General features: G+C 36.0%; 4 protein-coding genes and 1 non-coding gene across 6 annotated transcripts in view; 2 read left to right on the top strand and 3 right to left on the bottom strand.

Annotated features, from left to right (window-relative positions):
• The window catches only part of LOC115448010 (zinc finger SWIM domain-containing protein 4), a 94,315-nt gene extending 71,368 nt beyond the window's left edge, over positions 1-22,947 (bottom strand). For both annotated transcript variants that reach the window (XM_037439096.1, XM_037439097.1), the window contains exon 1: positions 22,608-22,947. In XM_037439096.1, coding sequence (XP_037294993.1) covers positions 22,608-22,905 — 298 coding nt within the window. In that variant the 5' untranslated portion in view covers positions 22,906-22,947. The remainder of the gene's footprint in view (positions 1-22,607) is intronic.
• Positions 22,948-34,168: 11,221 nt separating this feature from the next.
• On the bottom strand, positions 34,169-45,906 carry LOC115448014. The gene is made up of 17 exons (XM_030175316.2): positions 45,304-45,906; positions 44,714-44,890; positions 44,299-44,476; positions 43,534-43,713; positions 42,798-42,974; positions 42,193-42,311; positions 40,492-40,633; positions 39,527-39,597; positions 38,643-38,862; positions 37,968-38,156; positions 37,430-37,527; positions 36,882-37,001; positions 36,538-36,696; positions 36,033-36,110; positions 35,496-35,567; positions 34,999-35,175; positions 34,169-34,255 (listed from the first exon to the last, which is right to left on the bottom strand). The coding sequence occupies exons 1-17, from the start codon at positions 45,577-45,579 to the stop codon at positions 34,184-34,186; spliced, it is 2,505 nt and encodes an 834-aa protein (XP_030031176.1). The 5' UTR covers positions 45,580-45,906; the 3' UTR covers positions 34,169-34,183.
• Positions 45,907-46,599: 693 nt separating this feature from the next.
• LOC115448003 lies at positions 46,600-52,574 on the top strand. The gene is made up of 5 exons (XM_030175300.2): positions 46,600-46,679; positions 48,535-48,772; positions 49,728-49,890; positions 50,356-50,517; positions 50,932-52,574. The coding sequence occupies exons 1-5, from the start codon at positions 46,646-46,648 to the stop codon at positions 51,058-51,060; spliced, it is 726 nt and encodes a 241-aa protein (XP_030031160.1). The 5' UTR covers positions 46,600-46,645; the 3' UTR covers positions 51,061-52,574.
• A 1,421-nt stretch (positions 52,575-53,995) lies between these two features.
• Positions 53,996-81,346, bottom strand: LOC115448011 (sodium/potassium/calcium exchanger Nckx30C). The gene is made up of 6 exons (XM_037439415.1): positions 81,323-81,346; positions 80,651-80,807; positions 73,010-73,212; positions 67,569-67,707; positions 66,995-67,247; positions 53,996-59,793 (listed from the first exon to the last, which is right to left on the bottom strand). Exons 1-6 carry the CDS (start codon positions 81,344-81,346, stop codon positions 59,550-59,552), a joined length of 1,020 nt encoding a protein of 339 aa, XP_037295312.1. The 3' UTR covers positions 53,996-59,549.
• Positions 81,347-107,869: 26,523 nt separating this feature from the next.
• Positions 107,870-110,673, top strand: LOC115448012. Its single transcript, XR_005112446.1, has 2 exons — positions 107,870-108,055; positions 109,391-110,673. It is a non-coding gene; the product is annotated as an uncharacterized LOC115448012 (transcript).
• The last annotated feature ends 20,945 nt before the right edge of the window (positions 110,674-131,618 follow it).

Raw genomic sequence — 131,618 nt, 5'->3', positions numbered from 1 at the left:
GGAGACAATCTTCGCAATAGATAATTAAATAGAATTCAATTATTTGTAAATAATTTTCTTATCAATTTGTTATTTCCTTGTCACATCTCCAATAGCATGCGTCAAATCAGATAAATGTTTTCCTCGGGATTTTTTCGTTACATCATCTGTGGGTTTTGTATCGTACTTACCAATTAAATAAATGATTCTATTGTAGTGATAATAGTTTCGATTAAATTGTCGTTGGTTTTATTTTTAAATAATAACTGCGCAGAAGATATGTGTTCTTAAAGTATTATTCACTCGTTCATTAGTATTCAGAAAAGTGTATGCAGTATGAAGATTATTTCCACATAAAAATACTTTTATTTTTTCATAAATTTTGATTTTTGTTAACCTTATTTCCAACAAAATAAATAGTATTATTAATACTTAAATAAATGCTCGATAAATTAGCATTAAAGCTTATTAGTCTACGTCCAAACACAATTAGACGTGACGTTTGTGGAACGTAAATAAAATGAGATATTAAACGAAAAATCGATTGGATTTGTAATCGATTCATCCAGTCGCTTACTTGACTATAAATATTTATTCCACGGTAAAAATATGATGAACGCGAATTGTTTACGTCATTTGTAATTTTAAATTTGGAACAATCAACAATGCGCAAAAGTAGAACTGGCGGTTTACGACAAAAACAACGAGACTTTGTAAAACTTTTCTTTGCTTTTGTAGATTAGGTAAGAAATCGATTGTGAATGATTGAGGAAAAGTATTTTAACCCTCGAACAGTCTTTGGTGCCGGAAGGTCCGAGAATCTGCACATTGCATGTATCGGGGTCAAAAAGACCTCCCATCGATACGAACTGGATCGACTGATCTAGAAAACATGATTGTATATGTATTTGATCTAGGCGTTATTACCGGTGGATAAGGTTTATTTTAAACTAATGTTACATCTAGTTAACATGTTGCAAGATGCGATTTGCTGACTTGAGATTGAAGTGTATTGATTGTGCATATAAACAATGATCATATTGATTCAATAAATCGTATAATTGAATTTCTAGTTCGGACACGATTATGAAATTGCTACACGTATTAGTTTACTCGGATTTGTCTGTATTTTTAATTGTGAAAAAATATATCAGGCATAAACACTCAACCTCTTTTGTTTATACATATTAATTTGGAAATCAATAAAGCGTCCGAGTATTAGCCAGCGTTAAAAACATTTTCATTGGTGGCGGCCATATTGTTTTATTTAATGCATGCATGCAAACAAATTAGTTCGTTAATGTACCACATTTAAGTAACTTGTACTATCTCTATGTATTTTCTAAAATTCGTTATATTTACGACACATTTATATGTTAATGTTACTGGTTACTTTGGGAATATTATTTCAAAACTTATTATGTTAACTATATCCAACATCTAAAATGAATGTTTTTCTTATAACATTCTCCGCTAATTCCTATTCATGCTGTCTTAATATCTTCCGCAATAAATATTGCACAATGCGCGTACATTGTTATAAATGTCTCACCACGTGGCGTGGCTGCGTCTGTGCTCGGCCACACTTTTTGTCCATACAGCAGGTAGGTGCGGTCCACAGAAAAAACGCATGAAAAAGCCTTTCTCTCCCGGGGTTTATAAAATATCGTCGACATTACCAAACAAAAATGCTCCCTACCTCATTCGAACAAGGTCCGGATTCTATTAGCGTTCAATTTCAATTCAACACTGGCACCGCCACCCGGGGGTCATAATGACACGCGAGATTTTTTCTACGACTTTTTTCGAGTTCGGTTAATTAGAGTTGAAGTTCACGTTTCTGTGTTTTCACTAATTCTGTTTTAATTGGTAAGGTTGTGGAAACGTTTTGGAAGGCGCCTCTTTTAACTCCTCATTTCGGGCGTCTGTGGTTTTGGAATTTTAAGAGTGTTTTTAATGCTTGTATGATTCGGAAACAAAATTTATTGAACCACGGAAAACTGTTTCATATTAATACGACATTCTTACGAAATTTCTACGGAATAATAGCTGCTAGAAAACATTTTCCTAAATCAATTAAATATCGGATCCTTTCTTACATCTATGTTTCACATACAGTTATAGGTGTCCGCATCCGTTGGCCTGCCAAATCTGCCGTCGGACCGAGCGGCGCACATTGGCAGCGGAATTAAGGGCAACGTCAAGATTGCCAAGTGGCATCGACCGACCGCTGCTTGCCAGGTACTCTGCCAACTGCTAAATCTCTAGATTTTTTCAACTGATAGGAAAACGAAGCCTATTTCAGATTCAGGCAATATCGACTAAGCCAATATCAGTTCAGAGCTTCAAATGAATAATTCCGTAGGTTTTTTGCCAAAACAAACTATGTATTTCAAAATTTTGGCCTAAGGCACGCGGGCATTCAGCCAAAGCTACCAAATAAAAAAACAATATATAAATGTAATATTGGGAGACGCAGTAAACCATGTTAAAATTGTTTACAGTATAGTCTTAAGGTCACCTTCTAAGAAGAAATATCAGCAATAGTATTAAAGATTACTAAAATACTCAATTCAAGATTAGGAATTATTAGATCAATGTACTGCTCTACTAGTTATCATAAAATATAACTTATAAACGAATACATTAGATACAAAATACTATATTACATTAAGGTGAGCAATAAATTCAGCACCTAATTCATGTTCAAATAGTTTCAAAGTAGTAAATAACATCATAATGTTCGGCAACTTATTGAATAATTTACGTTCTAAAACATTTTTTTCGGCAGTCTGTTTATGTTGCTTAAAGTAGATTTATTCTTCAAACTTGTAAAATTTATTATATTATTTCGCAAAGAAGCAAACAAACCACTGTTTCGTGTTAATATTCATAACCGCGAATACTTAAATCGTATATTGAACTTCATAAAAAAAGTAATTTTGAATACAATTCAATTGAAACAAAGGACAAACGAGGAAACACTGGTCAGACAAACTCATTGAATAACATCCGAAATTCTCAGCGGTACGCAAAGACAATACGCCGCATCGAGTTTGAGCCAGGTGAATTGTAAATAAAGACTTATCTTGACCCTCCCCGTTGGGTGGCGCGTGGGACGTGGGAGGGAGGCATTCAACTTTTAAGGCTTACTGCGGCCAAGTTACGTTGATTTGGCCCGGCGAGGGCCGAGTACTGAGGAGCGACTCCTTCCATTTGTCGCGTTATAGGTTTATTGTTAAATTAATACGTTTTTACATTGTTGTTTATCGCTGCGCGTGAGATTGCTTTACGGTTACAGCTGCTATATTCTCTTTTGATTGATTTACCGAGGCTTATTTTGTATTCTCGGGCGCGCCGCAGTCAACATATGAGTATTGTATGAGTGCGCCATTTTATAAGCAACGCGTGTAATTATTTACCGTTTGAACGAGTGCTTAGCGTCTAAATTATTTACTATTGCTTACGTGTTTGCAGTTTGTTATTTACTTTAAGACTGATCGATAGAGGCGCGTATGCTATAACATTGCCAAGCAAAAATGACCGTAATTGCTGAAATTAAATAAAGTTCTGATATTGTAAAATACCGTCCTATAAAATACTTATCGTGGCAGGATAGATTTAAACCACTTTCGTAATTATGATATAAAATCGCTAAATAACAGCAAGATATCAAAATGTGATTAAAATTACAATAATAACGGTGTGCCGAACCAAAAGGGCGAGTAATTTATTTTATTATTGATACAATGTTATTGTTCCAAATTACACATGATTGGCGTGGTACGTGAGTTTGGCCGGATTAGCCCTCGGTCGCGCTGGAGGGTTATTTATACGTTTGATTGCTTACGGACCGACAAAGGAAAATTGTGGCTTTTACGACTTTAGTCGATACATTTGTATTGCCAAATTTAAAAATATCACGTTTTATTTATAGTTTTATATTTTGGCCTATATGTGAACTGTGGAACGCGTTGGCGACGCGTCAGTAGGGGTGACCAGTTAGGGAACGCGCTAAATATATTCTACAGGGCTCTTAGGATAAGTAAAAGCTCCAGTAAGTGAAAATTATCCATTTTTTTTTCTTAATAAAACATTAATTAATGCCATAATCGGTGAATAACATCAGGTTACAGATTCCAAAGTGTAGTGTGTGTAAGCGAAGTGCCTCATAGTTCCTCATACATAAGATATGTTGAGGTGGAATTAGGACTAACTGCTAAGGAAATGAGCCCGAATTTAGAACGGCCTAAATACAATCTTAAACTCGAACTTACTGGCCGAAATATGCAACTTCGAAGTCTCAATCTATAGCCAATATTAGATAAACAATTTACAAACGTCCATTCCTTACCCATTAAGTCTAGAAAATTCGCTAGTCTTCGATCATATAACCTTTCAAAGTCAACGTCCCAAGTTGTCAAAACAATAATAAAAAAAAGTGTATTTGTTTAGGAGTCTCTCAAGTTAGTAAGGGGGACAGACGGATTTATCTACCTGAGTTAGCTATAATCCCACTAAAATGAACCAAAAATTCTTTAGTTCTTTGTTTAAGATCACGTCAAGTATACAAATTGTCGCATAAAAGAGATTTTTGAACTTGATTTTTTTTTCAAAAATTTGGTTTGAGCTTATTTAAGTTTCCTAAAGAGATTTCTTTTTTATTATTTTAATATGACGAGACTAGCTTACCGTTCGGCTGATGGTAAGCGATAAGCCCGCCCATAAATACTAGAAAATTAACACCTTGAATTACAAAATATTGTTTGGTATTCCACTACACTAGCCATCCTAAGACATGAGATGTTAAGTCTTGTTATGTCCAGTAGTTACACTGCCTACAATGTCCTTCAAACCGGAGAACATTTGGCACCAAGCAACGTGAGTAAACACGCTGCTTGGTGCCAAAAATAGACATTGCGGTGGTAGTTACCCAGGCGGACTCTCGCATATGGAAGACCTACAACCAGTGCATTGTTGAATTTCGTCTTGATTATCTACAATCTACAAAACTTTAAGAGAGTCGACTATGTTCCCTTACTTGTTCCTACACTAGGATTCTATATATTGCAAATATTGAACTAGCATTTGGTTCTATTAAGCTAATTTCAAAACAAATATTTACGATCTGGCTCCCACACAAGCGGCCATTTTGTGCATTCTTTACTGCCTACTTCTGACCGCCCAGTCAATAAGTGGTTAAACATTTGAGCTCTATGAACTCTAGTCAATAAAGCAAATAACAGTCACTTTCATCCAAACCGTCAAGTATATTTATTACAATAAATATGTTCATAAACCACTTCTTAACTTGACATTGGCATATTAATGTATCGCAATTGCTATTAAAACAAAGAAATAAAAAAAAAAACTAATATAGGTAACAATTTTCAAAAAATAGAACACAGCGCTGTGAAACAAATGATCCTTTTATTTTACTTTTGCAGCTGGGTTTATCTCTCGGATTTGAAAATGTACTGTAGTGGGTTTAAGACCATTTGCTTCTGTATACTATAGTAATTACAAGTTCAAAACCGAGTCTTGACCTCGCACCGCATCGCGAACAATGAGAAACATCACACAAAATTACACATTTCAACAATATGTTTCCGTTCGTTCCGGGATTGCATTCGAAACACTTCTGCTGGTTTTTTGTCTTAATTATTCCTCGGTTTGGAAATACATACAATTGATATTATATTGTCGGTATGTGTCAGCACTTTTTGTATTTTATCATCTTAATGTGGACTATTCTGTTCTTCCTCATGTCTATTTATATCACAGTGAGAGACAACATATGTTTGATATATTGACATCCAAATTTCATCATGATAGTTAATATATTTTTCTTACCATAAGATATCACGATAGTTAATATATTTTCTTCCTTTTAAGATACCATGATAGTTGATATAATACTATAAGATACAGGCGTAACTACACTCATGATTTGTTAAGTTTCTTGTCATGATCTCACACGTTTTATTCTGCCCGCTTGCGTTTTTTGAACTGAACGACTAGTCAAAAACAACATCAACCAAAACTTCGAATTACACACTTTACGAAACGTCTATTCGACGAATCTTCATTTGGTCTCTAGATTAGTTTGTATTGCGTATCCTAAAATGGCTACTTGAAGGCCACTTAATTTTTTGCTCTAATTTCAAATTTCCAGTAGTCGGTGTCGCAGTGGCATTGCGTAAGTGGATTTTACTGTAGTCGAGTGTTTTAGTAAAAATGACAAACTTGAGAGCGGAGGTTACAAAATTCTGTCCTTTTGGCGACATTCATGTTTCGGGTCCTTCTTTTTAACTGAATATCGGAACTCAGGGCTTGCCTGACGGGAAGCGTCATGGCTTGTAAATAGTAGTAATAACGAAATTGGACAATTTTGAATTTGAAAACACGAAAGAAATTTTGTCACCGTGAGAAGATAACATTCGAAAAAAGTTTCAGAATTCAGACTTAAGTATTCAGGTCAGTACTGTACCTTTAAATCCATGTAAACATAGTCATACAACGATTTACGTACATTTACATTGATACGTTATTTAGATTTGGACCGCGGATGCCATCTGGCTTCTTCCGTGTTCCCAAAACCTTTCTTGGAGGAGGGCCAAGGTGTGCATGCGGCGTGTTTTATTGCAACCACTTTACCTTAGCAAGTGTTTGCCGCATTTGCGTAATTACAACTATGTAAATGTCTCCAACAATCACAATATGTTCTAAGTCTTGTCATCAGGAACTAAGAGGAGCTATATGTCCCAGATCCCCCACCCTATAAAACGGACAACAATCCATATGTAGCTTTGGTTAAGGTATCATTTTCCGAAGCATCGACCTTTGGTTCCGAGGTCAAGTCGTTAGTAAGTGCTTGACCATCTTTCTTCGATGTAGAGATGGTATGTTGAAGTATTAAGTAGGAGTGAAAATGGAAAAAATTATAAAGCAATCCGTAAATATAATATAAATAAGGTTTCTTTTTCAGTGACTTACTCCGTGCAATTTCACAAAAATTATTCTGAGTCAATATGTTTTACAAAGTAGCGTAATAATGGCGTTATAAATATAAAATTCTGTTGTTTAGAATTCCCTTTACAATTTTCTGTCTACGATACATGCACAATTAATTTTTGATACAAAAATATCCCTCGCAACTCAATACTGTAAAAAGATCATTAGTAATTTTTAGTAAGTCATTTGGCCATTATGAGTACAATCTACGGCTGCCACTATTGTCTAAAACAAGGCCTGCGAAGACGCTCATAGTTGCCAACGATGCCTACTTCCTTTGCCTATTTGCAAGTTTTATTGCAAACTTGGCCCCGGACTAAGGCCATAGGCCTCATCGACTTCCTATTTTAGTTTCTGGCAGGATTTTTTTGATTGTAGACGTTGATATAATGGATGTAGAGAGGACTACCTTTGGTTTTTTAATAGTTTAAGAATTCACAACAACTCTCGCTTGATCCAAGCTTGAAATACTAGTTGAGTCTGATGCTGCTGTGTTGCAAATTGCTTCTAGTATGGAGTTTGTAATAAAGGTTATGCATAGAACTTACTGCACTGATTGCAATATACGAATCTGTCACGCAAGTGCCTCGAAGAGTGTATACACCATTATACAGGCTCGAAGATATTTAAACAAAATCTGTTCTAGTTTACGCTGATTTGTCATCAAACTTTGGCTATCAGTTATTAGATTAGTACCTTCAATAACTTGGTGATCTAAATCAGTCCATCTTAAGTAGGTATATTCAGAATCACTAACCCCATTTCTGTCTCTGAAAATCTTTCATCAAATACTGATGTGACGTAATCACCATACAAGATTCTGACACAGTTGTCTTATCAGATAGTGTTTTGGGTCAAACTAGCCCCACGTAACACTTTGAAATCGATATTCTGATACATTATCAATCGTGTTGCGAAATGCGATAAGTTTGACGAAATTTGACGTGAGCTTGAGTGTTTGTAGACGTGGATGTACCCGACATCAGGAATGGCTTTCTTGTGTATTGAGAATTCATTTCCTCGTAAGGTCACAGTATGCACCAGAAGTTAGTAACATTAGTACTCTGGATAACATAGTAGTTATTTCAGGATACAATTTCAGACCATTATATTACTTTCTTTCCGTCTTCTCTTGATCTTTTAGAAGCAAAGACCACGTGCATAACAAACTATAGACAGTAATATACTTTATTAAAATCACCTTCATAATTTCCTGAAGCAAGCAATGCTTTGTTACTAGCATTCTATTTTCTTATACAATCTAATTTATCAAATGGTTTTATATTTGTCGATAGCGATAAGCCCGCCAATTCCCTTTTTACTTTTTAATAACATTTGTTTCTTTATGTACAACGAATCAATTACGGAATAACTACTAATAACCTCATATTTAAATGAAGCGAGAAAAAAGACCATGTCGCATACGTTCAGTCCACAATAGGCCACGCTGGACGTCAAGCCGACTCCATCGTTACATTTGACAATAACAAATGATATGATCTGCATTACAAACCCGCTGTCCACGGATTGATGGATAACGCCCGCCATTGTATCGGAACATGCGTGATGTTAATGGATCTACGTTTTGAGTTTATTTTTTACAATACAGGTAAATTCTGCGTTGTTATTAGATCTAGTTGTGCTCTAGCTGTACCCACAAAGACATTGAACTATATAGTTAGTTATAGACTGGACATGAGACCAAATTTTTGCTCCAAAAGTTCTTTTATATTATGGCTGCCACCGTTTATTTATCGGTGATTTTGCCAATATCAAGTAGTAACAGCAGATACAAAACAAAAAGAGACTATAAAATCAGATCGCCATTTTCAATTCCGCTCCAAAAGTTATTACCCATTGGTAATGTTGCTGTCTTTTAAAATGTCCGTATAACAGGTGTCACAGCGTCCTTATATATATATTTACAGAAAATATGCTAATATTCGCCTTTAAAAACGTGCAAATCACGATATGGAAAATATATGAAGTATTTTAGATTGATGTTTTGCTATTCCACAGTAGATTGAATAACCATCGCATGAGCGCAAAATTTTTGTATGTCAATCTTCCCAATGACTACTCTATATAATCTTAGAACTATAAGGAAATAAATAACTACAATTTTAATGGTTGGTGTAATTATAATATCTAAGCAAAAACTATTTGAGTTTGGTTTTTCCTTTTCGTTAAATACATTATTTATTAACACAACATTATCCTTTCATTGCAAACCCAAGCTAGTCTCAATTTTAGTACTCGCAGGAGTTCCCATTTATTTTTCAATTAATTTGGATGTTTGATTTCTACTGTATCAATTTTGGGTTTCCACTTACAATTATTGTGAGTAAATTAAAATTAGTTAATAACTATGGTCAGCTTAATCAATCTTTATGTGCATTGAAAATATTTCATCCTCACAAATTTTCTTAGCATTGTTTATATATCTCTATCTAGTTACGACAAATTTATTGTTATTCTTAAAAAAACAATACAATTTACTGTATTTGAAATATATCACTATTATGCCAACGCCATTTTTGTTTTACATAATGCCTTTGAAGACTGCTACCATTATGACATACTGATGCAAGAAAGTTTTCTAGTTAGTTATAATTGTGCACACCTATTTGGATTATATAGTACATGTACAGCTAAGCGATATTGATTATGCTGCTTAGTATTAGCCCAAAGTCTAGAATATGTGCCCGATATCGCGCTAGACTTACCCATCACATCATGGAACAGAAAATGGTAAAAAAATAAGTATAGCTGCATTTCTGCTTACCCCTTCAAGGATAACTGCTAGATGTCATGTGTGTATATTTAATATCATTAAATATGAACAAATAATTGTACAATAAAATCCATTGTTCTCAGAATAACCGGAAAATTTGGTTGTAATGCATGTTGGTCATTAGTTTGTTGGTCTTTACGCGAATCTGTCTGAACAAGTATCACCGGTTTGTCTATAATATATGAAGCCAATTAACAGTACATTGTTATGTTTTTCAGAATCCCAGAATTCAAGATCATCGGCAGTGTAATTACTGGTCGTTAAAACGAACACTGCAAATTACACTGCAGTGCTTTTTAAATTTAAAATTCGAATTGGTGTATTACTGGCCATTATCATTCGAATAAAAAAGTATGATTAGTCCGCCATTATTTATGTTTGAATTTGGAAACAATATTTGCGGTTTGGCAAAAAATATTACATGCATTAAATTAAAGCTATTTAAATATTATGAGTGTATAAAATGTGTCCCGAACAGGTCAATGAATCGAATTTTTTGCTTCAATACTAAAAATATGTATGCAAGGTACCAAAATCATATTGAAATGATCTTAACAAGTTCTTTAAATCGTTATATTTAATGATTCAATTATTAACATAATTCTTTTAAAGAGTTTTTTATGCAATAAGTTAGATGGGAAAATAAGTTTCTAGAATTTGTACTTTTTAATAATTCTCTATTGTGTTCGGTGAAATTAACAGATTTGGATTTCAAAAGCAGTTTTTTGTTTACATATTTCTTTTCCTTTGACATGGCTAAATAAAGTCTACCAGTCGAAATTAGGATCCATATAAAAATTAAAAATGGCGTAGGGTGGCGTCAAAGCGTCCCGGTAATAACTTAATTCGGTCTTCCTGGCCGTCTGATTGGAGCTAATTGCGTGACCCGTGGCCCCCGCTCACCCCTCTTTGTGTCGATAATTGGGCCCTGACCCGCGCCAGGGTACTTGACTCCAGTGTTAAATATAGATTACAGTTTTCCCGCTTCATATGTTTTGCGACTGTTCGCGTTTTATATTATTTTCGTAGATGGCATCATAAGTGATTAAGAATGATGTAGAATTATTTCTACATATTTGCAGAATGAGCAGGTGATCTGATACTTATAAATAATTATTGACATTATAATTGTGACTATTGAATAGTGCCTAAACATTCCGAATTGTATTTTAGGGACAGCAGATTAAAACAAAATCGTACCATATATAAGCAAAATAAAATACCTTAGACATGAGATGTTATGTGTTACATGTCCCGTAGTTACACTAACCAAAAAAATTATAGCCAGTGTAACTACTGGACATAATAAGACTTATCTCATGTCTCAGGATGGCGAGCGCAGTGGAATACCAAACTATATTTTGTAATTCAAGGTGTTGGATGGCATTTCTACTGTTTACAGGCGGTCGTATCGCTTACCATCAGGCGAACAGTAAGCTCGTCTCGTCAAAGCAATAAAAAATACCTTAACGATTAATAGTACTAAGAATTCACGTTGTCTATATTGAAGACGCTTGCCTCTCACAATACAAACATTTGCTGAGTGCAATCTGTTCGGTTCTTGGTACGCGACTATTTACTAAATAACGTGTTTGTCTTGATGCGCTTGCGCACGTTTCATGCGGCGCATTAACAATTTTATTTGAACTACTTTATCGTTAACACACGTTTTTTTATTGACTATTGTGTTTGTACGGTCAGCAGCAAAAGTAGCGAAACAAGTATTTGTTTAAAAACTCTTCGTGAAAATTATTTTAATCGCAGTATTATTATTATTTGTCTTAAATAAAGTAAACCCTCTAAAGTTAATATTATTAACGAAAAAACCATTTGAAATTTTGAATTCAGATAAATTTTAGCTGACTATACAAATAACAGGAATCCCTCAACACTCAACAAATATTTATATTTCTAATTTCTAACCCCGAAATATCGTTATAAAGCATGAATCATAAAGCAAGCTTTCATCCCAATTCACCCCGTACGGAATGATTGTTTAATAATGTCTTCGTTGTGTAACCTTTCTGCAAATTATCTTCTACTCACTGTTTAGCTATGCGCATCGTTGTTAAGAAGTAGATAATTCCCGAGTATAGCAAGCCACTAAGTTTGCCTTCTATAACTGGACTGGGTGGGTTTACATAATTCATATCGTCTGTGATCGACCGAAGAATAAAATATATCGGTAAACTTCCATTTCTGACCAAAATATCTGACCCGTGGGTAGCTTTATATTAGGGTTTGTCGTCGTTGAAGTAACACTAGACCTCATTCGTAGTTTAACATCTAGGTAATATTTGTACGTATCTAGTAGTTAGCACTATCTAATACGTAGTAGATATTATATATCGATGATTATGTGGATGTTATGTCCAATACTGGTATCCAATACACACTTCCGACCACCCACGTGTCACGGTTCATATCTGTCATTTCTGAATCATCACGTCTTAGAAATAGCGAAAGCAATCAAAATGTGTTTACATGAGCATTAATATCTAGGTCAACTTGACCAATTATGATGGCCCTTCAGCACGACCACTCAGCACTTGACGAAAGATCTTCCGCGTTTGGTTTCGTGTGTGAACCGCCAGTTGGTATAATTAATGTTTACGTTTCTCACACTTAATTTAATCGTTTGTGTAGACATTTCGAAGTTGTATCGTTTTGTTTGTTGGCTGTATATTTTTGTATCTTGGTCTACATACCTTGATATTAATGTAAAAGTTTGTTACATTCTCACATACGTTTGACAGTTCTTTTAAATTTGGAAGAGTGTGGGCGGATTTTATTATTAAATATTTTTAAACATTCTTTACTTCTAACTAAGTACAAGTTTTCAATAAAAGGTTCAAGTGCTATATTTGTGATAAGATACCCCGGGGCCGTCCCGTGTGCGCCGAAGAATACCACCACGGGTTTTAGTTTGGTATACATAGGGTTCGGGACTTAGTCCAATGCTCCGTCGGATGATGCTTTCCTCTCAAGTATTGACATTAGGCCGCAAGACCAGTGAAATCGACATACTCGTTCCACTCACCCCCAAGTAGTGGAGGCGACAAAGCGTTTTCCACGCGAAAAAATAGTTATATTCGTAATACTTAATTTTTCACTAAAAACCGTCTTCCTCAGTATACATTATTCAAAATATTTTCCTTGTACTCTTAAAATTTACTTATTTTCAAAAGTGAACAGTTCATCTCCAATGCGGTGAAATACCAGGTACAATAAACCTTACCTGAGACCGCAGAAAAAACACTTCAAAAGGCTCAAAGCGACTTAATGACGTATGGCCGATCCTTATTTAAATGAGATATTGATTCCAGCAAAGCCTATGTAGGTGCGCTATGTGACTGATTTCTACCGCCTCACGTATAAACAAGATAACGAATCGATTAAATTGAACGCTTGTGTCAGCTTGTCTATGAGTAATCAAGATGGCGTCTGAGAGTTGCGAAGATTGGCTCCAAGCAGTTCCAAAATTCCGCGTGCCTTCTCAACGAGCCCTTTATACCTCTAACAATCAACATTTATCCACTGACCATCAAATCAAGCATTCACGACTGTGCACAATCTTGTTTGCCTTCAAGCGCGTTTGTAACACCACCATAAACCGGCATCACTGTTATTGCAAAATAACCCTTAACCCACACCCGGTAAGTCCACGCGAACGGCAAACACAATATTGCGAATGGGCTCTAAAATGTGGCGGTGCTTTCGGAACTTACAAGCGCGTCTTTGTAGATGCGACCAGATGTGGCAGGTCTCCCTCACCGTTCCCGTTCTACAGGTTTCCAAACCATAGAGGGATCGGTGGGTGTTCACCGACGGCTCATGTTTCATTGGTTTCGCTACGAGGTCGGGCGACAGAAACGGTCTTGTTGTAGACACTATGAAACTCTGTTATTGGACAGAAGAGCATTCAGTTTGTCAGTTTGTTCAGTATATTCTTTGTTGCTATGAATCGCGTTTGTATTGACAGATGTTTTTTTTAAAGGATACGACTCTTTGTGTGAACGTTGTAAAAATTCTTGAATTCTATAGGTGTTTAACTTGTTTTATGGATATAAGTTTAGCCGCCAGTATGACGTACTTGTATTATGATTGCCTCGGATAAGTGAGGTCTCGAAGAATGGTGTAAAATTATATAGGAGGTCATATTTTTACGTCTTTTTTATACGAAGTAACATTCAAGTCTACATTTCCAATCACGCAGAAGCGACAGATGGGGAATTTGATTTATGATTTATTATAAAACACGGAGAGAAATTATTTTTACCGGGACGCACCGACCATTGTAAGTTCAAGGAATGCACTTTAGTTCGTCAACCTTTCAGTTCCTAAAGGGTGCATAAAATCATGCGCAAGATCATTTGTGACAGCTTCTCCACTAACCTGAATGCACCCTTACATTTCATACCTATGCTCAGTACACAAATGAATTTTAAACATTATTGTGAACGGCAAACGAGCATTGCTAAACCATTAATATGAAATGATGTTAAACCAGATATGAATTATCCATAATCGTGACAGACTAATGGATGTAGCATACGAATGAGCGGAATCCATTTGAATTGTTCAAAACTGCACGTAATTAAGACTTCACGACGTGAGCTATTGGAATGCGTGTTTTTGTAGTGACACTCACGAATCGGAATTTATTTGAGTATCGTTAAATAACGGGTTCCTACCAGGTATATGGCTAACTTGACGTGGAGGAACGCCTCAATCCTCTCAGTGCCAGACAGTCACCACAATATAAGATTAGGTAAGGCTTATAATATAGAATTGGAGTAATGTCTCAACCCTTTTAATACCTATTTAAACCATTTATTTTTCTACACACACATAAAAATACGAAAATAAAGAACAAAAAAAACACAGTTAATATTAGGCATACAAAAGGGTTTTTTGCATTACGTGTGGTAGAATGGTTACCACCCAGCATACCTAGCAGTTAGAATATATCCCTGTTGATATTATAAGACTAAACAAAGCTTACAGCCTAGCCTAGCCTTATTTAGTGTAAAATGACATTTTACGCCTCAGTCTAGGCATTTGCGATGAAGCTTACACGCCTTTGGTATTTAATTGTTTAAAAATACGATTCTCCTTGTCTATGCTTGTATATTATTCCGTCTTCGGGGGTATATCCGTCGTTTTGTGCACGGCCGTTTCTAATCGAAGGAGAGCTTTGGCCATATAGGTAAATAGGGGATTTTCGACTTTCTTACCTATGCGGCTATCGAAGCTATCCTTCGAATAGAAAGTCCGTAATTGCAAAGACGAATTCGTTCCTATTGACGGAATAAGGCCCTCTGACCTTAACAATATATAGCATAACTTAGGACGGTCAATATCTATGTTGAGATTTAAGCATGTTTAGCAAGACCTTTGTCTTGAGTTTAGTATTCTAAACAACGATGTAAATAGTATATTTTGAGATAAAAATAACTTATTCGATCAACAAGGATTCAAAGAGGAACCGAACGGGAGTTAGTAGAAGGTTGAACTACAGTAATGACGGTTCTAACAAAAAAAATACCTCATTAAATTCCGGACCTCTAATAGTGGGCAAATTGTTTTAAAATTACATTCAGTTGGACATTTGTAGTTTTAAAGTGAACAATTTAAACGGCGATAAGAAATAATTACAACCGCCACGTTGACAATAATCGTTCTGTTAGATATGCAAGGTTTTAGATAAATATTCTAGGCTGGATGCATGCGACGTATTCTTTACTTATGTTGATATTGAGTCTATTTTTCTTTGTAAACTAATAAAGTAATAGCACCATGGTGGTTCTTCATCCTCCTCATTCTCTTTCCTAAAAATTCTCACGTGAGATATCACTCCTAGCAGATACCTATTACTTACGCATGACACCTACCGACGATTCTTATGTTCTATTTTTTATGATTTTGGAAGTTTCAGACGGTTTAGTTAGGGTTTTGTTTTTTGTTGATGTATGAAGGAGGCTTTCTATATACATTAGTAGTTTATTTAACTCCATAATGAGTAATGAAAAATTTCCTTTAACTTGGTGATTGAAATTGCCAGCAATTTGGCAACAATTTTTCATATGTAACGTTAATCTTGTGTGTACTTGAATTATAAAGATACATTAATGATGTTTTAATCAGTGAAATCATAAAATAACCATAAGAATATACGTTACAAGCTTCGATTTATCACTGACTGCTTGTGTGCCTGCACTGCTGCATCCCTTATTAGTAGAAACCTCAGAACTATTGTTCTATACCCTAAAGTAGAAACCATAGTCAATAACAGTTACTCATCAGAACAGTATGGTCATAAGTGACATAAATCCTTTCAATTGACCTTTACTGCTGAATGACACAATCAATAATCGAGTCACTCCAATTGAACGCACTATTACATTTGTCATAAAGTTCACATACTCATCATTCGCTTTGTGACTAAAGGCATAGAACAAGTACTGTAGTCCTTTGAATTTTGCAGTAAATTCTTTATAGTACCGCTGCGGTTTTGCATTGGTTTCTACCTCCCTTTGTAGATAAAAAAACTTTAAGATGCTAGATTTTTATATTTCTGGTAAAATATTACATTATCTATTATCTATATATTTTTTTTATAAATAAAATGGAACGATTAGGCACTTTCAAATAGGCCTGCATAATTGTATAGACTGACGACTATCTGGAGTCTGGACTCAAAATAAAGGTACTATATATGGTAAGTTACTAAAGTATATAGTATTATACGTAACATTGTATGTAACTTCTGCGAAGTTTTTTCGGTTACTGTTTTATGACTACGCGGGAGTTGTCACTCTTTGGTGTTGGGTACACGGGGTGGACTGTCCTTACCGCCGTCCTTGCGCCGTTAGTTTAGTATAGTCATAGTGTAGTAAGTAGAGTAGTTAAAAACAAACCATGTGTATTTATCATAAGGTTTATAGTACCATCTCTGTAGCTACCGTCGATATTGACTACTGATACGGTTAAGGTCTTAGTCATCACGCTTACTTAATGTTTCTTCAATCTTGCTGACTATAAACAGCCACTATAAAACAGGCAAAATGACATAAAGTTACTGCGGTGTAAAAATTGCATTGTATGATTTGTCGAAAAGTGCAAACGTGTACAGAGTAATGAAATCAGACCTGTCATTTCCAGTGCTCAGCAACGTATTCATTCTTCTGATGTAGCAGTATTCATTTATTTATTTAAGGGGAATCACAACTTCTTAGTAATCTACTCGTCACATAAATGTATAAGCCGACCAAATACAAAAGTTACTCAAAATTTTGCCAAATGGTAATAAAATAAGTACTATCTACATTAGCTGTTTAATATAACTGTTAAATAAAATAGATTGAAACTACTGGCCCAAAACCTTATAGGAAACGCATAGAAGTGCACTTAATGCCTGAGTCAATCTCTAAGTCATCCTGTAGGAGTTGTAGAGATGAAATGGGTAGTGGTAACTGACACCGTCATGAAGGTTTTTATACCTTGATAAAAATGATAAAACTATCCATCTGCTGTAAGAGAAGACTGCTCATTTACACCACCAATCATTAGAAGCGAAAGGTATCGTTAGGTATCAGACGACAAATGTAGGGACGGGTGACGTCACTCCAAGCTGCCACAGAGCTGACGTGCTGTATCCACGTTACTCAAAGCAATGTTTTATATATAAATAGCACCACAAAAATGTCATACAGGAAGTGACCATGAGTCAGCAATGGCGGAAAAGTAACGTAGCATTTAGCGTAGTCCTGAAATGCGGTTTCAGGAATGAGTCATTGCCTGTGTTCTGTGAGGTATTGTTTACGTCAGAAGCATTGTAGTAGGAATGACAGTTAACTAAGTGGTAAATTTCTTATATGTTACTATAATACAAAAAACGGACACACACGTATTTATTCCTGAAGGGGTATGCAGAGGCGCAACCAGTGCACACACTTTTCGCTAAGTGTTCTCACCTGTGATGTGATAGGGGGCGAGGCTATGGCCATATCGGGCACAAATTCCAGACTTTGGGCTGATACCGAGCAGAAAGCCCCAAATATCATTTTCCCCGGCCTGGGATTCGAACCCAGGACCTCAGAGCGGCTGTACCACGCATGCAGTACAACTTCGCCACCGAAGCAGTCATAATACAAATTTCTTAGAACATTTTTGGACCCTTTAAATTTTACCATAGTCTCAATCATAAACATCAAATAGGGCAATTTAAGTCACTTAAAAAATAATAAAAACCTGACCCGCCATTAAGCGATGTTAACATCAAGGCGGACAGTTAAACAGGAGGATATCAGAGATTATCGTGTGAATCATACAGACTTCAAAACTTCGGGGAAACCATTTTGTAACCATATAACTGTTTTTGTAATTCTAGGTATGTATGGGGCAAAGTACCTTTTTGTTTGTTTTTACCAACAGTAATTTGTTTTTGAATACGTAGAAGATACGGTTATGTCCTGTATTTTTAATTTATTTATCTGCTAAATCATATGTAACTGCACTACAATTATAACAAAATATTGAACATTTAGTGCCCATATACGATATAATTTTCGCTAACTATAACATAGTGAACTTATTGCAATACAGGCAACCAACAATCCGAGTCTTTGAATTTTAAACTTAATTAATAGATCAATACCTCCGTCTATGTAAATAATAAATCATCCATTAAACATAATACAAAATTCAATAGGAATTAAACGAGGTCTCGGGAGGCGGCCGCGCCGGTTGCACCGGTTCATGCCGGCCAAAAGGAAGCGAGTTTGATGTAGCGTTTGCTCGTGGCTTCGATTAGACAGTCTTGTACTCTAAAAATTCGAAAAGGCTTCCAAACGAAACGAGTTTGATGTAGATTTGCTCGTGGCGGTTCTTGAAACAGTCTAATTTATCTTGAAATTTGAATAGACTTTTTAAGATACAGTCATAAATTTGTTTTTTTATGCACAAGCTAGGCAAAGATCATGGGTCTTGGTAAGTGTTTACCACCGCATAGACATCGACATTGTTAAGTTAGCATAATTTCGAGAAGCGAGACGTCAGAAGAGAGAGTACTGCAGATTATTCTATAAAGAAAGATGAATCTGTGTTTGATTAAAAATTTACCAACAGCATTTGTCCCAAAATACAAAATGTTAAAGAGACATGCTAAAGAAATGAAGCACGCATTTACTGATCATGGAAACCATACACAAATATACATCGATGCAAAAAATAATATAAACAAGTTTATGTTTGATTCGCAGTTTGTTGCGTGACGGACCTTGCGAAAAGTCCTTGAACATACGACATCTTAGTGTGGGATTTAATTATATGGAATTGTTGGATATTTATTTATTTAGATACACTCATCATCGACAATTACCAGTGGCGAAAGGTCCATATAACCCTATTCCTGCCGTCTTCCCTTAATAAATAATAATAATAATATCAGCCCTGTATTATGTACTTGCCCACTGCTGAGCACGGGCCTCCTCTACTACTGAGAGGGAATAGGCCTTAGTCCACCACGCTGGCCTAGTGCGGATTGGTAGACTTCCCACACCTTCGAAATTCCTATAGAGAACTTCTCAGGTGTGCAGGTTTCCTCACGATGTTTTCCTTCACCGTTAAAGCGAACGATAAATTAGATTAGATAGACACATGATTTCTTAGAAAAGGTGTGTACCCTTGGGATTTGAACCTGCGGACATTCGTCTCGGCAGTCCGTTCCACACCCAACTAGGCTATCGCCGCTTCCCTTAATGTAGAATCTAATTTAATAGAACGAATTGAAGACCGAATATGCATATTAGTACCTATATGTTGTGTCGAGTTCCCTCCCTTTCGGAAAGTTTCATCTTTCGCCTGTGACAGTTACAAATATAGTATTATTATTGTAGGTTTAATTTCAACTCAACATTAAGTAAACATAATAGTTTTAGGTCTATATTATGCTTGTAAGACCTTAAACACACGGAGACAGACTGCGTAGCGACAGCCAGCACAAAATAGGGAATTTTGAAGGCGTTTCGACTCTTACTTTCTTTTTGAAGAGGGCTACCGTGGAATTTTCGAATGATTATAAGACATTTGTTAGGAACTTGGTCAAGCAGTCGTTTAGAGTATCTCTGGAAGACCATAAGATATAAACGAGCGAATAAGTCACCTGATGGTAAAGAAATTGGCATTGCTGGCTTACAAGGCCAAAGGTCTTTAAGTATAGGTAATATTAGTTATCAAAAGTATAGCAACAAAATAGACTAGAAGTTCTCTATCGAGCTAGCTCTCAGGTTGATCTGTTATCTAGTTAGATAAACTAGTTCATTACTCAAGTCATGTGAAGTAATGATAGATGCGTAAATTCCAGCGAAACTATATGCGTGTCTATTTTAGCATTTTGTATATTTATTGAAATGTTAGTACATATTGCATACTGACCGAACATAGCTTTTTGGAATAAAGATACCTAAATAGATCCACTAATGCCAAGAATCTAATGAAATGTTAGTTTGGGACTATAACGGGTCCCCTAAATCATACTTAGATTGATATCAAACACTTCAACATTTCTTTTACTAAATGCACCCCAGTACCAACCATCCGCACCTGCCTACACTGCAGCGAATTAAAATATTTACAGACAGCTCGAGCCCGTTTATTTTTGCATGACAATTATAATGCATTCGATACATTAATATATGGGGTACATTTTTGGTTCCTTCGTCCGCAGCCAGTACCTTCAGGGCTACTATTTTATTCATGCAATCTGGCCATACCCGTTTGGTGGGTTGGCAGCACGGATTTTTTCAACTGACATTTCGTTTGTGTCACCGAGTCTTGGTGTTGCAAGTTTTTTTAACAAATAATTGTCGAGATCGTGTTTGCTCACGAAAAAAGTTGTGATAAATGCTACACGGGTGTTTTATAACCTTTTAGCAGTTATTGATTACTTTTATACATAACACGATAGTTTGTATTTATTAGCAAATTATGTTGAGGCATGTTTACTCAAATGATTCTTTTTTCAAATTTATAAGCAATTATTTTTTATACGAATTATTTATGCCAAGCAAATGCAGCCAGTTTTAAATGTTTAGTTAGCTATACGACCTGCAAATAAAGGCTTGCGGTGAGGAAGACAAGTTCTTGGAACGTTCATCAGCCAGTTTTGGGAGTAGGCGGCGCCTCGGCCGTAAATTGTGAGTCAGATATGGGTGTGGGAACTCGAATACGCTATTAATTTAGCTCATACCAGATCTGTATCTATCGGGACCGCTTGTCCATTTGTCTCAATAATAAATACATTACTACACGTATTTAATAGTCGCAATTTATTTTTATACAATTAGTTATTACCTATAGAGTTTTTAATACTGCCGTAGTCATATTTGGAACAACGATATGTATTATTATACCCTACTTCCGGAACATATGTTCGATTGCCGAAAACTCTTTTTACGTTAATTTTATATAGAATATTCACGTTAATAGTGATTTTCCTTATGTACTCAAATCCTTTTGTAATTTTTTAACCCGTTTTAGATTGGTACCATAAACGGTACGAGATGAACGTGTTGTTTATTTTTATCTGCGGTCCGACCGACCCCACCAAACGTGGCCAGTGACCGCGCGATGGCCTATCTGATGGTAGATAAACGCAAATGAATACGTAACGCCATCCTCCCACGCCACGGGCCGGATTTGACCCCCACGAATGAAAACAGGTATTTTTTGTACCGCATGGCCAAAGTTGGACTGAAGTTTAGACTAGTTCTAGGCGGGGCGGCTGTACTGTTTCAGTTCGACGAATTGGGTTTTCCATTTGTCTTAATGTGCGAGCGTTGGGGTGGCGGTGAGGGGTCCCTCCACAACTATTGGCACGCATATGCTTTATTAAGGCGAGTCACTATAAGTTTCCAATCTATTGATTGATAATTGAATTAATTATGTAAAACACCATTTCCACCGCCGGCCATTAGGAGCGATTACGGGCCGTCACCCAATCGTCAATAATGAGCAAGCTTGCATGTTTCCTCCCACGGCCGGAGCCGAACCCAATGCAAATAACACTTAATTGTCGATGCGCGTCCGTTACCCAGGCGCGCGACACACGATTGATGCCAACTGGCGACGCGGCTCGCGGCTGCCGGCGGCGCTCTCCAAACAATCCGGTTGTGTAATGCCCTATGTAACGGGACATCGAGTTATGTTAATCTTAGCCGAATTTCACGGTGCATTTGCATAATATTAATCGGCGGATCTTTAATTAGGTTCTCGATCGCTCGCGCTGCGTGACGTGTGAAATGTGAAAACCGATATAAGGTCGTTTCACACGCGACGGGCACGCGGAACGAGAACGCGCGTGTTAATGTACCGCCGGTAATTATACCGGGCGGGCCGTGTCAGCCGCCGCGCCGCGCCGCCGAGCCGGTCCAGGCTGCAGTACGTACGGCACTCGGTCCCAACTGGTATAATGATTCTGAATCGATTAAGCGTGGAGACGTGAAGCGGCCTGTGGCGAGCGGCGAGCGGCGAGCGGCCTCCGCGAACCGATATCGTTGTGATAAAAGTGAATCAGTGCGTGTCGCGGGCAAGCGATACCACACGGTCTCATCACCGGCCCTCGCGGGGCCCTAATCTGCTGAAAGTTTTACGAGCCCACGCATGAATAATTCCCGAGAGGAGCAGCTATCGATCGCACACGTCGAGGTTTTTATTTATACGGCGCGCGGGTGGGCGAGGCGCATATTAGTAAACAGGCGCAGGCGCGGCAGGCGCGGCGGTGACGGCAGCAGCGGCAGCGGCGACACTCGACACTCACCCACTTGCAGCACGCTCTCCACGCAGCCCGCCTCCAGCAGCTTCAGGCCGCGGCAGAACGCGATGTTGCGGTGGTCGTCGGGCGGCGCGCGCGCCAGCGATGAGTACATGCAGATGTCGCGCTCGTCCCGCGGGAACGACCAGTACACCACGCGCCGCTGCACCGGCTCCGGGATGCGCTCGTACCGCTCTTCGATGCGTTGGAACGGGATCGCGGCGGCCACTATTTTTGCTGTAATGTCCAGCAAAGTCGGCGGGGCGCGCGGCCGGCAGCACGCGCGCGGCGCGCACACAGACATGGCGCTCGCTCGGCCGCTCGCCGCGGACTGACAGCGCCGTGCCCCCCTCGCGGTGACAGACCCCGCGCGCGCCCCGCCCCGCACGCCCCGCCGGGCTCCAACTGGGGATGCGCGGCCCGGACCGACATGCCGCGATAAATTATTCATTTGGCGGGCATAATATGCGATATATTATTAAAAGTTGGCATTTTTGTATTGTTCACAGTCCGCACAAATAAAATCAATAGCTGGTTCGAGGTGAGACGGTTAAATTACTTACATGTAAGTTATAAATCATAAGCTATTTTAATGAAACGTTTCCTTGAAGTTATTGACGTTCCTACTAATTATACGAAACACTGTCTATCCAAGATTTAGAAGATATTATAATGACTGGTTGAGCTTTATTTATATTATATAAAAGGAAAATAACAGTACTATTCAATATTAACCTTAAGCTAATATGAATGTATGATCTAAAGAATTTGTTAATTTTCGTGCGTAGAAATTGAATGCATTATAATTATTTTGGTTGGCGTACCATTCGTGCCTCGACTCCTCATATTACACAAACGAAGGGGAAAGGCCGGCGGGGTGCGGGAGGGGCGGGTACATTAACAGCTGATGGCTGCGGCGCGCGGGGGGAGTGTCGACGACGCGGGCCGGGCGTGCGGCGGCGGGCGCGGCGGGGAGACGCGGCCCGTCGACGTCAGGTGTCCGACCTGCCAGCACAGCTGTGATTCACAGCGGGTGCAGCGCTGCACTGAGTTTAGTGCTGCAGCGGCTACATGGCGAGCCGGAACGTTGACCTTTTTGTTTATCATTTTTTTTTGGTAAACACAAGATTGATGTGTTCGGAAACCAGTCGGTGTAAATTGTAGAAAGCGACTCGTGAATATTAATAGTGATTCTTTGGTTTATTTTTTTGGACAGGCTGGCCGCTGGTCTGAATGTTAACCACTGCCATACATCAGTTTATAATAAAACACTGCTTTAGTAAATCCAATGCAACATTAAGAACTTGAAGTCTCAAATCTCAATATTTATTTAACTATTCTCCGAAATAAACGTCGAACACAGTAAGCCAAAAACACATCATATTTAGTCGCATGGTATTTAATTAATAAACTAATAAGTAAATGTAGAGTATAAATTATTAAAAATATTATCTTAAGGAAACATAGTTTCGCTTATGACGTTACTTTAGAAAATAATACCATGTTTACAATAGATGACATATTTTGTATTGACAAGTTGTAAAAAAAATAACTATTGTTGCAAATATACAAATTTTACTTATGTAATATTTAGAACTAGCCAGAGCACTTGTATGATTCGAAAGTACAAACATGCATAATAATATTTTTTTAAATATAATTAAATACCACGACATGCGTTTTATTTGCGTTCCTTTTTCAAAACCGTAAAAAGAAAACAAAAGTCATAAAGCGCTGCATCGGCTGGACGGTTCGCTAGCGTGTCTCGGACGACAGCCGACAGCGAGGAAATCCCGACACCTATCTACCTACGTATACGTATAGCACTGTTTGTGTACATAATAATGGCGAATTACGCAATCAATCAGCTGATTTGTAACCAATGCTAAAAAAATATGCGGATATTTATATCGTGCTCTTTATCTTTTCTGATTATTGTAACAACGGAATATTTATATACTGTCGCGATTATTACTCCAAGATAAATTCGAATTAAGAACGCAAATATGTAAAATTTTATTTTTAAATTGGCAAAATTATTTTACCCACCTATATAAGGAGGAAAATGGCTATATAAAAATACAGGAGCCAGAAAACATAAGACGAATTAGTTTATTAGAAAAATAAAAAAGATGTTTAACTTCTCTATTGAATCGCTTATTTCTATTTTATAATAATAAGGCTTATTTAGCCTACAAAATAAATGTTAAACGAAATAAATATGTCCTCAAGCTAGTTCTTATTAAACACGTTAGAAGCAGTTCCGTATTTAATTCTGCGGACAAAACTCTTTCGTAGTTCACTAATGTCGCTTGATAAGAAGATGAAAAAATATCTACAGCTGCGTCTCACAATGAGGACACTAGATTGTGCGGTGTGCACGCGCAGTGATGGCTTCGATTTTCAAATTTTTAGATTGAAATAAATTCATGTTTATGACAGTAAATATATTTTAATGCACAGGCTCAATGTTCACACGTGTGTTAAACAATCGAATGTATAAAATGATTAGCAGAATAAAAGATTTGAGTATTTGGCGCACATATAGATTAAGTCCTGGAATCTATTATTATATGTTATACAGAATGCATTTTTGTCTTGGAAAGTGCAAAATAATACTTTCCATTGACGAAGCGTCCACACAACCTAATTCCTACCGGCTTCCATTTTAAGTTTATTTACTTCTGTCTCAGTTATTGTTTTATGTTTATTTGGTCGGGATATGTTAACTAAGGTAATTTTTTTATGCTTCAGGTTACCTTTTAAACAATTCCAACCTTTACAACTGATACTTTCCATATAAACCCTTGAATTCGAGCGAGACACTCGAAGCTATATGTAAGTAAGGTTCAGAGGGCTTTATGCCGTTTAAAGGGTTGAATCCATCTTTTTGAAATTATGGACGTTTAAAAAGACATCGTTGATGGCCATATAGGTAATAGTCAAAAATTCCCCTTAAACTTATCTACCAAAGCAGTCCTTCGATTAGAACGCCCGAAAAAAAGATGAATTCATCATAGAAGTAATAAGGCTTCCTGACCTCATACTTAATGTAAGGATAATAAATAAAACTTCACAGTCCACACGAATACTTTCAATGGTACATTCGTAATTATAAATTAATAATTAAAAACATTACTCATAAAAAGTGCGTTATTACACGTGGTTAATTTACTAAAACATTACCTTTAATGTACACGATACACGTACAGTTGAATTAGTAGCAATGTCAATTAACTTGTAATTAATTTAACAAGTAATTTAAATCAGTAAATACCAGTAGTATACGTTTTACGAGGTCACCATCACGCCAGCTTGTATTTGATATATTTGACCAGTTATAGTATTTAGCTTACTTCAAACTTGAGAATTAGCATAAATAATTTGTTGTCGGTTCCTGTATCAAAATAGGGTAAGGGTTTATTAAACAAAAAATTGATTTCATCAAAAGTTAGTAGGCACGGGTAAAACTAGACGCACGGAGCGACATAGTCGTGAATTAACGACCAATCTCCTTAAATAAATATTTAAAAAAATAAATGAGAATTTATTTATTCAGCAACAACCCACACACCCACAGCCATTACGGGGTGCACCCTATTCTAACTAGCGGGACTATTAACAATAATATAAACATACAACTATATACTATAACTTATTAAAAAACAACATGAATGAATACTAAGCCTAACAAATAATATAATATGACAAACTTTTTGCGAGCTCACCACAGCTACGTCAAAACATCTGCTTTAGCATGCACTTCAGTTATAGTTTTAATCGTTTGGGTGAGAGGGGTCTTAGAATGAACTCTCTGCCTCGGTGTTCCCTGAGTCCTATGACTTACCCTTCTTTAAACGAGGCTTAAAAAGAGTGCTCACTTCCCGGAAGGCGAACGGCTTGGTTGTGCTTCTGGCATTGCAAAGTCCATTGGCGGCGGATGCTGCGGATGCTGCTTACCATCCGGGGGACGGCTTGCTCGTTTGCTTACTAAGGCTTTAAAAAAAGCACGTAAGTCCATTGGTCCTAGGCCTGATCTCTCTACGGTCATGTCGGATTGCTGTCTCACTTAATTATGTTTTTCTCCGATAATGTCGGATTACCGTCTCACCGGACTATGAGAGTGAAGGAACAATAAGTACACCCGTGTATTGCGTACACACTTGTGCACTATAATATCTCCTGCGTAGTTAGCTGGTCTCCGTTAAGATTTGCCGCTGTGGCCCAAATAGGGGACCGGACAAATTTTCAGAAGGTGTTTTAAATTGATCATTGTGGATATAAATAGCCAAGAAAAATAGTATTTTGCACAAATAAAGCTTAAAAAGTACATAAAACCATGCCTAAATGTTAAATAGCTATAATTCCCGCGCAAACGCTACATTATGTCATTTCGTCTCGTGTGACGTCATACGTGGATAAAGCAACTTGACAAGTATTGTCATTTGAACAGTGATTCAATAATGCCAGATTAGGGTTATTTACCCTAGATTTAGGGTAAAACTGAATCAGCAGGGTATTTTTATGGTAATTTTTGGGGTAATTCTACGAGTTAAGGTATTAAAGCTATTGTTTCACGGTATTGTAATAAATATTGAGCTTAGAGAAAGATGTTTCATACAAAATTGTAGGCCATGAAACAATTATAATTTTTATTCAATACAATTTTCGTGTACAGCTAGTTGTTCCTAATAAAATGAGATAATTAAATTAATAATTATTGAAGTGGAAGTGAAGAAAGAAGTGGCGTCTGCATAGATAAGGATATAGAAAAAAAAATACCGAATTATTTATGATTGGTTTAAGGATAAAATTTTAAATTCCAAATAATCCTGGGGTAAAGAGAAATTATGATCTGGCAACACTGCATAGACCGTGGTAATCTCAGGCAATCTCAGGTTACTGTGTAACAACCAGAATTCTATATAAATAAATATTCTATTCCATATCATGTGGCAGCTAAAATATAAATAAATACATCTCATAACCATAACCTCCCTGGGTGTACAAAAGATTTAATTAATTGAAATATTCATCGGTTTATTTTAAACCGAAACACTATTTTTTATTTACTTACATCAAAGTGATCCTCACAGAACTAAATCGGTGAGTCTGCAGACATTCCGTCGTAGGTTCGTCTTGCTAACTGCAACCACTTTATTCGTATATGTGTTTTTCGTGGTACATCAATAAATAATTTGTTTGGTAAAGATATAGAAGTATTATTACATTCAGGTACGACGCACCAACGATATTTTTTGCGGTCAATTATGATTGACGATTAAACAATTTGTAAACGTTAAGCTGGAAGATAGTAACAACGTCCCGTATAAATTAATATTAATTATTAGAGTAGTTCTGTGTCAAAAAACACATTTAAAGCATTAAAATAACCTCAGAAAATAACACAATGCGGTATGACATCCAGATGACGTCTGTTTGTTTACATTTTACCCACGTGTGACGTCATGCGCCGTGATTGGTGTTTCATTTGCCGTAAAGAATAGACTAAAAATATTATAATTATTGTATTTTATTTATTGATTTAAAAATACAAATCACAACTCTTTTACAAAAACAAATATGAGATACTATTTTTAATATTACAAACTTTACTTTAAACTGAATTTCAGATTTTTTGGTAATACCTGTCCGGTCCCCTAATTTGGCTATGAGGGAATCATTCATTTATTCACCTATAGAATGTCCCACTTTTGCTTTCCTGTAATAAGAGGAATTTGGACCTTTGGTTTACACTATTTCCAAGTTATGTAAGTCTATTATACGCGAATGTGTGTCTGTGTGGGTATCGTCGCTTGGTCTACTTCTGCCAACAAGCTGGATGCAAACATTGTCGTCCGTTTTAAAGGCAAAGTAGCTAGTATAATGACTGGATATAATAGAAACATTTAAACGTATTACGACGAGCGCATTGCAGTAGTACTTTGTAATGTTCAATATTCTAGGACCTAGAACATTGAACCTAGATTGTACGTAGTGTTGATGGTTTTGCCCTCTTTGTTGTGGCGGGTGATAAGGTATATTTAATATCTGCCTGGATAGCGACCACCGTACACAAGGTGTTAAAACCTATCGTGGCCCAGATAAGTGTGTCGCGTTCCGGGATCAGCCTGTGTATATCCGGTTCCAACAGGCCGGCATAATTGTGTCAAGTGTCGATAATCATCTCTCGTCAGTCGACATTCTATTGGATCTAACTCCACTAACATCAGGTGCAGTGGGGTCACATTACGTATGTACGTACTAAAAAAAAGCCTTATCAGCCAAGCAACCTGCAAGTCTTATCATAAACTTATAAAAAGAAACCATTAGTGTGAATAAATAAAATATATTTAGTTATAATTTATAAATAAAATTTAATTATAGGTTATAAAATCACTAGGGTCTAGAAATAGGCCAAGTGTTCTCGGCACACGCACGAGGTCCAACGCGTGACCCTAAGTTTTTATAATAAGTTGTTATTTAGGCTTGACAAACCTTGTTATGAATTAGTATATTTAGCTATATTTATATTATATACTAGCTTCCGTTCGCAGCTTCGCCCGCGTGGATTTCGGACTTCAAAAATGGAGTCGGTCGCGAACGTTCGAGAATGTTCGTTTTACGAAGCTACTCGCTAGGTGATTCGCTAGCCTCTAGGTGCCAAGCAAGCCGCCTGCCTATGCGTTCGCGACCTTATATATATACAAAAATAATCCTTATAGCATGATTCAGTATTCACGCATGATGGCTTATTATTAGCGTATTTCATGGATAACTTTGGTGTTTCTATACCGATTTCTATGATTCTTTTTTATGGAATATTTAATAATGTTAACTTTTTTAATTAGGGATGACTGAGAGTGTTATAAACGTAAGAGTAGACAAATATAATGAGAAAGCTTCGAACTGCTAAGCTATCGGTAGTTACACGTGTTATTGTGAGTGAACCATAAAAGATAGACATATGCTGTCGTGGGATATTTTTTACATAATTTTAAGGAGAACATTTCCGTCATACATGATTTCTGTGTAGCTTTAACCATTAAGGTTGCACACGCGACGGAAGCTTAAAAATGGAGTAACTTCTCCCGTTTTCCCAACATTTCCCTTCACTGCTCTGCTCCTATTAATTGTAGCGTGATGAAAAGTATACTATAACCAACACAGGAGTATGACAAACAATTGTACCAAGTTTCGTTAAAATCCGTCGAGTAGTTTTTGTTTCTATAACGTTTATACAGACAGACAGACAGACAGACAGACAGACAAAAATTTTACTAATTGCATTTTTGGCATCAGTATCGATCCCTAATCACCCCCTGATAGTTATTTTGGAAATATATTTAATGTACAGAATTGACTTCTCTACAGATTTATTATAAGTATAGAATAGATAGATATAGATAGATAATAAGTCCTGTATTATACATTGGCCAAGTGCTGGGCCTCCTCTACTACTGATAGGGATTAGGTCTTAGTCCACCTCGCTGGCCTAGTGCGGATTGGTAGACTTCACACAACTTCGAAATTTTCCTCACGATGTTTTCCTTCACCGTTAAAGCGTACAATAATTCACAAAGATAACACATGATTTTAGAAAAGTCAGAGGTGTGCCTTTGGGATTTGAACCTGCGGACATTCGTCTTGGCAGTCCGTTCCACAACCAACTAGGCTATCGCCGCTTATATTTATATTTACTATAGTATATTTATTTAGAAAATTGCGTGTTTAAAAATCATTGAATGAACTTTCGTTGTAGTTTTGTATATATTACCATTGTCTGTTAATAAAGTAGCGATATATTAATATCACTTTTGACCTTTATAAGAGGATATAAGAAATGGATTTGCCAAATAACAAGGAAAATTCATATAATTTTAATTGTATCGCCTGCCAAGGGATAATCATCTTTAGTCAGTCGACATACTATTGGACCCACTCCACTTACTATCAGGTGCAATGAAGTGACTGCCGTGTCGTTATAAAAATGGAGTATACAAGGTAAATAGCAGCGCAGTTAATAGAACATAACAGTGGAACATAGAAAAGAAGTCATTTATATAAGTCGATATATAAGTTCCTACATACCTACTATGTACTAGATCTAGCGTTTCGAACACTCACTGTGTTTAATTAAAGTGTACTGCAATCCGGTATTGGTTGACATTTTACTTATACTCTATTTAAAGCGCTTAGCACTGCATGTTTAAAAAGTTTGGTTAGACGATTCATGTTTTAGCGCTGCAACGAACTTTAGTTCTAAATCCAGATTTGAACAAATAGGATATGGACGTTCGTGTCTATAGAATATACGTTAATGTTCGTAGCTATTTCTTTCCTTACGTGCATGGCAGATTGACTCTGTTGCAGCTGATTATACCTAGAAACGAGACTATCCGCCATCTCACCCACCACTGCAACTGCTGTAAGCCAGAATTAGCAGTGTCACGCATTATGACACCGAGCAGTGCCGAGTTTCAGGGAACGCTAACTAGTCTTAACCTGCAAAATAAATCATATAGACTGAATGGGGAGAAATTGAAAATATTTTTTTGATAGTATGATTAGCTTTCAGATATAAATAGACCTATGGATTACCTATTTCTCGATATTCGACACAATTACATCGAGCGGCCTGTTCGAAATCGGATATATGTACTTACACAGTTCACAGGCTTAGCCTGAAACAAAACATATTCAAGTAAACCACTATGGGGAGTTTTACTTCTATCCGGGTAGTTGTTATCCGGGCTGGTACAGAATATATCCTACCACCAACACATGTGGTTATTCAATTCTGTTTTTTTTAATACCACGATGTCCACCGCTCCCGAATACCTCCAATACCAAATAATCCCTTATGCCCGTCAGTCATACCTTATTTTTGAAGTGAAAATACTGTTTCTATTTTCGCTGAAGGACTTCCCCATTCCGTGCATCAGGACATGCATAATTTGCGCTATACGGTAAGTGTAGCCGAATCAAACATTCATTAGAGAGCACCTGTGCTCCGTCTCTGTATATTGTATCGAAGTAAGCCGATTTGACGGTAATTCATTGGTAGATTCGAGAGTAGTGATGGACGAGTTGATAATTAAACGTCTTAGAATTGGTTAGCGTACGAAATGTGTTTCAATACCCGTCAAAGACGTAGCTAAAGGCGTGATGTGCTGAATCTGAACCTAACGCTCTTCAAATCGATTGTCCTAAGTTGGGCAATCGATAAAATCCATATAGATAGGTCAAAAATAGTGCCAGCCTACCTGCCTTAAAACCACAAGAATAAAGAAATCGTAAAAGAACATTCCAATAACTAGCAACGAGTCCGTGCAAACATATTATCATCATAAATTCCTCCACGAATCGATCCGAACGTATTACAAATTAACAGAATGGATGTCCCATGATTCATTCATTTAGTTCCGAGGGGGTGTGGGTGGCAGCGGCGTAACTGCCACAGTTTACACAAATGGACAATTTACCTGGCGCTGCAGACAATGTATCACGATGGACTGGTATTCAGCAATATTGTGTACAGGGACTAACATTGTCGCCATTTTGGATTTGCGATAAATGGAATTTAGATTAAACGCCATCTGTTAAACAAAACATAATAAGGGTTACGTGATATCGATTTAAGTGGGGTTTGAAGAATTCCAGTTTTAATGGCGGTTACAGTTAAATACAAGCAGATTTCGTAAGACCAAACGTATAAATTATATCGTAATAAATCAAAGACGAAAGTCACATACCTTTTTTACAGAAATTAAGTAATTTGGTTATTAATTTTAACGTCTATTTCTCCATAAGCCTTTCCCAGAGCGTTTCTTACTCCTAACATAGAGACAAAATATACATAATGAGCATTCAATTCCCAATTTCCATACATCAGCGTGGTAGTATCGCCGGTTCCAAACTAATTTCTGCCAGACTGCGCAGAATGTCGCATCCAGACTCCGGCCGAGGGAGATTGGGGTTTCCAACTTAATTCAATTTATCTGTGGGTCTTCTGTCAGATTCAATTTTACCACAGATTTCTAAACTACACGACAAGAATTACATACATTTGTGTCCCTCATCTACCATATTATATTTTTTGTGATAAGATCTACTTAGAAACAAAATTAGTCAAACACTTTAAAACAAGTTTTAGTTGCTAAGGTAAATCCTACCTTATTCGTATTCCTTACAAAAAAAGCACATAAGCAAAAATAATGAAAAGAAATATAAAAATGCCCATTGGCATCAATGTTTTCGCCCAACCATTCCATATAAAAGGGCGTTTTGTAAAAATCTCGTTTTGCATACCGCCACATAAAATTTTAGATGTATCCGCAAATCGATAACGCGTACCGAATTTAAACTGCCGTGTCCCCGCCATTTTTGCCGGATCTAATGAACTATTAAACTGCAATTTAGCTGCGCGATGGTTCCTAGATGGCGTTGTGCGCAAGTATTGATCGCGCGTTGGGGGCCAAATATCTCGACATCAAGTTCTGCCAAGTCACGGAATGTATTGCTGGCTATTGTGGCGAAAAAATGGGAGGGGGTTGAGATGGGATACTGAACACCACCCGGCCGCTTTTGAGCCGGCCGCTGCACTGCACGAGCCACGCAATTTGAGCGTTTTTTATCCCAACTTGTATGGATGTCGTCGTGTGTGTGATTTTGAAGTTGAATTATTACTGAGCTCGCTCGAGTGCTTAATTATTAATAATTATGGACGGTTATAACTTATGTATGTGTGTTTAAGACACAAATAATTCTGTAGGGGAACGAAACTGGTTATATGAATACTGAAATAAGGAACGATGAAATTTTGTTAGAAATACTAATTCTGGTAAACTAAATTATCTTAATAGATATTGATGACGTAGTGATAACATTTCAATGTACATTACCTATCAATAAAATATTTATTCAAGTTTATTGTCACTATTGTAAATGACTTCAAATATTAAAAGGTTTGGATTATATAAACCTCAATTTCGTTTGACCTCGTTTGTACACGTACTCAAACGCCATTCGAATATCGGTGCTTTCATTTTAATGGGCACATCAATCATCAATTTATCATAGATTATTGGATTTCTGTTTTATTTACAACATGGGAACTGCGCCCTCTGCTACACGTTATAAAGTAGTGCCCAGCGCCCTCTTTTGGTTCTATAGAGCATCGACATTGCGGCATGGACTATGTATTTTGTAAATTGACACATATCCTAAAATACAGATGGCGCTTATTTTATGTATTCAGATTATAATTAACTCTGTAGTCTTTCAATAAAAGGGAAAGGAATTTGATTGATTTATAATTTTTATTTTTTGTTCTTTTACATAATTTATTATATAATTTTATAAAAGTTGGCATTATAAGGTGTTTTATATTTGTAACTGTTAAATGCAATACGGAATAGTCCTTCCTATAAATGCATTTTCAGTTCGCTTCAAGATTTCTGTTCTCCATATTTTAGCTATACTTATTCTTTTATTTTTCAACAATATTGCAGGAAAACACAATAAAACAAGATTTATTTATTCCTAAGAAGGAATAGGGGTTTTAAAAATATTTCTTAGTGCTATGGTCCTGGTAATTCATTATACCGCACTGGATAAGTGAGTTGATTGCCTCGGTCCCAAGAATATAGCTCCTGAAATAAAAGTTTCAGTTATAAACTTTGTTTTATAAATTTCATATTATGTCCTTCGTATTCTTATGTCTGGGATCTAATTTGGACACTAAGGCATCGCGCAGGCGCTATCAAATGTTGCTACACTACACTTATATAAAATTCTTAGCTGTTTATAGTACCCACGGGAAGCCCAGTAATCTTACCGGCTACTGAACCCTAAACAATAATAGATAAAAGCGAAAATATTTTATATAAGATAATAGACATGTATTTAGATTTTTGGTTTATTGTTTGTAACATTTAACTTATCGGAGATGAAAGGAATGCCAAGAAAAGGTACTTTATATTAAAAACTTTAGGGTAGTACCCCACCATTTTTGGGACACCATCAACCAAACATCTTCATCTTGTCATTTAAATTTAAAAAACTAGCAAATAGCGATAGACAGCAGCTTGGCTCGGTGGAAAGCGGCTAGGCTGTGCCCTTGGTACTTCAATAGAGACTTTCCCGCCTTCACACTCATCACTACAACTCGTGTAAGCCAGGATCAGCAGTGGCACGCATTTTAAGACACAGAGCTGTGAAGCCCGACGAGTCTCAGGGAACAATAATATGTCTATCTTTATTTGCCCCTGGTACTGTCGATGTCCATGGACGACGGTGACCAATACCATCAGGTCTTGTCCTTTTGCTTTTCGAGGGAAAAAAAACTGGCAATCCTGGTTAGATCCTCCTTGCTGTGATAGTATCACTCACATACCTTATGCGTATGATCGTATCCGAGCTGCGTGGTCTTCCGGAATGGGTTGGTAAACTGCAGCGCCACCTCGACAGGCTTGCTGAGGTACAGATCGATGGCGACTGTCACCTTACTCTCACGTTCTGTTGCCGAGTCCAGCGCGTACAGCACACCACACACTATGAACATTTCTCCCATCTGTGAAGAGGGATCGCTTAGAACATTATGCATGGTATAGAGTTTGTATAGTTAGAAAGACGGATGGAAATTGAATTGGGAGTAGAGAAAACTCTAGACCAAATCTTTGCTGTGACTTGGAAAAGAGTGTTGTGGCCATCCTAAAGTAGAATCAGAGGCATAGTTAGAAAAGGAGTGCCGTAGACGGTCCCCCTGCACCCTGAAGTAGAAATGTTGAACATGCCATTAAACTGTTCAACTTTGCCAGACCTTAGTGACAATTCGGTGTCGGCTTTAGGTTTCATACTGATACATATTATCTTATCCCACAAAATACTCACTTGCTTATGATTCAGTGATATATTCCAAATGTAGTCGATGTTCAGACTGTCCTTGTTTGGGTCGAAACTTAACTAGAAATAAGTAATTATTATATTCAATTAATGATCAGTAAATAAAAATGATAAGTTGTATTTTTTAACACGAGTACGTCAAAGCTACCTCGCTGCGTCTGATGCTGAGCGAAGCAGGCTCTAGATAAAGTCTACCGATGAGATGATTATCTCTCGCGTTAACTCAATTACGAAAGTGTGTTTAAAACCGGATATACACAGGTTGTACCCGGAATGAGACAATTAGTACCTATGTAGGCTAATATGGCAGGTTTTGTGTATAGTGGTCGATATCCGGCCGGGTACAAATATTCTACCACCAGTTGCCTCTATTTAATGATTGAAAACTATAATGACCTAAATCATGACTAACTTCATGGCTGGGATAAAGATTAATGCAGATATACTAAGATTTTAGGCCTTTGACTTATATTCTTAAACTGGTTTCACATAAGTAGATTGTTTAAGTACTCCTGATTTACTTACTTTAGCTACTGCTGTGTTATTCGAACCTTCAATTGAGTAGATAGCCCATAGACCATTATCATCTGCACTGAAATCCACCTACAAAATCAAAACATGAATGTCACACAAGGAAGTATTATCTAGTAACTTTGCTACGCTGTGTTCTACCGGAGATTCAAGTAACTTTTTGTTTGGTTTACTGTTCTCATGTTAATGGTCATTTTCTATCAGCCCATCCTTCAATGGCTTTTTGTCAATAGAATGAAGTCAGTCCATTTTATTCGCAACTAGAACGTCGGCGTTTTCGTATTACTACAAGACCAAATTTCAAGAGGCACGAGTTGAGAGCACATTCAACAACATCCAACACGCCGATGTGCAGCAGGATTGGTTCATTAGTCGATGCTCATTGTCGATCAGCTTATACGTGCCATGTTGCTCTATGCACTTTCGTCCAATTTGAACATACGCGAACTCGCCGTTACCACTTCGTAACCGCACTCATGATTTGTGCCGTTTACTGTACCTGGTTATGCTGAGCAGTATACAGTCTGCCGTCAGCATGTGGCAAGTGTACGGACTTGATCCTGCTCTGCGTGAGGTCGTAGCGGATGATCTCTCCAGGGTTGCCGGACTCGTTAGCCTGGTAGAAGAACGAGCCGCTGTACACGATGTGCCCGTTTCCCTGGAAGAAAACAATCGATCAGGTGAAGTGTGCATGATTCGGGTTTAGAATGAAACGAAACTGACAAATAGAACACTTTGTATGTAATATAAATTAACAAAGACTGTGACTGAAGAATCGGGGCAGATAAATATGGCCACCATTACATTTTTTTAAAGGAAACGACAACAGATAAAATTACTCACGAAGAACGGTTTCTGCAGTTTATGGAACTCGTCGACGTTGTCAGTTTTGAAGTTACCTTTGTTTCTGTACTCTCTTAACCGCTCCACATCATTCTCCTGTGTCGTCCACAGCTTGTCCTTCTAGAATACAAAATATTAATTTCTGAAGTAGAAGTACGCGATGTCATACATGGGGAAGTAGTTTATTGTTACTATATTATACGGAAAAATTACGATTTAGCTCATTGTTGGGTGATAGAATGAGAAATCTGCGCATGTAATTTCGTATTTATCATATTAGTTACAAATGGATACGGGTATGTTTAATTTCAAATGAATAATGTTCAAGCATCTAATATTCATATAATGCTCGACAGTGAAAATCTCAAATTAGATTTAGACTGCGGCCTTAGATCGTTATGTCTATCATACCTATGGGATCTTTTGTTTCTCTCTTTTCGATTCTTTTTCTATAGCTCGATATGTAATATGTACTGTCAAATCGCTAGCACAATATCGACACAACTTTATTGCTATTAATCCCACATTTATTGAATTCATGCCCACACCTGTGTGTCGGTGGCGTTAGAGTCTCTGAGCCACGCACCAAAGAGCTCTTCTTTATATCGATGGTACACCGGCTTTCCTATTGCATACAGTTGACAATCTGGAAACACATACAATCAATAATTCATTATATTAATTAAACATTGTTACAATTATTTCAGCTTTTGCACTCCTTACTCTCGAAGGTTGTCTCTTCCTTTGGGAAGATCCTTCTTTTATCCAAAATTCAATAAATTTTTAGTAATCTAATATGATTACTTTAAAATCATGATGGCATTCGGTTTTAATCATTGAAATTGCGATTGCCTCCTCGATGGTAAAATATACGCCGTGATATTCACTACCGGCTTCATTAAAGCAATAATTAATCAAGCAAAACTGTTCAAAAGAAAGCTGTTGAACCTTTTAGACAGGTAAGAATGAAGAGTCCATCCCACTGACGCTCTAAATCTTCATCATGGTAATTATTTCTAATTCGTTCGCGACTGCGGTGGGTACTCTTGATTTAAAACTAACTTATAACATAGCAATGATATTTACTAGTATTCCTTCTGGGTTTGTAGCCAGCCGTTCCGTTCATGGGAGATATGAGGAGTTGCGCGCGGTCGCACCGAGGACAGGAAGGGCAGCGCTGCACTTGGCACAACTCTTCGTATGACGTCAGGGTTGGGGGACGGGAGCCGATCTCCATCGGTTGCTGCACCGGGATTTGCTGGTGGTCTCCTGGATCTGATTGAGATTTGAAGGGTTTTAGTAGTATGGGTATCTTAGACACTTTATCATGATAATGGATTGGTTTCATCGGCAAGGATTACTCCCCAAGATGGGGTACCAGCTTGGTAAATCTGGCTTAGTCGAGGTGATTTACCCTTAAGTCTGGAAATTTGGATTTACTGCAACATTTGTTATACTTCTAAATGACTAATTCCATGTTCCGTGTTGTATCTGGAATTTACCATACTCACAGTTGAGAAATTTGTAGAGTAACTAAATGACATAAGATCTGATGTGGGAAAGGAACACCTTAGGAAATAGCCTATTTGTTTCAGTGTTTCAATACCATGCAATTATTGAACTATACTCGATAGTTAGTGTACTGAAATTATCAAATTATTATCAATGGATTAGTTCGAGAAAACTAGGATCAAATACTTCCTAGTAATAAAAAGATTAAAAAATACGCTTTTGTATGAAGTAAAAAATATTCTGTCTTACACATCAAACGAATATCGCCTTTGATCGTCTGGTTATTCAGTTCATTCTTGGCCACGCAGCTGTACTTCCTCATATCATGCTCCCGGACACCAGGAATCTCAAGCCTCATGACCCAGCGCCAAGGGTCACCGGTAGTCGCCACCTCTGTCTTATACCGAGAGCCTTCGAGGGTCACTCCATCGATCTCCCATGCCAGGACTGGCTCCGGCCATGCTTGGACCTGAAGAAGGAAATATTAGATGGTTTGTGACTATATTATGTAAGGGATGGGAAAAGCAATCAGTATCCAATAAAACTTATCATAAAATGTTGTCAACCTGAAAATCGATGCAAGAATCAGGATCTTATGGTTCAAAGATACTAGCAATACCTCTAGATTGATAAGGTGATCTCTATCGTAGGTAATTGTTATCTATATTCTATACTAATATATAAAAGTGAAGAGATTTTTGTTTGAATGCCTAAATCTCAGGAACTAATACACTAATTTTGTTTTTTTGTAAAGATTTTTTTTTCAATCTCGCTAATCCCAGGAACGACTACATCAATTATATTTTTTTTTAATCGTAGGAAGCTACATTATTCCTGAATGATACTATTTATCTATCAAAAACTTTTTTACGTGAGCGGAGCCGCAGCCAAAATTATAAATAAAATAAACGCAAGTCTTAAATAAAATCTTATCTATATCTATTTTTACTATATTAATGTCTTTCCCCATTGCGCGACTGTCAAAAATTTATTAACAAAAATGTACTTATATTAATTTCATGCCAATTAATGCCGCCGTCAAAGGCTTGTCTGCAGCCGCTATCAGTTGACAGTCAAGTAATGAATGATAATAATAATGGAAGAAAAGTAATTTAATCTTTAAAGTAGTTTACCTCACATTCAATTTTAGCAGTTTTGTTGGTTACATAGACTATGTTGTTCGGCACTCGGATGAAAGGGCTGACTGGAAATAAAAAAAAGACATCGGCTTTACATTACTTACAAGCACATTATACGCTATGTGGGTAATGGGTCGATCAAGTATTACGTAACGCAATTTTTGAAGATTTTTGACACCCCCACCGCCATGTAACGCGCCATAACGTTTTTCTGTAAACTTCAAACCTCAAAAAGTTATGTCACTCTAAAATTACATTCTTTTTCGCAAAGTACCGGAAAATCACTAAAATACCTTTGTTATTGTTTAAAAAAAAATCCAATGTTACATAACGCGTTGTATGAACCTCCCAACCCGCGCCTGTACCGAATCGTAACGTTTTAAAAGACCCCTCCTCTCCAAATTACGTTACGTAATACTTGAACGGCCCCTAATACCTATAATGAAAATGTTCTAAAGATATCGTAAAGCGAAGGTAGATACTGTTGAGGTTTGCATAGACAAATACAAAGCCTCTTTCATAATGTAATGTAAACTGGCCGCGTAATACTATGTATCTTTTTGAATTATTGTATTTGGAATAAAATAACAATGTAGTGTTACTAAGCAATGTGTGCTAGTCTAATACGATTGTCTAATGTGTTAACTCTATTAAAATATAAGTTCCTATTCAACGGAAAACCTGGTTTATTTTCCACACTTACTCTGCAAGGGCGACTCGAAGCCCAAGAGATACTTTCCACTCTCAACCACCACTACAACTCCAGGAAGCTAGAATCAGCTGTGGTAGGCACTTTATGACACCAAGCGGTGAAGCTCGCCGAGTCTTAGGAACACTTATTTAAATTTATCCCGCAACGAAATTAATCAAATAGATGGAGTTGGAAATATTAATTGAATTATTATATAATTAAATGAGGGTAGTAAGAGAACACGTGAATAAAAAGTTATTGCACTCACAATGAACTTCGACGTCAGTTGTCTGGTTGGCTGAAGGCAGCATCCCGTTGTTAGCTAGACAGACGTACTTGCCGGTGTGCCAGCGTGACACGTTGGGGATGTTGAGAACATGGCCGCTCACTGACGCGTCTCGCCATGAACCCTGGAGCAAGTGTTTTGGTTAGATATGGCGGAGAAATTATTTAGGGTATGTTGCTGTTTATCTTTATGTATTCGGAAAACTAAAATAAACAACAAATAAGAAAAAGATGTCCATTTACAAATTTTCACAAATAGATTAATATGTAAAGGTAAGAGTCGGTTAAACTATATAAAAAAAAAGTTTAATTAGATGAACAGAAAACAGCACTGGGGCAAAATCACCTCGGCCATGTCGAACATTAAACAAAAAATATATTTGCAAGGTTTGTCGTTAGCTGAGAGAAACTGCTGGCAGCGCATAAGTCTACATTCCAGTCACTGCAGTGTTTTTTTCTTTTACTAATAACAAATAAAAGAATTTATGTCTTTAACAATATGGAATTGAAAATAGATAAATTAAGATTTCGACAATGTATGTGTGCGATTTTGTATACTTATTTGACTTTTATCCCAAACTTATGATAGTTTACATAACATACTTTTTTAAATCTTTATCATATTGCGTTATTTTCATTTATAACCCATATAAATCCTGTGAAATTATAATAATCGCTAATCAATCTTGTAAGTAAGTACTATTACGAAAAAAATAATATTATACTTGTCTGGTTCCTTAATAAAAATGCGAACGTCACGCAATATCTTGAAAATGTACAGCTCTAAAACGAAATGGAACGTTATTCCTTAACTTTGGTAACATGCTTATTGGTGTAACCTAGTTCTAAAGAGAAAGGAGTCGAGTCCATACGTAACGTGAAATTGTTGATAAAGATAATTTTGAATGTTAACTTGTATTAGATTATTAAATTGCATTTGTTTTAATGCGTCATTGAACTTGTATTTGTGATGTCATTATTATCTGATAGGCTTCATTAGATTTAAATTTGCATCTATTCTTGGAATATTCCAACTAATATATCATAATTGTTTTTATTTAGCAGTTAACATTACAAATTCGACATCGGAAATAGAAGCAAGCAAATAAATTTTTTGAAAATATTTTTTTACAGTCTGCTTCGATTTCATATCGTTCGGGGATCTAACTTCAGATATATTTTATTGGAAGCCTCCCTTAAGTATGCGTACTCATAAACCACGCTCACGGGCAAGGAGCCAAGGAACTGGGGTCAATGAGGTCGAACGTGGCCCCTGCTACGTAACATGTAGATCTTACACGACTTCTAATGCTGTTTTATATTATTTCTAATACGAACCTGGGACCTCACAGTGATGTATCGCCCACGCAATACAACTCACTACCAAGGCATTAAGCACCCCAATACAACTGCGTTACCGAACCTACGCTCTTTGTGATCAAAAAAGTTTGCATTTATAAACATTTTCTAGAAGACTACTTGTTTACCGTGTTTACGATACAACTATTAGCCTTAATTTTTATGCCACACGTTATATTGTCAATACATAACAAGCACGTAACGCAACACGTCGCGTTTTAAACAATTAGCATACAGGATACCTTCCACGCTGTTTTCACGAAGATAACACGACCACCTTACGTATTTACATTGACATAGAGAATAGCCTTCCAGCTATTCGTACCTGTATAACAGCAGTGCCGTCCGACCTTCGCCACTCCACGGCAGGCTCCGGCCGACCCATCGGGTTGCAACTCAAGCGTAGTGTATCGCTCTCCCGAACTATCACGCGGGTTTGATCCTCTGGAAGATAGACATAATTTTGAAATTCACCGCCTTCCCTAAAAAATGACAGACCGTTTAAATGCATTGTGAAGGGAAGGAATTAAGGCTTCTGTTTTACTGATCGTTCAACGTACATTAGTAAAGGAACAACTTCGCGCATGTCTTCTGCGGTATTTACAGCAATGCAGACAGTTTACTGTAGCGGGGCTCATAGATTTTATGAAATATCGTTAGAAGACATAAGGTTTGGCTATTTGAGTATAAATTCGCTTGTAACGTAAAACTATCTTTCATAAAATTGTCTTCAAATATGTTTTTTTTTATTCTTCCGAAGACTACGAAGAAATTCGCGAAACAGAAACGTAGAATATGTGACAGCGTAATATTGAATTAATCGTTTGTCATTTAACTATTGTACTACGCTTTCGAGCTTTTCAACCATATATTTATTTAAATAGAAATCTTGATTCTTTATTTTCCAATAAAACCTAATCAATTACTCACGAGCAAATGTAGGCGGTATTAGCAGTTCCTTTTCCATGGTATAATTGTAGATGGACAGCCCGGGGCGTCCAGGTGCGCCGTCTCGCCCATCATTCCCACGCTGGCCTTTGGGGCCGACGTTGCCTCGATCTCCTTTGGGACCTCGGATGCCTGGTGGTCCTGGCGCTCCAGGTCTCCCTGTAAATAAATAATAATGCTGGCTTATGCGTCTCAGTGTTAATTTTAGAGATATTTTTCTCTTGAAGGAAAGTTTGGAGGGTTGTGGGCTATGGTATTTTTGGATTGCCAATAGAGATCAGAGGTTGTAAATCATAATTATGTTTATCAATTTTCAATAATCAAATCTACGTTACTCAATATTTATTTCCATTTTAAACATAAACAGCAATACAGTAAGAGTACCGTTTTTCTATTTTTTTCTCGATAGTCTAGTTGGTTGTGGAACGGACTGCCGAGACGAATGTCCGCAGGTTCAAATTGCAAGGGCACACACCTCTGACTATTCTAAAAAAATATGTGTGTATTCTTTGTGAATTATCGCTTGCTTTAACGGCGAAGGAAAACATCGTGAGGAGACCTGCATACCTGAGAAATTCTCTATAGGAATTTTCGAGGGTGTGTGAGGTCTACTAATCCGCACCGGGCCAGCGTGGTGGACTAAGGCTTAATCCCTCTCAGTAGTAGAGGAGGTCCGTGCCCAACAGTGGGACAGTATATACAACGCTGATATTATTACCGTCTTTCCCGTCCTTTCCGTTTTTGCCAGGACTGCCGTCTAACCCAGGCATGCCATCACGTCCGTCTTTACCCGCAGCTCCGTCAGCGCCGTTCCTTCCGGACATTCCGTCGAGACCCGGTTCTCCGGGTACGCCGTCTCTACCGTCTAATCCCGGATTACCCGGGAAGCCGCGCTCTCCTGTATTGAAATAGCGTTTTTAATTATCGATTTTACTGCTCCACTTTTGTTGAGATGCTACGATGCGAGAATTAATTGAAATATTGGACCTTTTGTAATTGGAAACTCGACGATTCAATTATCTCTGTTAAATCAAATGGAAGCTGCGTTTGTTTTTCGGTCATAGGCGAAATTAATTAAACTATGTTATGTTGGTTAGTCGAGTCAATAAAGAGACTTGTGTTTGTTGAAAACTTTCACATAGCTTTCTCGATTGTTATTACAATTACGTTAACTTATCCGACAACTGTTCGATAGATTAATGATATTTTTGCTAAGTTACGAATTTTGGATCATTATAGGTCTAATTTGAGGTAGAGGCCCCAAAGCTGCCGGTTTGGAAGTTTCCACGTATAGTTTTGGTAAAAAAGTGGAATATACTACTATTATAAATTCGTGTAATTCTCGTATACCGTGGTATCGATGCGCTCGCAATGAATTAAAAGCAATTTTACTCACTTACCGCGTCCTTATAATATAAAGCATAATGCATTTCAAATGTATCGTGATTTGTTAGTTCTTAGAGTTCATTTTCGATTAGCATACCTTTAGGCCCGGGCGGGCCCACCGGACCACGGGAACCAGCATGTCCTGGCGTACCAGGAGCTCCAGCCTCGCCCTTATCGCCCTTAGGACCTGGCATGCCTGTTGGCCCTTTAGGTCCTTGAACGCCTGGCGGACAATAATCTTGGGTCGCTTTGCAGAAACCTTGTACCACTTTATACTGAAAATATAGCCCTGAATTTAGGTGTTAGTCAATGATTTTTTTATACATCATACAAGTCATACAAGTTAAAGCAAACAATGTCATATTCTTCTTGGAACAGGGTTTAAAAATATATTTGTAGTGAGCAGATTGCGTTGACATATCATTACTCTACAGTGATTATTCATCAGAGACAATCAGCTCATCTACCTTTGAAGACAACAAAAAAGAAGAATAAAAGGAGTTACAGCTTACAGGAACTCTGGAATAGCTGGTCAACCACACCCACGTGTCTCCTCCAGGCGCTGGTCCCTTCGCCCCGGTCTTGCGCATCTCTATCGCGTCCTTCTCTTCAAGTTCTGCACGCATTTTAGGGTTGAAGAACTCAACGTGGGGCGTTACTGTATTGTCTTCTTGGATTGCTGATGGTTTCTGTTTGAAACGGAAGATTTACATAGCTTATAAGACTAAAGGATGCGGCAAGTCAAATATAATAAGAGTCCGGAAACATGATATTTTAGTCAATTTGTAAGGTGAAGTCATGGTGTATCCTATCTTATCTTATATTCCCATCCTCAATTCGCAGAGTCGGTGAATTGGTTTGTATTATTGTTTGGAATACCAGTCACTCGTTGTTTCTGTGAGTATTTATTTTTAAGAGGTCATTAGGGTATCATATCAGAGACTTTCTTAAGACCCCGTTATTAGATAACAATTGTATAAAATACAAAGATGATTATTTAAACATTAAAATGGTATTCGAATAACTAAGCCTAAATAAGTTTCCTTATTTCTTATAAGACAATCACTGCCCCAAAAATATTGTATTGTTTTGTGTATCTTACCAGCATTGCTTCTCGTTTTAACCTTTTCGGCGTGGTTCCTGTAATTTCCGATAAATACGCATCGATTTTCTTCTCTAACTTATCGTCTAGAAAGTTCTTCACAAAATCACTATTTTCTATATCTAGGTCATTTTTAATGTATTCCCTATCCACATAATTATAAGCGTTGAAAATTAAAGACACTATTGCGCACGCGCAGGCCACGATCGAAAGTCTTCTGCAACATGACGGTTCCGCAATAACATCGGTAGACAGTTTCCTTTTAACACTTTTCATCTTTGGAAATGGAACATCACACTTCACACTTCAAAATTCACTTTCGTAACCTCTCTAAAACGTATTATCGACATTTCTATGCAGTCAGTCATTCTTAACACTCCTTACGTTTTTTAAATTAAAAAGAAATAAATCATCTGATTCCAATTTCAAATCACGTTTTCATCACCAGCAAGAACACATGCGGTGCGGACGAACTATTGGCTTATAATCCGACCCAGCCCGAAGTTTCCTGTACGATATGAGTTGCACAACAGAACGCCCGGAGCTGATAAACTGACAATTGAGACGGGGGCCTAATAACTGACTCAATCAGACAATCGACAGCCGCTGCGCTGATAGTTGGATTAAAAGGCGAAATGCGGGTTCTAAGGGCTGTTTGATTTAAAAAAAGAACATTTTATTTATTTGAATTCTATAAAAAGAATTATTGTAACAATTTCTTAATATATATTTGTGTATAATTTCTTGTATTGAATTAGATTTATATGCTGTATCCACTTTAATTAATTGAGTAAATTAACCCAATTTAATTCTTTGTCACTACATGATATCATTTGTAATTAATCAGTCTCTTCAGACTTTCCTTCCAATATAAAATTTAAAAAATAAATGAACCTAAAATCCTAATTCCTAATTCTCATACATGAAATGAAGCCAATATTACAACTTCACTATAGAGTTATTTGACCATAGTGAACTCGTTTCCATGTTACGTTATGGGAAAGAATAAGCTTGGCGAAAAGCATCTCTGCCTACTTTATCGAAGATCGAAGCCGTGAGCGAAATCAATCAAGGACTCCCCTTTCTAACATCATGGAAAATGTTATCTCACTTCATTATAACTTTGAATTTAAATATTATAAATCCCGTTTCTCTCTGCGAAAGCATGAATAAATCAAATGGAAACCGCCGTAAACAGTATTCAGAAAACATATCTTTGAAAATCCCACTTGTCACATCGCGCATGCGCGAACATCTGTGTCAGGGACATGACCTGACCATCCAAGGTCGGCCGTGTTTGCTTCCACTGTCGCTTACAGTCTCAGGGTAGAGGAGCTTCGAAATGGACCTGGTACCACCCCTAGCGGCTGTACAAGGTGGGCCCCCCTGTCTCTCGGTGGTTCTTTAAATATAGTGTAGTGTTTGTGGGGTTTGTGGAATTTCGTTTACCAATTACTCCGATTTTCATTTTTACTATTTCGTGGAATTTAATTACGAGTTTGTTTTTATGGTATTGTTTGTATACAATGTGTTGTGAATATGCAGGTTATGGGCTCCTTTTTTCGCACTTAGCCCGTAAAAAAAGTCGGGCCATTGTGCGTGTGAATATGCAGGTATTAATTTATATTTCTATCTCTCTTGCACAGGTCTCTTTTTACAAGTGTTAATATATTCATGTTACAGCTTAGGTTATCTTTTTTAAATGTACAAAATCATGTTCTTATTTGTAAAAAAGTTATGTGTGGTCTAACATAAAAATATATATGTGTCGAATTGAGAACCTTCTCCGCTTTTTTTCGGGTTATAAATTTCGCGAAGTTAAATCGTAAGTAAGCTAATAATTCGTCAAAGTTGATTGGTTTGTTGACCTCGTCCTATATTTGCTACGTGAGTAAATAAGCTTATTAAATATTCGCAGTACCGAAGGTTTCATTGTATCGATCTTCTGTTCTTAATATTATATAGTGCAGATTTATTATGTATATAATGCATTCAGTGCTCGAGAAAGTTCTAGACAATGTCTATTGTCTAACCGGCTTTGAAGCATGACATCGATATTGAGAATAATTTGCAGTTGTCTATACGCTTTATAGAATGATTGTAACTACAAAATGTGTTCTTAATCTTAATATTGTAAACTATCGGGGTGCTTTTATGAATATTCTTTCTTAGCAACAATAAATAAGCCAAAATAAAACGAATAAGATTTAATTTAGTCCACTATATCTGAGAAATGTATCGAAAAATCTAACTGGAAAGAACAAGGCTAATTTTTATAGTTAAATCGCGTTGGAAACTAGTAAACAGACAGTTGGTTAAAGACCGAACATCAGTGCCTAGTATTGTCTTATTTGAAACCTTCGAGTGACGAGATGTCACAGCTTCCTTAGATATTACTAAAAAACTAACATATTTACAGAAAATAAGCTAAAACGCGCACTAAAAACGCGCAAATAACGATATGGAAAAACTATGAAGTATTTTATATTGGTGTTGTGCTTTTTTCACGGTAGATTGAGCAAACATCACATAAGCGCAATTTTTTATATGACAATCTTCCCTCTCCGCTCTTTATACTCTTAGAACTCTCTCCTAGTAAATAATAATAGGAAAGATCAAATGGTCATCTCTTATCTTAACGTCATGATCTAATTACCCAAATATTTAGTAAAATAAATTGTACGCTTTAAGTAATGTTTCACACGCAAGTATGTTGTGATAATATTTTATGAGACGTCTTTATCGTTTGCTACTTTTTTATTCTTTCTTTTTATTATTTTTTACGATTACGGCGAAACAAGGAAATATGATTTTAATTCGCTATGTATGTACGTATTTATGTATTTTTTTTATGTTACACTCTACTCTAGCGTCACCTGACATTATTGTGAAATAGTTATAGACTATATATTTTTAAAATTTATTTTTTTTATGTTGTCTTAGTCAGTGAACAAGCAAGCAGATCACCTAATGTTAATAGCTTCATCATACAACAATAAGATTCCAGAATTATACACTGTTAGTCCGGGGTAGAAATTATAATTATTTATGAATGGAAGGGAGTTTATTGCAACTTTGGAAATCTTACTTACCATAGAAAAAAAGTCAAATTGTTACTTCACATTGTCTCTTCAACATTGACACTGTCTTGGTCGACCAGCGCCATTTATACTATAGACATATCTTAACCACATTAACACAAGTATTTAATAAATAAAATACAAATTCCAGCGTGCAGCGTCCAGCCTTTGGAAGAGTACGATGCTCCTAGAGCACCGCTTATTCGCCAGGTTTCAATGGACGAGGAGCGGCTGGACGACTGCCAGGGGCACTGGCGAGGGCCGCACCTGCAGGGGGATGAGGAGGAAAGAGGCGTGAGGCTATTCAGGGCTCTGTTGCTGCAACACTTAAGGCTGGAAGACTTGAGGCCGCCGCCTTGTATGCTGTCCGCTGCTAAACCTGATCCGAAGTGAGTTATTTTAGACTTTTTTGATAACACCACACACACATTCACGCCTTCTATCTTTAACGTGGTAGGCAGAGGCCGGTCACCTTCGGCCGTGTGTATTCCGTGTGATGGGATGTGGGGCGAGACTATCGCTAAATTAGGATACTGAGTAGAAAAAACCCAATATCACTTTGACTGACCCACGGCTCGAACTTGAAACCCCAGCACTACAATTAATACGCCACCGAAGCAGTCTAGCCAATTGATACCGCAATCTTTTCTCTGACAGCTTACGGCTATACTTTCTACTCGCCCATTATGTTACTTTGTTTCATTATTTGACCAAACTTTTGTAGTAAATATTTTTAAGGTATTGGATGTTTTTAATACATTTTCTTTTGTTTAATTGAAATAATATAATAAGGCATACGCACAAGTCTAAATCGTTCCTTGTAATATTATATTGTTTTATAACACAAAAATAAATAAATTAATAAATAACATTCGTGACGTTACGAGCAAACGGCTGCCTAAAACAGCACAAGCTCATTGAATAAAATTACCAAAGTTATTAAAGTATTTATTACTTTTTTACGTTATCGTGATGAGACCGAATAAAATTAGGGAAGCATTGTGACTTTTATTATCTTTATGTCTTTCTTTCATTGAAACGTAAATCACGTGATGAAAGCTCCAGAAACTTAGTGAAACTCTGTAATGGTTTTTGAGAAACAAAGTTTTTTCATTTACTTATATTAATATTACGTTGCCAGTTCTTACTTTTGGCTGATTTACGAAAATGGCCAAAATTATATGGAAGATAGTAAAACTCATTGACTAAAAATACTTTTTTTAGATGATATTTTTCTGCGTCTTTTTTGTAGAATATAGGTCACATTGAAGCCTATCAATGATCCTACGGCACCTAATTAATTGTTCTTGAAATTTCCTATATACCGTGTTTTGATATTCCCAGAGGCTGGTGGATGTACTGGCGTGACTGGAGGTCCTTGGAGAGGGCTGCCAGGAGGTTCAGGGACACGAAGGCGCGCGCCAGGCTCGCGGCTGAAGCGGAGCATATACCTCTGTTGTGCCTCGATGAAGTCGAGTTTGAGGATATCATGCAGGAGTTGTGCCAGGTAGTAAATACTAGCATTAAGTTCCTAAGTGAAACAATATTGTGCGGAGTCAATAATATTTTTCCTTTATAATCGTAATGTCATGATCCCTCCTCTTCAAAGGTAGCTAAGGTTTAATTCTTAGTTTATTTCTTGTTAATCATAATAAATACTTATTTGTTTTATCTACTTACTAATATTGTAAATTCGAATATTTGTGAAATAAATTGATTTGTTAGAGGTAAACGCATAAACAACTGAACTGCATTTCGATGAAATTTGACATGGAGATAATTTGATGCCCAGAGCAGGTCTTTCTTCTCTTTGGACCAGGAAAATAATAAGGGGACTTTTACCCCGGGAAATCCCTTTCACATGATGGAAGCCGCATGCAAAGATTAGCAAGATTATAAATGGTTTCACAAACTCGTCTTATCCAGGAACAACTTACTATAAAATTCTGTCAAATATATTCTATTCTTACAGGCATGTGTCCACATAGAGCAGCGGGCGTTGGTGGTGCTAGCCTTTCTGTGCGAAGTGTGCGCGCGCGCAGTGAGGGTCGGGGGATGGTGCCGGGCGGCAGACTGGGCGGCCAAGCACGTGGCACAGTGCGCCACGCCTTGGGCCATTAAGCATGGTGGATGGGTGAGTTTGGGCTTTTAATGTATTATTAAAACTATATCTTGCATGTAGAACTAATTTATAAGAAATTGTTACACTTATAAGTATTATCGACCGTTTCTACCGACCGAAAAAGAACAAAAATCATTATGTTTTTGTTAATTTCGTATGTATTTATAAGTAGAAGAATTAGTTTACCACTTGATACAAACTCACAAACTCCCTTTACAGGATCAGTGTAGACTGCGCTGATTCTATACATTAATTATAATTATTCCAACTGACATAGAATCTTGGTATAATATATTTTTTTTTGTTTAAAGCTGTTTCTTTTAATTCCTCACAGAAATCATGAAATAAATAAATTAAGACAGAAATAGACATGGTGGTGGTATTTTAAAATGTTGTCGCTGAATGTATTTTTTTCTAATATTTTAGAGTGCAGTAGTGGAGCGCGCGAGCGGCACCCGTCGAGATGAGGCGACGATACTGGCTGGCGCGGCGGTCGCAGCTCTACTGGCCTTCTTACTCTTCTGTCGCACGCGCCTGCGCCAAGCGATTCTCTAACTACCCACATTTTTGAATCATTGTTTTTTGGATGATCTATTAAGGGACCCTGAGGTATTTAAAAGAAGAGTAAATTGTGACTATAATGTGTGTTGGAGGGGTCCTCTTTAGGAACCAGTAAATAGGTAATATTTATCTTTGTCTATATTAAACCTGAGTCTGAATATGCAGATAATACTAAATTTATTTTAGAATAATAAATCATAGAGACGCAGTTATTGGGGAAAATTATAAAAGCAGTGTCGACTCATTTCCATTAATGTTCCCCAAATGTCCGAAATATAGTATTTTTTATAATAGCAGGGGAAATTAGAATCATTTCTAATATTACATTAGCTGGCTGGAACCATTTAAAGCATGTAAAATATGTTGTACAATATTCCTGTCCGATAGATAATTATGTAAATTTAATTTAATGTGTATGTTATAAGTAAAAAACTAATAAAATAAAATTACACGACCTTTGAACGTTGTCATTATCCATGGTGCCAACATTATTATCTCCTCTCCGAGGCAATTCTTGTACGCTCGGTGTCCACAACGAATGCAGGCACATGAACTGGAGGAAATTTGTCGCGGCCCTAGGCACACAGTTAAGTGTGTCGACATCTTGCTATGAAATTCACAATAGCTTATAAGGGCCCACGAACATTTCCCCACCACAAACCAAAAAAGTTCCCATTCTTGCCCCACTTTTCCTACCGCATTTCAATACCTACTCTCCACCGGGTTCTGCAGTTGCGAAACCGGGTGCTTCCAGTATCCCATTCGCAAATTTCCCACAGTGTTGACTGCAGGGAAGACTACTTAAAAAAAAGTCTCAATACCACAGTGGAAATTACTGTCGCCGATAATAGAATGTTTAGAATTTGATAGGTTTTTAATACATGGAGGCAATATTAATGCTAAAGATGCGAGTCAAATGACAATAAAATTACTTTTGATATGTTAAGTTTAAATATTTATTTTTTTAGGTGTCTCGATAGTGTATTTGTATTGCATGTGCTAGATTACTTCGCTCTGAGGACTCGTGTCAAAATCCCGGGGCAGTGATATTGGTTTTTTCTGCTTATTGTCAATCCGGAGTCTGGAGTTTGTGCCCGATATAGTGATAGGTTTGCTCCCTATCACGGGGCGAAATAAATACGAGGATAGATGAATGAATTACTTGCGCCTCTGCCTACCCCTTTGGGGCTAAGAGATGACTATGACGAGTGTGTGTTAATTTTTTTTTTCGGACCGCGTCTTTTCACACTACGATTAATTCTGACTCTGCATTTTGCTTTATTGTCTTTCTATGGTTTATTATTCTAAACATTTATTATTTAAATAATAAATATATCATTCATTTATTGTTTTTATACCATATTTGTTATGTATCATTCCAGCATGAATTAACATGACAATTGTTTGAACAGGGTTAAATGTTATTAGCAAATAAATGTATAAAAACTTTTTTTTATATTTATTTAATGGATTTGTAACATGCGCAGAAGTATTACTTTTTTAATTATTTAAAGTTAATGCAATTTAAATATATATCTTATATTTTTATAGTATGAATGTGAAATCATTAATATTTTATTACTTAATATAGTAGTCATTGTAAAATAAACTTATTATAAAAATAAATGTTACATACATTATATACTATTTATCTATTTTCAAGCCTTTATTTATGGTATTTTGTGAAATTAAAAACTAACAATAAGTAGTCAAGTGATGAATAAATTAGAATTTTTATCAATATTGCTACTCGTGTCTTAGTAATAAAAAATATTAATAAAATAATAAAAAATATTTGCGTTTAATTTCCTGAATAATCTTAAGTACAGTGTGTCGCGTTCCGGGATCAGCCTGTGTATATCCGGTTCCAACAGGCCGGCATAATTGTGTCGACTGCCAAGGGTTAATCATCTCTCGTCAGTCGACATTCTATTGGACCACACTCCACTTACAATCAGGTTCAACGTGGTTACTTTGCCTGTCGTTATAAAAAAAGGGAATTTTCTACAGAGAAATACTAGACTATATAGCAGTTTAAATTTAGACAGCAGTGGTGAAGCTTCCATACAACCCGATTTCATCCTTTCTTTTAGGTTTATTTATGTTTTAGTTTTCTGTTAAATTAGCCGCGGTATGTTAAGTAAGGCATTTATTTTTCCTCGGGTTACCTTTTGAAATACGTCACCCTTCGCCACTGATAGACAATAATTAATTGAAAGCAGAGGCGGCCTTTGGGGGAGGGGAGCCGGGCAACGTCCCGGGGCTTCACACTTACAGAGGCTTCGCGCGGTGCCTCACAGGATCTTTTTTTTACGTTCTTACCGACGAAACTGTTAAAACATGAGAACTTTTTTTCTCTGCCCGGGGCCTCGCGTCTGTGTCTTTTTGCTTTCGCCTGGGGCCTCGCGTCATTTAGTGCCGCCACTGATTGAAAGTGTTGGCGCCGCACCTTGTATGTGTGAAGTAAATGAGTAGGATTCGACTTTATATGCAGGACGTGTGCATTGTCGACTAACTATCATGTCTCTGGCGATCCACCTACAGCCGTTTTCAATAAACGATCCCAATCTCAATCTTCAGTCCGATTCCGAGAATTAACCAATCACAATAACTCATTTATGTATGTCAAAGAAACTTTGTTCTGATTGGTCCATTTTTGGATATCGGCGGTTAGGGAAACAAATTTGGCGGAGTATAATTCAAACTCCATGTCACGAGAAGCTTGGGCACAAGTGGTTCAGCTGTCCGGCAGTGGGTCTACTAATAGGTAGTACCATACAAATCCAGACGTTGCCAGAATATCCCAATTTGGACATCAAAACCAGAGAATTGTAATTATATAGTTCCTTGTGCTAGAAATGAACATAAATACTGGTAAAATGTTGATTTATTTATTAAATTAAATATAGATAAGGAAATAAAAGCATTGTTATTTTTACTCACTATTTTATTATTTTTATTGTAATTTTTCATAATACCGTCGCCGAATGCGCGGACACTCCGATGCTCTTTTCGACAAAATTATCAAAATTAAATTTTGAACTTATGTAAACATTCTGCATTAAACTAGATAACTTTAAAACTATCACAACGATATATTTTCAACAATTATTAAAAGCTTTTATAATGGCAACATTTACGTAGTCTATGGTAATCATCAACATATCCATTTTCGAACAGAAGTTAATCATGACTATAATACTGTTAAAATATTTTTAAAATCACATTTTATCGAAAAATTAAACCTCTCAAGAGCCTCTCACCGCCTTCTCGTCACAACATGATGGAATCTAAAATCTTATCTACTTACGGCTTTTTCAAATTAATAACATTTTTTTCTTATTTTGTAATATCACTATTAACAACCTACGCTGCCATCTCGATTTCGGCGATATTTAACAATCCACAATTATTTGTTTAAAAATATTGTTGGAAATGTTCATTTAAAATAATTTTAATTTGCTTTAACATAAATATAATTTTTGATACTGGCAACAATTTTGAAGTTTGAAAAAAGAACAATCGAATATTATTTTTAAATTTTCGCCAATCACACGGAATCGAGATATGCCAGCTAGAAACGGAATCGTTGGCTAGAAAAACATTCCACTTTTTTCGGCACAGCAATTATAGTTAAAGAAGATTGAAGAGAGAAGAAACAACTTCGAAGTCACTTATTCATAAAATGTCCTTATGGTGTTCACGTCACGCATGCACCGAAAAAAATGCAATGGGAAATATTTATTTGCCATAATTTTTTATTTATATTTTTATATATAAAAACCATCACTCTAATAACAATGTCTACCTGGATATCATAGTATTTCAATTTTTTGTTAATAAACATTTTAAAATTAATGATAGCATTTAAGCCTAGACTTAGACTGCCAAGAAGTAAAGGATATTGTGTTACTCGGTACATAATAGTTGATGTACCGATGGAATAAGTATATAACTCTTACATATTCTAATAATAACAAATTTTGGAAATTTTAATGAAATCTAGCTCGGCTTGTGCTATTTGGTATTGAACAAATGCAATTTTTAATGTGTCTACGTGTTATGACATGCGCATTGTGAGTGCGGCACGGGCCGCTGTTTTACACGTAATATAGGCACTTGTGCTTTGCCTAACAGTACTTGTGCACCTTTCCATACAAAACGAGCGATACTCGGGTACTTTCTTATGCGTCGAGCAACGCCACTATTAATTTTTATTAGTAATGAAATGGACAATTGTAATTATTTATTTATTAGTTGGCCGTGACAGCGAAATATGTTTTTATGTAGCTGGTTTACTCGCATGTATAAAACATGTTTTTATTAAGGAATATATAGTCGCGTTGCTCGTTCTGGGGACACTTGTTAAATATCTATCTACAAGTATCAACTTACTACGCACAAGTTTCCCACATAAACATACTTGCTTGTCGTCTAAAACATGGCACGGTCTACTTGTGCGTCATCTACTATAGTAGATACTTGTGCCTTGCCTCGTGCCGCACGCACCGATGACTGATATGATAGTCATTAGTCACGTGGTACATTTCGTCGTGCCGTCATTGCAATATAGACTTTAACTCGTTTAACTATAGTACCATCTAGTAAATAGGTTAAGGCGTTTTACAGTATACTACGTTTATATTGTTTAAATTTTGTATATTTTCATATATTTTAATTGAAGTTAAGACGACACGACGACTTGTACCATGTTTAAAAAACTGAATATAACAGGCGTGGATTCAGAGTAGAGGGGTACGGTGTGAGGTTCGTGGAATCTGTAAGTCATCCCCTCTTTTACCCCCTGAATCCGTCCCCGATTAAGTCCTAATAGAATATCTAGAAACTTTACTATGGAAGGATGATATATTTTACAAAGTCTACATACATTCGAGAGTTAAGAAATCTCTAGTTAATAGTATAATTAGCATATAAAGTTAGCGATTATAGGCAATACGTAAGTAAAGGTTATGTAATTGGTGCTTCCGTTATACTACGTCGATTTACAACTTCCTACATTGAATTTATAAATGCAAATAAATTCCGAACAGTATTAGAGATACAGTCCAATTTTTTAAAAGATAAGTATTGTAATGTATAGAAACGGTTCGTAGAAAACTTTTTGATTCCAAGGCTGTTTGTGTAAATCAATAAGCTTACGCTCTGTCATGGCAATTTTGACAGACTTGTTTTGACATCTCGAATTTTGAAAACGACATAACGACCTCATAAATAGAGTGCTCTACTGTCAAAACTGCCACGCAAAGGTAGTCGAAGTACTTGATCGCTATGCGAACTACAGATTTTATCAAATCCAAGCGTATGTACAGAAGAGGCATGAAATTTATTGTATTCCTCACTAGACTAGTTTATTGTATTTCTCTCTTTCACTCACTTAGAAGAAAAGGAAAGATAGAATAGAGATCGCAAGATTATAGATGTTTGAATACATTATAAATATGTCATAAGCATACCCTTATCACAGATTACGATCTATGTGTTGTATCTACTAGATATGTCCTTATTTGTCTTCTACCGCGTCCTCTTCAGAAATAACTCCGCGTGAAGATGGAAGATAGGAGAAACAATGCATTTTGAATTCTGTCACCAGTATTTATGTTTCTTCTTCAATGATATAGTCCACCTGATGTTAAGTGATTCTCGTCGACTATAAATACCAAATCCTGGATGGATGCATTACCAGAAAAATCATGGATGCAGTACTGTGATTATAATAAGATCTTTTTAATACAGCTTTTCACATATCATTTTTAGCTCAAATTGTTCGCATTGGTACACATGCAACCCATTTGTATGAGTTATTAATCAGTGTTACAGTATCTGCTCATACTATTTGCGGCCCCGGAACGCAATTCTTATATCAATTAGTTGACTCACAACTTGATGTATACATGTTATGTGGCATATCATTGTTTGATCTCATTTCAGTCAAAGAAACTACTTTATGGCTCATACTAATCCCTTATCTGATTCTTTAATTCTTTCTAATAGATCCGTTATTATTATGCGCATTAATGTATTAGCTAGATCTCACAAAATTCCCAGTACTTCAGAATCACTGCACAGACCATGGATGTAAGTCACATGCCGAATAAGGCTTAAACATTCTGAAATTTGACGACGCATCCTATTTAACTAACCGCCTACCGAACTACATTAGCATCGTGGAAGACAACCGAATTCGACACGTGTTGACTTGTATTAAGATCTAAAAAATTTCACACGGAGTTGTTCCTGAGGGCTCACCAGTTTTGTTCACAAAATGGTTTCTCCTATGATTTTAAATATAAAGCATTTCATTCGCATGGAAATGTTTGTGCGCGTTCGTCAAATGTTGCATTGAAGTCGCTGATACTCCAGAACAGACTGTGGAATGACCATTAAAGCTTAACTTTTAAAAATATTTTAACTATCTATGTCTACTCTATTTATTGCTATGTTAAATAGGCGGGTTGTAAATGTAAAAATTTGGGATAATAACAATTGAATTCAACTTTCAATTATTCGTCGTGACATGGGAAATAATGCGCAAGCTTTATTTGATAACAACGAAAATATAGGCCAGTGACGTGGCACTGAAGGACATCTAGCCAGTGGCACCCCTCACGTGTCTGAGCCCGAGAAATAGCACCTTAATAAATAATTGGTTATATTAAATTTAATAAGATAAATGGAAGAGTTTTATTTGGATGTAATCATTTAAAGGTATTTGAAGTTGAACCTTCTGGAGTTCATCTATCGCCAGGGGCGCCAACATGGAAGCCAGACCGACATCCTGGTGTGCGACCACGCCACTGTCATGGACGGTTTTCGAGATGTTATTTCACATTAGTTACCATTATTTTTGAACTTGTACCAACCGTGCCTTTGTAATTCAAAAACGATTCACGACTTTACATTAAGAATTGACTATTTATGATAAATTCAATGATTATAGAAGAGGAAGATTTATGGTTTTCATATCACGAAACATGGATAATATTATTTTAAAGGTAATGTCTAATCCCCTACGGTCTGGGCGAGACTTGTGTGATATTGTAACTAAGTAATAAACCTATAGTTTATATATCTATATCCAAAATTTTCTGACCGAAACTCATTTTTAGATTATTCAATCAGATTAAGGCCATGTTCTATCTATTGTATCTTCAAAACCATTACCGTATTAGCCGCTAGCAAATCTGAACATTCTAGAATCCATGCATTTATTTCATCAACTTTATTTTTTTTTAAGCGTAACAATCGATTTACCATCGTCTACCTTACCTTTGATAAAGCTATCTAGTTTCATTTTCATTTCAAACGTATCTTTCATTAGTCCTACCCAAGTCTCGCTCAGATTATGTCGCCTTACCGTCCTACATGTGTATTTACACAATTACGACTAATCGTTTGTGCAATGACAATTTCGGCCAACATCGAATCACCACACGTAAATTCAGTAACAGAAGAAAGAAAGGAACAGTACCAACAAAATATATTGGATTATTTACAACACTCAACCGACCCGTATATTATAAAAATCACATTACAACTTAGCGTATAAGCGCCATCGTAAGAACAACTAACATTCATATATCTACATCTATGTGATGGCTAAACATTTAAATATATGATACAAACGTATCTTTATAAAACGCGAAATCTATAGCGTCTTGTCAAGTTTAAGAGGCTGTTGGATCAATAACGTCTACTACACGTCCAATCTCAAATTATATAATATAGGCACATACTATCATTTATCCAAGGTTTGATTTTATTTACCTGTCCGATCTTGACTTTTCATTGTTATGTCGGCAGTCAAATTGTAGGAACAAAATCGATTCCACTACACTTGAATGTAGGCTTCGACAGCCGTCGCTTCACTGATACAAATCAATCTAAATTCAACGTGTCCAACACTTCTTAAATTTGTCACAACGCAGCTCATTCCAACTGAACAATCGAAGCTTTAACTATTACTAAATACGAATGACTTATCAAAATATCCTGGTTCGCTTATTAATATCGTATCGTCGACATGTTCTATTACAAGCGTTATTCGTACACATCTAAAGTAGTCTACGTAGCAACAGAATCACAACGTAAATCAGTTTTGAGCAATCATTATAACTGTTTGTGCTAGGACATTAAACCGAACTAAAACATCAAACATAAAGTTAACGATACCACTAAAATTATTCTACTCTTTAATTTTATTAATTACACTTATGCCATCCGTTACGAGGCTTGGTATTGCTAGATTGTTGATTTGAACATATTTCACATCACGTTGACTAGTTATTTTAAGGATATCTGTTTTATTTCGTTGTATGTCCGTGAAAGCTCATCTTTCATAACCAGCACTGATTTGTACGACTATTGTGCGCTCGATGCCTAAAATAAAAAGTCAACACAACTGAACTAATAACACCAGTGGTTTGTCCATTCATAAAGTTACACCTTCCGAAAAATGGACGATTCTATTCGCTTGGACAATGAAGATAGCCGTACTCTAAGCCTAAGCTGACGGCGACGAAGACGAAGTAGAGTAAGAACATGGTGAAACCCAGTCCCTTGTTCATCTTCCACCTGAAGCAGGCTATGCTGATGATCACGAAGATGAGCATCGCAAACAGCAGCACGATGCTGCACACCATGCCTTTAGAGTTCACCTGCACGGGCTCGCCGTTTATCAGCCCGTACAGGAGCCATGGAAGAGGTAGGCTGGAACAGAAACAAATGCATATTTAGATTGAATAATTTATTAGTATCTTTCAAATCTGTAAATGTGTGTTATGATTCCTTTGATAATAATGAGAGTAGAGCAATGAGTCTTTTAAGGTTGCTAATTGTACGTCCAGAAACGACTTGAAATGGTATTGCTATTGTGTAACCCAACGTAAATATTTGAAGTCCTTTAACCACTTTTAGCATTGTGGATGTATTTTATGATGTCAGGTGATCCATGTTTGTGACTTATATGTTAAAAAGCATTAAATTCAACGAAAAAGAACCCCAACTTCCTCGGCTTAAGTTATGAAAAAAATTACCGCAGCTCATAAAAGAATCAATTATGTGAATCGTAAAGCTTAGTTTACGGGATATTAATATTTTTATGTTGGCCTTCATTTGACCCAATATTGGGGTCGAGGACTCGCGCCAAATTACGCCGATAAATATCAGTGTTTTTTTTATCGTTAGTTCGCTCCCCTGGGTGGGGGTTAACGAATTTAATGGTGGAAGGTCGTACTGATAAATAAGTGGGTTACCCTGGCATTATGTCATGCTTCCTTAGATTAAATCGGTTGTAATTAAATATGTTTGAACACGAACCACGTGTAAAATCATAAGGTTTATGTTACAGCTTGCACGATATTTGGAAAGGTGAGTAGATTATTCATTGTTTTTATTATAAGCATTTCGTATAATCGCTTGATATATTATGCTCAGTGCTCATTCAAGTTTAAAGTGAAGATTGATGACCTATTTTTGTTCCACTCTACTTGACTATTCATTGAAAATGTAAACGAGTATATGTAAAATACGTATCACAAATGAATTCATATTATGCTTAGTGAATCCGGTTCCAACCGGCATAATTGTGTCGACTGCCGAGGGCTAATCATCTCTTGTCAATCGAGATGCTATTGGACTCTATTCTACTTACCATCCGGTGCAGTGGGGTCACTGCTAAAACAATGCAATATTCTGTTGATACGCAGTAAATTTAAAAATGAATTATTTGTAAGTTTAATGCTTGGATGTAATCAGAACGCAACCTCTCTACTGGCATTCGCTTCAAGGATACTGCAGTTTCTGCAATATCGAATTGTGCATCAGAAATATGTATGAAAACACCGTCAAAGTATTACTTGACATATTTCCAGATTCTAGCTGGAATGTAAACCTATGTAACTATTATAAACAGTATTTTGTCGGTTCCTGCGTCGGCAGGGGGAAAAGTGAGTGAATATAATGTATGTGAAGTGACATAGTCGTGAAATTATGACCAAGCTCTTTAAATAAAGATTTATAAAAAAGTCCTATACATTTAGTTCCTGTCAATGAGGAATTCCTACACGTGGCAAAATCTTGATAATCCATATTCAAAGCTAAGTTGCTTGGATGTAATTTATTAGTCAAAATTTGTTCTGCCTTAAAACTAAGGAACAAGTATTATGTTTCCAAGTATATTTTTATATATGATGTAAGCTTGTAAATAATAGTTTTGTATTTCCCTGACCCTGTACATCATGTTCTAAAACGTTTGTTTCCAAAAGTCATTCCTTTGAGTCTACCAAAGCCAAACTATTGTGTTTTGAACAAATATCTTCAAATCTCATTGTCGAGGCTTATATCAAAATCTTCGCTGCTTTAACGATAAAGTTTCGAGCCGAACTACAAAGTAGACCTGCCAAACGTTTCTGAATTCTATCGCAATGTGCTAAAGTTGTTTTTGTTTGAGTTTCAGTTATCGATCGCGCTGCACCTGCAGAACGTAAGACAATGCCTGCCGAAGCCTGGATAAGGTGATAAAGAGCTCATCTTTTGTATCTTTTATAAAGGAAAGTATAAAATTCTTATCTTTTATGTATAATTTATGATATTATAATTTTTAAGCTCTAATGTGAGAGGATCTTGAAGAAATAACGTTGGTATATATGAAAAAGTAGAATTATCAGTAAAAATATCTGGATATGCAGATAGCTATTTAATAAGTTTGTTACTTTTGTCTTACATTACATTAAAACATTTCAATGCGTTGTGTTTAAAGCTCACACATCTGTAACTTTGCAAGAATTCGTAAGTATCTTCATTATTCCAGCACAATTTTAAGGAAAACTCTAATCCTTAGATCCAAGTTTGCAAAATGCTCACATTTCTGTACCATTAAAACAATATTACTGTTCTACTAATGATCCGAGCTAACATTAATCCAAGACAAAGACTTGAAACTCAACAATTTTGCAAACGATACGTATAAAATTTTATTTCCTTTATTCGCATGATATATCGCTTGCTATCAACACGAGCTGCAGGAATTACGACCTAATGTCTTTTGACATAAGATTTGTTGTTGGGCGAAATACATCCAAAACACGTTTCGCCAGATTTATGAGGTAGTTTGTTGTACAAGCTTTGAAAATACACGTAAAACCGACGAAATATACGGAAAGGAAAATATATGAATAGTTTATAATCAGTTTAAATCATACTGCGATAGGCGAATCAAGAACTAAACAAAATACTGAAGATACAGTAATTACGTGTAATAATAAAAAAGAGGATACGTTAAGACTGACCACAAAAAGACGTAAAAATACAGCGGCATATCAAAATTAAATCTGAAATATCAATAATTATTGGTTACGTCAACGCTTCGGCTTGATTAAATTGCCATAACATGAGACGAATTTCAATTTAACTGAGTTGATACATATACTTAATTAAAAGATGAGAAAAATAGAAAGAGATTTGGTGTAAAACATTAAATACTGGATCAGCCAGATGATGGGAGCAAGCAGGCATATTTACCATATGGGTTACTAAAGTAAGGGAAACACTTATGTAATGTTTTGAAACTTTAAAATATTATGACACTAATATTCAATGTAATATGTTAACTTAACGATACTCCGAGAATGACTACGTTGTCATTTACATCGATTTCATTAAATAGTTAAAACGAAGAGTTAGAAATGAATGATCGTGTCCTTGCTGTAAAAAGCGGAAGAAAAAGACATGAAACAAAAAGGCTAATAAACTAATTTGCAAAGACAGTTACCAGTTGGAAACCAATAACGACATTTGGTATAATTGAAAAATCGATAGTCCACTGCAAAATGATTTAAGAATATGTAATACCGAAGCATATTGAGAGGCGTCTTTTGCAATCACGTTCCTTCCCAATATTCAAAGAAGACGATAGTTACAATCTTGGCTTTGCTCCAAAAATGGCTAAGAGACCTGTGTTTTAAAGTTACACTCGAGTTTATATACCTACTTCTATATGTAATATGGAACATAGACTGCATCGGAGTAGAGGAAGTATTTTAATTATGCAACTAATTATGGATTTAAAACCATATCCTTATTCGTATTTTTTTTTATATTGCTTTGAGTGATGAGACAAGCTTGACGTTCGCCTGATGGTAAGCGAAACGACCGCCCTTAAACAGGAGAAACAGCATCCAACACCATGAATTACAAAGTATTGTTTGGTATTCCACTGCGCTCGCCATCCTGGGACGTGGGATGTTAAGTCTATTTCCAAGTAGTTAAAATTTTAAGTGTAATACGGACTAATCGCAATTCAGATTTCCGATGATTTCCAATCGCACATTAAAAAGCGAGATCTGGAGATGTTCATGCTCTAAAAGAAGTCTTGTTATAAATAATAGTAACCAAGTTTTAGCTATTTGAAGTAATAAAATTCTATAAAATGTCCAACATAGACTATTTAATGGTGCAGTATATTATAGTACATTTACAGTTCGGTTTCTTTTTAGGACGTCGTTCGATGTGGTGACAGGCACAGCGGAGGGGACATCTACGGGAACACGCCATTGTCATGTTTAGTATTGTTCGTTCGTATCACAATCATGTGAAAATAAAGCTTTTCGTTTTTGACGTTTTCACGTCACATATTGAATGGGATTGTAAATATTGAGACTTAGAATGCGCTTTAATTTAGCATGCTTTATGAAATATAGCTATGATGTGTGATAAATATTCACTTCTACTTATTTATTATAGTTTTGCTCAGAGGTAATCTAAAGAGTATTTGATCTTAGAAAGGCAGCCAAAACTGCGCCTAATGGTTTTTCCAAAAGGTTGAAATTTGGCATCAACTCCACATTTCAGATATAAGCAGTTAGAATTATTTTTTTAAAGTATATTAACGGTTATATTCAAGACTAGCTTTTGCTCGCGGCTCCGCCCGCGTTATAAAGTTTTTCAGGCTAAAGTTTTCCATTATAAAAGTAGTAGTTTCCCGGGAGCCTATGTTCTTCGCAGGGTTTCAAACTGTCTCCATACCAAATTTTATCGTAATACGTTTTTGAGTTTAAGACGTTCAGGTAAACGGATGCAGCGGGGGACTTTGTTTTATAATATATTTTTTTAAAACTTTTTAAGAGGAATAATCCCGACATACATCAATGTTGCATAACTTTAACCGTTTACGCAGCGCACGCAACGGAAGCTCTCAAAACTAATAAATTGTCCCCGTATTTGTAACATGTTTCATTACTGCTCCGCTCCTATTGGTCATAGCGTGATGATATATAGCCTATAGCACCCCACAAATAAAGGGCTATCCAACACAAAACGAATTTTTCAGTTCAAACTGGTAGTTCCTAAGATTAGCCATTACTGCTCCGCTCCTATTGGTTATAGCGTGATGATATATAACTTAGAGCACTCCACGAACAAAGGGCTATCCAACGCAAAAAGAATTTTTCAGTTTGGACCGATAGTTCCTAAGATTAGTAAACAAATATAATGAGAAAGGTTCGAACTGCTAAGCTATCGGGAGTTACACGTGTCATTGTGAGTCAACCATAAAAGATAGACATATGCTGTCGTGGGATATTTTTTACATAATTTTAAGGAGAACATTTCCGTCATACATGATTTCTATGTAGCTTTAACCATTAAGGTTGCACACGCGACGGAAGCTTAAAAAATGGAGTAACTTCTCCCGTTTTCCCAACATTTCCCTTCACTGCTCTGCTCCTATTAATTGTAGCGCGATGAAAAGTATACTATAACCAGCACAGGAGTATGAAAAATAATTGTACCAAGTTTCGTTAAAATCCGTCGAGTAGTTTTTGTTTCTATAACGGTTATACAGACAGACAGACAGACAGACAGACAAAAATTTTACTAATTGCATTTTTGGCATCAGTATCGATCCCTAATCACCCCCTGATAGTTATTTTGGAAATATATTTCATGTACAGAATTGACCTCTCTACAGATTTATTATAAGTATAGATATAGATAGAAGATAAAAATGGCACAAGACGAATCATAAACAGTACAATATTAATAAATTATTGGAACACAAAAATTTGTCTTTACGTTTTGATTCTCACTTGACCGGTTTTTAGACCTAACAAAAGCACGAACTAGCTCGTAAAAAAGTACATTTTAATAACCTTTGTAAGGTTTCGGATAGATGTCAGGTGTTGGGCCAAAGGTCACGTGGACCTTGAAGGTCACGTTTGAAGGGCTCTTTGTGCGAACTGGTTACTGGTTCATGACGATACCATGTTTTAGTAAAAGTTGACTTCAACTGAATGTTAAGTTTTTATGAAATTATTTGTAGGGTCGGTTAAAAAACCAATATTATGTCTTTAAACAAGGAAACATAAGGTGATGGTGCTGATAGTCAATTCAATTGTGTTAGTTAGGTTGTGTCAGTTTTCTATAGAAATAATATAAATAACTACTGATCTGCAAAGATATTAAACAGTAAACTTGATCTGAGACTAAAGCTTAATGAAAGGATTACTGTTCTGGACTCGGAACCTTTATAAATAAATGTTAGTTATAAAAAAGAAACGGCTTAAGGAACTCTTACGATTTTTGTCTTTTCATTGCAATTGGGTAGACATTTTATGCAAAGAAATATACCTTTACCGTGATGGATTTTAACTTCTTATGGAATGAATTTACAAAATCCTTTTTTAGTGGATCACCTACGTGGCATAAAGACTTTGTATGCAAATTTCCATGTTCCTAGAGGTACTGGTTTTAGCATCGTGACCAGTGTAGTGTCAAGAATTTAATTAAGTAGATTTTAGTGTATTTGGTCGCCAACTTATAAACAAAACGATTATAATAATACCAGCCTTGTATTATATACTATCCCACTGCTGGGCACGGGCCTTCTCTACTACTGAGAGGTGTTCGGCCTCAGTCCACCACGCTGGCCTAGTGCGGATTGGGAGACTTCACACACCCTCAAACTTCCTATAGAGAACTTCTCAGGTATGCAGGTTTCCTCGCGTTTACCTTCACCGTTAAAGCAAGCGATAATTAACAAAGAATACAGAAAAGTGTGTGCCATTAGGTTTCGAACCTGTGGACATTTGTCTCGGCAGGCCGTTCCATACCCAACTAGGCTATCGCCGCTTCAATACCAAGCGAATGACCTGCATAAACTATACTTTCATGTTCCAGATTCATTTAATATTTTAAGAGGAATAAATATTCATGACCATTTGCCTCGTAAAGCAATCCAAATGATTCAGAAATTTTAAAAGCTACAAAATATAATTCAATAGACTTGGTTTGAAACAGTGTTACGTCTAGACTAGAAGTAGAGATTGGAGCGGATATTACAGCAAATAAATGCCAATAAGTGGCAAAGCGAGGGCAGATAAATTTACTCCGAAATACGTTTGAATTGTCGACGTGGGGAAAAATTTAGAAACTTTGTAAAAATATTTTAGTAATATATCCGGGTAACTACAGTTGAATGTAAGTGTGTTTATAGAACATGTATATAAAACTAGATAATGTTAAATTGTAGTTTTTTAAGCAAGAATGTCCTTTCCTTACACGTATATCTTCATTTATCGTATAAACATAGAACCCTCCTACTGCATTATAGTCATTTCTAAAATTATTTTGCTTATAAATTTGAACAGAATTTTTCTACTATTTAGTTTGTATATTGCCTGTACTATGAAATGTTTAGCTTGACAGGCATAGTAACGATACTCCTAGAAAACTGACGTCGAAATAGACTCCTGTAATCTTTCATTCTATAAGATTATTGAAGGCTCACATCAAAACCCACATCCCTTATCATAAAGTGCGGTAACGGTACAATATTACTTCCGCCATTTTGATTGTTCATAGTCTATCAAGGGCTACCATCAGGTCTTGATCTATAACAAACATTCAAACTTACCCAACAGTAACATCAAAAATATTGCTGCCGACGGAACTGGAGACGGCCATGTCCCCGAAACCTTTCCTCGCGACGATCACAGAGGTGATCAGGTCTGGTACCGAAGTCCCCGCGGCTAGCAGCGTGAGGCCCATCACCTCGGGGGGCACGTACGCCGTCGCCCCCGCTACATTGGCCCACCAGACCATCAAGTAAGAGAAAAATGCTATCCATAATATAGATCCTACGAACGTTATGGGGAACAGACCCTTCCCTGGAAACAAAATTATTGGATTAATCACAATCGTATTGAAATAAATATCACATTTTGTAAATTTTTATCTATTTGGTTCTTGACATTTTTGTTTAGTTTTTTTGCTGTATTCAAAATTTATGAATTCGTAGAGTCGTAACTTTGGTGCTTAAAAGAAATTATAATATTATATATTGATTTTGCTTAATATTTTAGTTCCTTTCATTAATTTCCACTCCGAAATATGCTGTTTATCTAGAAAAATGTATAGAAGATCCATAGCACAAAGCCTTCTTTCACCTACATTTCACTACTCCCAAGCAATTCTCAATGATTTCTCACCTCTCGGAGTCCTTGTGTCCGGGAGGGTGATCCAAAGTGGGAAGATTATTGGCGCGACCAACAAGTATGTGATCCGCTTGCGGAACCCGGACGGCCACGACATGTCCAGCGGCGTCGTGTCCTCTTCTAAGTCTCCTATCTATGACAGAAGAATACATTTCATCATTAATTACATACATATATCATCCTTATTATGTGCAAGTATGCTTTAATGCTGTGACTGTTTCGCTTCTGTAGCTCTCTAGTATATTTGGCTAAGCTAAAGTGAACGCTTCTTTAGCTATTTTTTTGAGGACACGTAGTCTTACAAAGAAAAAGTAAACGTAAGAAAACAACTATACAATAATTTAAACTCTTTTACTGCTCTGATGATGAACGCATTCTGTCTATAATCTGGCAGACGATGTAACTCTAATGCGCAGGATTAGGATTAGATCTAACAGTATCCTGCCCATTATAGCGGACAGCTTTGACTGATAATATATGAGTGACTGTCGCACCGTCTTGTATGGATTGGGGGAGACATTCGTCGTTTTCGAAACTTTAATTCTTACTAACATACAATAAGTTTTCATGTGGAGCAATTGTGGAACAATTTGGAGCATAGTTACTTAAAAACAAAAGGGTGTTATGACTATATATATACATATAAGCATCTATTCCTCAAAGGGTTCGGATGAAACATTACTATACTAATTTACGAAAGTAGAAGTGTAAATGAAGAACACGCTCTTTTCAAATAAGTTCTTTGTCCAAATTTGACAATTATAGCGGACACAATAGAGGTAATTTAATGAATGATAGTAGAAATGTATCTATATTTAATTATTTCTCTCTTGAGTCAGGTGTATATTACGTTGATACTATACTGTACCAACTTTTTTGCAAATAAAGGATTTACTATTGAAGACCTACTGATCATATTGTTTCCGTTCTATAGGGGTTACGACTCGTGGACCAATATATTTGCCTGAGTTATAATCAAGTTAACTATTACACGTAGATCAATGCGCACTTTCTATTGAGTCTGTCATTGCCGGAGTCTCACGTCCTTTTTCCCAATACCCGGTGCTTAATCGTCGGGGAGGTATCTAGTATCTACAATTCCTTTGTCTTGGTTAATGTTTGTCATTTCGCTGGCTCAATATTACAAGGTTCTATGTTATTTTTTACTAATGTTGGAACAATGAGATTCAACGTATTATTGTTGGTAAAAATGAAATAAAACTATAAGATATGCTTCTCCCATTATCTTTCGCGATCATTGTTTTTTACATAAGTGACGTGGATTGTGTGATATATATATAGTTCAATTTGTACAAAAAATCACAAAGAACCTTGTAATAGTGAGGCAACGATTTGTGATCATTGTCAAATTTGTACATAATTACTAATATAAAACAAAGTCTCTTTTTGTGTGTATGTTATCGAATTTCTCAAAATCTACTGAACGGAATTTTATGAAATTTGGTATGGAGATAGTTAAAGACCCTGGGAAAGTTACAGGCTACTTTCTATCCTGGAAAAAATATAGCTGGGCTTAATCCCCGTATATCCTTCACAAGCGAAGCCGCGAGCAAAAGCTAGTTTAAAATAAAATTAGTTTTTTAATATCCAATCCTTGTGTGTCTGGAACGGTTTTACGACAATTCTGCCAATGTCAAGTTTGAAAAGCAGAAAACACACGTGCTATACGTATATAAAAAATGTCTGTCCGAATAAATATGAAAACAAAAATAACGTATTTGAAATATCTCATGACTTACATTATTTTAAAGTGACATTTTCATAGCAATATTTCAAATGGTCGTGGAAAACGTTGCTTCTTACAAAAGAACGACATGAAACAAATTCTCAACTGTCATTTGACTCCGACTTAGGTTTATGTCAAACTTTGTTTTATAAATCTGCGACACAGTCATCTATCAAAGTGTCTTACATTATTTATTTTTCATATAAATCGTATGTAATGTTTGTGTCAAATAACATTTTCTGTACATTTACAAAACTATTACGATTATGCTTTATAACAATGCATATAACACTTCTCGTTCTTTCATTTTCTTTTTTATTAACTTATCATTAGTAATACTTATCATTAATTGTGGAAACTTAATTGAACCATGTATTACTTAATTTGCTTTATTTATGTTATCCAATATTGCTTGTATGTGTCCCTTAAAAACCAATAAATAAATTAGCCAATTATGAATAAAAAGCTGTTTTAGTCATAGTACCTATACTGATATTTTCTGTCCTGTGTTTTAGTTTACTTTTTTATACTGGCACGGCAGTCACCCCACGGCACCTGATAGTAAGTGGAGGGGGGTCCGATAGTAAGTGGAGGGGGGTCCGATAGTAAGTGGAGGGTGTCCGATAGTAAGTGGAGTGGAGTCCGATAGTAAGTGGAGGGGGGTCCGATAGTAAGTGGAGGGTGTCCGATAGTAAGTGGAGTGGAGTCCGATAGTAAGTGGAGGGGGGTCCGATAGAATGTCGACTGAAATAGTTAATTACCCCTCGACGGTTGAAACAATTATGCCGGCTTGTTGGCATCGAATATATACATGCAGGCTGATTCCAGAACGCGACACACTTACGTGGGCCACTATGACGGGCTTTGACACCTTATGTACGGTTGCTATCCGAGCAGATATAAAATATATCCTACCACCAGTAAAAAAACTATCTTCCATTTTCAAGTGGAATTCATATTTAATATGAAACTTATCCACAAACGTCATATTTGGCAATGTTTGATTTCTTTACTATTATGATACGGACAAATCAAATAGGCTATTTTCTTAGGCGCTTTCCCAAATATTTAAGAGTTGGCTGCGGATTGCAGAACTCTTCAACTGTATGTTGTTCCTTATACTTGTGCCCAGAGTATATTTGATTAGAACCAATCGTATAGTAATTCTTATGTCATCTGAGACGTGAGTTTATCACAAAATGGTAAGTAAAATGAGCCTTATTATAATGGTATTACAACGCACCACCCAGACTCCAGTGCAATTGTCCAAAGTAATGAATGAAAGATGGCGAAATTCTTTTCCAGCGTTTCTTATTGAAGTTACGGAACGTAATATCAAAGCATCGCGAGGAATATTTCACATTTTTTGTAAACTCTGCAAATATATTCCTTGAATCCATCAAAGAGCGCATTTGCCGAATGTTCGACAAATGTAAGAAGTCTTATCGTTTTTATTTGTTCATTGACGCGACATTGATTCGGCAGTGTCGTGCCTATCTCGAATCTGTGACACCTGATGAGGGTGCTGTCTTCGATATTTTAGATAAAAACGTTCGGTACTCATTACCAGTCGATGGAGTTTTAGTTTTTAGCGTTTTATATATTTTATTTTAATCGAAGTTTTTTGTGATTAGTTAATTACATATCTAGTGTTTGTACTATGGAGGTATGTTTTAAAATCATTAAAATACCCAGACGTGGCGGCTGTATGATAAATAAAAGGAGTTTTTTTATACATAATTACTGATGTTACGTTATGTTTTATGAAATAATAGTTAATGATTACACTACTTGTAGTGGTAAATAACATTCAGTCAAAAATAACGTCGACAAAAGACAGACAACTCTGAGTTCCTTACAAATTAAGTCGAAATTACATTCTCAGCAACAATAAAAGAATACGGAGACCAACTAGATTTTCCAATTAACATCGAAGACGGTTCATTCGGAGACAGATTCTTGTAAAAATGTCGGGCCATGTTTAATTTGGCAAATCTCCTTTCTCAATATTAATGCGAGCTTGGCTTTACACGATGTAATTTGTATGTCTATACGTCAGATCGGTTCAGCTGTCGAAACGAAATTGGATTCTTTTCGTAGCAATTTTTCTAAGTCTCGTTGATCGACGCAAATCTTTTTTCGTGCTGTTTAAACTTGAAACGGGTTTTGGACCAGATGATATTCGGCCTTCTGATAGCGATAATATGGGTTAGTGAAGTGATATTTTGGTGGAAACGGGCTAGATCTAGAAATAGAGACATCGCCTTTTTTGCTGTCAAATTGAAATTCTATTCGGTTGAAGAACATTGTAATAAATATAATAAATTAAAAGATTTATATTCAAAAGCTTAGGACAACAAGGGCAAATTTCCATTCAGGGTTTTGTTTGTTAGTTGCCTATGGTGTTGCTTCTGTTTACAGGAGTCATGACGGTGCTGGCCATCAGCTAAGTTGCTAGTTACTCGTCTCATATTTCACTTGTTTAAAAGTCGCGTTTCTATTTCTAGCAAATATCACGTGCTATAATTTGTCACCGTGTTTTATGACGAAGGGTGCAAATATGACGTATATTTGAAAAGAACTAAAATGTTTTTGTCTATTTGATTTATGCTTGCTGAACATTGCAATTTAATATATTTCAAAATAAATGTTATACAAATTGAAGAACTTTCTATCGCTTGGAATTGAATATTTATGAGCATAAACTACGCTGTAAAAAACGTCAATATGAATAAGTGGAATTCTTTTTAAGATTCAAGAAGTGTTTTGTAAAGTTTACTGATACTTGTTTAAAAAATAAAATTACATTTAATAAGATCAACAATAATGTATGACTCGCATTGTTGTTAGAAAATAGTTTTAAATAATGAACAGTATTAAAAAAAAATCAAAACGTCATTATCAGATTTAAAAAAAAAAAATTTGAATAAAGAACGCGTTAATTCAAACTAAGAACATACTTAAAAAAAACGGTGTTATAATAATTGTTTTTCAATGTACCAACCATATCACAATTAACTCTTCTTGATTCCCCAAGATGCCCACAATATTAATGAAGGTAAAGATTAATCAGAATCACTGAATCACTGAACGGATTCCTCGGTCCAACAATAATGGTTTCGCTAGTCACTTCGTATCGCGATCTGTATTCAGGGTAGTCATCAATCACATGGCGGCACTCTTCGAGTTTGCCAAGAACAATAGAGCTGTTGTTTAAACGTTATACTGATAATGCTGGTAAGTGTTTGTATGATTTGGAGTTTGGTTATGGGTTGGATATATAAACATATACTGTGCGTGATAAAGTTCAAAATACTATGATGGATGTGCGGAATGAAAGAGGATTGAGTAATGAAACTGAGAAGGTAGAAAGGGCAGTCAAGAGTACTAACTATAGGAATGCCTGAGGAGATTGATGTATATAGATTATTTAAGAGGTATGATCGTTGAAATAGACAATCTATAGTCCCTACCACCAAATAACGAAAGGATTTCAACAATTTCGTAGTTAGGTAAGATGTTTTGTTGGTTAGAAGGGTGGTGACCTAAAAAAGAGGTCGTCATCTAAGGCACAACGAGAGGCCCCAGGCGATTACCTGATTAAAATGAAAATGCCTATTCCGTTTTAAAGTCATTATCAAAAACATTATCATCAATGCAAAAGAAGGTAACAGAATATTAAACCCACCTCTTCTATAGCATCTAACTGGACATCCGCCAGCCCACCGTTGGGAAGGTCCAGCGGCGTTTCCTTAGCCTGCGCAGTCGCCGCCGCCGCGGAGTGCCGCGCTGCAGTTGCCCCCGCGCCGCCCGCCGTCGGCCGCGTCGCTTCGAGCAGCACCTTTAGCGATGCTATCGCGTGAAGCTGCGTCGCTTTCTCATCCACCTTACCTGCAGACAAGGGCTGGAGCTGGTATAATGGCTATATTATTATTTCTGTGATTGTAGGTTGAAGTTTAAAGGTTTCGTTAATAACTTATCGGTAGCTTGTAATATTTTATTAACACCCTTAAATCTATGAATTATCACACAATTTGTAATCCGGAAAAATTTGTAGTAATTCTTTTATTTAGTCAAAATCTTTTTGCACTTGCAGAGTTGTTAAGGAATCCCTTATTTGGATAGAGAGATAATGCCCAAGCAATGGCCTATTTAATCAATTGCCAAGAAGCGCTTTGAAAGTGGCTTGTACTATATTGTGGTGTTGCAGGGTCTTAAGGTAGTGAAGACTATAAGACGTTTGTCTTGTGCCAAAGTACTTTGTTATACCGTATCCTAACGGTAGAATGAAAGTATCTAAGCCTTTCAAACTGTATATAATATATTTTTTTCACTAATTGAATTTTTAGCAAATTGAAGAGGTCTAAACGTGGGTCAATTTGTAATTTGACTTTTTCCTAATACTTGACAAATTATAATTGTATAGTTTTGTTTGTTAATTTAGATTCGACAAGAAAGTAAGATTGAAATAAAGCTAATAATAATAAATAATAATAACTGGGGAATCGACGCGGTCATGTATTGAACTAGGATGAAACATCCGAATCCGAGCGACTTAAGCAATTTCTTCTTAGAAAACCTAAAGAAATCCACACAATTTGTCATAAAAAATCTCTTACTGTAAATTAATATTTTTTAGTCTTAAGCTTCGTTCGTTAAGGCGGGATTTGTACAATTTTTTTGCGCAGCGAATTTTGCCTTACAAATACTCTTGCCCGTCAACCATAATTTGCGTCCATTCCCAAGCCGGAGTGTTCCTCCAGCTGAAATATGGATAATTGCGCTTGAAATCTCCAGTTTCATATCGCAAGCCAGCGCTAAGTACGTACTTGTTGCAGTTTCAAAAATAGGTCAACTCGCAACGGGCAAACTTTGTTTTTGTTGAACAATGCGCATTGCATAAATGTTTGAACTGGCCACTCGACGAAGTTTGGACACGCGTCTATTTCTACTAGATCACGGAATGAGATTATCGCATTGTCAACTGGTGATGAGTTTTGTATCGTATGTTTATACCAATTCTATTTATAGAATTGTTTTAACACGTTGAGTTCGAAACCAGGTCTGAAACATCTTGTGCATGTCTTGCTAATAGTGCGACAAAGAAAAGTATAGATTTATGACCAGGTGTGCAACGCCTTGTGCCGCAGGATTGGAAAGTATAGATAAATCTGTGTTGCTTCGAAAGTGGTAGGTGGTAGGTCTTTCATATGTAAGAGCCCGCCTGGGTAGGTACTACCGAAATGTCTATTTCTGCCGCCAAGCAGCAGTGTGTCACTGTTGTGTTCGGGTTTGAACAACATTGTAGCCAGTGTAACTACTGGACATAATAAGACTTAACATCTCACGTCTCAGGATGGCGAGTGCAGAAGAATACCAAAGAATAGTTTGCAATTCACAACTCATTTAGATACAATAGAGGGATAGTGGGATTTATAAAGAAGGAAGGACCAATAGAATTTGCGCAACTTGAGTTATTCTATTAAAATTCCTATTACTGGTCCATAAGAGTCATTTTAGGCGTATTTCTTTCCTGAAAATTTCGTCGAACGATAATATAATTATTTATACAATTCCATACAATTTAAAGAACATAATTAAGTTGTATATAGCAGTTTTTTTACGATACACTTAAAATATTAAGGTTATTAGTTTAGCGTTCCAACTTGTAGGTTATTGTAAACAAGGTAAACTTTGTTGTATTTCAATTAGTTTGAAATCGTTGGCATACCTGCTCGTATACGGTTTTTATACATTTTTTTAACACGCAAATATAATACTACCTTATTGCCTTTATATATACCTAAGTTCACAATATTACGAAAGAAGAAGTACTTTTCTGTCTGTTATCGATTTTCTCAAAATCTACTGAACGGGTTTTCATGAAATTTGGTATGGAGACAGTTTAAACCCGGGGAAGGCTATAGGCTACACTTTATCCCGGGAAAATATAAAGCGGGGCTATGATCCCAGAAAACTCCTACACTCGGGCGAAGAAGCGAGCAACAGCTAGTAGAGTTATAATTTCCAAGATGCTATGGTCTATGTATCCGAAAAAATTGATCCAATTCCGTACATCAGTTATTGTTTTATTCACACAAGCATCCAGACATTCTTATAAACTCACACAGACTTTCGCGTCATTTGACGTATATTCTATAGACACGAATATCCATACAAACTATAATCAGTTCAAAATCTGAATTAAAATGGCAACCAAACGTCACTATTATAACCTATAATTTATCAACAAATAATTTTACGTATTTGACAAATATTTTTTAATCACATGTAGGTTTACACTTAAACTCGAGTTATTATATGAGCGCAACTCCGTACATAACTACACGCTGTCAATGTTGAAATCATATTAAAGTCAGGTGTACGGATTGCAGTACAGTTGAGTCGAACACAATGAGTGTACGGAACGCCAAATCTAGTACGTAGTACATACATATCGATGTTTGCGTCTATATTATCTATCTAGATTATAGGTACTGAGCGCGAGCAAAAGCCAGCTTCGCAAATAGATATGTTACAATAGTTTAATTACAATAATAGACGACAGGCCACAAGACAAGACGCAGCCCGGGCCATTGTGTTGCGAGGGGATTATCGGCTAGCCAGTTACATCTCCTTTGTGGGATTGTCTAAAGGGTAGAGGAGGGAGGGGGTACAAGGGTACATTCAAGTATGTTTAATCTTATAGATATAAACATAGAAGGTACCTATATAACATCAGGGTTTATACATCAATGAGAGGAAAATAGTATTTAATGCTGTTTGAATCAGTTTTTGTCGTTTTAAAGTATTTAGACAAGGAATTAGGTATTTACAGGCCATCTGATATGTGGTTATTACTCTTAGAAACTCATATTGATGCATTGCGTATTTTTAAAAGAAAAAGATTGGATGTATGTACAACCACCTATCATGTATTTAAAAAATACATATATTATTATGGGTAAAGTTATCATTGAATGTACAGAAATTGGTACTAAATCACTAACTTGGGAACACGAATTACCAGAAAAAGTTTCTATTGCATTTATTTTATTGCTTTGAATGGCGAGACGAGCTTACCGTTCGCCTGAGGATAAGCGATACGGCCGCCCATAAACAGCAGAAACACCATCCAACACGATGAATTACAAAGTATTGTTTGGTATTCCAGTGCGCTCGCCATCCTGAGACATGAGATGTTAAGTCTTAACTCTTAACATACTTGTTTGCATGGTTGTAACACTCGCTATCTAACTCCGATAGCAACAATCTTAGCCTACCTCATTTCTTTACTACAATTCTACCTACAAACAAAAACCTCACGAAATATTTACTATACCTAATACGTTTATGGTAATCAAAGTTTGGTTTAGTATGAATCGATGGGGTCAAGGCAGGCCGATTGTTACTGATGCCCCAAATTCACTTCGAGCTCAAAGTAACGCCTTAAGAGTCTCAGGAAGTTATATCCAGTAGTTGCGTGATCACCGGTGCGAAGGGTGAAATTTTTAGAAAGTGAACCTGATAGAATATATTTTTAATTTTATTTTAATTTATTTATTAGGTTTTCAAGCAGACTTATAACTACTAAGAAGTATATAAGAATTAATATGATAAATGCGGTCTGGAGATCGTTGTAATGATAATTAAATTTTCTTATAATATTAAATCTTGTTGCCATTTATGTAGAACTATAAAAAAGTTAAAAGGTAGATTCATTACTACAATATAATAGAACAAAAAATAGTCCCTTAAATCTATAGACGTCAAGTTAACGGTTTGTGGGTCGTTCAGGAGTACATCTGTTATACGCCTTCAGAGCCAAATGTAACCGACATATTCGCATGAAAACCACAGATGTTCTATAATTTGATTGTACTATTATAACTCATTATATTTTTAGATACTTTTCTTTAGCAAAACAATACATTTTGTATTATAATTTGCTACAGCGATATTTAAACAGAGATAACAAGTTTTTGCCTATGCGGCTAGAAAGAGGAAGCAATACTACTATGCAGTACATCATTGGCTTGCATGTGCATGACAACAACTAACGCCATTTATTGTATTATTAACAGCCATGTCACCAAAATTAATCAATGAAAATATTGTACTTAATGCAATTTATTCAAACAGTGTTTAAGCAAATATGTTATATGAGTACAATATAAAATTTTAGGACTTTATATTTTTTAAAAAAGGTAAGCCGGCAATTATAGACTTAATATCATTTGCTAAGCAAGCTAATTGGAGCGAGAGAACTTGACCAAGTGGTTTAGCCGATCAGGACAGTATCCGTTGTCTTAAGCAAATCGTTGGCATGCCTGTCCGCGTTCGCTCGCGCTTATTAGCTTGATTCTCTTTCACCCGTCCTCATCCCACCTTACCCTTGCGAGTAGATATTATAGGATATTATTATACTCGCAAGGATAAGGTGGCATAAAGCCGTTGGTGGGATTATGGTGAAGCCGATGGTCACGGTCGAATCTTGATCTGAACGTTGGCTTCGATGATGTTGTGATTAGACAACCGCGGGGTTTAGTAACAAAAAGTACATGATAATGGAAATATTTAGTACTTTAAATTACTAATTCCCGAAATTGACAATCTCCTGTATTTTTCTTGTACATCTTCTGTTTTCTTTTTTTCTGTTTTGTTCATATTTTATTTCTAAAGTTACATGCATCGTGAGAAAACTTAAGTATTTGTAATATTTTCCTTAAATGTAACGTAAATTCTATCAACCTGCACTAGGCCAGCGTGGTGGACTAAAGCCTCTCTCGGTAGAGGAGGCCCTGTCCCTTAGTGGGTCAGTACATATTATTGGACTGATATCACTTATTAGTATTACATATTTATACATTAATATATAACATTATACAATATCTTATTAATATTATAAATACGATATATATAAAATATTTCGAGGTTTTCATGTTTGATAGAAGTAAAGACAGAAATCTCTAAACGAATATGTATGTAATTTAACATTAATCCAAAACACTTTAAGGCATCAACTAGGTGTAGGTCGTAGATGTAAGGGAAGGAGGTGGAAATACTTAGATTATAGATCAGATTTTATTTAATAATGCTTGAATTTGGAGTTAATTGAAATGGCCTTTAATTGGAATTAGCCAGCGACATTATTCCCTAATGCTATATTACTTGTTAGTCCGAAATGGGTGTTATATGAGCGAAACCACGGGCAGAAATATAATCTTATTAATAGGGTACCGGACTCATTTTTGTTCTTAACAATTATCAAATATTTACATAATATAAATTATAACACCAAATAAATTATTAAAATCCAGTGAAAAATCAACAAGTTATAAGTCTTTGAATTTCGGTGGAAGGGGTAATTAACAAGAAACAGAAAAGAGACAAAATACCCACATGTGACGTCATCGGGAATTACGACGCGTGCGAAAGAAAGAGATGAAGCGATATCCCCACATCGAGCCCACTTCTGCACGTTACAATATTTTAAATATGAATTACTCGCTCATTTTTTAACCAATTGTTATGCAGTTTTCGCAGGAGTGCTTCTTTTTCGTATTATTAACTATTACATATAGAATAATGTACAAAATCAAGCATAGGCCGGTCCCCTATTGCTAACGAATTACAAGATTAATATTAAGTGTGTAAAACACCATAATATCTTGTGCATGTTAATTTTAACAAAAGGGACATTTGTCCGTAGGGAGAAATGTCTAAGATTACCTAACAATAATGTTAACAACGATTTCGTCATTAGCTTAATCATTAGTCAACTTGTCTGATATCCATACACCGGTTAGCACTGATTATAAGATTTAGAGGGGTTACACCAATTTCGCATTAAAGAAACGTAATTACCAAAATATTTTCATAATTTAGTCATTTTAATTTTATGAGTAATTTTTTAGTCACTCCTAAATAGGATTCTGAATAATATAGCTTTATATTATTTTTACTATAAACATGTAAAAATAAACGCATTTGCTAATAAGGCTTGAGTAATGGGAATGTTTGTCGTATCTCATTTAAAATATTTTAACATAGATATGTTAAAATAGATAGGTATCTTAAGCTTATTGGTTGAAACCTTTTCTTATATGTTATATGTTGTTTATTTTTAAAAGTGTAAATATAATTCCAGTACTCACGTAAGTTTTCATAATGTTTTAACTAGAAATAAATAAATAAAAATAAATATCTCTATTCATTTTTATTAAGAGGAATGAAGAAAACCTTTTGTTTCTTATATATTTGCCAGACGGTCCTATATTCCTTAGTTTTATATTTGAACGAACTGCATTGCGTGTATCTTCCTCGGCATTTTCGACTATATACCATTGCGATCACTCAATCAGTAAGCTATTTAAAAACCATTAATTGTATCAAGAAAATTAAATAAACGTAATCTGCAGCTTAATCTGCGGCTTCAACGAAAACAATAAATGGCATCAAGCGAGAATTATTCAACCAGGACATAATAAATTGAGATGGCTTATAGACGGCTTTAACTTGTGGTGATATTGCGCAATAATTAATTGAATAGCTTTATTATAAAGCCTTATTAAAAGCCGCAAAAGCGTTCCATAACTCAACACTACATTTCAAGAAATATTTAAAACTATGTACATACCACTTACCTTTACTGGTGTGTGAAATAGCAGTTGTGGCAAAGGCTCTGATAGTTGGCGTGCCAGTTGCCAGGATGCGGATGCCAAGTTGGGCTAGGCGTAAGGCGTTAAGGTGCCAGTTGCCAGCCTGATGGACGAGTGCCAAACGCTGCCAGGTTCAGGCTGAGCCGTCACCCTTCGCGAGAGATGAGTGCGGTTGGATGGTTAATAACATTACCCTTGCGTCTTATTTTAAGGTCATAATATAATAAAATAAAAGATTAAAATAAAAAAAATATTATACTGTGACTTTCGAAGAATTAACAAGAGTTTAAAACAGGTTACAATGCACCGTGAGATTAAAAAGATAAATGCCGATATAAATTCTAAGCCAACATTTAAATATAGCCGAAATAACGAATATAAAGCTTGCAAAAGTTAAAAAGATTAGCGTTCGAAATGTCTATTTACTAGCAGAGATTAAAGAGACAAAAGCTTTACACTTTAATTAAATTTTATGAGTAAATAAATAAAGAAAAATAAGTCTTAAAATATTCAGCAATAAAGAAACTTAAAACAATGTGAAAGAAAACATACAACGTAAAAATCATCAATAAAAAACAAAGACCTTATTTCTTCCGAGTAAGGATCATGTTCCAACCATCCAACCATGAGTTAGTAAGTGAGCGAAGCGCGGTGCGTACCTAACTCACCGTCATGCATCGGGTCGATGGTATGTATCATGAGCTGCAGCAGACCGTGCCGGAACTTGGCGGCGGGCGGCGGCGCTTTGCTGGGTCCCGGCGTCGCTGCTGCAGTCGCCGTGTTCGTCCCCACCGACGTCTCGCTCGATGTGGTGGCGTTGCCGTGCTGTGGAAGATTGCTGCTGTTAGTTTTGCTCAATCGTTATGAATACACCTTAATGACGTATTTTCTATATTTATCACATTTTTTGTTTCGTTTCGTAATGCTAAAAATGCGTTTTATTGTGATATGTTTAAACATTAAACAGTCACACGCGTTATTCTGATCTTTTCAAGAATCGTATGTTATGTAAGAAATTCCTCGTATAGGTGTATGGGTGTTAATAACTTAAACTTATAAAATGATCTTTATGTCAACCAAAGCCCAATATATCACAATGTGGTTTTTAAGTTTTTAATGAATAGAAACCAGAAATTAAACAATTTGCAGTTTTAATATAAGTAGGCATAAAGTTTAAAATGATCACGTCAAGTTCGTATACTATTGTCAACTGAACATATTTGGGATACAATATATAAAATCAAAATCCGTGGCGTTCTTTTAGCATCATCGATTGCGATTTACCGCCGTTTTCAATAAACTATCTCAATCGCTTTTTTCGATCGATAGCGAAAATTTACCAGTGAGAACGATTTTTTTGACATGCTTACAAATGACTTAATTTGATTGGTTTATTTTTGGGATAGGACCGAAGATTAGGATTTGGATCGTTTAAAACGGTCGTAAGTTGCTTTTAAGTTAGTCGAAACAGAAATTGAAGATTTTAGTTAAAAGACTCCGAAATAAGAATAGAGCGTTGAAGCATTCGGGAAAGATATGATACAAAAAACATTTCCAAGTGAAATAATTACTCAAAACAATGAATAGCGGCAATATCCTAATTGGGTGTGGAACGCATTGCCGAACGAATGTCCCCAGGTTAAAAACACAAGGGCACATACCTCTGACTTTTCTAAAATAATGCGTGTATTCATTGTCAATTGTTGCTTGCTTTAAGGGTGAAGTACATACCTGAGGAAATCTGTATTAAAATTTGAGAGTGTGTGAAGTCTACCAATCCGCACTAGGCTAGCGTGGTGGACTAAGACCTAAACCCTCTCAGTTGTAGATGAGATCCGTGCCCAGCAGTGGGATATTATATACAGGCCTGATATTATTATTAAGTATATTATTTATGAATGCGCCTATAAGTATTGTAGAAATCGTTTTATTGAACTAATTAATGTCGCGTTGTCGGACAAATAACCATTTTAATTCGACCTCTGAATAATTACCATAATTACGTGCGTTGAAACAAATAAAAGATTCATGAAAATCGACAAAGTTTTTTGACAAAATCATTATTTGATTTATTTTACATACCGTCTCTGACGTGGAGTCCTCTAGCAATACGCACACCACACACACACACACCATCACGTATTTTATCCCCGAAGGGGTATGCAGAGGTGCAACCAAGGCACCCACTTTTCGCCAAGTGTGTTCCGTCCCATGATGTGATAGGGGGCGAGCCTATCGCCATATCGGGCATAAATCCAGACTCCGGGCTGATATTGAGCAGAAAAACTCAATTATCACTTTGCCCGACCCGGGATTCGAACCCAGGACCTCAGAGCGCTGACGTACCGCGCATGCAGTACAACTACGCCACCGAGGCAGTCAATATCTAGTCTAGCAATACGCAATAGTCTTAAAACCTTTACTATTATTTTTTATACGGTCATTGCGAAGTGAGCCATATCACCTGATGGTCAGTAGGGTGGGTTCGAGCTAGTGTTGACTGACTAAAGATGTTATCTCTTGCCAGTTGACACAATTATGTCGGCTTGTTTAAAACTGTATATATACAGAGGGATGCCGAAACGCGAAACTAACGTGGACTATGGCGGGTTTTACACCTTATGTACTGTGGTCGTTATCCGAGTGGATACAGGTATTCTGACACAGATAAATGTAAGTAAATTAAGAGGTAATAATATTAATACAGTAATAGAAGGCGAGGTCCTGACTCAGCACCCAGATATAAGAAATGGCTGGCTCTTTATTACAAGATTCTATGTTCGAATTTGTTTGCACAAATTGAGTTGTATATTTATCACATTTATTTGTATTTTTGATTATATGTATTTTTCAGTAAAAAAATCCAATTATTCCGAAACATAAATAAAGCAACCATGAATTATTTGTCTTCTACCATCAACATTTTAATTCTCATTTTTCAACATAAATAAAAATTAATATTGAGCCTTGTAATAATGAGCCAGCGAAATATATTTTCTTCACAAACATTTGTCTTTGCGAGTATTAAATCTGTTTCGTTTTATAGCTGATCGATACTTAATAATAAAATATGACTCTTCTTTTTAAGTTTATTTTATTTGTTTTTTCGAGTACTTGGTACTTTGTCGTCTGATAGATTTTTTAAAATAAATGGTTTATTCATCACGTAGGCGAACATAGTTGCGCTTATAAGTCAAGGTACATGAAAATATTTAATTATTACTCCAATTAAATATACATATTATAAAAGAAAGTCTCCTTTTCCATCTTTCTGTATGTTATCGATTTTCTCAAAATGTACTGATCGGTTTTTTACAAAATTTGGTACCGATATATTTTAAGGCTCTGGAAATATTATAGGCTACTTTCTATTTCGGGAAAATATATAGCGGGACTTTCATCCCGAAAACTCCTTCAAGCCAGTAGGTCATGCTAGTGATTGCATTCATTTTATATTGCATATATTATTAAAAGAATTTGCATCGGAAAGTACCTAGAGCACTATAATATAAACATATTTTTGTCGGAGAATTGCCACCAGACAGAGGCGCAATTCCCGTCACATAAAAAAACATCCCAGTCAAAAAACAATGTGGAACGCTGGCCAATCGGAACACACTTGTAAAATCGACCGTGAACGCTTCAAAAGCAATCTCGTTAGCTCCCAGGGACGGCGGCTCGAGTGGTCGCGGTTATTGATTTAATATTTTTGAGAGTCAAAACTGTTTGTATAGCTTTACTTTTTTACTGGTGGTAGGTCTCTCATATGTGAGAGTCCGTCTGGGTAGGTACCACCGCAATGTCTATTTCAGTCCGCCAAGCAACAGTGTGTAGTCTGTTGTGTTCTGGTTTGAAGGACATTGTAGCCAGTGTAACTACTGGACATAATAAGACTTAACATCTCATGTCTCAAGATGGCGAGCGCAGTAGAATACCAAACAATACTTTGTAATACAAGGTGTTGGATGGTGTTTCTACTGTTTATGAGTGGTCGTATCGCTTACCATCAGGCGAACGGCAGGCTCGTCTCGTCATTCAAAGTAATAAAAAAAAAGCTTGACCAAGAAAAAAAAATCTTGGCCATATTGTAAAATATGGAACTAATTACTTGTATTTACAACAGTGACATTAAAAAGATAAAGAAAAACGTGGTGTCTTAAAAGCAGGCTTGATATGGTAGAGATTGGCTCTCAATCGTGAAGTTCTGTGTTGAATTCTCAGAAAAGGAAATCCGTTGTGATTTCAGTTTGAAAAAAAAGTGAAGAAAAAAAAACGATCGTGAAGGAAACATTCCCAAAGTTAAATCAAAATTTTTGTTATTAAAAAAATATGTATTTGCACTTGTTCAGAATTTAAGCCCAATTCGACAAAAGGTTATGAACTATCGTATTGTTCGGAAATAAGCAACGAACCAACGGGTACCAGGTACCTCTCTACCCACCTCATTAGAGACATAGGGAAGAGCTTTGCATGTATTGTATAAAATTATATTTTTTGTGCATAATCCCTTAAGTCATTGTAGGTTTGTGGGCCTCGAGTCACATTACAATTCCTAAACTTTATATTAAATTATAACCGAATGCGGTCCAGTCCGCGTAATACCGACAGCAATAACGACACGTCGTTAATGCGAGCCGCGCATATCGAGTCCAAATTGTTTTACGAGTACCCGCATACGCGCACCTTTTAATTGATTCACGTTTCGCATACCCTGTATAATGATTGCTATTTTACTGGTATTGTGTTAAATGACTTAAGAGATTTATTTGCAACAATATTAATGATAAAAATTATCATAACATAGGCATAATCTTTAGTATCATTGATACTTTATACCATACAGGGATTCAAAAATATACATTTAATCGAGACTGTTATCTTGACTTAGTTAAATGTATTAATTAGTATGAAATTCTATTTTATTTTAATATACAATTTTAAAAATATATTTTGATGCTGCATTAAAATAATATATAAATATTAATGTAAGACTGCATGAAGAAAAAAAATAAATACAGAGGCTTATTTATTATTTATTGACATGGAATGTAACACTTTCTTATGGAACACTGTCAAGTGCTGGAATTGAAAATAGAAAAAAATGTGAAACGAGGAGCAATACTACTTATTCGGCGTAAGACAATATCACAGGTTTTTTTATTATTTTTAATGACGACACGAGTTTGCCGTTCGCCTGATGGTAAGCGATACGACCGCCCATAAACAGTAAAAATACCATCCAACACTTTAAATTACAAAGTATGTTTGGTATTCCACTGCGTTCGCCATCGTGACACATGTAAGCTTTATTATGTCCGGTAGTTACACTGGCTACAATGTCCTTTAAAGCGAAACACAACAGTGACTACACTGCTGCTTGGCGGCAGAAATAGACATTGCGGTGATACCTACCCAGGCGGACTCTGAGATATGAGAGATGTACCACCAGCAATTGTATGGAAACAAAGAAGCAGTCATCACACGTAGTTTTTTCATCTTTATACTATATTCGAAAGGCACAAATACAAATTCTTAAAAATGAAATATTCCTAAAATACTGTCAACATATTATCATGTAAAAAACTTCATACACAATCTTTGCTTTGTCCAGGCTGATATCCCCATCATAAAAAAATGTCACGCAAGCCCATACCAAAAGGCAGTGACAGCTAACGTCTAAATTAATTGACCCTTCATAAGCCGGTAGGTTTTTATGAAATTAAGGTGATTTATAACCTGGCATATAGCAGCAGTTGTGGCATAATTAGCCCGTCATTAGAGAGTGAATTAGGTTATCTTAGTGGTTAGTTCGACCATGGCTGAATTTTTAGTCTGTTATACTCCACTCGCTTGAATGTATTTGTTTAGCCCCAATTTAGGCGAAATACAATAGCTCGGCAGTCAGCCGTCTGCTTACGTCGCTATTATGCTAGGCGATAGTTATTCTAGGAGAGTTCGTATGTGTACGTCCGCATTGTCTGTCTACCGAGGAACAACGCGCCTTGTAGTGCAGTTAATTTGAATAACATTGCAGCCAGTATTACGACGCATGATGAGATTTAACATTAAGGGATTGTTTTATATGTTTTAAGTTTATATTTGATAGTTATCGTATTAAATAACTAATATAGATAGTGCTCATTATGTTATGATTTTTTGGAAGTATAGATTAGAGTGTGACTTTCGAATTTGGTCGGCTTATACATTTGTATGGCGAGGAGCATTTACAGAGACGTTGTGAGACAGGCTCTTAAGGTTAGAATGAGTTCAGTTCAGTACTATAAAAATTCGAAATTCAAAATTCAGAAAGAGATTATTTATTACTAGCTTCCGCTCGCAGCTTCGCCCGCGTGGATTTCGAACTTCAAAAATGGAGCCGGTCGCGAACGTTCGAGAATGTTCGTTTTACGAAGCTACTCGCTAGGTGATTCGCTAGCCTCTAGGTGCCAAGCAAGCCGCCTGCCTGTGCGTTCGCGACCTTATATATATACAAAAATAATCCTTATAGCATAATTCAGTATTCACGCATGATGGCTTATTATTAGCGTATTTCATGTATAACTTTGGTGTTTCTATACTGATTTCTATGATTCTTTTTATGGAATATTTAATAATGTTAACCTTTTTTAATTAGGGATGACTGAGAGTGTTATAAACGTAAGAGTAGACAAATATAATGAGAAAGCTTCGAACTGCTAAGCTATCGGGAGTTACACGTGTTATTGTGAGTCAACCATAAAAGATAGACATATGCTGCCGTGGGATATTTTTTACATAATTTTATGGAGAACATTTCCGTCATACATGATTTATGTGTAGCTTTAACCATTAAGGTTGCACACGCGATGGAAGCTTAAAAAATGGAGTAACTTCTCCCGTTTTCCCAACATTTCCCTTCACTGCTCTGCTCCTATTAATTGTAGCGTGATGAAAAGTATACTATAACCAGCACAGGAGTATGACAAATAATTGTACCAAGTTTCGTTAAAATCCGTCGAGTAGTTTTTGTTTCTATAACGGTTATACAGACAGACAGACAGACAGACAGACAGACAAAAATTTTACTAATTGCATTTTTGGAATCAGTATCGATCCCTAATCACCCCCTGATAGTTATTTTGGAAATATATTTCATGTACAGAATTGACCTCTCTACAGATTTATTATAAGTATAGATTATAGGTAGTCGCAACGTTTACCAATAACTTCGCAAACTGCTCAGTCGTATAAAGAGATGACACAAATTCGGCAATTCTACTTACAACCGAAAAGCAATTTTCAATCAAGTTTTATTAGAACGGACACAATGAGTGCTAGAGTAAAGATTAATACTTTTCACAAAGCGCGTATGAAATGCTGAACGTCCAATTCCAACGTATAAAATCGGAATGTCCCACGCTTGCACGGTAACAAAATGACGAGAGGCGAGTATTGTTTCACTCATAATGGGAACAAAAGCTGCCCATTTCGGTGCTGTCATGCTGGCCACTATCAAAAGATACCTTTATCTTTGTGTATCCTCATTATACGCGTATTTCCATTTTATCCGTCGGATTTGAATTTAACGGTTTCTGATTACCTTTTGAGCTGGCGTTTGTTGCGAAATAATTTTTGAATGATGGATCGCATAGATTTGGGAAATAAATAGGCCGGTTTGGCTTAAAAAGTTGGGTGATATAAAACATTCAAATAAAACTATTTTTCGGAGGTTTCGAAGACTGTAGCCTTTGTGGTCATGGGAGGACTAAGGTGTTAGTCGTCTGAAAAGCCAAAGTGACAATATCTACATACATTTTGCAATTACAAAATTTTGTTGGCTGTTCACGGTCCAATAGATGCAGAATGAGCTGACAGAGTCTTGCATGTCCGGCAGAAAATTATAATATATAAAAAAATGCGATAATATCCGAAAAATTGTTTTATTTCACTATGGCGATTTATAGCGTAACCTGTACCACTCCAGTCATAATATATATTTAAGGAATCAGATTAAAAAAAACTATTATTTCCCATAGAAGCAAATTACTGGGACAAAAACGCCTATATGTTAATCCACTATTCACTACGCCGGCCTAGTATGGGTTTGCTGAGTTCACACACCCTCAATATTCCTATAGAGTTCTCAGGAATGCGTTTCCTCATGATTCCTTTACCGTTAAAGTAAGCGATGATTCACAAAAAATACACATATAAAAAAAAAGTCAGAGGTGTTTTAAGTTTTCAAACCTGTGGACAGCCTCGGCAGTCCGTTCTAATCTCAATTAGGCTATCTCCACTTTGATCCCGGAACACATTAATTACATGGGCCACTAGGGCGTGTTTAACGCCTTGTGTACACTGTTCGCTATCCAGGCGCAAACAAATATCCTATCACTAGCACAGGACGTCTAATGTAATTAAGGCTGGTTTGCACAACCTCGCACTGAATATGATTAACGCTAAATATGTTTTAATCGGCAGCGATAGTCTAGTTGGTTGTGGAACGGACTGCCAAGACGAATGTCCGCAGGTTCAAATCCCAAGGGCACACACCTCTGACTTTTCTAAAAATTATGTGTGTATTCTTTGTGGATTTAATGGTTAAGGAAAACATCGTGAGGAAACCTGCATACCTGAGAAATTCTCTATAGGAATTTTAGGCCAGCGTGGTGGACTAAGGCCTAATCCCTCTCAGTAGTAGAGGAGGCCCGTGCCCAACAGTGGGACAGTATATAATACTGGGCTGATATTATTATTTATTCTGAGAAAAGCCTGTCACGTCGGTGAAATCTTACTTTTTCAAGAATTGACTCGCATGGGCAGTCACCAATAAAAGGTAAATTTTGTAATTACTGTAATACTTGATTTTCGGTGCGAAATGATAAGCTGGAAAGTGATTTAAGCTGTGCAAGCTATTTTACTAACTGCAAGTTGTACAAATAAGGAATCCAGCTTACAGTGGCAAAGGGTCCACATAAATCGATTTCGGACGGCTTTTATAATTTATGTTTAATCGAATTATTATTAAAACGTTTTACAGACTGCACTTATGCATATTATTCGTACTTTTATGTTTTGTCGACTTCCCAAACGGAAACTTTCACTCTTTAAGATTAGGTTTAAATTAAGTTATAAATGTGAAAGGTTGGAGAGATATTTAGATATTTTGGAGGAGCGTGTACCGTTTAATGGAATTGGATTATTTGCCACACATATTATTGAGATATCAAGTCTTTGATTATTAGTCTAGTTGTCTTTTTACTTCGGTAATATACAGTATCATCTCGAGTCTCTGTCAGGTGAACCGCGACGAAATGCTAGTACTCATTATGTTTTTAAGATTAGGGTCCTCGGAATCGCGTATATTGAATTGTTATAGCGGATATTTAAAGATAAATGCGTGTGAATCTAAGTTCTTATGAAGGATCCAAATTTTTATCCATGTTCATTTACGATAAGAGTGACGGAGGGGGGAGGAGGGGGGGTATTGAATAGCTTTCTTGCTCTTTCAGATTACATACGTAGATTTGATTTTGAATATTTTATTGGATTTATATTTGAAGGGATATGTCTTGAATATTCTAACTATCAATGGTGGCGTATTTGTTATGTGTATGCGGTACGAATACGACTGCCGCACTAAGGTATTTTTTATCAGAAAAAAACGCCTTATGTCTACCACCACTGGGCACACAACTTGGGCCAAAAATAATTGTGACTATTTGTTTTCCATTTTAAAAATTACTTAGTCGCAGTTTGATATGAAGACGTTAGCATTGTGATATCCTGTGCCGTGGAAAGTACGAAAAGTCGTTGGTCCTGCGCTTATTCTCTCTTCGGTCATGTCGGATTGCCGTCTCACCGGACTATGAGAGTGCACCTGCGTATTGCGCACTCACTTGTGCACTATAATATCTCTTGCGGACCTGGCTGATCTCCGTTGATATTGGCAACCGTAGCCGAAATTCAGTTATGAGGGATTTATATTTACTTTGGTCTAGTTGTGATGTGTATTTTATCACGGTAATACAACACAACATGCCGTGGAAAAGCAGCGATAGCCTAGTTGGTTGTGGAACGGACTGCCGAGACGAATGTCCGCAGGTTCAAATCCCAAGGTCACACACCTCTGACTTTTCTAAAAAAAAATATGTTTGTATTCTTTGTGAATTATCGCTTGCTTTAACGGTGAAGGAAACCATCGTGAGGAAACCTGCATACCTGAGAAATTCTCTATAGAAATTTTCGAGGGTGTGTGAAGTCTACCAATCCTCACTAGGCCAGCGTGGTAGACCCCAAGTTTTGAACCTCGATCCTAACTTGGTTGTGATTACCTGTCTATACCATTTAACGCCAAACAATATTATACATCTCAAAATTATAAAAGTCGGTATTTTATAGTGACCATAAAAATTTAAAAACTTTGATTTAAAAACTTCTTTGGTCCTGACTTTAATTAGCTGATTAACTATTTGACCGTCGCGACACAGCATCCGCTTTGTATATTCTGCCATCAAGCAAGCGTTGTTTTCTAGTTGAAGATAATCGCATCAAGTGTAAGTACTTGGCATTATCTAATGTCGTTCGAGCACATTACATCAATTCAGTAGCTTACTGAGTTACGTTTATGGGAAGTCAGTTTACCACCAGGTCCGTTTCATCATTCTGTATTAAACCAATAAATTGCAGCCGACGATCTTGTCACGATGTTTCCTGTTAAACAAATTATTAAGACAGTCAGCTCGCCCGCTGCCAAGGGAATCTAACACTAATGTTTATGGCTATGACATGCTCTATAAGTCTATTATTCTATGATGGAAGACTTTTTAATGCGTTGGTATGAAACGGATGGTATATCTAGATTTAAAGCTAGTACGCATTCGGGAATCCGAATGGGGTATTGAAGGTTGCAGGATAATATAAACAGTTGTTTTGACATTGCGTTAATAAATGGAACCGGTCATTACCTCTGCTAATATTGTGCCAAAAATTATCTATGAATAAAAAATGTTTACAACAAAAAATCCAGTTCTACATTTCATATTTTTTTGTTATTTTGTAGTTTAGTGCAATAGGGCGTCTCGTTCAGCCAGAATGTATTTCTGACAAAGTGTGATGTTGACACTGCGACGAATTATTTTAGAGGAGTGGCATTAGGGCGTGTAAAATTAAAATTACTTATTTATTTTGTTCGAAACTTAATTTTTTATTTTAAATCTACGGTTACAGGTACTTGTTTGAAACTGTTATTTTTAAAAAGATAAGTAGAGTTTCACTTAGTAACGCAATGTCAAAATAAACCCGTATAATGCTAAGATGTTTGGATGTCTTTTATAGGAACACGCAGTAACGATGTACGCCACTTTGGGCCACGCTCTGATATGTACCCTTTTCAGGAAGAAAATCTTAACCATATTTCGCTTTTTCTAGAGGTCTTTTATCCTTATTAATTCTAAAATTTGAATAGTATATTGGGATTATTAGAGCAATTACAAAAATAATTAATCTATAAAAATATAGGAAATATGTCATAAATATTTTAGAATGAATAAAGACGCCTTTTTAGCAGGGGTGCCAGATGTTGGTTACGAGCTATAACCTATAAAGAATTTATATATTTATAAAATATGGGCCCCAGAGAAATTTAGCCAAAAGCGTCAGTTCGTCATTTTTTTTTTGGTAAATGATATTTCGAATTTCTTAAAGAATCTCCTTCCATAACTTTCCTATGCCTTTAGAAGAAGGTTATCCTTAATTTTCTGGAGCCAAAATTATTTAAATATCCAACCTGGTCCCCCACCATTTTTGAAGTATTAAAGTTCTGCTGAAATTGTTAGTTGCACGACTCACACTTAAGTCATGAGTCCTTTGGGACATCTTAGATATGTATCATTAATTCCAGTTTCACCTTCGAAGGGAACTTTTGGGTAATTGCGGATTCTAGCAAACTATTTAACGTTTAAGAGGTTATGGGGAAAGTTTCTACTGAAATAAATTTTGGATAGAGTTACTGTATTGTGCGTATATAAGTATTTAAGAATTAAGAGCCTTATTCTTTATGCCATAGGTAGTTTTGCAAGTGCATAACAAGCGCGTAACGTATGGTCTGGCGCATTTATGGCAGAGCGGAGCGCAGATTTTTTTTTACTGACATTAACAAACATCAATGTAACGCAATTTATTCTTCTTAAAACTACTTTTATAATATGGTGGTAGGATATATTTTAAATCACTGTACAGACGGTGTTAAAATCCGCCATAGTGGCCCACGTAAGTACGTCGCGTTCCGGGATCGGCCTGTGTATATCTGATTCCAACAGGCCGGCATAATTTCCCCCTACTTGCCAGTCCGAGCTGGTTACTTCGGTTTGTACCTTGTCTGTTGTATAAACTTTATCCCTAATTTAAAATCTCCATAGTTATATAAGTAATTTTAATAGTTGTATAGAAATAATAATTATTCTTATTCTTTGTTTTGACGTATCATAAGTGCAACTTTGTTCGCCTACGTGATAAATAAAGTATTTTATTTTTTTTATTTTATTTTTAATTGTGTCGACTACCCAGGGGTAATCATTTCTCGTCAGTCGACATTCTATTAGATCACTTTGCCATGCATGTAACACAGCATTGCTATATACGGTACTTTATTCTAGATCATAGTAACAGTTTTTGGACAGAAGCCTACCATCAGGCGAGCAATGTACTCATCTCATCATTCCGCAATAATGAAACTCCTCTCAATTATCTCAATTTCGTTCATTGTATCCACTAACAAAGAAGAGATGTTGCTTCCTGAAACAATTATTCAAACCGACGCTGTCTTATTCCTCTCCTCATTAAAAGCCAAGTATTCGAGCAAAACTTGAGCCATTCACTCCTTTTTTGTAGTTTAATTAATTTGTATAGTTGTTGCTTCAAGTTTGTGGAATGTTTGCAATTGGAATGGAAAATGTTTGGCCAAATATAATTAACTTGCTCGTGCTTTCGACTTGATGAAAGTTATTTTCAGATTTACTAAATTACGCACAGGATGTATTTTATTCGGACGTAAAGCATATCAAGTTATGATCAATAAGTTATTTTAAGGTAAAAATCATATTGTTCCGGCAAAAAATCATGTCGGTCTATCAAGAAACATGTTGATCGAAAGACAGTCAACTAGAGGTTAGTTATGTTAATCCATTACTTAAATAACTGCCTCGGTGGCGTAGTTGTATTGCATGTCCGGTACAATAGCACTCTGAGGTCCTGGGTTCGAATCCCGGGTCGGGCAAAGTGATATTTGGGTTTTTCTGCTCAGTATCAGCCCGGAGTTTGGAATTTGTGCCCGACATGGCGTTAGGCTCGCCCCCTATCATACATGGGACGGAACATACTTGGCGAAAAGTGGGTGCCCTAGTTGCACCTCTGCATACCCCTTCGGGGATAAAATGCGTGATGTTATGTATGTATGTATGTATTACTTAAATAAAAAACGACAAACATATACAACTTTGACCTTCGCTTATAATTTTATTGAAGAATGGTTTTATGTTTTTTTTGAATCATAATACATTAATCAATAATATTCATCCTTAAGGAAAATAGATTCGAATATCCATTGAAGCATGCTCGGATATTTTTTAAATTTCACATCGACCTAATTCGGAAAGTTTCGAGTGTCGTCGAATCGTTTCAATTGGGGGTCGGCGCGCTGCCATCGTAACTTCGACCTTATATCCTCAAACATAAACTGTAATGTGGAGTTCAGGAGGAAATTACATCATTGTTCGAAGGTATTCGTGCCATTTCGGTGGAACGTCTGGAGCTCTGAAGCCAGTTATCGACTCGATTTCGGAACGTACTACGCTTTGTCTTAAAAGATTGAATTGGATAGTTTCCTATGTTTAATTTAGTTTATTATTTTATATGTAACAAAATAATATTAAAAATAAATTCTTCTGTGAAATCAGCATCAAAATTGGTTGATAAATAAAGCAGTTATTCATATTTGAAATATTGTTGTGAGCAAAAGGGGGCGTGGTGGGGTTATCGCTGTCCTTTTCTCACTCATGCAGCGTTTTTGCCGGTGGCACAGGGTGACGTACGTTTCAATATTACTATAATTTGATAGCATCCCTTTCCACCAAATTTCAAAGCTTTATAACTTATTTATTATTGCGTGGATTTTGAAAATTCTTTTCCCGATAAATTTTGGATAAAATACTGTTTTGATAATTAAATAATATTTAAAAAAATAGTACTCAACTACTCTATGTGATGAAATGGTATCTTTGGCTCATTATTTTTAAGTGTAAGATAGAATAGACGTTAACTTAGCTATTTTACTGTAAGAAGGTATTTTATATGTAACACCTTATTATCACGAAAACAAAGGCGAAAACTTACCAGAAACATCTACAATTGTGATCATGAATTAAAAAAAAACTCACTTAATGTAATAGAAATGAACCCAAAACAAAAACATGTTGAAGTGAGACCATTTCGCGAACTTACTTTAATAAATAAAAAAAGGGATCATGGAAATCGGACCAAAAATCTTAGAGTACTCGGTGTAAAGACATAAAAAAAGGCATAAGAATTAAGAACCCCTTCGTTTCTTGCGATACATCGTAGTATGTAATAGTTACGGTATGGTGCTGCATTGCGCCTCTAAACTACCACACATGGCTGTTCAATGTTGCCTCATAGACCTACCCCCTTATTCATAGACGTTTTTTATCTAAGGACGGAGTAAAGCTGTGATAACAAGTCTGTTTCTCAGTGCTGACGGCATGACAGCCCTCGCAGTGCGTAGACATAGGGCCGTTGTGATTGGCTAATATTGAGATACAACAATATTAGCCAATCACAAAGGCCCTATGTCTGTTTCTTAGTGCCGTTGGGCACTGAAAAACAGACTTGTTATCACAGCTTTACTCCGTCCTTAGATAAAAAACGTTTATGAATAAGGGGGCTAGTGATTACACTAACTGCAAGACTCTTTAAAAATTATTTTTTTATACGATCATGGTAAATTCACCCTTCTGCACCTGATGGTTAGTGGAGAGGGGTCCAATGGAGTGTCGACTGGCGAGAGATGAGTATCCCTCTGTAGTCGACACAATTATGACGGCCTTTTGGAACCGAATATACACAGGCTGATCCTGGAACGCGACACACTTACGTGGGCCACTATGGCGGGTTTTAACACCTTGTGTACGGTGGTCGCTATCCAGGCGAATATAAAATACGTCCTATCGCCAGCAGATAAAAGCATCTACTCGAAAACTGACTAATATAAATAGGATTTTGCTTACTCAAGTAATTCTGCTTATAAATTGCATAATACAGTTTCTAAAACAAGTATTTATTACTCTCACATCTGGCGAGAGCCGTTTGTTAAAGTCAGTCTTAAAGTTTCTAGCTAATTCTGCTCAAGGGAAGCAGAAAAAACTTTAAAATGCTTGAAACTGAATAATGAAGCGCTAATTTAGTTTATTTTTTCCTTTTTAATTTCGAATGCGGTGTTATAAAGTTCAAAGTGGGATTGAAGCGAATACTACTAGAGGTCTCTCGGATGCGCGGGGCCGTCTTGGTAGATAACACCGTAATGTCTATTTATGTTGACAAGCAGCAGTGTGCACGCACTGTTGTTTTCCGGTTAGAAGTACATTGTAGTCAGCGTAATTACTGGGCATTATGAATTTAATAACTAACGGTTCAAGGTGAAGAGTGCAATGGAGTTTCACGCAGTACTTACTAATTCAATGTTCTGTATGTTATTGCTATTATAATTTATGGGCTAACGTATCACTTACCATCATGCAAGCGGTATGCTCGTGTCATTCAATTGTAAAAAACAAACTCAACCAATCTTGTTAAAATATTCTTTAGTTTTAGTGAGATTCTTGAAGTGAAGTCATTTAAAACAAGCAGAGAGTAAATGAATAAATTAAAAAGGAGAATCGACTAAACGCGAGTTACCCGTCGGGATGGCATGGTTCGCTCAAGGGTTCGCGCGTGTTTCTTTTAAAGCTTGTAGTACAATAGATGGCAGGTTATTTGCAAAGCATGCCGCGGTTTGATCATGTATAGCCTTCATAATCATCATCAGCTGATGGAGATCAGCTGATGATGATTATGATCAGGAGACTTTATGTAGCTACATAAAGTCTCCTACTGAACATAGGCCTCCCCTAAAGATTTCCAGATGGACCTGTCGTAAGCGGCCTGCATCTAGCGTATTCCTGTGACCTTAATCAAGTCATAATTTATACTGTGATTTCATTCGTATCAGTTTCGTTCAAAATAACAGCGGCTAGGCAAAATATTTGCCTGGCATCAATGGAAAATAGCGGTCTTCATTGAAGAACGTTTATTTATGGCCGCTATTCTGCTGTCAATAGTAGACCAACTACTTAATCCGTTTCGGAATTAGCTATTTCTCGTCGTGACAGATGCCGGGGCTCGTTCTTCGGTTCTTTGCAAATATGGAAATAGTTTTATCGCGGTAAATATAACCTGGTTTGCGGACGCCACTTTTGATTTTTCGTTTAAAATTAATATTGTTAGTGCAAGAAATAGTTTTATATTTTAAAACAATATGACGGGGTTTTTTATTTTCGTTTTCAGGCTATAAGTAAATACTTTTTTAATTAAATAAGATAGATAGTGCTGGATGTTATTTGTAATCGTTTTAGGGATTATTTTTCTAAATAATAATTAAGAGAAATAATATTCTGCGTATAAAGCAGGTATTTTTGATAGAATTTTGTGTAGTTCTATTACTAAATTTATATTTTTTGTGTTAATAACGATGTTTTAGCAACTTATTTGAAATCATTTGATTTCATAGTGATCGTATGAAAACAGAAACTGCAACCTAGTTACTGCGCTTTTGTGTGTAGTCTATCAAGGAGATAGCGTCTGCACGGCGTCTAATCGTATGATAAAACGTGTAAATAAGTTGCGTGATTCCACCAGTTTTCTGTACAATATTGCCACCGACTGGGTTAAGTCTCATCATCATGAAGTCTACTTAAATTTGTCTCCCATAAAGATTTCCAGATGGATCTGTCTAAAGCGGCCTGCGTCCAAATGTTTTTGCGACCCTCATCTGTCTATTCACCTCGTGTGACAGACTTTGTCATGCCGCATCAACATGAAGTCTACTCTGAATAGCGTCCCCTAAGATTTCCAGATGGATGTGTCTAAGACTTGCGTACATAGTATGTTTTTGCGACCTTAATCGAGGTGTCTATCCAACACTGCGCTTGCGGGAACGTGGTCTCCATTCGAGAACTTGTTGCTCCATCTACCATCATTTCTGCGAAGTATGGGCCCTGCTCACTGCTACTTTAGCTTGCTAATCCATTAGCCTATGTTTTTCTTCACCTCATTTCTGATTGCTTAAGCAGCATGTTACACACAAAACTCAGTGTGGTTCTAGCGCACAAAATGTGGAAATAAAATAAATGTCAAATCACATTATTTTCATAATATGACAACCTCTTTAAAACTATATCTTCATTCATAACGGAATGTAGGGCACAACTGCCGCTAGCTCGAGGCGAAATAAACAAGCCAAGACTTCTTACTTTCATACTACATCTCATTAAAGTGTTCTTACGAGTGGCTTAAGCCTCGACGAGTTGAGGCTAAAAAGCCTTGCGCGATAAACTATTACAGTGCGCGGAGTCGCTACTAATCAAATCCATGGCTGCTTACTCAAACGCTGGGAAGAATTTTAAAATGAATTTTTTTTTTTTGTAAGTTGTATTTTGGATTTTTATGGATGACATTAATAACTAAAATTATAAACAGTTTACAATTTTTTTGTTTAATTTCATTAAATTTATTATCGTCAAACTAAAGTTAATTTTATCACTATAATCTCATACCGAATCACAGTATGTGATTCATAGTATGTCGTTTCATAATGGTTATCTCCAATATGAAAGGCAGAGCGCATGCTGTAGCCCTACCATTCCTCTTGCTTGTTTTCTTCCGCGATATGATAAGTGGTTTAAAGTTATATACCTAGAGAATACACTGCAAACCAGCATAACGTACGTTTTTATCGAATCAAAATACTCAATTGCCGCATTTGCTTAAGACTTTTAGTACACTACTACATTCACGCATCAATGTATCACTACACTTTTTAAATCTCATAACAAAATAAAATAAGGCTTATTTTAACAACGACTGGAAACTCCGAAGAGGCGAGAGGTCTGCGGACCGCAAACGAAAGCCCCTTGCGGCAAATTGGGTTGCGAGATCCATCGATTTGCCAGACACCGACCGACTCAATCTTCGACGATACAAAATGCTATTTTCTTATAAAAAGTTATGTGGGTCAAGTTTTTATAAGTCGTAACTTTTTACGCAAGTTCGCGTAATGTTTTTGTCGTTTGTGACGACAGCGGGGAGTAGTTATAAATTCAAGGAATAATAACCCTTATGGTTTAAACTGCGTATGTGTAAGTTAATTCTCCTAAGCTACCCCCAGTACATTTTCTACCGGATTCTTTTGAATGCGTGCACGGCTATGTGACCCCATCGCTGTGCTGACTGACGGGAGATGGTTAGCCTTCGATAGTCGAAACAATTATGCCGGCCTGTTAGAACCGGATATGTAGAGAATATAGCCCGATAGCTAACATTAAAATTCTCTCTAACATTTGCCAACTTCAATGAGTCACGCAGCTCGATAAAATTAAACGACCGTCAAATTTTTTCTTCGCGTTACTTAACATTATTTAGATAATATAGATATGAAAATTATAACAAAAAAAAGCCAGTCGGTCTTTTCTAAATCCTATTTATTTCCTAAAACACTACACACATGGTATACAGGCAAACTTAATGCCAAGGACATTCTTTTGTCAGTCGTCGTTTATCAAGTTTAATTTTTGATTTATGAAAGATATATAAACCTCTTTAATTTTTTATATGGATGTTCAGCTGGACAAAACGTTAACATAATGGGTAACAAGAGACAGAAAAAAGAGAAAAGGCAGAGCTAGAAAGAGATGGAGAGACATTTTCAGGCTTAGATGTGGATTTCTTTGGATAAGTAAAACAAAGAGATGTTTGGAAAGTTTTAGTAGAGGCCTACGCCACAGCGGCTTTCTACATAGCACTATTTTATTTATGTATATAAGTAACATTATTTTAATATTCTGGTTCAATTCTTATAAATGTATCAACAAATAAAGATTGTTTTTATTTTAGTAATGAGCTTTTGCCCGTGGTTCCGCCGGAGTGAAGAAGTTTTACCGGGATAAAGGCCTATTCATTCCTATTCCTACTCATGAGTAATGTAGCTTCCTATTAGTGAAAAAAATAAACATCGGTTTAGTAGTTCCTGAGATTAGTGGATGCAAACAAAATCTTCAGCTTTATATAATGGCATGGGTGCCGCCAAGATTAGTTTTAGGGCGGTGCATCTACACCTACGTACTATACTTACTACATAATATCTTTAACAATGTTATGTTTTTCAAATTCAAATAGCGCTGGTATTTTTAATTATTGTAAATGCGTTAAAAAAAACCTCTATGATCGATATTTCCCATTGCAGATTTATTCAGGGACTTATATTTTTTATGTTTTATTTCTAGAGGGTGAACTTGCACCTATTTGCACCCCCCTCCCGGCGCCCATGTATATTATAGATTGATGAAAACTTTACATTTTCGTAATCTTCATATAAATGAGCTAACACAAAGCTATGTCACTCAAACTGAACAACTTTATCGCGGCCATACATCGCAGCTAACGCGGAACGGGAAAAATGATCGGATTAGGGTTGTCTCACAACAATATTACAATTTTTGTCGGCTGGTTTAAAACAGTATTTCGGAGTACGCTGCATATTTATATTTGTTGATCGATAGCAATATAGAAAATAAGATATTCAGAGCACTAAAAACCATTATTGTAAGAAAAATATTGTAGCCAGTGTAACTACTGGACATAATAAGACCTAACATCTCATGTGTTAGGATGACGAACGCAGAGGAATATCAAACATCACTTTTAGGTTTCGGATGGTGTTTCTGTTTATGGGCAGTCGTATCGCTTACCATCAGGCGAACGGCAAGCTTGTCTCATCACTCAAAGCAATAAAAAAAAGAATTGAAGAAATGCCTATCGAATAACATGTACGCTAAAACCCATTCTGGAACTTGAAAACCTTTGTCGCTTATAACATATTGTAGGGGCCGATAACATTTTATATATGCGCGTGGATGATGTTATTTTGTAAACGTTATTTTAATACAGCTGAATAAGAAACCAAGCGATTACAATGTAATCTCGAATAGCAAGTTGTATAGTCAAACCTTAAACTTATCCTATAAACCTTTGTAGTAACCTACACTAGCACATGTATTATGTATTTTAACAGTGAACACTGCTGCTCAGCCGCAGAAATATACGATGTTGTGATACCTACGTAGATAGACTCGAGATTCCTCCCAGCTTAGAAGCGAGGCAACGCTGGACTGTTTACATAATATATATTATGTTTGTATGTATCTACATAATATAGTTCAATATATATTTCGTACACCTTATGCTGCCCCATATTTTTCGTTTTTTTTTCTTATATCCGCCTGACGGTTGGCTATAAGTGATTGTCAGGAGTGACAAAACCGCCATTTTTATTAGTATTCTTTTTTTTATTTTATAAGTCTTATAAATATTATAAAGATAGGTATAAATAAACATAGACTGTAATTTCAAGTGTTAAGCGCCACGTTTGACTATAACTTAATTTTTAGAAGAGTATCTTTAGCATAAGTCTCTTCGTCTTATAGCCAATTTATTCATTGACAGTTACACTGAAATGTATTATTTTGCCAACATTTTGACTTTGGTGTAGTGGTAACTCTTACGTGTTTTATTTGACTTGTGAGCTATAGTAACTGTTCGATCTTTTAGTTTTACTTTTACAGTTCACGAAAAAATACTTTTATCGACAAAACAAAAATGGCTGCCGCAATATACGTATAAATTACAAGTTATTATCACGGTACTGGCAACCCTAGCGAGGATGTGCGGCTCTTATCCAGCCGTCTTTATTTTATGGCCCTCTCCCGCATTCATTGCTAAACGCCCTTCTGAGAATTGTTTTCTTTTGTTCAAATATTTTACACGTGTTCATAGATTTTAGTAAACTAGACCGAGTCGTGTTACGCCAATATTGATCGCGTACGTCCAGTAGAAGGCCGGCAAAATTCTAGCGATTTGTAGAAATAATGATAAGTTGGCCCACATTACATTTGGACAAAACTCTGAATTGAACTTATAAATTCCAAATGCTCATTTTGATCAGCCAGAAAACAATACAGAGAACATTTCTTTTAATTTTCTGATGATACATTGACAATAGAACTTGTTAGAGAGAAGAACGATGACAAAAAAATACATGAACTAAGTTCAGCTATATCGCAGACGTCACGTAAGAACCACAATATTTTTTGGTAGTTCGTATAAGCTTCCACGCTCCCAAAATTAATAGACGAATAATCACACGCTGAAATGTCATACAATTCAAGAAAACAGCACACTTTGTCGTAGCGCAGGTGGTTTTTGGGTCACCCCCCTCCCTTGCCGCTCCCACCCTCGTCCCATTTGCCAACAATGGAAACGTGTCGGGAACCACCGAACTACGTTTTTACACGTGCAGTATGAAAGGGAAAAAGACTTTTCGGCGCTTAAATTTCCAGGTTTCACTTGCAATGTTGTCAACCGTGTTTACTTGTAGTATTGTTTTTGCAAACATATGACAGCTTAATCTGTAATAGCATTTTATAAGTGACTAGCTTCCGCCCGCAGCTTCGCCCGCGTGGATTTCGGACTTCAAAAATGGAGGAGGTGCTCAATTTTTCGGGATGTTTTTTTAATGTATGGTAGTATGCAGGTGGTCCGATTGTCCGGTCATTTCCGTGATACATGATTTCTGTGTAGCTTTAACCATTAAGGTTGCACACGCGACGGAAGCTTAAAAATGGAGGAACTTCTCCCGTTTTCCCAACATTTCCCTTCACTGCTCTGCTCCTATTCATTGTAGCGTGATGAAAAGTATACTATAACCAGCTCAGGAGTATGAAAAATAATTGTACCAAGTTTCGTTAAAATTCGTTGAATAGTTTTTGTTTCTATAACGGTTATACAGACAGACAAAAATTTAACTAATTGTATTTTTGGCATCAGTATCGATCCCTAATCACCCCCCGATAGTTATTTTGGAAATATATTTCATGTACAGAATTGACCTCTCTACAGATTTATTATAAGTATAGAAGATATAGATGACCAGTGGAGTGATTGCATCTTAGACACTATAAAATCTAACAGCACTAGTAATTTAACACTTAGACGAATAAAAATTTTAAGAAAATTGAGGTGTATGTGAAAGAAAACTAAAATAAAAAAGTTTATAATTTAATTAATTTTCACCATCAACGTAGATTCAAATCGTTATAAAATCAAAACAAAATTCCATTCCGCAAGACCTCGTACACTTTGACGATTTAGTTTTACCTTCCGTCAATAAAAAGCTTTAACAAAAATAACATCAAAGTAACACTAAACGTTATGTGATTCAACATGAAAGCGAAGGAAACGGACCAGTAGGCGTGTGACAGGTTATATTTTACGCTTTCGCATTGTCCCATACAAAGACTTACATTGCGGTTGAAAGTGATTAATTGCCTCTGCGGCCGGCCCCGATTGTGTCGAGTGACCCCCAAGGTCAGAACTAAGTGTGCTCAACATTACGGTCTACGGTAATGCTTGGGTTTAGATAAATTAACGTAAACTGTCTTAATGTTGGTTTAAGAGTGAGATGATGATAGTTATGACTTTGGTTATTTTGAATATAGGCCTTGATAATGGTGGTCTGGTTGTTTCTTACGTGTTATTATATAGGATCATTTTGATATAGCGTTATTAAATAAAGCCCTTGAAAATAAAACTATAAATAAGTTATTCGATACATAAAAATGTGTAATGTTCGGACAAAATAAATATTAATAAAAACTAATTTTAATTTTATGTGCCCTTATACCACTACTACTACTTTAAGATAATTCGTCACAGTGACAACACCACACTTTCTGTCAGAAATACACTTTGCTGGAAGAAACATCATATTCGCGCTAAACTACAAAATCATAAAAAAAGATAATTAGAACTGGGTTTTTTTGGTAAAATTTTTTTTGGCATAATGTTAGCAGAGGTAAAAACAAATATGTCTTTTAATGTAATGTCCAAATGACCCTGTATGGAAAGTAACTTTGTACCTAGGATGAGCTAGTACCTATAAAGATGTTTAAACACAGCCCAAACACGGAAGTACCTCGTGATTTTTACTAGAGAAAACGAGCAAATTTTTTTTTATACCTGAGCCTCTGCACCTGATGGTAAGCGGAGTAGGGTCCATAGGGACGAGCGATGATTACCCCTCGGCAGTCAACACAATTATGGCGGCCTGTTGTAATCGGATAAATTAAGTCTTCTGATTGCAAGTAATCATCGCCATCCATAAACACAATATCAAGCTAATTATCGATAAGTTCTTTAGATATATTAATTATCAAAAACGTTCTTCTATCCTTGCAAACGTTTCTTCTAACGAATGCTATACGTAGTTATAGTAAGGACAAAAACACTTATTTATACATCGATATATATGTACTACGTACTAGATTTGGCGTTCCGAACATTCACTGTGTTCAACTGAATTGAACTGCAATCCATTCAAACTGACTTTAGTATGGTCAATATTTACAGCTTGTGGTTGTGTATGGAGTGGCACTCATGATATAAGAACTTGAATAAAAATACTAGCGTAAATAAGTAAAAATATTTGTTGTTCAAGTGAGTAAATAGGTTATAACAGGGACGTTTTGGTTGCAATGTTCAGATTTCGAACAAATAGTTTATATGGACGTTCGTGTCTACAGAATATACTTCAATGTATTTATATTGTTGTGTACGCATGCGCTATTGATTTGTGTTCTGTAACTGTTCTTATTTATCACTACATAGTATAAAACAAAGTCGCTTTCTCTGTTCCTATGTGTGCTTAAATCTTTAAAACTACGCAACGGATTTTGATGCGTTTTTTTTTAATAGATAGAGTGATTCAAGAGGAAGGTTTATATGTATAATAACATCCATTCAATAGTGGATAAATATTGCACCCGTGCGAAGCCGGGGCGGGTCGCTATATTATAAAACAAACAGTACGTAGGCATACACATTCAACAGATACCCTCAAGCGCCCCCCCTTTCCCCCTACGTACGCCTGAAGAAATACCCCTGGGACCAGCCCACTGATTGATGGTGTGCAAATCAACATCATTTCTCGAGAGGATTGATGTTTAACGAGATCAACCAGGAGGCAGACTGTAAAAATTATGTTATTTTTCTAACCGTAATATATTTCCCCTGAGACCTTTTATTTACTGAGGATAAATAGGTTCTTACCTGTGTTTCGAGGTAAGATCATTTTTTGCAAATAAACATGTTCCCGTTTCATACTTTATTAGTTTTGTGGTTATATGATATTTTTATTGTGTGTAAGTATTCTTTAAAAAGTGGCGATAGTCTAGCTACAATTCTTTTCAAACAGGAACATAACAGTGCATGCACAATGTTGCTTGATGGTAAAAATGGACATTGGTACTCATTAAGTGGGACTCTAAAGCACATGAGACATATCGCAATAATTCATATGTTTGCCTTACTTCTGCGTTTGCGCACGTCTTAAACTATCGTATTTACATTAAGTAATAGGAACATATCTAGCTTCGTTATCTTTATTTACATTTATATTATACAAATAATAAATACAAACTGAATGTTTTCCATATAATTTAGAATGTTGGAAATAAAAAGACTTTTTTAACAAACCCACATCTAGAATGCGCGGTTGAATGGAACTAATTAGTGAGCGCGGGTAAAGAATAATAAATAAAAAGAAGTCATGTTTCACTCCGCCGGCAAAGGTGTGGCAGATTCAGTGTTCTTTAGCTCCTGATTATTGTACCATTCTAAGTTGACCTCTTTAGATTTTTTTTTTAATGAGCTTGGCTTGGACCTTGGGATTAACTGAAAAGATTGACCAGTAGTAATAACTGTTATTTGAATAAAAATAAGTATAGTAAAGGTTATCACCAATATTTTTATAATAATTTTGACTGTCTTGGGTCCTATCGCCAGATCGGGAGAAGGGATATTGGATTTTTCTATTCAGTATCAGCCCGGAGATTGGAATTTGTGCCTGATTTGGCGATAGGCTTGCCCGCTACCACATGCCACAGAAGGAATACGCACGGCGAAAAGTATGTGCACTAGTTACACCTCTGCCTACCGCTTTGAGAATAAAGGCGTGACTGTTTCACTTTTTAAATTAATATTAAAAATATAAACACGATTCGAGAACTTCCTACCTTTTAGGAAGTCAGTTAATAAAAAGTATCTACGTAAAACATCATTGGTTGTACAAAAAATAAATACTCGAACGATTCGGTGCTTTGTTTCATGTTTATGGTTCTCGTATGAAATCTATACACGTATTTTGCCTAACAATAGTTGCGGTATTGCCTAACAGTCAGCTTCTATTACACCAACATGTAACTGCTGGACATAATAAGACTTAACATCTCATGTCTCAGGATGGCGAGCGCAGTGGAATACCAAACAATACTTTGTAATTCAAGGTGTTGGATGGTGTTATAATGTTTATGGGCGGTCGTATCGCTTACCGTCAGACGAACAGCAAGCTCGTCTTGTCATGCAAAGCAGCAAAAAAATTATTTATAAAATCAAACTTCCAGAAATTAACCAAACTGCGTCACATACTGTAAAGTAACTTCTACTATAAAGTCCTTCATGGAAATGTTACTTTACAGTACGTAATGATGAGTAAGACCAAAGAAGTCAACAAATCTTTAACCAAGATAAGTTACTTTCAAAATATCAAAGAAAACTAAAACTTGGCAAATATGGACAGTTATGCCAGACGTCGCCTACTTATAGTTCCACGTTTACGTTACTTTGACCCGCTTCTGCTTTCTCATTAGGTTTAAAGAGCTCTCGGATTCTTCTAACTTCAACCTTTGTGAAGCCATAGTTAGTTGATATACTGGCACAGTTATTTTAAACGAACGTTCGTCACTGGCTTTTGTTTCAACTTTTTTGAATTCTATTAGTGTTTTTATACGGACCTCTGCATCCAGCTGTAATGGGGTCATAAGGCGTATATTATTCTACTAATATTATAAATGCGAAAGTTTGTGAGGATGGATGTATGGATGTTTGTTACTCTTTCACGAAAAAACTACTGAATGGATTTGGATGAAACTTTACAGTAATATTGGTTATACATCAGAATAATACATAGAATACAATTTATAAATACATACAATTTATAATGATTTTGTGTAATTTAGTCATAATATAACGATACATATCAAGTAAGTGGAAAAAAAAAATATCCCGGAAAACTTCTTCACGCGGGCCAAGCCGCGAGCAAAAGCTAGTAATTCATAAGGGGACTGGCATCCAGATAGAGTCGACTGATGGAAGATGATTATCCCTTGGCAGTTGACACAATTATGCCGGTCTGTTTGTAGCCGGATGTACGCAAGCTGATCTTGGAATCCGACACAAATGCATTCTTTGGCGGGATAAACGCGTAGTGTACGGTTACTAATCGGGCTGATATAATCTACTAAAAGCAAAATCTGGGAGGTAAGAATGCCTAACTATTCTTGAGATTTAAGCTTACTTAAAAATTCATAAATGATACATGAGGTTTGAGGAAGTAGGCAGAACGCCATACAGTGACTGGCCATGAGATTTCTTCAAAATAGATTTAATGGTTTAATAATGTTTATCTGTAAAGACATTGCGTCACGTAATATAGCAGATTCCGCATAACTCATGAATCTCAAAGATCCTCTTACAAATATGATAACAACGAGTCGAAAACTTCACGCCAATGAATTTCTGGGAAACGGAAAAATTGAGGGCGTAGGGACCTACCATCAGTTCTCGCACAAAGTGATTAGATAAGGACGCGAGTATTTAATAAAAAAAAATCTTGACTCTTTCATGTGAGTCTTGTGTCGTAGATATTAAGAACTACATTTAAGTTTCGAACTCACGTCACACTCGGAAATAAAAGGATGGTTTAAAAACATTGGCCTCAGTCTGATGAAAGCTTGAGACTGAAATGTGATTGATTTTTTAAATCAGTCGTATTAGTGGTAAAAAATATTGGCCTTTTATAATGTTCTTATCATTTATTGACAAGCACAACGTTAACCGTTAAGAGTATACTTACATGAAAATAATTTAAAAAATCGCACGTAAATTACGATTAGCAGTTTCAAAATATCTTCTTTTTAATAATCGACATAACTGGCAATAAAATTGTTTTATGAGGTGGCAGAACTAAAGATATGGCCAATATAAATCACTGTTCTACGATTAAGTGAGTAACTATCGAGAATCTGTGGTATAAATCTTTAAATGCGGGCTCGACGCGTCTGTGCCTGCGAGCTTCCTGCACTTTGTCACTAAGAAAATCCTATCATTTTATAAATACGAACGAGGAAAACCCACCTTATTCCGAATACGTAACGTGTAAATTTCATTTAGGAGGAACATAAATTGGGGTTGAACAATAAAACGTACTTTATTGAGTGGATATAGAGATGAAATTAAAATGGATTGTTTTTCGTTATATAGTATATTTAGAGGCGAGCGTCTAGACGGATTTTTATCAATAATTAATGAGGATGAGATTCAAATACACATTAAAATACTCCTTGGATGTAAATTTGCCCATCGGAATCTCGGCATAAAAAAGAAAATTTATGTCTAATTGCTGACAATAGTTGTCAATGTTTATTTTGTCAACAGGTTTTACAAATATATTGGAATACAAGTTTTGTTTTGTGGATTCAAGTTTATATGACATTGTTTTGTATTCGCTATTATTGTTCGACATTGGAGGAATTATCGACATATAAACGATGGAAGTCATAAGTTAAAAGAAGAAGAATACGTTTGGATGGCATTAGGTAAGAGGATACCAGCTAATCTAGGTAGGCAGATAGGGCTTAATAATGACGAGATTAACAACCCGATGAGCCTGATAGTTTGTGCCAGACGGCCACCAAATTATAATAATATCTGGAATAATCGCACTGTTCGTCTTCCTGGGGCAAAACATTTTTTTTGGGATTATATCACGTTTTATTAAAACATATAAGTAAAATGTTTGTAGATATGGTAACTTGTAATTTTTTGGACGACCAATACCTCAGTCCGCCCCGTGATCATGAAAGCTGTAATTTTCGAAAAGTCGGGAGAATTATTAAATACGATAAGACGGGATAGAATCCGAGACTTAGTAATAATTGGATGCTCATTACACTTGTTTATCTGTTGACGGTTTTGCAGTCATTGCTGTCGCACCCTTATTTCTTGTTTAATATAAGTACTTTTTATAACATGAATATAACTCTAGAACTTTTAAAGCGTAAACAATTGTCCCAAGATTATTTTCCTACTGACTAGACGAGCTAACCGCTCGATAAATAGGAAGTAATACGACCAACTATATCTAAGCTTCTGATTCGAATTACTTACAGAAGAACAACGTATACACTAGCTGTTGTATTTCATAAGGTGAATGTCCCAATAATCTCCCTATATTAAATGTCAGCGAAGTATACAACATTGAAAAGTCATTAGAACTACTTCCCGATTGTTTGCCTCTAAACCCCAAATACAAATGGCTGCAGCAATGCGCCTGTAAAGTTTAGGATTTTTAAATGTATACGAATAAGTTGGCATGGAGTGGAAGTAATGACTATTTGGCAACGAGCCAACGCTCCGATTCTACAACGGGTGTAAATATTTTTTTAAAATCTCATAAAAGTCGTTTATATTCACTATATTTAGAGATATACTTATATACCGATTATTTGAAATTGAGATAGTTTGTCTGTTATCAAAGGCGTTTTATTTTCAAAATCTGACTTTTTTGTATGACTGGTTTGTTCCAAAATCCTTTTCAAAATGTTGTGCTTTTTAAAATGCTTTTTACTCGATATTACATATTTCAATATTTTTATTCCTTTATAAGCAGGTGAGTTTAAAAATAATTTTCATAACATTAAAAAATAACCTCATAAATTAACTGTTTGGGTTTATTTTGCTAATCATCGCTATATTTTGAGAAGGATTTACTGAAAAAGTAATTAGGACCTGAGAAAATTGGTATTCTGTATGGCCAAATAGGCTTAAAAATTACAAAGCATAATTACTTTATATAAAATTCTACGTCGACCCGAGTCCTGCGAAGTAATAAAGTTTCGTCCGAGCATTAATTATGACTCATTTACCCACAGACTGGCCATCCGCATTGAAGGAAATCAACGGTATTAACTTGGAGAATTACTTTCTACATCAGCGTGATTTCAATTGTGCCGTTTACTTCCACAAGAAGTTCCAGCGTGACCGCAAAAATATTTGCCAGGAAAAAATAAAGAAAGAAAAGAACAAATGCAAACACGACAAAACTCAACAGTTCAATACTGACTTTGATGCTGATAGAGAAAGGAAGACAAATAAACTTGACGTAAACAACGAATCAGTTTTAGAGCAAACGATAAAGTTCGCAAAAAATTTAGTACCCATTGTTATTCCGCCGAGCAGAGACAAATCACCCACATACTACACTGTAAAAACCGCCAAGAAATCTAAAAGGAAATCGAAAAAACACACTTCCAGCTGCGAACGCGATGCTACGTATGAAAAAGCGAAATGTAATAAAGTAACACAAACATACCGTAAAGAAAAAAGTCAGTCATAGAGAAAGTTTTAGTGTCAGGGAGTCCAATAGCCGATCTTCGCGCTGTAACACTTTAGATGACATAAACATGAATCAATCGCTGAGCTGTACGATGTCCGAAGTATCGGAGAGAAAATATCGAAAAAAAGAAATAGTCCATAAACCGAAGTCTCGAGATACGCGAAAGTTGATTGTTTCAGAATCTTTTGAAGCGCTTGCGACAGAAAATATAGCTGGAGAAGGAAATATTAAAATACATCTTATGAATAATAGAGACAAAAACTTACTAACGGACGGTATAAGAGACCCCTTGTTAGATTATATTAAAGATTGCTTAGTAGAAATCAAAACTATTGATGTCAAAAGTGGGGTTACAGCGTTGCAACGAGCAGTGATTAATAACACAGAAAAACTTGACTGTATTTTAGAAAAACTGTCAAGCATTGAAAGAAAATTAGATTCTGCATTAAGAAACGATCAATATAATCAAAAGGCAAAATTCTCCACTCTTGAACAGCTTGGTGAAGATTTAATAGAAGTGAAGGAAGCATCTGAAGATGAGTCTCAAGATGTAATTAGTAAAGATGATAAAGTAGTTGAATTTATTTATAGTGGCAGAAAGAGAACTGACATGAGCCACGGTGAAGGAGGCATACAGCAAACTTCAGTTGGCGTCAAAACAGACCATGGTAACAAACAACCAACAAGATTTTGTTGGACTGATTCTATTAATAGAAAGAAATAAGGTTTTAGATTTAGATTCTTGGGTTTGTTATTTTTCTTAACAAAATATTGGCTATTGTTTTGATATTTAGTTTAGTTCTATATTAAAGATTTATGATTTAATTTAATAGAATATAAAGATATTTTAATATATTTTATTCTTCTTTATTTGCCTAGTTAGTTGTGGAACGAACTGCCGAGACGAATGTCCGCAGGTTCAAAAATTAGTAAATAATATGTGTGTGTTCTTTGTGAATTATCGCTTGCTTTAACGGTGAAGGAAAACATCGTGAGGAAACCTACATATCTGAGAAGTTCTGGAAGAATTTCGATGGTGTGTGAAGTCTACCAATCCGCAAAAGGCCAGCGTGGTGGGACAGTATATAATACTATTATTTTTTATTTCCAATGTTGAAGTAATATTTCTCAATAACGAAACGTCAACAACAAACCCGAAATGCTATTTATAACAAATTAACGTTACGGATCGACGTTGGAAACTATCCGGGGCGTCATTTCCTCTCTGAATTCGACTTCGCGTGTTCGGCGCCCATAAATCATCCAGAATCAATATTGTTATCCCAACGATTTTCAGCTATGCCAGATATTTATCGATCCGGGTCAGCGGGCTGTGCTGTTATTATGTAGGTGGTAGGTTTAGTTGGCATTATGGACAGTTTATGAACTTGATGGCTTGATTTTTAATAATAAAACCAGCAGCACTACACCTATCAAAACTAGCATATTAAAACTACTAATTAAGTACAAAGAACTGCACGGCTTTGCACGTCATTCGTTATGTTTAGAATGTACACGGCAACAAAGCACTGCGTTTCCATTATTACTTGATTGCGGAGTTTTATTTAACCGAAGGAAATCTCCCATATGGATATTCAACTCGGAATTTAGATTTAAAACAGAAGTAGACCAATATAGGTTGTTGGTGATTCATATTACTGCTTTTGTTTTTGCTTTATTACTGTAGGATTGCAGTGCTGAAGGTTTGGGTTTGATCCTCGGGTCGGGCAAAGTAATATTGGGTTTTTTACTCAGTATGAGCTCGGAGTCTGGAATTTGTGCTCGAGTTGGTGATAGGCTCGCTCTCTATCACATCATGGGACGGAATATAAGACCTGAATACATGGCATTAAGTCCGCCTATATACCATGTGTACGAAGTGTAAATAAAATAAATAAAATATACACCATAGAAAGTGGACGCACGACTTGGGTCTCTGCCTACCCCATCGGGAATAAAAGACGTGTGGATGATTCATAACACGCTAGACTGGTACAGTTGTGACCCGACAGGTAAAAACTAGGTGATGAAGATCACCTAGTTCATTGTGCGTGTGTCGAATGGAGGTGACTGTCGGAGTCTTTTGCGCCGCGCACTTCACAGAACGCCTGAGGTGTTAAGTTGTGAATGACCTGCAGAATTCATAAACGGTCCGGTCGTCTCGTTTTTAAGTGCTGGTACAGACTACAGTACTGGCTGTTTTGGAGGGACTTGTTAATCGGGTTAAAGGTTATGCAGTTTTCTTAACAACCTTTTCATTTGGTTAAGTCCTTAACGGGTTAACCCTAAAATATTGCTGTTGAATCCAATTGAATAGAAGAAATTTATGATGCAAATATCTAGCTTACGTAAGTATTCGATTGTAAAATGGTTAACACTTATTATAGGTCCAAAAATAATCCGGGTTAGACTCTCCAAAGGGTCTTTTCGGTCACTGATATTTTGTGTATCCGATTGGATTTAATATGAAATCTGGCATTGTGTCTCTTCGTGAAATGTTTTAAGGTTTGTAAGTGGTCAACTAGTAAGAGACCAACATTCTGTAGCAATAGACTCATCGATAGGTATATCATTTCCATACATTTGTTCTGTTTTCTATTAGCGATTGTAGAGAGGCATTTTGGGTGCGAGCCCTGGTAATCTTAGAGGGATGCCATGATGTAAATTATATTGATGGCGGGATGACGTAAACCAGAGAGCCAGCAACGACTGGATGCATAGAGCAGTAGACCGGGCTCTATGGCGTACCTTGGGAGAGGCCTATGTCCAGCAGTGGACTGCAACGGGCTGATGATGTTGATGATGATACAGTACCTTCTTAACCTTATTCAGCTGTTGCAAAGCTAATTTTACCAGGTTGAAAAATCATTTTTAATATAAGTAATGAGATGGTCGGTCAAAGTGATATTGGGTTTTTCTAATCAGTATCTGCCCGGAATTTGAAATTTGTATCGAGATACATACGACGAAATGTAGGTGCACCTGTCACACCTCTGCCTATTTCTTTGGGGGTAAATGGCGTGAGTGTGTGTGTATGTGCGAAGTAATAAGTATTTCTTTTTGTAAGAGAATACTTGATCTCTAATTTCATTTATTAATTTGCTACTTTTATCAAATAATACGTCTCACGGAACCGAGCGTAAATTCTAAACACCTACACAAAGCTATTCTCGGCATTCATGACGACATGCTTTTCGAATTGAGCCTTCACTTAATACCCTTTGTTCAGAGTTTTAATTACACCCTTCGCCAACCCCCGAACCGGTTAGGGGGCGAGAAAGAGAGGGTTCATTATCATCGCACTGCGAGCAAGTTCGAAATTAATCATTTTTAAGAAGGATTTGGGGGAAAAATTACAAAAGTTCACGATAATGGTACTTGGATTTGTAAAGATAGTCATGCTAAAATGTAACTTAATTTTAGAAAGGAATTTCAGTTGAGACTGAGAATTCGAACGTATCTTCTTGTGAAGTCATTTTTGAGGTAAATGTGCCAACTTATCCATCTAAAACCGCTTTCCGAATTACCAAACGTCTATTATCACCTAGGTATTTAATTTCGTTTCCCATATCTCAAACATTGAACATTATTGTGTATATCCAGTTCCAACAGGCCGGCATAAGTTTGTCGACTGGTAACCACCTCTCGTCAGTCGAAATTCTATTGGACATCGCACTTACCACCAGTTGCAATGGAATCACTATGCTGTGACAGTATAAAAAAGAGAACTTCCAAATTAGCCACTTATTTGCCTTCTCAAAATCTATTAAATATAAATCAACTGCCGACCAGCAAACATCAGAAAAGTGTAACTTGATAACACCATCAAGTATCTAACTAGATAACATGTAAACTTTCAACACATGATTTTTCATTTAAAAAACTTTAGTATTTATTTTACATTCAAAACAACCGGATAAATGCAAACCATTACGACAGGTTACATAACAATCGAGGTTGAACGAACTGAACACCCCTTCCGACTTCATTACACAATAAAAAATTCAATAGCCACTATTACATAGATGAAACTCCCCTACGCGGGGATATTGCAAGGGTTCTGCAGACATTAAATACCTATTAGGTGCCGGCTTTGTCGACAATGCCGTGCACCGTTCCGTGTGGAAATGGATTGAAACTTCATTTGCTATACAGAGTGTTACGCGATCAGTGGATCAGGGAAGCAGAAAGCGTTTGCTCTATGAAAACTCTGCTATTGATAGGAACCATACCCGTGTTCTTTGATAGCAATCGTTTAACCGTTGCTATAGCGAGGTTCTAAATTTTTTTTATAAGTTCCGAATAATATCTGTCTTCGTAAGACCCATTATTTGTATTGTCAATTTTATTCTAAATTCAAAAACATAAAAAAAGACCTCATATTTTAACCATTTCCATTTGTATGTATTTAAAAGGTTTTTATCCTTTTTGCGGAACATTAAACTCTTTGGAAGACCAATTAATTGTATTAATTTTATTCCAATTTAAAAATATACAAATTAGGTCCTCATATTTTAACCACGTCATCTAGATCATATATTTCCATTTGTATGTATTTAAAAAGTTTTTATCCTTTTTTGTGGAACATTAAACTCTTTGGAAGACCAATTATTTGTATTAATTTTATTCCAATTTAAAAATATACAAATTAGGTCCTCATATTTTAACCACGCCATCTAGATCATAATTTCCATTTGTATGTATTTAAAAAGTTTTTATCCTTTTTTTGTGGAGTATTAAACTCATTGGAAGAGCAATTATTTTTATTTATTTTATTCTAAATTCAAAAATATACAAATTAGGTCCTCATATTTTAACAACACCATCTAAATCATACATTTTAATTTGTATTTAACAGCTTTTTATCCTTTTTTGCGGAACATTAAACTCATGGCTATAATTGCAAGTATCATGACATTAGTATCAGCGAGGTAAATTACACTAGTGATAGATAGTTTCCGCATACATTATTACTAGCGGAAGACAACGCAGACTAGGGGTTGAGTGGTATTGATTTCAAAAACATACGCCTATAGCTATGGGGTGGGCAGACAACTTATGTACCCGAGGGTGGCCGTTTGATGAAGGGTGAATGCCTACCTGGAGTCTGGGTCCTATTTACCTAGCTCGCCTGTTTTAAAACCGAAGTGTGCTGTATGCAGTTAAAGGATTTTTATTATTGAATATAATTTATTTGTTATATGAAGGGATGTTTAGTTTTAATTTTAGGTACATTAATATCTTGATTAGTGATTGTTAGATTAATAAGTATTCAAGGAAATATTATTTTGTAAAAAATAAATATGTCAGCTTTACTGTTGTCATATGATCACATCTTTAAATAATGCTAGGTTCTAGGCAGCGGATCTTTCCGAGGTATTTTAATTTAGTATCGAAGAAAGATAATATTTTTTTCTGTATGCCCTTTGCAAGCGCGAGGTCGTAGGCGGCCACCCTGTTCGTCATACTTAAGAATGAATAGTTGAGAGTGTGTTAGGAGAGTCGGCAGTCTGACCATACAAAACTTAACAGAAAGCTATCATCGGTTAGGTTTCTAGACACTACTGCTTTTAAGGGCAAATAAATCCATGATTGGTGTTCATTCAACGTATGGCGTATTTTAAAGTTCTTCACGTATTCAAAAACGTAGACTCTATGAAGTCAGTTGGTCCAAGGACAAGTAGAAGGAAAAAGAATTAGAGTCCGATCCCATATTCGCTGGTCTGATTTGATAAAAACGCCAACACAGTCTTCCATGATAGTGTACACGAAGTACTACTAACCGACAAGAATGGAAAAGCATTAGTAGACATGCGAACATCACCGAAAAGATAGACGGCGCCTGTAAATTACCAAGTATCATCATCGCAAAAACTACGACCACTCTGTCAAGAGTACCAAACTAAGAAGACCAAGAGATCCATAATTCTTTTGTTATTGTGGATGATTTATTAACAGACTACATAACTTCAGGTGACTTGCTTACAGGTTATCGAATCTATGCTGCAAATACATTATTAATAGTCTCTGCAAGCGCCATTGATAAATAGCATTATTTATGATCATAGATAAATCATAGATCACCAAAGTTCAGTTTACTCCACACTAAGTTTATACAAGTCAACGTGTTACATTGAAAGCATTATGATGTAAGTCAAATTCAGATCCAGCCGGCCGTTCCACAATGAACGAAGTTTTACCGAACTTGCACGTCATCTAAATGCAATTTGTGTTCAACGACCACTATGGAATTGTCATTTATCATATTTCGAAGTTAACTGGGTCGCTAGATATTTTATGGGCGTAATTTAATTTTCAAGTTGGACTTTTCTGATGTTTGCTGGGCAGTTGTAATATCTTATTAAAAGTTGAGAAGGCAAATAAGTAGGGTAGCTTAGAGATTTGTATATATTGGGCATGGCAAAGTTGCGCCATTGCACCTGATGGTACGCGAAGTGGGGTTAATATTATCCCTCCCCAGTACAATTATGCTGGCCTGTTAATAACTAGATATACACATGCTGAATCTGGATTGCGACATACGTACGTGGGTCTCTATGGTGGATTGCACACCTTGTATACGATGGCAGCTATCTGGGCGGATATATTTAATATTCTACCTTATTTGTATAAAGTAGAGAAGGCAACCGGCGCCAGCTTAGTTGGGAGTGGAAGTCCGCAGGTTCAAAACCCAAGAGCACGCACGCACCTCTGATTTTTCTAAAGTTATGTGTGTATACTTTGTGAGTTATAACATGCTTAAACGGTGAAGGAAAACATCGTAAGGAAAACTGCATACCTGAGAAGTTCTCCATAAAAATTTCGAAGGTAAGTGAAGTCTGCGAACCTGCACTAGGCCAGCGTGGTGGACTAAGGTCTTAAACTCTCTTAGTAGAGGAGGCAGTTGTCCAGCAGTGAGACAGTATATAAAACAGGGATATTATATATAGAAGAAGCAATTAAGTGTGAGGGTGACCTAATGGTAAGTTTATTGCTGCACACAAGCTTATCAAATACTATACTTTTTTGGTATTTATGAATGAAATGCATCACGTACATCGTTTACTTTTCAATACAATAAAAATGACCTTAACATGGACTCAAACTGTAGGTTGAAAGTGACAGATGGGCGGATGAGACCCATTCTTCTAAAACTCAGGTAATAAGAGGTCTAAAGAATCTAATACAAGTTTTAAACGCACAAATTGACACGATTATCGACGGCAGTCAATTTGGCAACAATAGAACAAGAAATGGGAATCGGCCAATCACTGCCACCCCCCTTAGCTCCCCGGACCATTAGGAATTTCCGAGGTCATATTAATCACGTGACAGGACAGGAGTGACTTGCAACTACTGGGTTCGGGGCGTGCTTTTAGTAGGATGTTTGTATAAATGGTGGTTGTTATATAACCTGCTTTCAAAAATAGAAATAAACGTCTTGAAATTTTTGTGGAATGATCTTTCTGTTTTGTACTTTGCGTAGGATATATTTTATATCTGAAATCTCAAAAGGATTCTTTTTCCGTTTTTTGCAACATTCATTAATGCTCCGCTTCTATTCGTCATAGCGTGATGTTATATGGCCTATAGTGTTTCGCAATAAATGGATTATCCAATACTAAAATATTTTTTAAATCGAACCAGTAGTTCTTCTAGCCCGTTCAAACAAACAAAAAAACTCTTCAGCTTTATATCAAAATATAGATTATCTATACATAATTGAGTAGTTTTAGGTTCAGCCGATTTTGATGCATGTAATAATATAAGACTAGTATAACATATTAATGGTAGTGCACTTACCATAACGATTTAATGTAATAAAACTGCTAGAATTAAAAAAAGATACATATTCTTTAAAATTCCAAACATCAACTATTCAGAGGTTAAACGTAAAATTCCAACGCAAGATAGCATTCAAACTGCGACCACAATTAGAACAGCAGCAAGTTTTTACAACTAGGGTGGACCGCGGAATCCAATCTAACTTATAAAGAGCTATTTTTCTGAATTAGCTCGTAAAAGAGTTGTTTGACGACTTTTATTTCTTGTCGTACTGAAATAAATTACTATGTTTTAGCGCAGGTGGTTAAGTAGGAATAAACTTACGCACAAAATTAATACAGTGGCCATTCTATGTACCTCTAAAGTATCTGTTTGGGTAGGGTTTTTTTATATACGGGAGCCTACTACACCTAATCTTAGGTGAAGGGGGGTCCAATAGAATGCCGACTGACGAGGCATGATTAGTCCTCGACAGTCGTCACAATTATGCCGGTCTGTTGGATCTAGATTACCAGCTACAGAATTTACTGTAGGTTATACCGTAGAGCATTTTTGCCGCGAAATATGTAATTATTGTGTTCCTGTTTGCATTAGTGATCCAATGCAATGATTATTTGATGTCTTGATTGATTCGGTATGAAGTTGGTGTTGGCATTATAAGTTACCTCATAGAATAATACTATCATAATTAAAAAAATATTGCTCAACTCCAAAACATTTGTAACTAAATTTAAATTCATTGAGCATATTGTATCTAAGAGAAAGAACCTAAACAACTTTCATACTCCAAATATTGAATGAATCAGTAAAATAGTAATTTAATTTAAAAATGCAATTAATCAAGTTCAAATAGCTGTACCTAAATATAGAAATATTACAATACTAAAATATTAAACAAAAAAATTATATTCAAAATAATTTTCAATTAAAATGGCTTCCTTATTGAAATTAAGTTTTGTTATTGAGCGATTCCATCAGTAACTAGAGAAATTGTTTCTCCTAAGTATAATGTATTGAAACCAATTATTAAATTACTACGTAATTGTCTGTATAATATCGCTTTAATACTGTAACTGTTAAAGTGTATATATAAATAATAAATAAGTAAATTCAAATTCAACAAAACTCAGCCAAAAAGTCAGCAATAAATAAAAGCGAAGAATAAAGAAAGCTGATTTGAGAAAATACAAAAATGCGTTCAAAAACCATGCCATAATATTGCAAGTGTGAAAATACATTGGAATTGAGAACCTCCTTTTTTGAAGTCGGTTAAAGACAAGGACGAGAAGAGTTCCGGCCGGCGGTATCGGGATGAAATTTTAATCCCGCCGGTTCACACCTTCGCTCCCGGAGCACTCATTAATCTCTTTATAAAGGGTCAGTTGAGTTTGTAGCGTTGTTTGGGGATTTTTATGTTCAAATTCCTGGAAGTTAATCCAGTGTCGGTTCACTTTGAGAACTGAGACGAATTTTGAAATTAAGTTTCGAAACGTAGGTGAAATTATTTTTTAATTAAATTATAAGTGTATCGTAATTTTAACTTAAATATAAGTAATTTATACGTGAGTGTGACATTATTTAATTGTAGTGGATTGGTTATTAAAAATTATGAGTTTTTTGGCGGTACTTTTATAAGTTAAAGAGTAAAGAAGTTTTTGGAATTATAATACAGTTAAATTATTATTATAAAGAAGTGTTTTGTACAGACAAACTATATGCGGGGCGATAACTATTAATAAAAAATTTTTTGGTCTAACCCCTTAGGATAAAAATAAAATGTTTATTTACATGAAACTTATCAAACACATTCTACATCCATCATTATAGAACTAAAAAACATTTCCCTACATTTCTTAAAAATACTATCTCCTCAAATCCTATTAAAAAAAAACTTCTTTAAAACAGTCTTAATTCAAAATTCTCAATTTACCATGAACAAGACATAAGTTGTAACCATGCAAGTGGTGTAAAACCGTTGGTTGCAAAGCTATAAGCAACGTGCTCAATTTAACAGCGTTATAAGTATTTTACAGTGTTATAAGTATTTAACAGTATTATAAGTGTTATGAGACGATCACTCACCAAGGTCTGAGCGGCAGTCTGGTGCTGTAAAAACAGGCTTCGGTCAGTACAGCCGTATTAGAAGATACAGAACAAGATATAGAACAGCAAACATTTGAAATTAGAGAGAAGGCAAAGGCATGAGGGGTTAATAAATATTGCAAATCATCAGAGTTTAAAAGATGATACAAAAATCAAGGTATATAGGATAGTAGATTGTATTTCAAATTACGAGACACGATATCGTATAAAAGAAGAATTAAGACGTAGGATGTTTAGGAATTTCATTTTAACTAGCGAATTGCTTTTAATATTGTACTTATGGTGTTATTTTGACAGCTATTTTGAAAAAAAATAATCCTGTCTCCACTACCCAGACCCCGAAGAAATTGAAAAATCATCAAGTCCCTACGACATGGTCTTTCTACATCCCTTCTGAATCAAAAAATGTACCCATTTCTCGATTTCCTAATCAGAGATAGTTCGTACACTATATCGAAAGTCCAATCATCTACTCGAGTGAAATAAAGTTGATAATTGTTACATTTTTTGTTTGCCCTCGATCGAGAGCCAGTTGATCTCTCTTCCGCCCGGCTGTCAAACGCATAAACAGTGCAATAGATAAATTTAACGAATTGGCTTCGTTCCAGTGCCGAGGCGAACTAGAATTTATCTACAAATTAGACTTTACTGAGTCATGTAAAAATGAACTAGTACATATAACTATTGGCATTTAACTCATTCACTCTTTTATAGGTGTATCTTTTTTTTTCAGAAAATAACTCGTAAATGCATAACCTGATGGTAAATGAGTCCTGTCATCGCTAAGATAATACCAATATCAGTATAACCTAAGTTGCAGATGTTGAGGCATCAGTCGGTTCTTCTTTTTTTGGTGTTCAGACCTTTAATAGGTAACATATTACTATAATAAGAAATTCTGGTAACGAGAGTTGGGTTTATACAGTTAAGGCGTCTCTATAGACATTTTCTTTTTTCAATTTTGTACTGGTTCGATCTTTCAGTTCGTTCCTGTCAAATACTCTATGGACTTCGTTCTCTATTTTCGATGGTATCTCAAGCCATAATTCTTGGAACGTTATCTATTTGATTTAGTAACCTGTTCAATTAATTTTCCCTCTGTTATTAATTTCACCGCATTAAAATTAATGTAAGAATAAATAAAGTTACATAGTCGACAAATCATCCAAAAGAAATCATAAGGCTTTGCTCTAAGCTAAGTCAAATCTCGAAAACAATAGAAATCACAACGCTCTAGGTTATCAAAACTCGACACGAACGTCATGTAAATACGCTAACTTCTAAAATACATAATAGTAACAACACCACTAACACTTTACATAATTTTATCCGTAGTTTACGAAGTTAATAGTTTGGCCCGAGGGGGTTGGAGCGTCCGGGCGGTGTCACAACATGTTATGTTTATACAGGGTGTTACATTAAAAACCTGTTTCACAACTTCTAAGCAAATTCTATTTATTCACATAAAAGTATAAGCCGATTAAATACAAAAGTCACTAATCTATGCTTCCAAATAAGTGGTCATAAAAAGAGTATTATTTACATGAACTTTAATATGATAAGTTATATAAAATTTACTTGAAACTTGTGAAACTGGCCCTTGGGGTTTATAGTAATTTTAAGTTCAATTTTCGCTTCATCGTAATGATTTTATCATATACTACCTTTTGGTCGCAACTTCGCCCGCGTGAAGGAGTTTTTCGGGATAATTTTTTTCTGACTTTCTTGATATGTATCGTTATATTATGACCAAATTAGACAAAATCATTATAAATTGTAGCATTTGTGTTATTCTGATGTATAACCAATATTACTGTAAAGTTTCATCCAAATCCGTTCAGTAGCTCTTTTTCGTGAAAGAGGAACAAACGTTACGTTATCTTCATGGAATTAGCGTGGAATTAATACTGTATATCAATTTAAATGTCATAAACGCGATGATTTACGTTACATGCTTGTAAGAACTGTCAAAATAACGTGAAATAGTGAATAACAAAGTGGTAGGATATATTTTATATCCGCCCGAATAGCGACCACCGTACACAAGGTGTTAATACCCGTACAGGCTCACCTAAGTGTGTCGCGTTCCGGTTCAGCCTGTGTATATCCGTTTCCAACAGGCCGACATAATTATGTCGACTGTTGAAGGGGTAATCATCTCTTCTAAATCAAAATTTTTCTCAGGAGTCGACATTTTACTGGACCCAAGTCCACTTACCATTAGGTGCAGTGGGGTCACTTATAAAAAAAATACAATTCTATACTTTATATTCTATACGATAGCTTCTCCAAACTTGTTCTTATTCATAACATTTATAAAGTCTTATGAATAGTCATAATCTACTACTCTGAACGTGACTTGATGATGCGCTGTTTAAAATCATTTGAATATGCAGGTAGTTTCGTATTTTGAGTAATATTTTCTTTTTGTTTATTTGTTTTCATATGGCAATTACTCATTATGGACAAAGTTTACCTCTCAACTTCAGGGAAGGATTAAAATTGTAACAAAAACGTCCTTGGGTCTCCGTATCAAAATACTAAAGAACTTGAGATTAGGTATAGGCGTACTGCATTATGGAATTAGGTCACAAAATATTTGAATAGGTCGTGGAAAAAATGGTAATCTGATAATGAAAATTTGTGATAGAATTTTGATAGTGGAGTCGTGAAACAAGCTTTCAACAAATTTGATAAGATACCATCGCAATCCCAATATGTCGTCATTTAGATGAATAAAAAATATCTCCAAAAAAGATGCAGGTCTATGTGCTGTTTTATACATGCACGGGTAAATGACCCCATTTCATCGGTATATATGTACTACGTACTAGATCTGGCGTTCAGTACACTCAGTGCGTTCGACTCAACTGTACTGCAATCCGTACACCTGACTAGTATGATTTCAACATTGACAGCGTGTCGTTATGTACGGAGTGACGCTCATAATATAAGAACTGGAGTCTAAATGTAAACCTGGATATGAATAAAAAATATTAGTCAAATAAGTAAAAATATTTGTTGTTCAAGTGAATAAATAGGTTATAACAGTGACATTTTGGTCTGATGACGACTAATGACGACGTCTTGAGATAGCGTTCGTATTTTAACAAATGTTAAAACCATGTTTGCATTTCATCTTATCATACTGAGTTGTCATTACACTAAACTCAACGCCGCAGCAGGCACCTGGCACAATGCCAGAATGCCCTCGCAGCAGTTGCCATATCCCAATAATAATTACAGAATGCATAAATTTATCGGCGTCAGCACAAAAATATTGCTGATAATATTATTCTATGAATTATTTATCGCGCGATGTTGAACGCGCCTCTTAAATCCGCGTGCTGTATGATTTAGTACGTACGAAAAGACGTGCACAAAATCTCATTTATCGAAAGACATGTTTAGAATCGACCTTCTCGTGTATTTTGTACCGACTGGAGAAAGTGTGGAAGAAAGAAAAACAGGCTGAGGTGGTTCGTTAAGATACAGAGGGTCTACTTCGAAAAACGAAATCCGTAGTTTCTGATGACGGATCGCACGTTTTGTTACTACGAAGTGTTACGGATCCGATGACGGATTCGACGACGGATCCGATCCGTTCATCGCAATATTTCAGACATGGAATTTGTAAGAATTCAGGGTTTCGCCATCCCTTTTTAAAACCATCTGTGAGGATAAAGTTCTACTGCTTTCTCCAAAAAATACGGGAAATTCATCCTACCACTAAAGTAAGAACGGCGACGGATCCGAAGTAATTCGACGTTCCGACGTGCGTTTTTCGAAGTAGACCTACGGTTTTTATTCTATTTTATTGAAGAAAACAAACAGTTCTACATCAATTAACATAAGGCGATACGAAACAAAACTCTATTGATATTCATGATTGCGTTCTACACGGGTGAATTGAATTCACTGTCTTCCTAAAACATGCATCGGTGAATGATACATCAGCGATAGTCTAGTCGGAAGTAGAACAGACTGCCACGAAGATCCGCAGGTTCAAAACCTTCAAAAACTTCTTTGTAAATTACTTGCTTCAACGGTGAAGGAAAATACGAGGAAACCTGTATACCTGAGAAGTTCTCTACACGAATTTCGTAGGTATGTTAAGTCCGTCAACCCACACTGGGCCAGCGTGATGGTTAAGGCCTAAAATCGTGCTTAGTAGTGGACTGTGTATATAGGCCTGGTATAATTAAATGATGGATTTAGAAAGCAAAACAAAATTAATAAACTAATTACTATCTTATAAGTATATCTGGATAAGGTATGGAAGAATTTATATGAGAAAAGACGATTACTCGCAAGCTATTCATATAAAAAATGCGAGCGTCTTGGATAAGCTTTGTAAAGGTATTTAAGTAATTATTATATGTATGTTACCTATTTTCCTTAATTAATTTTATAATTTTATGCGTATAATAATAAATTACACATATATATTACCTTTTCTCTGTCTACGTAAAACCTTGTAAAATATAAGCTAATTTTAAATTTTTAAATTTCACTATGAATGTATATTATCAAAATGTTAACAGAATTCGCACTAAAGTTAGAGATATATATTTGAATACACTTAATTGTGATTTTGATATGGTGTGTTTAACAGAAACAAACCTGAATCCAAGTGTTTCTGATGCTGAACTATTTGACTCAAAATTTAATGTTTATAGGAGGGATCGATGTACTACTTATAATCCTAAGCAGGATGGGGTGGAGTTTTACTGGCTATCAAAAAATCTTACAATGTAATAAGGCAAACGAGTTGGGAGAGTGTGGTGGAGGATCTTTGGATCACGGTTTTATCAGATAAACCATCTGACCCCAGAGTTCATATCTGTTTATGTTATTTACCTCCTGACATGTCAAGCGAAACCTTGCGATCATTTTATACAAACACGCAACAAATTATACACCGCTGCCAATATAGTGATAGGTTCTTGATTGTGGGAGATTTTAACACACCATATTTGTCTTGGACTACAAATCCCTGTGGTTATAATTTAATACCTGGAATATCATCTGACACAAAAGCTTGTCTTCTTGTAGAACTACTTACTTTTGTAAACTAAACCAATTTAACAATTTGCGTAATAACAATAATCGACTCTTAGATTTAGTATTATCCAATGTTGACAATCTAGTTGAAGTTGTACCTGCTGACCCCATTACACGAACTGATTTACATCATCCTCCATTAAAAATTATACTTAAAAATATTAACCTAAGTAAAAATATAAAACCAGCTAAAACAACACGCTATAATTTTGATAAATGCGACTACAACAAATTGAAACTTGAATTAAACTGTGTTGATTGGCATTTACTTTTGTCATCATCTGATGTAGACGAAGCTGTCAAAAACTTTTATAGTGTTCTCAATGATCTTATTGCTAAATATACCCCCCTGGAGCTATATAAATAATAGAAAAGGCCACTCAGGCATACCTCAAACTATGGTCCTTCAGGAAAAATCTGCTTCTGACACACAAGGCGTTTGTGAACTCTTCTCTGAATATTTTAGTTCTGTTTTTGAGCATTCATCTGGCAGAGAAGATGATGTCAATATAACTAGCAATCAGGAATTAGAATTTAACAACATAATTTTTAATATCGAACTGGATAACGAAACTGTTTTGCGCTTGCTAAAGAATCTTGATTCGCGAAAAGGCCCGGGTCATGATGGTATTCCAGCTAAATTCCTTTTAAAATGTGCTAATGAATTATGCCATCCTTTAACTACCTTATTCAATAAATCATTAAAATGGGCGTCTTTCCTGCAACATGGAAAATAGCATATATTGTTCCTATACATAAATCCGGTGATAAATCAAACTGTGAAAATTATAGACCCATTAGCATCTTATCAGCACTAGCCAAATTATTCGAGTCCGCAGTTTATGATCAATTATATTATCATTTAAAACCATACATTTCCAATAAACAACATGGGTTTGTAAAAATCGGTCAACAGTGACGAACTTGTTAGAATACAAAAACTATCTTTGTGAAACTTTTGCCAAAGGTGGTCAAGTGGACGCTGTGTACACTGACTTTAAAAAAGCTTTTGATAAAGTTAATCACGTTTTATTAGTTAGAAAACTATCTAGTCATGGTATTCATGGAAATTTGTTGCGTTGGATAGAGTCATATCTTAACAGTAGAAGTCAGCTAGTTGCCCTCAAAGGTTTCACATCATCGTCTATAATCATCACGTCCGGGGTGCCTCAAGGATCGCATTTGGGGCCATTATTCTTCATAGTTTTTATAAATGACTTAATCTACAACTTAACGTGTCCTTGTCTATTATATGCTGACGATCTTAAAATCTACAAATCTATAAACAATTTGTCAGACTGCTTTGATCTTCAAAAGGACATTAATACCGTCTATGGCTGGTGTAACGAAAACAGGATGTTTTTAAACATAAACAAATGTTTTGTTATTACCTTCACGAATAAGAGATACAAAACAACACACACCTACACGCTGCAAGGCCAAAGTCTTCAATCAAAAACTGTAGTTAGGGATCTCGGAGTTCTATTTGACCAGAAACTTACATTTCGTGATCATTACGCATATGTTATGAGCAAAGGATACCAATCTCTTGGATTCATAACTAGGAGTACAAAGGGTTTCAAAACATCAAAAAGCTTTCTCACTCTATATTTTAGTCTTGTGTGTAGTGTGCTAGAGTATGCCGCTGTTATTTGGTCACCGTGTTACATTGTCCATTCTGAAAATATTGAAAGTGTCCAAAAGAAGTGTCTTAAGATTCTGAGCTACAAGAGTGGCTTTGGTCGAGAACTCATTAGTCACAGTGACAGATTATTAAAATTTAATGTAACCCCACTCGAAAATCGTCGCAGGCAACAAGATCTATTATATCTATACAAATTACTTCACAATCAATTAGACTCATCATACTTATTAAGCTTATTAAATTTTAACACGAAGAATAATCCGCGTTTACCTATGAGGACGTTTAACTTACAAGTATGCAAAAATAATACATCTTTCTATAATCCTCTTACAAGAATGTGTCGCCTGTATAATGAACTATCTATAAAACATCCCACACTTGATATTCACACTTCAAAATATTATACTTTCCGACGCTCAGTAAAACACATATTAACCACAGCAACCAAGTCAAATACAACTCCCACATCGTCTGCCTTACCTTAGCCAACATATTTTATATTTATTATTATTATTTTGTAACTAAATAACATGTACGTGTCACCTAATTTGAATAAGTTGTATACACTTCTATTTGGATTCTGACTAGCCATTAGTTCCACTGTAATGTAATTTAGATAATTATTGTCAGTAATCTGTTTAGTGTATCTTTATAAATAAATAAATAAATAAATAAATAAAAATACAACAATTAGTGAAGTTATTTTTCTATGATATTGTAATCTTTTTTCGTTTTTGTAAGATTTATTGTGTCTCATTGACTCAGGTCAAACTTTTCCAGATAATAGTGAATGAATGGAAGTTATCCATCCTGTATTATCTCTTGAAATCCTGTCACTACAATCTTTAACGTGATGCATAACTGACCTCTGCAGCTCGACGGCTCACCGCAGACAAAGATAAAGCGGTAGCATCTATTCATATAATATATTGCATACGGTCAAGGGGTGAGGGGTGAATAGGGATGAGGCTAGTATTGTGATAGAGATGGATCGATTGAACGATATAGATTGGATTTTTGAGATGGGGCAGCAAGGGCGCCATTGGTGAAAGGTGAAATTTTCGAAAAGGATACATACAGGTATTAATTTGCATGAATGCGGTCTACAAATTGTTCTAATAATTAGATTCTACAAAAATTGTACATAGAGGAATGCCGGCAGTAATCGGGTTATATGCACCTTTGCCACTGAAGGTCACCTACCTGAGCCCTGAGCCTGGTAGGAGATTGTCTGTTATCTTTGAAGACGTTAGGATCTATTATCACAGATTTCGAGAAATATGTACAGTCGGTAAGAAAATGGGCAATTTATGCAAAAAGTTTTTTTGATGCCAATCGATCCTGTTTTATAAGGATCGAAAGACTATATCAGACCGTTAGAGGTTTGAGTACTCTTAAGATCACAAATTCCAAAAAAAAATCCATACATTTTTTAATATAACCCCAAATCTCTCTTAAAATTAACAATACTTTGTATCCAAAGTCGACTTCAAAAACGTATAGAAACGTATTAAGTAACTGAATTATAATTCATAAATAACAATTAATTTCTTATTATCATAAAAGTTACTTTTTGTACTGACAGCTTGGAATTGATGTGAAATTTTTTAACATAATATACTTATATCTTATAATATTTTTTGTACATTTTTTAGTTCTCACATACATTTATATTATTTTTTATAGATTGATCCGTCCTGAATGCAAAGACTTCGCGTCGGAAGTAAATTAAAATAAAAAAAAACGTGGTATAATTCAAAAACTCATTCCATTTCGATGTCAACATTCGCATAAGCGTAAATCATTATGGAAAACCGCAATTTTTTCTTCGATCTTGATTTGTTGTAACTTTGCCGAAAGAACTTATGCAAACCCTTATAATTATTACTTAATATATTTTTATTTGTAGCAACTTTGCCTCGTAAACATACGAAATCTTATATCATTATAAAAGTTAAATAGATACCTATGGAGAAACAGGTGCACAGATTCTCATTCATAGCCAATAATTGGTAGGTGAAGCGTCCGAGACGAGCCGCTTTGAGATCGCGGCGGGAGATTTGCGCCGAGAGGAACAAAGAGATCTTTGTCTCCTAGTTCAGCTGATAACTTAAGGGAAATGTAGTTTTTACGAGGCAGTGAGTAGTCACTTATGGTAAAGTAGATAAAGTTTTCAACCAATAGGAGGCGTTGGTTTTTCTGATGGTAGTAAACTTTGTTAATATTGTAATTTTTTTATACAGTGACTGGTAACTATATCAGTAGGAAATATATTGGGTATCTTCCAACAAATACATAATTATGGAGCTAGGGTAAGCTACGTATTTTACAGTTTTCTTACATCGGTATGAGATGTGCATATTTGGTTTTCTTTTTTAAAATATATTAAGTTACTACTGTCTAATACATCACCAAGTAACAAAGATACATTATAGTTGACGCGGTTTCAATAGGAAGGAAGGAAAAGAGTATTTGCTTCCATATTCAGACTTCTCTACATTTCAGTGCTGTCTGTTCTTTAGTATAACTTGGGACTCCAATGTTTTCAAATAGAGATTAAAAGTGTAGCGACACATCGTTAATTCGTGAGCATTTCCAACCTCTAATTTGAGTGGGAGCGGATTTTATCTCAATGAATTCATTTAATATTTTTCCACCTTTCCAGGGCTCCATTACTCGGCTGTTTTAATGTTCGGATATAAATTAAATTCCTGTACTATCTTCGTGTTGGAAAATTTTATTCAACAGAATTTATTACGCCAAGATTATACGTTGCGTTTTAATTACGCGGAGTGAATGATTTTAGATCATTTACCGAAAAGATATTTAATAATCATCAAAACTATGATTTTACAGATTTACGTTATGTGGTATGTAGCATTAAATATATTTGACTCGAAAATAAACTAAGCGGAACCCCAAATTTTTTCCATTTGCCAGAAACACAATGCATATTCTTAAGAGACCGCGTAGCCATTACTGTCTACGTGAAACATCGTAGCTTCGTAGCATTGACGTAGCTCGTAGCGCTACATTGTAAGGTAGGCCCGTGTAGTTTAAATCTGAGTTTATTTTTAGATATTTGTTCTATAATATAAAGGGTATGTTTAGTTTCCAATTTTTTTTTTGTTAAATTTGTGGTAAGAAACAGTGGTAAAAGGTCCACAAGTTGATTTCTGCCGACTTCCCTTTCGAAATGTATGCATAATTTTATTATCATTACAACGATTTGCACTTAGTCATATGTTATGTCGAGTTCCTGGTTCCCTTTTGGAGAAGTTCAGCCTACTTCACTGGTAAGAAATGTGATTTTATGTGTTATTCACGTATAATAGAGTAGAGTGACTCCACTGCACCTGACGGTAAGTGGAGTGTGGTCTAATAGAATGTCGACCGATGAGAGATGATTATCCCTCGACAGTCGTCACAATTATGCCGGCCTGTTGGAACCGGATATACACAGGCTGATCCCGGAAAGCTACACTGACGTGGGCAACTATGGCGAGTTTTAACACCTTGTGTACGGTGGTCGCTATCCGGACGGATATAAAATATATTCTACCACCAGCGAACTATTCCATAGTATATTTTATAGATTGTATAATCTTCGTGTACACTGCTTTATTTTGTTACGTACTCGATGTGCTATCTCACGGAAAGGTTAAATACAATTTTAAATTTAATCATCATATTGCAAAATAAGCTCCAACGAAATGTAATAAATTGGTGGAAACGAAACCGTATAAGAATAATTAACTGCATAAAATTGGAATACCATTTCCATGAAACCAGTATTAAACTTCCAACTGCTGGATTGTCCAATTAATTGGCAACACTGGACGAAATTAATCCATAGTGGTGTGGTAACCGCAAATTTTTCAATTACACCCGACATTTAAACCGCGGCTGTATTTACTGGGGACTTGTGTTTGAGTCTAGTTATTTTACGCGAATTATGTAGTCTTTTGGAATTCGGAGAGTATGTGAGAAGTGGAATAATTGCTCTTTTTCATGGTACACACGAACAGAAATATTTTCTCTGATTGAACTTAGCAAATCAATGTTTTCTGGAGTACATTTCAGTAATATAACTGATTGGTATTTCTACAAAATTATCGATGTTAAATTAAGTATTATGGGAACGCTTTGGAGTTTATTTATACTTCGTTCCTATAGCATGGGATTACTAATAACAGCAAATAGCACGTAAAAGGTTTATTACATAAATTAATAGTAACGACACCCTGTTCATGTCAAGAGAAAGGCACTACAGGAAAAATAATTATGCCAGGAAATTAATTTACGCTGTCAGCCTCTTAATAGATTTGCTAACCATAACAAATTCTTTTGATGTGTCAACTTAACACAAATATGCTAATCCATTTACAGCCTTAAACTGACCCAACATTATGAATCAAAATCGATTACTTTAACCCAAATTCAAATTACGCCTACACAGTTGGCGTCAACTACTGACCCAACGAAATCGTACGAAATATAAATAATCATAAAAATTTACATGCACCGCTTAATGATTAACCCAATTCCGGCGTACTGTGACGGCGTAGTGTGCTTTATCGTAGCAAATGTTCGTTGGCGTAGTGTTTTCTCGTAGCAACGACTCACTGGCGTACTGTTACACCGTAGCAGACTCGTTGGCGTAGCGTGCCTCCGCGTTATATGGCCCTTTCTGTGTGGAGCAGCTTGCCGTAGCGTGCCTCGGCGGCGTAACGTGCTCTCGCGTAGCGTGGCCTCGGTGGCGTAGTGAGGGTGAGTAATGGTAACCTTTGGCGTACGCACGGCGGGTCGCGGACACGTGAGCACGACATTACGTAAGTGTTGCTACGTGTTTAATGATTTATGGCGTTTCATTATTTATTATTATGCACCATAGGATTGAGTTTGATATCTTACTTGTTGTTAATACCTACATCATAGACAAAAAATGTACGTTGGGAATTAACAGTTAGAGAATTTATAATGAGATGTTTTAAATACCATTTATATTCAATGATTGAGTCATACTATTCGAAAATTAATAGGCATATAAAATTTAGTTATCAATAAAAAAACTTTAATGAATATGTTTCATTAAAGTTTTTTTATTGATAACTAAAGAACTTTGTCGAAGCCAAAGAAAAAACTTAATTAAAAAATACTAATAATA

Source organism: Manduca sexta, chromosome 16, assembly GCF_014839805.1.
Source record: "Manduca sexta isolate Smith_Timp_Sample1 chromosome 16, JHU_Msex_v1.0, whole genome shotgun sequence".
NCBI classification, from domain to species: Eukaryota; Metazoa; Arthropoda; class Insecta; order Lepidoptera; family Sphingidae; genus Manduca; species Manduca sexta.
This window is presented reverse-complemented; position numbering and strand designations above follow the sequence as displayed.

What these genes read in the sequence shown, in the direction of transcription:
- LOC115448014 (XM_030175316.2), bottom strand. Translation starts at nt 45,579, where the DNA reads ATGAAAAGTGTTAAAAGGAAACTGTCTACCGATGTTATTGCGGAACCG. An exon ending in TAAAACGAGAAGCAATGCTG is followed by an intron (nt 44,891 to 45,303) that starts GTAAGATACACA and finishes CGTTTCAAACAG; the next exon opens with AAACCATCAGCAATCCAAGA. An exon ending in CAAACCCAGAAGGAATACTA is followed by an intron (nt 37,528 to 37,967) that starts GTAAATATCATT and finishes ATGTGTTTCCAG; the next exon opens with ATTGTCAACTGTATGCAATA.
- LOC115448003 (XM_030175300.2), top strand. Translation starts at nt 46,646, where the DNA reads ATGGACCTGGTACCACCCCTAGCGGCTGTACAAG. An exon ending in GCTGCTAAACCTGATCCGAA is followed by an intron (nt 48,773 to 49,727) that starts GTGAGTTATTTT and finishes TGATATTCCCAG; the next exon opens with AGGCTGGTGGATGTACTGGC. An exon ending in CCATTAAGCATGGTGGATGG is followed by an intron (nt 50,518 to 50,931) that starts GTGAGTTTGGGC and finishes CTAATATTTTAG; the next exon opens with AGTGCAGTAGTGGAGCGCGC.
- LOC115448011 (XM_037439415.1), bottom strand. Translation starts at nt 81,346, where the DNA reads ATGTCAAAAAAATCGTTCTCACTG. An exon ending in GGACACAAGGACTCCGAGAG is followed by an intron (nt 67,248 to 67,568) that starts GTGAGAAATCAT and finishes TTTTGTTTCCAG; the next exon opens with GGAAGGGTCTGTTCCCCATA. An exon ending in ATTTTTGATGTTACTGTTGG is followed by an intron (nt 59,794 to 66,994) that starts GTAAGTTTGAAT and finishes TTTCTGTTCCAG; the next exon opens with CCTACCTCTTCCATGGCTCC.